Source organism: Amborella trichopoda, chromosome 13 (assembly GCF_054954075.1).
Source record: "Amborella trichopoda isolate Santa Cruz 75 chromosome 13, AtrichopodaSantaCruz75HAP2 v2.0, whole genome shotgun sequence".
NCBI classification, from domain to species: domain Eukaryota; kingdom Viridiplantae; phylum Streptophyta; class Magnoliopsida; order Amborellales; family Amborellaceae; genus Amborella; species Amborella trichopoda.
In genome coordinates this window covers 8,695,163-8,839,341 of record NC_142348.1, presented here as the reverse complement: position 1 = coordinate 8,839,341, position 144,179 = coordinate 8,695,163, and the positions used below count along the sequence as shown (strand labels likewise).

Genomic DNA, 144,179 nt, shown 5'->3' with positions numbered 1-144,179 from the left:
ATATTTTTTTTATATTTTTCATTATTTTAGCAGTTCGAAAAGTGTTTTGATCATGAATACTTATTTTTATATTTTTTTATTTTTTTTGGATTAATATCTAAAGATAAATGGCACTATGAGATCCTCCCTCATCCACGTGAGTAAAACTCCAAATGATCACCATTAAATTTGACGTGGGAGGGTCTCATAGGATCATATCTAAAATACTTTCAATTATAAGTTAGATTTTTTAAAATCTATTTTTCTATTACTTTTTAAACCTCATTTTGATGTATTTCGCTTAATCTTATTTTAAACATCCATTTTTTTTTTTGGGTTTTACCCTGTACCCTTATAACAACAAAAATAGGAAACCCCATACCTGTTGTTGGCTTTCCCTCTCCCTCTTTATCTTCCCTCCCAAACTTGTACCCCCTCTCTCTTTATTGGAACCCCAAAATTTCTCTATCTTCTCTCGTCTCCCATTCTTTCTCTGCAATCGAAAAGTCCTCTCTTTTCCCAGGTTGTCTTCCCCTTTACATTTGATCTGGAAAATAGAAAGCTATGGAACTCCATTTGTTTGGCGACTGATAATAAATTGTGCTTTTTATTTGTTCTTAATGGCACCAATTCCTCATGTCATTGTGGCTGGTTTGCTGTGAGTCATGCTTATAGCAATGGGTTTTTGGCAAAGGATGGAGGACAGACCTTAGTCAGAGAGAGAGAGAGGGCGATAAATTGGTTCAAGTGGGAAGGGAGGCTTCAGCGAAAGAGAGAGAGAGGGAGGCTTAGATAGACAGAAGTGGGAAGGGAACGAGGGACGTTAAAGAACATATAAAATATACTTTTAATGGCATTTCAGATCATTATCGCTTACTTACTGAGGAGATTAACCGGTGAAAGAGCGAATCGCACATCTCGAGGTATTCCAAATGGGCGGTTACAAACTAAAATCACTCAAAACTTCATAAAAAAATATATATTTTTAATATTAAAAATCATTTAATTAATCATCTCGACATCGAGATATATGAATACGAAAAAAAAAAAAAATATTTTGAGTTCTAGAAATATTGCATCTTACAACAAATTATCTAGACCGTCCATTTTCAAGATTTTCATATATTTATAGACTTACTTTATTTTAGCTATTTTTGGAGTTTAAAAATTTATAATTAGAATAAAAATAGATTTTAAGATAATCCTAAGAGTTTTTACACTAAAAGTACATCTTATGATAAAATTTGGAGGTGCGCCTTAATTGGATTGTTTAAAGTTGCAAAAACCACACCTATCTAAAATACACATGATCATTCCCTTTATATCATTTCTTTTAACTTTTCTTTTTCAAAAAAATTGTTTCATGCATGCTGGACCGCATTTCTACATATGCGTTCTAGAAAGTGTAAAGCATCCATCTTAAAGATGGATGCAGGTAGGTGTTCCATCTAAAAATAATGGAAACTAACGGTCCAAATGTTTTCTTACTAGTATTATTATGTTTAGTTTTAAAATTTATTTATTTTTTCATATTCATGATTTTCTCAAAAATTAAAAATTAAGTCTTAAAATCCATCTCAAAAATAGATTTATTAAGAAGCCCTCATTTCTACATATGCGGGCATGGCTGCAAGGAAATCGAGTCTTTTTTTTTTTTTTTTTTTTTTTTTTTACTGCTACAGCGGATCAGGTACGAGCCAAGGGCCAAGTACTTGCCCCGAGCAGTGGTTTCGTAACACTGCCTAAAGGTTGCAATTAACCAGCATTAATATGCACATTTGGATTGGGCCTTCTGGCTTATAAATTGGGGCGTGTGAGGACACTTCATCTCTACTATTTTTCAATGATACAAAACCATATAATTTAAAGGGTGCGGTTTCTATAAGGTTGCTTAAACAATCCAATTAAGGCGCACCTCCAAAATTTATCGCAATATATAATTTTAGTGTAAAACATTGTCTTGAAAATCTATTTTCATATCTAATTACAAAATTTTAAACTTTAAAAATGGTTAAAATCAAGTAGATCTATAAACATATGAAAATCTTGAAAATTGACGGTCTAGATAATGTGTTGCAAAACGTACTCAAAATCTTTTTATTTTTCCATATTCATACATCTCGACGTCGAGATGAGATGGTTTTTCAACATTAAATAATATTTTTCAATGGAATTTTTTAGGTACAACCTTTTATATATATATATATATATATATATATATATATATATATATATATATATAACTTTTTTCCTAATTTAAAGTATTTGCCACGTTCAAAACATGGTTATCACGTTATCAAGATTCCAAATCTAATCACATCTATACATATAAGTGATCGTGAGGGTCATCACTGTTCATTCTATAGATTAAAAGAGAGAGAGTAAGACCAGCCAAGCAATACCAATTTACAGAAAATATTAACGTGAGGACTTGAAAAAAGAAGCAAAGTTTAATGGATGCACCTAGGCTTTATGAAAACGAAGTAAAACCTCATCTGAAATTCTCATTCGGAAGGCACTTTGGCTATCGAAAATCTCCGTGATAGCTCTAAACTAAGTTTTCAACACTGAGTATGAAATTTAAAGCTAAAAAAGGGTTCATATCTTACGGATCCGAGAACATTTATTTTTAAGGCAAAATGGATGGTTTAGATAATTCCTACAATATAAACTATTTTTGGAGCTTGAAATCATTATTTTTTTCTCAATTATCGTGGTCAAGGCCGAGATAATTGATCGAATGGTTTTTATGATGCTAGAACCGCAATTCTTGGCAAGTTTTGAGGTAAGACTTAACTTATTTTGATAGAGTGGCAGCTCGATAAAAATATTTTCCAATTTTATTTATTATATTTGGTAGTTCCCCATAGGAATTGAACCTAAAATGCAGTATTGCTATCCAACCAAGCCCAAGCCTAGGAACCTATGAGGAAAGTTTAATCAAAATTACATTCATGAACACTTGAAATAATCAATGGTCAAATGTAATTGGATGAAGTTTCCATAAAGCCTTGGTTTTAATAAAACAAAATAAAGCCTCACCTCAAATCCTCGACAACAGAAATCTCCACTATGGCTCTAAAATCAATTCCCAACAACAACAATAAAATTTGGAAGTAAAAGAATGTACACATCTTGTGGATCTATGAACACTTATTTTTAGGGCGAAATGAACGGTTTAGATAATTTGTGACAATATATACTACTTTTAGTGTTTGATATCCTAATTTTTCTTCACAACCATAATGTTAAAGTCGAAATGATCTATGTAAAAAAATTTCAATTTACAATTTTTGGTGAATCATGCGGTGAGGCTGTATTTTGATAGGTTGCAGCCCTATCCAACCATTTTCCATTGCAATGTTGAAGTTTTACTGTTTTACACCGATAACAGGTGCGAGAGAGACCGGATACACAGAAAGACATATGCAGAGAGTCCAGAGTCTAGACTCTAACAAGAGAGAGGGAGTTGGAGAGTACACGGACCTAATCATCCAGGAAATCCATGTCTTTAAACCTTCAAAGCTTCTCTTTCTCTAATAAATCAAACCATATCTTCCTCTCTCCTCCTCAGTGATCGACTGTATAACTCAAACAACACTTTCTTCTCAACATCAGCAATAAACTTGAACCTCTGATCTCTTTGAACCTCTTTTCTGCAGAACCCACCTCCTCTTTCACTCAAATATGCACTCGAACTCGCTGCACCCACCATGGCATTCACATAAGCATCTCTCGCTCTAACCAATGCCCTCTTTGGAGAGTAACAGCTCTTCATATTCAGCTGAAGCCGAGGAATCGAACCCACCTTCCAACCTTGCCGATATTTCCCCCCTAAAGTCGTTGATTCTATGCGTTTTCCGCCATTGCTGCTCTCCTTAATTGCCGAGTTTAGAGGCTTATAGCCCCTCCTAAGCCAGTAACGCTTCAATGTCCTGTACCAGAAAGTTGAGATCCCGTACATCCTTTATCGCTGATTTGTTCTCTTTTTTTGTTTTGAGTTGCAATCTTTGATTTGTTCTCCCTCTGCAAAAATGGAAAATGTGAGAAATACAGGAAACTAAGAGCAGATGTGCAAGATGCAATGAGTAGAGGGGATTAAATGGAAGGGATTTAGTGACAAATAACTCAATAAGTCAAAGGCCCTCCCTTATTATATCTACAACTTTTCTTGTTTTATATGAAAGTGTATATTCTTCCCAGATCTTTTTTCTTACTACATTTGTTTCCTTGATCTCCTTAAGACTTATGTCTGTGATCTATCTTTTCATGGGGACTGTAAAAATTGTCAGTTTCTTGATAATTTAATCCAGATCGCCCTATTTCGGTCCAGTGGATATATGGAAAAGAGAAAAGTTTATATGGATCCGAGGCTCTAAATAATCAAATTAGAGTCTACATCAAAAATTTAATTAGAAGACGTTGTTTTGATGCCCAATTATCCTCAAATTGATCATCTCGACATCAAGATGCATGGACATGATAATAAATGGATTTCAAGTTTTGAAAATAGTATATTTTGTAACACATTTTTGGACCGTCAATTTTCAAGATTTTCAAGTTTTTATAGATTTGTCGATCTACACTATTTTTTAAGCATTAAACTTTATAAATAAAGATAAAAATATATTTTCGGGCTATCACAAAGATTTCCAGTATTGAGCTCACATTTCTCGACACTATTTGAAGGTAGGCTCTATTTTGATTATTTAGAGCCTAGGCTCTATACAAACCGCACCCTATAGAAAAACAACATAATCTGTAAGTGAACCGTCGGTTTTGCACAGGAAAACGGCAATTCGAACCACCGATTCACCGATCCGGATCGGTTTTTGGCCGGTTCATATTTTTTCGTGTGTTTTTTTTTGCCCGTTCACTATTTTTTCCGCACAGTAAAACAAGGATATGGACCATCAATTCACTTATCCAAACCTGTTTTTGGGGTGCTCGATCCGGGTCATCGATCCGCTTTTAAATGCACTATTTCTGAGACTTAAAATCTTTTTTATTCTTCATAGTCATACATCTCGATGTTGAGATGATCAATCAAAGGGTTTTTCAACATTAAAACTACCTTTTCGGATAGATTTTTGAGGTGCATCTGTAGTTCCACATTATAAGGTTCCATCCTTGCAACCTTATATAAACTTTTTCCATCTTTTAAGTGTCAAGCCCTTGGAAAAATCATATGTACGTGAAACAAAATTAGGGTTGTAGGGAAAGGTCAAAGCATGATCAGGGTAAAGGTAGGGTATTTTATGGCTAAAAGCAAGAACCCACCTCTAGTCAAAGATTAAAGCCGGTCTGGACCGAGACTTATTGAAATTTTAATTTAATTTATTTTTTACAATATGAATTTAATAAAATAACATTTAATCTTGAGTCAAAGTCTGGCCTTCTATATATACGTTTAGCCCCAAATGACCTTGTTTTAATATTGATTACCAATTGTGTACAATGATACGTCATTGTTACACCAATCTTTTAAAATAAATGGCCAAAATAACACAATATCCATGTCCCACTTTCAGATTACTACAATCATCTTCCATTGCTAATCAGTTAAAAGAGTGAAGTCATAAAAGTGATTATTTTCATCGGTACCAATTTGTTGGTAAATTGAAGACAACAAAGTCCATTAATTTATCATTGGTATAGGGAGGTCACAATTATTTACAACCTTTTGATATAAAATCTGATAGTTTGGGTGTATCACAAAGTTCAAAAAAAAATAATTAAACTTTGAGCTTGGTCAATGAAATAAATGTAGCCACCTAATTTCACATCTAATGGTCAAGATTAATTGTAACTACCTTGTTGTAAAGGTAAATTGTCTCAATATAAACTTCCCCTTTTTAATAAGTTTAGGGATTTTTTCGTGTATTCCCATATGTGATATCCATACTTTATATACTCTTAGAAGTGATTAGCGTGCTTCTGTATGAGTAGACTTTCGATTACTCCTGTGGCCAAATCACCTGGTGTAAACAAGTGGGTTGGGTTGGGTTGGGATCAAGTGAACTTGACCCAAATTGGAGCCTACAGGGTCTTAATTTGACTTGGACCCAATCTTGACCGAAGTCGGATTCAGCTAATTTTAAAATCTTTATATTCTAGAGTATCCCTCCAAAGTTTTAACTTTATGCCGATGTTGTTTCAGGTCTCATTGATCAAACTATGTTGTCTGCGAACAACATACACCACATTATTATAGATTCAAGATTCATGAAAGGTTTTGGTAAAGTTTTACGTTGACTGTCTATCTAACACGACCTATTTCATTTACCCGGGCTTAGGACGGGTTAAGGGAAAACTTAAAGTCTTCTCCTCCTTTACCCGGGCATAGTTATCTATATATTGAATATATAAATATCTATACTGGTCGAGTCAATTCGGGGACCAACCCAACCCGACCCAACAAGCTATCTAATAAACCCGGATTTGTGGGTACAATATGTATGTGTACAATATGCGTGTCCGAACCTGAAACCCAGTCGGATTAACTCCACCCAAACCTGGTCGACTAAACCCAGCTACCACCCCTATTTGTTTGATTTGTGATTTTGATAAAATGCCATTGGAGTATTTTGTTTCATTCCTTTTGGCATATTACTTTTAAATTTTGTGTCTTTAGGCCAACCGTATATGTCCTCATAATTTGAGATCTATCATATTTATAAAAATCAGAAGGGATTATATACAATGAGACCAATTACTTTTGCTACATACATGTCATAATTACTTATAATCATCTGATGTGAAATCTAATAGGTTGGGTGAGTCATGAAGTTCGAAAAAATTTCATTCGATCTTTGAGCTTGGTCAATGAAATAAATACAACGACTTAATTTTCCATCCAATGGCCAACATTAATTGTGATCACCTTGTACCAAAGGTAAGCACTGAATAATAATAAAATCCTTTGAAACTTATTTTAGCACACACAAATGCACCTGATAGGGTTGGTTGAGGGAAAATGCAGCCCACATGCAATTCAACAATAGCAGATTGTATAATGGATAAAGGACGAATTATTTATCCAATTTTTATAAAAGTCAAGTTCAATTGTCAAACTGATATGGATTGGTGAATCGGAGAGCTCAATTCTAGATCACTAAAGAAAAAATTCCATAAAAACTGAACAAAAATAACTAAAAAATAAAACAGATGGAAAACGGGAGAGTCTAGGAGTTTATTAACTCGGACAGGTACCCCACCAGTTCCGGTTCGAATTGAGCATGAGCGATAAGGTGATTCGATCTTCTCTTTAAAACGATGTTGTTATCTTTCTCAACTTGCAATAGGGTACATATAAGAGGAGGAACAATCTCATTTGTGAAATAGATAAACCAAGGTGCGAACTGGATCCGAATAAGCCTGTTTGAATCAGGAATTGTTGGGGCCAGTCTGGTTCTGTCTAAATATTACGAACCAATCAGTATTCTGACAAGACCAGCCAGTTTTATTAAAGAATTAGTCCTACTTTATTTTAAAAGTTTTAAAAAAAATTTCCCCCTAATTTTTTATTTGCCGATCTAGACTGGTTTTTCAGTGGGGCGGTTCTGGTCACCGAACCGTGGTTTTAAACCTTGGATCAAACAGAAGGTGAAGATGATCTTAAAAGTCATTTAATTATACACCTAAAGCCATTATACCCATAGGCCACTCTTTCAAGCCCTATACTTGTTTACAGTGGCCCCAAACATATCTATAATATTCATCTTCTATGTGGACCGGACCAGTCCAACAAATTGCTTATAGACTAACTATTCCAAGATATAAAGTTTGGTTTAACAGAGAATGTTGTATGCTACAGAAGTGTGTATTGTACGTTATACATACAAAATAGGCTACCCAACATTCGTTGAAAATGACATATTTCCCGTGTAAAATGTTCAAAATATGCTAAATGTTAGGTCTTGGTATAAAAATTTAGGGAATGTGCATAATACACCACTGGTCTGAACCATATTGGTTAATCACCATCAAGTATATAATGTCGATACACTAGTGTATAGATGCATGCACTTTTTCTTAAGGGCCTGGTTTCTATGTGGCCAAGCCCACATATGTAGAAATGATGGCCTATTAATAAATCTATTTCAAAGATGGATTTTTGGACTTAATTTTTAAGGACATGTAATCTCTAACATGAAGATCATAAATATGAACAAATAAGTAAATTTTAAAAGTTAGAAATGATAATATTATAGTAAGAAAACATTTGAACCGTTAGTTTCCATTGTTTTTAGATGGACTAACTACTTGCATCCATCTTTAAGATGGATGCTTTGCACTTTTTGGACCATATATGTAGTCATACTCTGCAGCCCACATGAAACAATTTTGTTTTTCTTAAATTCCGGATAGCTTTGACAGAGGCGGTAGTTGCATACTATTTAGTTTGTACCAATGTTTTAAAATATGGCGATTTTCATTTCAGATCGCAAATTCAGATGAAACATTTGAAATATATGAGAGGTCGAGATGATCAATTGAAAGGTTTTCCATCTTCAAAATACTTTTTTGTATTGAATATTCGAGGTGCACCTTCCTTCAATAATATAAGATTGCAATCTAATGTTTTAGTGTAAAATTTTTTACGATGGCTTGAAATTTTGTATTAGACCATAGTTACAAAATTGAAAGTTTTAAAAATTGGTATAGATCAGACACATCTATAAACACTTGAAAATCTTGAAAATAGGCGGTCTAGATAACTTGTTACAAGATACATGATTTTTTTAAGCTTGAAATTTTTTATTTATTTATATTCATACATCTCAATATTGAGACGCTCGACTAGAAAGTTTTTCAACTTTGAAATGCTTTTTTCTATTGAATTTTTGATGTGCACCAGCAACATAATAATGTCTTGTCATTTTCCTTTTAATAATGTCTTGTTCACACGTGTTAAGACTGAGACTATAGGGGCATCCTTTCGAGGGGCCGTGAATAGAAGGAAAATTCTATTCTATTTTTCCAGGCATAAGTCGAGCAATAATCTCAACGATTCGAAGCAGTATCTCAAAATCCAAATCAGTGAGTTGGATCATTCACCTTATAGACTTGCATTGGAACATTGGATTGGTGATTTGGATCAATCTGGATTAGGCCGAGTCAGTGATCTAGAAAATACTTAAAAATAAATAAATTAAAATAGAGATTTATGGAGTGGGATTTAGAGGAACCAAAAAAATACTAGATGAACTTTATAAAAAAGGAAAAAAAAAGTGTCTAATCGGGGTCTTAGGGAGGAACTAGGCCGGGAGTCATATCATCCTCAAACCAATTTGGTACCGACTGATTCCCGTCCAGTTTTGCGATCCAGATGCAAGGAATAGCCAAATTTTAAAAATACTGATTCTAACTTCTAACCTCTACGATATAAAACCCATCTTAAGTCCCAACCATTGATTAATTATATTGCAACTTCAAAAAGATACAGATGATGATTTATGAAAAACATAAAATGAGTAGTGATATACTAGCGTATTGTAGTCCGTCTTTTTGTGGCTTCACAAAGGTCCTGATATGATGATATGTGAAGAACTTCAGATGATATGTTAAGAAGTAAAATAAATAGTGTCCATACAAAAATATTTGCTAATAAAATAATTTGAGCTTGTCAAAAAAAAGTTATAAATTGGATATACACTGCTGTTACTACTATAGTGGTTAAGTAATATCCATGCCAAGCTTAGATTAGTGGGGCGGATCGTCTTACTACAGAGATCTGTATCACATCATCAGATCATTCATTCCGATATGTCCAAATCAACCATATCAGAAAAATAAATTTAAAATTTAAAATTAAAATAGAGATTTATGGACCTAAAAAAATATTCGAGAAATTTAAAAAGAAAAAAAAAATGAATATGAGAGGGAAAGTTTAGGGCCATCAAGATTACAAAGTGTTTTAAAATATTGGTATCAATCAGCAGTAATTTTTTAAAATGTAGTGATTTTCGATCTGGATTGCCAATTCGGTAGGGAATCAGTCAGGACCGAATTGGTTAAGATGGTATGGTCCCTGCGTGATTCCCTCTAAAACCCCCTTGTATATATATATTTTTATTCTTTTTAAACGTGTCTAATATTTTCTTAGATCCATTGAATGCTCACCCTATAAACTTTTATGTTTTATTTTATTTATTTATAATATTTTTTAGATAATTAATTCAGACCTTCAAACCTAATCCAAATTTTCGATCTAGCTATCTGACGTGGATAAGTAAAAGAGTGATCCGCCACATACATACTAGATAACTCGTTTCGAGATTTGAGTACCCTTGGACTAGGGATTTACCTTATTGGGAAAGTATTCAAAGAGACCATTTACTTTTAATATAAGAAAGTCGCAATTATTTTTGTCTTTACCAATTGTGACTATGAAAGTATACAATCCCATTACTATTTACATATGGGTGTGGTTTGTATAGAGCCTAGGCTCTAAACAATCAAATTAGAGGTTGAGAAATCTGGTTTCAGTAGTAAATATCTTTTTGATAGCTTTAAAATACATTTTCATCTTTATTTATAAAATTTAAAACTTCAAAAATAGTGTAAATCGAGAAATCTATGAAAACTTCAAAATCTTGAAAATTGATGGTCCAAAAAATACGTTACAAAACACGCTATTTTCAAAACTTGAAATCCATTTTTTTCTCATATCCATGCATTTTGATGTCGAGATGATCAATTTGAAAAAAATTTTGAAGTAAACTCGAATTTGATTGTTTAGAACCTGGGCTTCATATAAACTTTTCCCTTTACATTATTCGCTCCCCATTATATTACTCCCCCAAGTGAAATGTGAATCATAGTACACTACCATGGGGCTCGCAAAAATCGAGCAAAAATATCGACCGACATTGAAATCTCGGAAAATATGCGCTGACGTAAAGTCGGTTGTCGTTTTCCGAAAACACCACCGAAATATTCCGATCATTCATTAAATATTGCGCCTGAATCCCATTATTCACCTCCCAAAACTTCGGCATCTTTCGGACCTTGATCGCCGGCCACGTGGGGCTTCGTAAAACGTCCCCTCTGCCGAAATACACGAAATTTCGCTACAAAACGAGAAATTTCGGGGTTTTGGATTTCAAAAATCTCCCAAACCTGGTTGTTCTTATGACACGTGAGCTACTTCGTCACTCTAGTAGTCAGGGCTTAACGTTTCGCCACGTGGCGGACTGCAGTCTCCAACAGCTATTTTTATTGCACCACGTGTCAGGTGCGGCGTCTATTCGTCTTGTCCACGTCACTGCAGATGATGCGTAAGTTTTGACGTTTACGAGACGGAATACCTTACTCTCGTGTGAAGGCAAAGGAAGAAAAAGAAAAAGACAAAAGGAAAAATAAAGAGAAAAAGGGGTGGCAGATGAGCTGACTTAACGGCCGTTACTTAACGGCGAAGCCCCAAGAATTATTATCCTTAATTACGATGGTACCCCTGGAAATACACTTTTTTCCTTTGTTTGGGTGCAAGCAAAGTTGCCCTTTTTGTATTTTTTACGGCACTGTTGCGGTTTTGGGGTTGTTTGGAAGTGTGCTTTTATTGGGATTATGAATCTTAATGACAATTGCAGATGGGGGTATGTGTCCTTGCACATTTTTCACTCCTAAAATGTTGTTGAAGTGGCTTTGTCAAAACAAAAAAAAAATGTTGTTCGTGTGGCATAATACGTTTAGATTTATTATTTCAGTATGTTTTGATTGGTACATGGTTGTGCAATGGTAGGCTGACACAGTCCAAAGATTTAGTAGCAATTACTTCAACATTTTTTACAAGAAAATATTTTGATAGGGTTGGAGTCCACCTCAAAACTGAAAATTAAAGTTCTGGAGTCGAAAAACGTTGAAATCGATCATCTGGGCCTTAACTATTATGGTTGTGAATTTTTTTTTGGATCTTAAGTCCTAAAAATAGTATATATTGTAATACATTATCCAAATTATTTATTTTTGTGGATCCACAACGTCGGTACTATTTTTTTAGCTTCAAATTTTATAGTTGGTATTGGAAATCAATTTTAAAGCCAGCAATTTCGGATGCCCAAAGTATTTTTTAGATGAAGAGTCATTAGGCTTTATTTTGTTTTCATTAGGCCTAGACCTTATAGAAACTGCATCATTTTTACAAACCTAACTAGTTAAATTAAAACCTGCTTTTTAAGCATGGAAAAATGCCCTGTTGAATAAAAAAACGCTACGGATACTCTTTCTTTTTTTTCGAAAGTGGTTACTACGAATTTCATTCACTAGAAGAAGATTACAAGGAAGGGTCTAGAAAGGGTGTAACCACCAACAATGATTGGTGTACGCCACCCTTTGCCAAGACATCGCATTAAACTCCCTAAAATAATAACATAACTCAAAAGATCCATTAATTAAAATAGAAAAAACTGCCACCAATACTCTTCACTTCATGCCCCTCTTCTTTCCCATATGTGAAAGAGACTGGTTGCCCCAAGTCTCTCTCCCCCCCACCCTATAGTAGCCATCATCTCCATTATCTCTTTGTATAGGGGTCACATCTGTACAGGGTTCTGAAAGTTATTGGACAAAGAGGGGAAAACATGTTAGTCTCATGATCAATGCTTCAAAAGTCGGATTTGGCCTACAATCCCCTAGGAGTTAGATTCCAATTAACTGGGATCAGGGATTCTCAAATAGGATCCATACAAATTAAAAGGAAAAACCGAAAAAGAAGGGGGAATCAAGTGATTCTGTTGTTTTGCAAACCAGATTAACCTAGTCCGAGTCCCAAGCCAACCCAGATAATTCTAAGTCAGTTTGGCAATTTTTAACGACTGCGAACGAAGCATACAGCCCAAGTGCTATGAGACTAACCTGCAAAAGAGACACAAAATTGCCTGTCCTGATCAACATTCGATTAGCTGCATTGCACTGATAGAGGTAGCCAATTACATAAATATCAGGCCGGTCACCTAGTCCTTGGAATCGACCAGCATTCCCTACCTAATAAGATTAGAATCAACGATTCCCGATTCCCGATTCGAGTTCGCATTTTTTGGGACCCTAGTTCATTCATTCAACTAATGAGCATTTCCCATATAGAAAAGAAAGAGAAAAAGGTTTTGCTCTTAAAAGCCTAGACCTATTCACATTGCACAGAAGAATTCAACAATCAATATGCAGGAGGAAATTGATAAAGAACAACTTTTGAGCTCCAAAGTATTTTATAATTTAATTATTTTTAGTTAACTCGTAGCACGGAAAAATAATGATAACAAAAAATGTTTTGGATGAAAACCATCTCCGAACCATAATAATAGGTGAGGGATGAAGACCAGAGTACCAGACCACCAACTCTTTTCCCATTATCAGATGATTGTATTGTATGTGTAATCCTCTCATAATTTAATATAATAAAATAAATTCAGAAGATAGATCTAAAGCGCCCATCAACTGTTCTGAATCTTTAGATTTCCTCTTATTGGATGGTGGATATTAGCCTTCTCATAATCTTGACCTTTTATATGAGAACTGAAAGAATCATTAGCATCTTTGAAGATATTTCTGTTTGGAGTGTTTTAAATTGGAAAGCATGTCTTTCTCTTCTAAAGAAAAAAACAATAATTTATCCCAAAATAGGTTTGAAATGCAAAAATATCATATATATAATAGGAAAATAGTTTGATAAGGCTGCAGCTCTATTAAAACAAGTAGAGCCTCACCTCATAACTCATTGAAAATTGCAATTCAAGCATTAGAAAATCTATTCATTAATCATCTTGGCTTGAACATTATGGTTGTAGAAAAAAAAAGATTTCAACCTCCAAAAAATAGTGTATATTGTAACAAATTATCTAAGTCATCCATTTCACCCTAAAAATAATTGTTAATAGATCCACAACATCTGTACCATTTTTTAAGTTTCAAATTTCGTTGTCTATGTTGGAATTTGATTTTAGAGCCACTATGGAGATTTCCACAGCCAAAAGTGCTTTCTGGATGAGGATTTGAAGTAAGGGTTTATTTTGTTTTCAATTTTTCAATTTGAAGTAAGGGTTTATTTTGTTTTCAATTTTTCATAAAGCCTAACCGTTATAGAAACCTCATCCTATAAAATATCACCGCCTTTCTAGCTATGAAAAGTCTCAAATGAACAATATCATATATCTTGTTATAAAGGAAAATTGATATAGCCACCAAAAATAGGCCTAAAGTCGAGAAATATCTTAACTTTCTAGATAAGAGAAAAATATCCAGTCTTTTGTGGAGATATTTGAAAACTCCCTAAATTTAGACAGAGAGGCGAAGATGTTACCAAATGAATAGGGCATATTAGCATGGGAGACCCGTGTTCTTTATCAAGTATAAATTTATTTTCTTCTTTTTTTTCGAGTTTTTTATAAAGTTTTAGGCACTTATGCTAGTAAGTCATGAGAAAAGTTAAAAGCGACTGGGCTAAGTCATAAGCCACCGGGTCACAGGTGGTACTTCGAATTGAATATGGAATCTACCAAGAATATCATGTTTGTGAGTCTTCTTTTTTTATTATTATTATTATTTTACGTAAGGTTTGTCAATTTTTAATGAGAAGGTAAATGAGCAGGTTTAACATGCTGTTGTCAGGATTTTTTTAGAGTTAACAACCCCTCAAAATACAAAAATTCAAGAGTTAACAACCTCTCAAAATACAAAAATTCAAGTTAGAAGGGGTTGTGATGGGTGTATTTATTAAAACAATGATTACTTTTTTTGTTAAAAAATTATTTAAATAGGTAACTTTACTATTAAACAATGACAAATTTGAAACTTTCACAAAAATACAATGGTATTTTAGAAGTTAATGTTGTAGAACTATATTTATAGAGTGCCCTTGCCCTTTAATTAAAATTTCAATTTTACCTTTTATCCTAAAAATACCTTTTGTCTTGTAGTAATATTATTTACAAAATTGCCCCATAAAATATTTTTTTAAAAAAATAGATTACAAAATTAATAAATCCACCCTTTACAACTCTCTCTATCGTGAACGTTTGTAATTTAAAGGGTTGTGAAGTTTAGATTATATATATATATATATATATATATATATATATATATATATATATATATATATAAGAGATTACAAAACGCCTATGAGCAAAAATGGATAGTATTTTTGCCCATAGGCTCGACGCCATTCGATTTTTTCAGACGGCGTGGATTATAGGCAGTCACGGACATAGCAAGTTCGTGATGGGATTTTTTCATGCAAATTTAAGGCAAAAAATATGGGAAGACTGCCACAGGCCCCGTAAGTTCGTGACGGTTTTTAGGCAAAACCGTCACGGACATAGCATATACGTAACCGGGGCGAAATACTGTAGCACTTCATCTATAGGTGTTTTTAAGATTTTTCCCATATATATATGTACGTGTGTGTGGGATATTTTAAACTTCATAACCCTTCAAATTACAAAGGTTCAAGATAGAGAGAGTTGTGAATAATGGATTTATTAATTTTGTTGTATATTTTTTAAATAAAGTTACTTTTGTGGGGTAAATTTATAAATATTTTTACAAAATAAATGGTATTTTTGTCATCTCCATAAGGGGTAAAATTGAAATTTTAAGTAAAAGATAAAGGCACTCTACAAATAAAGTTTCAGGATACTAGTTTCCAAAGTGTCATTATATTTTTGTGAAAATTTCAAATTTACTCTTGCTTAACAGTAAAATTATCTATTTATATAATTTTTTAATAAAAAATAATGATTGTTTTAATAAATACACCCATTACAACCCCTTCTAACTTGAACCTTTGTATTTTAAATAATTTTTTAATTAAAAAGTAATGATTGTTTTTTATATATATATACCAAAGCTACTCAAGAGGACTTCTTTTTTTAATTTGAAATTTTGGGATTCGCCTTAAAATTACAAGATGATTACTTTCTGGAAATAAAATATTAGATTTTGTGTTCTTAATTAGGTGGGGAAATATCATTCAAGTGGTCAAAATCCTTTGTAGAATCATTAAATGAGTCAAAAACATCACAATTAAACTCCGATATTTTGTTTTCATTTTACTAAGGCATCTTTCCAAAAAATATCTTTATAAATGCCCAAATCATCCATGTTCAGGATAGGAATGAAACTTCCAATTAATCGCATCCATATTAATCGACACCATTGCTTGTTCAAGGTTCTCAACTTTGAACAAGGTCACTTTTGGGTATCTTTGATGATATTTCTTGAGGAGATACCCGCATAAAATGAAAGATAAAAAAAAACAAACTCGGTAACTTTAAATTGGGACCTTTGACCCCTTAAATGTTTCCGTAAGGGGGTTTTGAACTCTCAAATGATATCTAACTATTGGAGTATCTCTAATCAAATTTATTGCGTTATGTTTTTGGGACACATAGTGCAGTTGAATTTATTTATTTATTTATTTTTTTGAGGTTGCTTGAGGTTATATACCAAAATTTTGATCCAAAAAATACTCTTATGTTTGGGTTTTAATGAAGAGAGTGAATAGAGGAAATGTTGCTTGTAACTTTTGTATTGGATCATGGCACTACGTCGATTGAGAAAAGACCGAGGATTATATAGATTACAAGGGGTGATATTTCAAAGGGATATCCAGTTTTTTATTTTTATTTTATTTTATTTTTTATTTTTTTATTTATTTTTACAATTATTTTTTTTCTATTTTCCTTCAAAAGACCAGCAGCATAATTCTAATACATGGGCCTATTTCTACCCTCTCCAATGTTTTGGGTGAGATTAACCTAGAAACGGGTGTACATAGCAGCCCATTGTTTCGAAATGCTTCTAAGTTAGAACCCTAGCCCATTGTTTCGAAATGCTTCTAAGTTAGAACCCTAAACTAGTCTTCTTCTTCGAAATGCTTCTAAGTTAGAACCCTAGCCCATTGTTTCGAAATGCTTCTAAGTTAGAACCCTAAACTAGTCTTCTTCTAAACTAGTCTTCTTCTTCGAAATGCTTCTAAGTTAGAACCCTAGCCCATTGTTTCGAAATGCTTCTAAGTTAGAACCCTTAGAACCCTAAACTAGTCTTCTTCTAACTAGTCTTCTTCTTCGAAATGCTTCTTCTAAACTAGTCTTCTTCTTCGAAATGCTTCTAAGTTAGAACCCTAGCCCATGTTTCGAAATGCTTCTAAGTTAGAACCCTTAGAACCCTAGTCTTCTTCTAAACTAGTCTTCTTCTAACTAGTCTTCTTCTTCGAAATGCTTCTTCTAAACTAGTCTTCTTCTTCGAAATGCTTCTAAGTTAGAACCCTAGCCCATTGTTTCGAAATGCTTCTAAGTTAGAACCCTAGTCTTCTTCTAACTAGTCTTCTTCTTCAAAATGCTTCTAAGTTAGAACCCTAGCCCATTGTTTCGAAATGCTTCTAAGTTAGAACCCTAGTCTTCTTCTTCGAAATGCTTCTTCTAAACTAGTCTTCTTCTTCGAAATGCTTCTAAGTTAGAACCCTAGCCCATTGTTTCGAAATGCTTCTAAGTTAGAACCCTTAGAACCCTAAACTAGTCTTCTTCCCGGTTGGGGTCGGGGTTGTAGCACAAGCTGAGTCTCAACTAACAATCTAGGTTTCTATTCTCGCTGACGCATTCGAAAACCACTAATTATTTTTAATGCGTGGAGGGTTTTAAATCCCCACTAATCTACTTGTAAAAAAAAATAAAAAGATAAAAAATAAAATAAAATTGATTGTTTTCCTTGGCGTGTCGTTCTTCTCTTAACAAAACAGTCAACACCAACCATGGATCCCTCTTTCGTCCTCTTTACTTTACTGTGCAAAATTCAGGCCATGAAAACCTTCTCTCTCTCTATTATTGAAGGGGGGCAGAAAACCGAGGGTAAAACCGTAAAACCACTAGTTTTCAAGCAAACGCAACGCAACGCATCATGGTATAAAGTCCGAGTCTGGATAAGTCACAAGCCTTTTTCCCAAAACAATGAATCATCCTTCTAATTAGGATTACAATTGGATTAAAAACCGCCCACGTGTCAAACTCACATCGAGTATTAACGGCGTGAGCTCTCTCTCCTTAACGCCAATTCACATCCACCCCGTGCGCTCCCTTTACTTCAACTAGAGGCAAGCACGCCCAAACTTAAAAGAGAAAACGACTCACTCTCTCTCTCTCTCTACTTTCTCTCTCTTACAAGAGGGAAAAGTCCCAATATATATAATTTAACAGTGCTTCTCACTTACCAACTGATTTTGACGAGAACACCTCTCTTTCTCTCTCTATGGAGACGGATTTCAGATTTTCCGGCGAGATTACGAGTTCGGTGGCCACAGTGACGCAAACCATGGAGCTGATCTTATCGGACGATCAGGATTCGAAGATCCGGGCGGCCAAGGAGATCCGACGGTTGACGAGGACCTCTCCAAAGTATCGATGTCAGTTCTCTGATGCAGGGGCTATCGAGCCTCTTGTTTCTATGCTGAGCTCGCAGAGTGTCGACTGCAAAGAGGCCGCTCTTCTCGCCCTTCTCAATCTCGCTGTTAAGGACGAAAGGTAAATAAATTTCTTCAGAAATATGCTCTCTCTCTCTCTCTCTCTCTCTCTCTCTCTCTCTCTCTCTCTCTCTCTCGAGTACATCACCTGCAAAGAACTGAAATTTGTCATTATGAGCTTGATGTGCGTCTCTTTTTGTGTTTTTATGTTTCCCTTTTGAGCTTGGATTTGAATAATTTGATTTTTCATTGCAAGATTATACATGAGTTGCATAGGCTACAATGATTTTGTATTTGAATTTTGTTAGTTTTGGCCAAAACTTGCAATGGGTAGAGGTTAGAATGAACAACGGGCCATCATACTCTGTTATAAGCTCAAAACCCATTAAAACTCAATTATTAAATCATTTGTTTTGTTGATTCATCCACGTTTTCTCAAAATTCAAATAAAACTTTGAAAAATTACATGTCCCCAAAATTGAAAACAATAAAATAGAAAGGCGGCCATTATTTTGATGGTAGATTGGCCAAAATCAGCCCAAATATGGGTCTATTTTTTTTTCCTTCGAAATTTCAGTTTATCACACGATTTACCTGTATTTTGGAGCACTTTTATTTCATGGGTGGGCCAAATTTTGGTTTGGGCCCATCATCAAAGCTGAAATCTGGAAGTTCCAGACTGGAAATTTACTCCTCAAGTTTTCAGCATTTGGGTGGGACTCTTGTGAGAGAAGGGACCTTCCCCCACACCTGAAGGTTGTGTCTGTACTATATATTTGTGTTAATTATGGGTCTAATTATATTTTCATGAAAACACATCTGCATATTCGGCCTAAAGAGCAAAGAGTTTATGGTAGGTGGTATGGTAGATATAACTGATTGTTTTTTAGAGATCTGTAAATTAAAGTGATGGGAACCATTTTCCTTTCTTACTTGTCCTCAAAACAATTATAAAAAAAAAACAAAAGAGGGAGAAAAAAAAAGAAACTCAAATTGGACATGGGTTCCTTATTCAGTGTTTGATTATTTCTAAATTCACCAAAAACTGAGGCCGTTGGCCATGTCTATACCTATATGAGCTTACCATCTTATATTTACAAAAATGAGGAAGAGCTGAAACCCTTCCATGTTCGCCATGGAAGTCACTATATGTTCTGTTTTATCTTCCTTGGTGGGAAAGCTACGGGTGAATTAAAGTAACAAACTTAATTACAACACATAGCAGCCTATGAGCCCCCTCTTTGATACTTAATTATCAAAATCAACAATTACTCCATTTTATGTTCTATAAATATAAAAGGATTGTAAAATTATATAAATTTTCAAAATTAAAGAAAACTCCATTTTATGTTAACGTAAAGGATTGAAAATCGTGTATCCCAAATTTGTATACCGATAATACAGAAACTGTGTATTTAGTGACTGCAGGTGCTGAAGCTAGGGTTTTCTGATGTGCATGCTGCTAGTGATCATATATCTCTATGTCCATCTATTATAAATGTGCTTAGAAACATACACACGTATGTATCTGTGCATGTGTGTAAGTTTGTAGGCTGAAGCTAGAATCTTCCCTTTTGGCATGCTAATAATGTAAATTTCATATGTCTATTTTTATGTATTTAGCGACCATTTGTACTGAAGCTTGGGTTTTCTCATGGGCATGCTGTTAATGACCATATATCTCTATGTCTATCTATGCATAAATGTTCTTATAGAGACATCTACGCATGTATGTATCCACACATGTATGTATATTTGTTTGCTGAAGCTAGAATCTTCCCTTTGGCATGCTAATAATGTCAATGGCTTATGTCTATTTTTATGCATATATTTATTATGTATGTTTCTCCACTGATTATGGATGTCGAACCTAAGATTTTCTGAGGATTATGGTAGTAATGATGATCCCCAAGTCTATGTGAACGTTTTTTTACATGTGTAGCACAGCTCTTCATAACCCATTTAGTTCTTTCATTAATCTGACTAACAGATTACTTGCAGCTAATGTGAGCTCGCACGCACGTGTGTGTGTGTGTGAGAGAGAGAGAGAGAGAGAGAAAGAGAGAGAGAGAGAGAGGGAGGGAGAGAGAGAGTTTCCTGATATGCACGCCGCACGTTGGTGCTAACTTGATTTCAGTTCAGATAGATGCTCATTCCTTGTTTATTATCTCTATTCTTGTTCCTCTGCTGCCAATGTTCGCTAACCATATTTTACGTGTTTCTTGTGCACAGGAACAAAAGCAAGATCATAGATGCTGGAGCATTAGAGCTCCTGATTGATTTCCTGAAATCTCAGTCACCAAACCTGAGAGAATATGCAACAGCTGCTCTTCTAACCCTCTCAGCCTCCCCCGATAAGAAGACCATTGTGAGTGCCTCCGGTGCCATACCTCTCCTTGTTGAGATGCTTAGGAAAGGGTGTAGGCAAGCCAAGGTTGATGCACTTCTAGCTCTCTACAACCTCTCGACTTGCCCGGAAAACTTAACCACTATACTCTCTTCTCAAGCCATGGAACCCCTCATAAACCTTCTTAAAATCTGCAAAAAGACATCGAGAACTGCTGAAAAATGTAGCGCTCTTGTCGAATCCTTGATGGGTTTCGAAGAGGGAAGGAGAACAATAACAGAATTGGAAGGTGGGGTTCTCACTTTAGTTGAGGTTCTCGAAGATGGTTCGATTCAGGCTAGAGAGCATGCTTTGGGGGCTTTGTTAACAATGTGTGAGAGTGACAGGTGTAAATACAGGGAACTGATTCTAAAAGAAGGGGCAATTCCTGGGCTTCTCGAGCTCACTGTACAGGGTTCACCCAAGTCACAGGCCAAGGCCCATAGGCTTCTAAACTTGTTGAGGGATGCTCCAAGTGAAAGGGTAGAGAGAGAAGGGGCAAATGATTTGGAGAACATAGTCAGCAACATTGTGTCTCAGATGGATATGGAGGAGAGGTGTGACAAAGCGAGGAAGATCTTAGCTGAGATGGTTCAGTTGAGCATGGAACAGAGTTTGAGGCATATGCAACAGAGGGCGTTGGTTTGTACACCGAAGGAGTTGCCTCGATTCTCTGAAGTTCATTTGAAATGAATAGGTTGCGTTCTATTTTTCTTCATTGGTTTCAATTCTGGGAGACTGATAATATCATTCGAGATAAGTACTTGAAAGCTCCAGTTCTTGTGAACCTACCACAGGATCAGAAAGTTAGAAGAGAACACTCTCAGAGAAAGAGAGTTGCAGTTTCCTCAAGTTAGAGAATTCCAGTTCGAAGACTTTGGATATAGTTTTATCTTTTCGTCTTCTGGCTCTACCCTGAAACCATTGGTGATTTGGTGTAACCTCTTGTCCCTCTTCCTTTGTACTGTTTTCACCTTGCATGTGTATGTGTATTAGTAGTAAATTCCTTATTTGCCAGTCCAGGCCAAGTTGGTATCAGGTGACTGGTTAGGGTTTAGGTGTTTCTTCTTGGTTTATTTCTTCTTCTTTTGTCACTGTAATTGTTGTAAGAAATGTGTTGGTGTATTCAATGTCTCACTGATTCCACCTTGTTGGATGTATCACTCAGTAATCCTGTAAAGAGTGAACAATTTAATACAAAAGGCAGATCAAGAGAGATCCAGAATCTTGTGGTTTTCTATACCTGTATCAAGCAACCTTCAGTAGAAAACAGGCATGTTTATGTGCATATATCTATGTATTTAAAAGTATATGCTTCCATGGATGTATTATAATATGTGGATCTGAATGTATTATATATGGATGGACCTAGGAGCTTTGCAAAGATATGATGGTACTGAATATTATTCTGGTAGTTGTCCAACAAACCATATTGATTAGTTGGGCTTCCAAAAACATTGTTTTTACTGGAAGGCTCACATCATTATTCTGAGGCCTCTCTCTCTCTCTCTCTCTCTCTCTCTCTCTCTCTCATAATATAATTCTCCTGGGCCCTGTTTGGATGCACCCACTTATGATGAATATGTCGACGACCCAAATAACTTGGGTTGGAGCACAAGTGAAAATTTCATTTACCATCTAGAATACAAATTCAATGGATTAGCAGTCAGGGAGCAAGACTACAATTATTATGGTTTTGTATGTGATCTCATGCTTATCTTCTTTTCTTTCCTTTTCTTTTTTTTATTTATTTTTTAGTGTTAAGTAGATTTTCTTTGAGTATATGAAAAAAGAACAGTTCTAACAAAAACAAAAAGAAAGAAAGTAGAGAAAGTTTGTGAGAAGAAGAGGCCAAAGGGACACCAAAAAGACGTTAAACAATCTCTGTGTGGCCTCCTTTGCTAAAACATCAGTTATGCTATTCTTCTCTATTTTGACATGTGGGAATACAAACTTATGTACCTAAAGTAAAACAAACTTAGGTTCAACCCAAGAACTTGTGTTAGAACTTTGTTGTCAAGCAAAGAGGCCATTTAAGTAGCTCTATGGGGCCTAAAGTCAAAAGATTATCACTTGCAAATGGTACCCCTTAATACAACGCAGTTGTTCTTTAGTAAAAATTTCAGCTTTATCTTTTTAATGATAACAAAATTACCTATTGTCATTCAGTGATAATTATACGCACACCCTATATCAAACTATCACTAAAATTAACTTTTTAAAAAATCATAGAGTTGGTAAATCACCATTCATGATCCATTTTAACTTTTAACCTTTAAATTTAGGTTGAAGGGGTGTATAATTTTAAACTACCTGTCTTTCACATGTATTAGTTTCGAGAGCAATCCTATTCAACTCAAAACACCCTTATCTTGTATTGAAACAAATGTGTTTGAATTTTATACCCTTATCTTGTTTTCAAACGAACGTGTTAGAATTTTAGATGAAAATAGCTTTGAAATGTCATGGAATAATGAAGTGTTTAAAACCCACCTATACCGATAGGGAATCTTATCTAAATAATAGATAAGGTTGTATTAATGTGCAATTAATAGTTTTTAACTTCCTATGGACCCTCAATTCATTCGCTTGACAATATTTTTATCTTTCATATGCACCTAAAGATAAAATATATAATAACTCCAAATCCAACTAGAGTTTTTATCTTTGTATATCAGTTTATATTCAACTAATATCAAAAAATTATGTACTAGCTTTATTAGTTTTTGGTTTCCAGTAACTTTTATTCATTTCCTAAAAAATAAATAAATAAATAAATAAATAATGCCAAAAACTGTCAAAAAAATCTTTCTTTCTCTCTTCATGCATCGCCAAGGGCTGCATGCTCGCATACAAATACATATTATACAATATTAAGCTCACCTCGGACAGGAAAGTAAACCGTAGTATAGATGTTACATTGAATTTTGCCTTTTTTTTTGTTATCTTACTTGTTTTTTGTCATATCTATGCTTTTTAGACGTGCTTGTTTAAGCTAGCAAACCAAAGCTTACTTTTCCTTGATAAATCAAGGCAAGCTCTATGGTTCAAGCAGTCACCTTTGCTCAAACATGTCCAAACTCAACAAGGCTAAGCTCATTGACACCCTTACCATGGTCCACTTTGTAAGAGACCGGCGAGCTGGCTCAAAACCGTATCGGTTCGATCACAATCAGCCAGTGGGCATCTTGATCTAAAACCCTCTGTGACCAATTCTAAGACCCTCTGTGACCAATTCTAGCTCGAGTTCCACATAGCGGTTCAGCTTTTAAACATCAGTTCTAAGTAAGATTTAAGAAAATGGAACAGTGATGATCACCTATTTGGAAAACCTGTCCAAGTCGACGGATCAGCAGTCCAGCCCAGTGAACCGGCCAATAAAAAAATTCAGGACAAAAAATGAAAAAAATAAAAAGGTGAGAACAGTTCTGGCCGGTTCTTTAACAAAATCTACCGGTTTGGTCAAAGAACTAGCCAAAACCGGCCAGTTCATAGTGGGAACCGTACCAATCCTGCGAGTTCCTTGTCTGGATCAGCCGGTGCTGAACCGAATCGCCATATTTCTAAACATTAGGGCCAAGGAAGCTTCTTTCTTTCTTTTCTTTTTTTTGTGAAGTGTACCATACTACACTGATGGTGTATGGCATACGATTAGGTACATTATTGGGGCATCTATCATGCATCTGTGTGTGTGTGACATAGTGGGGGTATTATTTGTACTTGGGTCAGAATGTGGTTCTATAAGTTGGTTGCAATTGATGTACGGCATTGTTAAAGGAAATAGTATAGTGGATGCTGCAATGTACCATGTCTTCTTTTGTCCCCAGGGAGCACGCCATGGGGATTTAATGTCCAAAACGCACAGTACACTACACCCCATATGCTCCATGCTGCATAAAAGTAAAGCATCATTAATAGTAACCACGGGGATGAATGGAAGGACGAACCAGATGACCTGCGCTTGTACAACAATTTACCTCCATTATATCTCTTCATGGTAGAGAAGATATTTGTGTGTGCCCTCCATTCCTACCATTAACAAATTAAAAAAATAAATAAATAAATATATATATATATATATATATATATATATATATTTGTGTTTGTGTGGTATTAAGCTGTGTTGTCAGGATTGCTTTACTTCAGCCTGAAAGGTCGAAGCCTTCAGATTGTAGACCTAGACCGAAGCAAAACAGAGCCTAGGCTTCTGGCCGAAGCTTCGGATTTTAGACCTAGACCGAAGCAAAACAGAGCCTAGTGCTACCGTTTTGGTTAGCTTCGAGCCGCTTCGTTCCGCTTCGGGCCGATTTGGCCAAAGCTTCTGCCCCTTCAGCCAAAGCAAAGAAATATCTATATAAAATTTTTTTTGAAATTTTTTTTTTATATATAAATATAAAATTTATTTATATTAAGCTTAAAAAAAAATCTAAAGTTTTCCTCCGAATTGGCCGAAACATTGAATTGCTTCCTTTTTCCTACCAAACCAAAGAAAACACCAAAGCAAATCTAACAACATTGGTATTCAATGTTAAGAAATCCATTGAGCTGACTCAAGAGTTGATTGGCTAGTCAGAGGCGAAACCTCTAAGGACGCACCAATCTTACATGGCTTTGTTATTTTGCCATAATATCGGACAAGTTCTGTTCCAAGTTCCAACTGAGTTGATTCGAATTGGGTGAGGCAGATTTGCCAAGTGTGACCCCAAGCCTGGGTTCACAACAATGTTAAAAAACACCAGAATAATGAATCGGCCCTGTTCAAAAGTTTAAATAAGGTTTGGGATTCTCAAATCATTCTAAAAACATTTTCATCACATAAAATATTATTTAGTATGATTTTGGGGTGATTTGGTCCAAATCTTGATCAATTGAGGGACATGGACTAGTCACCCACAAGATCAAGTTTCTAAGGTTGCAACATATAAACTTCTTTTTATTTTCTAAGGAAAATGGTTTGATAGGGCTGTAATCCTAACAAAATAAGTAAATCCGCACCGCATAACTCATCAAAAATTGCAAGTCAAGTATTAGAAAACTTTTACATTGATCATCTCAAGTTGATCATTATGGATGTGAAAAAAAATAGGATTTCAAGCTGTGAAGATAATGTATATTATAACAAATTATATAGATTGTCCATTTTGTCTTAAAATAAATGTTTATTGATCCATAAGATCTGTACTATTTTTTTAAGTTTCATATTTTATTGTCGGTGTTGAAAATTGATTTCACCGAAAGTACTTTATAAGGATTTGAGATGAGCCTTTATTTTGTTTTCGTAAAACCTAAGCCTTATGGAAACCTCATCCTTTTCTAATCACTGATTTACAAACTCTGATACGACTAGAGAGCAGAAGTTGTGTGTACACCATGCTATACAAGTTTTAACAATCACGGTAGTGGCCCATGGTCGGTGGTTTAACATAACGCTGTCAATATTAACCTTCTCTGTGTTTTAAAAGATGGCACTTTCCGACCAAATGTGTAACGAGGACAGAAACATTTGGGCGGATGACTTCATTGGTCTGGCCCTCTTGGGCTTTTGGGATTCCCAGCAGTAGGGTGGCAACGAGTCCGATCCAGTCCGTCTGGACCCCGACCCAAAAGTTATCGAACCTGATTGGACCCAAAGTTGTCGGACTTAGACTTGGATCTGGACCGACCAAAAAATAGAAATATATATTTAAAGGGTGTGGTTCTTATAAGGTTGCAACCATAAACAATCCAATTACGGCATACCTCCAAATTTTATCATAACACGTAATTTTGATGGAAAAAATTTCGTAGGATTATCTCAAAATCTATTTTCATATCTAATTATAAATTTTAAACTCCAAAAATGGTTAAAATTAAGTAGATCTATTAACATATAGAAATCTTGAAAATGGATGGTCTAAATAATGTATCGCAAGATGCACTACTTTTAGGACTCAAAATCTTTTTTTTCCCCATATTCTTACATCTTGATGTCGAGATGATCAATTAGAAGTTTTTTCGACATTAAAACAACTTTTTCCAATGGATATTTGAAGTGCATATCTAATTCTACATTTTAAGGTTCCAAACTTATATAAACTTTTTCCATATTTAAATATACTTAAAGGAAAAAATTTATATAAGGTAGCAACCTTAAAATGTAGAACTACAGGTGCACCTCAAAAATCCATTGAAAAATATTATTTTAATGTTGAAAAGATGTATGATTATGAAAGAAAATCTTACAACACATTATCTATAGACCATCCATCTTTTTAAATTTTCATATGTTTATTGATCTACTTGATTTTAACCATTTTTGGAGTTGAAAATTTTATAATTAGATATGAAAATAGATTTTGAGATAATCCTAAGAATATTTTATCTCAAAATTATGTGTTATGATAAAATTTGAAGGCGCGCCTTAATTGGATTGTTTAAGGTTGCAACCTTATGGAAACCACACCCATACTTAAATGTTATGTTAAATATATATGTATTATTTAATTATTATAACTAAAATATATACATATATTTATTTTAATTATATATATATGTTAATTAAAAATATATAAATATATTTATTTTAATACTATTAAAATAGTAGGTATAAAACATTATTTAAATAATGAGACTATTCAGGTTGGGGGATAAGACCTTGGCTGAAAAAGGTCATGTACTGGGGAGCAGCATTCTCTAAGACTATGGAGATCTTGACTGGGCCTATAAGTGGACATTCTATGACCTGCATTGCCGCCTCGCGAAATCGATCGATGAAATCCTCGAAGGATTCTTCTGAGTTTTGTTTTATTGTATTGAGTTAGCCCAGGGAGAGAGGTCTTGGTGTCGACCTGCTGTAGTGAGAGACGAATCAGTTGAACATTTTGTTTGGAGTGATATGTGGTCGAGCAGACATTGTTCTCCGATGCCAATTCAAGGCCTCACCGATCAATGTTTGTGAAAATATGGCCTTCAGCTAGTTAGACCTGTCTCGCAAAGCTCGAACGGAGAGGAGTTACGCGTTGACGTCAGTATCTGGATCGCTCTTCCCATTGAACTTGTTTCTAAATTTTGGGACGACCAATCCCATGGGAAGGTCTTCCATGCCTCCAAGGGTCTCATGAACATAGGCATTAGGGGGTACAATTTCATACATATACATTCTTACATGTATATCCTGCATTGCTTTTAAGGTGCCTTGTTGTTGAGTATTTGGCATGGCAGTAGGCCCACTGGTTGGTGGGTTCCCACGCATATACTGATAAGTTGAAACTAGGGGTATATGTTGGCCTACATGGGACTGAGATTGATGAGCCACAATCATTGGGGCGGTTTGATAAATTGGTGCCTGAAGGACGTACTGACCCATAGGTGTTGCCATGATTGCAAAAATTACATGGTTTGTTGGACCAGATGAATCAGAGGGACTGATTGAAGAATCAGCTGACTCGGTTGTGCCAAGGGTTGACCTATACCACTAACTTGGTTTGAGATCGATTTGTAAGCTGGGGCATGAATAGTGTAACCTAGGTCAACTAAACTTTTAAGGGCAGCTTAGACGCCTATCTCGCCTAACGGTTTGAGTCGACACCTCTGCTTAGTACAATATTCAAGACATCATGAGCTGTATTATGGTGGCTCGAGGTTGGGTTAGATCCCCTAGACCTAGGTGCATCTTAGCTTTGAGATCATTGCACCTTAGAGTTATCTTGGTTTGAGTTACGAGAATTGGCTTTAGGTGTTGCATGAATTTCTTCCGTCACTCGACTTCTACTTTGGTTGCCTAAAATCCCCTGTAGAACGACACCTGGTTGGACTCCCTAACTATTCAAGGTTTTTCAGGCCGAGCCGGCTTTTCGGGCAACATAGATCTCAGGATTAGGAGTAGATGCTTGGGACTCTGCATCTAATTGAAGACTTGGGCATTAGATAATAGATTGTCTTGAGGTCTGTCGATAACTCAAAGGGATTGCAGTCTACTGGTCCCTAAGTTTGGACAAGTTAGGCTTAGAGTCGGCTGTGGAGCAGTCATCATGGTCGCCTTGAGTGACTGACATGGTGATTGCTTTTAGCTAGGTTCTAAAATCTAGACTTAGGTAAGATCTAAACTCGATGACTTAAGACAAACCTAGCCTGACACTAGGGGCAAAAACCTTAGCTAAGACTAGACTAGAACCTGAACTTACTAGACTCAATGGATTTGGCTAAGACCCTGAACTAGGGTAAGCCTAGTCTAGCTCTAGAGGCAACTCTTAAGCTTAGACCTATGCTAGAACCTAGACTAAGATCTAGACTAGATGGTGTATGAATCTCGGCTCGGACCAAGAGTGGGTCTAAGTTTGGAGGGGTACGTAGCCCTAATGTTTTTTTTTTTTTTTTTAATCTTTTTAATTTTGATGAAACACAGTTAACTAAGCATGGTGAAAGTAGGGAAAATATAATTTTAGTCTAAATTAACAAACTAAAATAAAATCAAAAGGGCAGAAACAGAACAGATATATCTGAAGCAAAATAATTTTTTTATATTTTTTAAAAAAATATTTTAGATCAAAAATTGGTGAACAAGGGGCCAAAAGTCACTGGAATGGCCCTATGGGGTCCCAGAATTTTTCTACGACACATGCAGTTGGACAACATGGGTGGTGTCGCCCAGGCGGTACAGGTGGTGTTGCCCAGGCGGTATAGGTGGTGTTGCCCAGGCGGCACTAGTGGTGTCACCCTTGCAAGGTGGGCGACACAGCTGGTGTCACCCAATTTTTTTTTTATTTTTAAATTTTTATATTGTTAATCTTGATGAAATAATACTACTTTAAACTTGGAAGAAGTAGGAAATAAAAATATCTATGATGAAATAAATTAAAATAAAGTAAAACAAAAAAAACCTAGATTGAACTAAAAAATATTTTTTTGTATTTTTAAATATTTTATTTTGATCTGAAGTTTTTTGTGAAGTCACAAAATAGTCCCTAAAACAAATCTACAAAGTTCCAGAGGTTTCAGAGACCGTTGAATTTCGGAACACCGAAAAAGCAGCGTTTCAGAGCACCGAAACCCTAGATTCTGATCACAGCCGACTTTTGGGACCTTTTGTGATTGAAAATAATGAAAAATAGTGAATAAAAATCATATTTTGAAGCTCGTATCAAGCTTAAAATCGTCTCACGGTGGGCGCCAAACTGTTTAGGATGAAAATCTGACAGATCTTCCAATGAAGATCTCTCGAATTTTAACACCTTAAACTAATTAAAAATATGTAAATAAAGTGGTAGAGAAAGTGGGACAGCTCGAATTTAGATCTAAGACCAGATTTACCTGGAAACGAGCAGATCTACTCTCAGATCTGTGGCAGAACCAACATGATCCAAAGCATTAAAATACGATTTTTAAAACAAGTTAACAGATCAAAAATAAATAAAAGAAGAAAAACAATAAAAATAATAAGAAAGTGAGAGAAATAAATAATACCAAACCAAGCCGGATAGTCCGGGATTCCTGAGCCTTCGAGGGCTCGCCCATTATCAAAACCGGTCCCCTTTGCCTCTCTGATTTCGGATGTTGATCAGCAGATCTCTGGTATAAAGGGTTAGATCTATGGTTGTTGTACCCAAATTCTAGTTTTGATCAAGGGTTTTTGTGCCATTGGCCTAGGTTTTCTCAGTCTTGGGATTAGGACTTCAAGAGGCTAGGGTTTCTATCTTCTCTAGGGGTTTCAATCTAGAGATTTTTCTAAATTTGTCGGTCTTTCTCGGGGTCTGGAGGACAATTTCATTAGTTTTATAAAGGTTTTGTGATCTCCAGATGTTGAATATGAATTTTGAGATTTTTCTAATTTTTTGGGATTTTTGAGGATTTTTCCTTAATTTTTAGGAATGTTCTAAGGGTTTTTCCTATTTTGGTATTTTTGGGTATTTTTCTTAATTTTGAAAATTTTTAAGATTTTTTTTTTTTTTTTTTGTCTCTTTTTCTCTCTCTTTTTTGGTTAAGGAGAGCGGGTATTTATAATATTCAATTGGTGATTTTTCCTAAGTTTTTTGAAGTTTTTTCAGAATTTTATTTATTTATCTTGAAGTTTTAACCTTATCTAATTAAAGTAAACGTCTTTACTGCGTTATCAGATGCGTTGACTACATCATCAACCCACGTCTGGGCCTGTCCAGCCTGTTATAGCCCGGCCCACGGCCCGACAGTTGCGTCTCACATAGATTAAATTGTTATTTGTTATATATTTTTATCCGTAAGTCCGATTCAGACGGTCTACTTCAATTTGAGATAGGATTTGGGTAGTTTTGAGGCAATTAAATTGGGTCTACTAGGATAATGTGATCCTAAGGATTTCAGAAAACTGTAAAATTTGCCAGATTTAGAATGAGGTGTCAACAAATAGGTGTCCTACAAAAGGTTTATGGTACAAGACACCCGAAGAAGCTTGGAGTTCCTACAAGCCAAATGTAGAGCATCTAAGAATCTTTGGGTGTATGGCTTTTGCCAAAATTCTCGAAGAGAAAAGGGCAAAGGTTGACGACAAAGGAGAAAAATGTGTATTCATTGGTTATGGAGAAAATACAAAGGGTTATAAGCTGTACAATCTCATTACTAAAAATGTATTCTTGAGTAGATATGTGATTTTTGATAAAAATGGAGTCTGGGATTGGAAAAATAATCAAGAAAAGAAAACTATTGAGGTTGATGAAGTGGAAGAAAAGGGACAAGTTGAGCATTAAGAAGGCTCTTTGAATCATATTTATGATGCTTCTTCTAGTGTGGCCAACCTACTTTAACTAGTAGTCCATCTCATAGGCCCATGAAACAAAAAGACTACAAGAAATTTATTCGGTCACTCATAGGCTTGATATTGAAAATGAAGATCTCACATTGCTTTATCTTTATACAGATTTTGATCCTATTTATTTTGATGACGCATGTAAAAGTAAAGTGTGGAAAAAAGCCATGGATGAAGAGATTGAAGCAATTGAGACGGAATGACACATGGGAACTTACAACACTTCCTAAGAGCTACAAATCAATTGGTGCGAAATGGATTTACAAGATAAAGAGAAATGTTGATGGGGATATCGAAAGGTATAAAGCAAGGTTAATTGCTTAAGGGTATAAGCAAAGACCCGGAATTGACTATGATGAGGTATTTGCCCCCGTTGCTCGTTTGGAAACTATAAAATTAATCATTTTTCTTGCAGCCCAAATGAAATAGAAATTTTTTCAAATGGATATGAAATCGGCATTTTTGAATGGTGTTCTTGAAGAAGATGTGTATATTGAACAACCAATTGGTTATGTACAAAAAGGGCAAGAAACTAAAATTTACAAATTGAAAAAAGCTTTGTATGGTTTAAAACAAACACCTAGGGCATGGAATAGTAGAATTCATAAATATTTTCTTGAAAATGGTTTTTCGAAGTGCCCATATGAACATACCCTATACATAAAGAAAAATGAAAATTGAGATATTTTGCTTGTTTGTTTATATGTCGATGATTTGATCTATACGGGGAAATAATATGGGCATGTTTAAAGAATTCAAAGAATCCATGATTAAGGAGTTTGAAATGACTAACATTGGGCTCATGTCTTATTTCCTTGGCATTGAAGTTAAACAAATAGATGATGGAATTTTTGTGTCACAAAAATCTTATGCAAAAGAAATTCTCAAGAAATTTAAATTGGAGAATTGTAATCCGGTAAATACCCCGGTAGAAAGTGGTCTCAGATTTAGAAAAGAAAGTGATGGAGAAAGGGTTGATCCTACATTTTTCCAAAGTTTAGTGGGAAGCTCGATACCTAATATGTACAAGACCGGATATTCTTTATGGAGTTTGTTTGGTAAGCCGGTACATGGAGACTCTCACTTGAAAGCGACAAAAAGGATTCTTCGGTATATCAAAGGCACATTTGACCGTGGTTTATTTTATTCATGTTCTAATGTTGTGATCTTGTAGGCTTTGTTGATAAGGATTGGGTCGGAGACTTGAATGATAGGAAAAACACTTCCGAGTACATATTCTACATAGGGAGTACAACATTCACATGGTTATCGAAGAAGCAACCGATCGTGACACTATCAACTTGTGAGGCCGAGTATGTAGCCGTCACATCAAGCACTTGTCATGCATTGTGGCTACGGAATTTTTAAAGAACTTTTAAAGCCTCAAAAGACTCCCACCAAAATCCATGCAGATAACAAGTCGACAATTGTATTGGCAAAGAACCCGATGTTTCATGAGAGAAGTAAGCACATTGATACACGGTTCCATTTCATTCGGAACCAAGCGAAAGTGAAGAATGTTGAACTTGTTTATACAAAGACGCAAGATCAAGTTGCCGACATTTTTACAAAACCTCTCAAACATGAATTGTTTCAAAAATTGAAAGTTATGTCAGGAGTAACCAAATTGGAAAATCAATCTAAAGGAGGATGTTAAAAATAAGCTTGATTATGTTCAAGGGTATATTGGGTATTAGATTTAAATGTAATGGATATTTTGGGAAAATTACGTTAAGGGTAATTTTAGAAGGATGTAAAAGAAAGCTTGATTATATTCAAAGGTACATTGGGTATTAGATTTAAATGTAAGGACATTTTGGAAAAGTTATGTTAAGGATAATTTTGAAATGATATAAAAGAATTGTGTAGAGTTCCAAAGTCACAATTCCAAAATTAAGAGAGAGAAATTTCAATATTGAGAAAAAAGAGTCCCAAAAGATAGATGAGGCCAAAGCATGCAATGCATGCAATTTTGAATTGGGTATGGGTGAAGTCTAGGATTTTCTTGAATAATCTTGTAATTTCGTCCAAACATATCGGTTGTAAGTTATGAGAGGGAAAACATCTCTAGAATGGTGTAGAAAGAGTCTAGAAAGCTTATAAGTGGTCTATATATACATGTACTATGTTTTTGTTTAAGTAGAATGAAAAAATTGTATTGAATAGAGCTTTTTTATGTGCATAGTACAAATTCTAAAAGTAAGCCTTCTTCCCCCCTATTTTCTAACAAAATTATGGGTACCAGAACTCTGAAAATCTGCAAAAACAACATAGATAAATAATTTGGTAACATTGGTTTTTCGGAGAGGTCGGTGCAGGGATCGATTGCGCTGGGTTATGGTTACCAACAACCTTAAAATTTACATAGGAGAGATTGTGGGTTTATTGGTAGCTCATTGGAGGGTTGCCTATGGATGGAGACAACAGGAAAATTTTGAGATTAGGAGAAAGAGTGGGTACACGGGGTTGGCAAATAGATGGGAGTTTGCAGGTTTTAGGTCAGCATATTGCAGATTTTGAGTTTTTAGAAACAACGGAAAGTTTGCGGATGTGGGGATGGCTGCAGCGTGAGGGATGACGGGATGGTGCGAAGCAAAAGCGATAGCCGAAAAAGAAAAAATTAAAAAAAAAATCGGAAAACCTGATGCACAAAAGGTGTACGGCCAATCCCAGAGAAAAAAACTCATAAGAGTCCAAATCAACTCAACAGAGAGACATATTCGAAACACAACTCAGCAGAGAGTCAAAACGTGAGTCGACAGAAAGTGCACCGCAATAGAAAAAGGGAAAGGTTTTTACGCTTCCCTATAGCACAGAAGTTCTATCTTCCCCTACCATCCAGCAGTCCAATTTTGATCAAGAGAGCCACTCACCGTTTGATCTAAGATTTGATGTCTCAAAGTATTTTATTTTTAGTTTTTTTATACAAATTATATAAATATAAAATTTGGTACGTGTCATCTTCTCATTGAGAGTGCCTATAAAAAATATTAAAAATAAATTTTTGATAAATATAATAACCAAAATACCTCTTGAAACTTTCATTTTATTTTATTGAATATATATATATATATATATATATATATATATATATATATATATATATATATATATATATATATATATATATATATATATATATATATATATATATATATATATATTCGCTAGTGCGAGTTTAATAGAGGAATGAACGCCAAAATTTGTAAAATAGTTTATAGAAAAAAATTAAAAATAAAATAGTGTAGAGACGTGACATTGTGATTGGGGCAATCTTAGCTCTCCATTCAGAATGGACGGTTGGATAAGGGGGAGGATAAAACTTGTATACAGTAGGGGAAGCATAGAAAGCTTAACTATAGAACAATGCTTTAGGGACAAGGAATGGAAGAGTCTCAAGTTTCTATGAAGAGACTCATGTTCAATAAACATATAAATATAAAAACTTGTCTTTTATAGATAATAGAAATAAATTCTAAATACTTAACCATACCCAAACTTACCATAAACTACAATACTTATGCTTTTTATGTTAACCCCATACACAATATACACTTTTTATATTAACTGGATATACAATATATACTTTTCTTTCATAAATTGGAGTGAAACCCGATACACTAGGTGGGATCAGGTCCCAATCTATATATATATATATATATATATATATATATATATATATATAAAATAGTTTTCACCTACGGAAGGTCTACATTACTTCTTTCCAAACGCCTTTATGGTCCGAATTGCAAGGGAAAAGCAATTTGGTTGATGGTTGGATTCCTGGATCCATCATTCCAAATGAGGGAGGTCTAACAATCCGTTAGGAACCAGGAGAGAGAGGATATTTAGAGAAAAAAACCAATAAGGATCCGTTAGGAACTAAGAGAGAGAGAGGATATTTTAGAAAGAGAAAAACAATAAGGATCGGTTAGGAACAAGATAGAGAGGTGTTGTGACGTATCATCCTCGTAATTTGAACGAACACGATGTTTTCTCGGAAAATGACCTCAAATCCCCTTAAAACTCTCTCTCTCTCTTTACCCAAAAAAACAACCACCCTCACTCTGCATTTCTCAATTTAGAGAAGAAGAGTAACGAGGACAGCCGTCTTTAACTTATCCCCCCTCCTTTGAGAGATAAAAAGTCAAAACTTGAGCCCACTTCTTTTGTAGGGGTAGGGGCTTGTCCATGGCGACTGAGCTTGTGAACGGCCCAAACATGTCCATGAAATCAGATTGCATTGAAGACGATTTATCGAAGATGGAGAATGGGGAGGCCTCAACCACAAACAGTAGTTGCTTTTCGGTTATGTTCATCCAAAAGGCAATTCTTTTTCTATTGTTTCAATGGTTTTCCCATGGGTTTGAAATGCTTTGTCGGTTTGAGGGCGACTGATCTTTTTTAGTTTTATTTTTGAAACTCGATTGGTTGTAATAGTAAACCCTAAATAAGTGAGATAAAGTTTGGATGATGATGAATGGTTCGATCACAAACAGTATAGGTCTGCTCTTACGAGTTCTAATTGGGGTAAAAATCTTTAAGAGAGGGAAATTTTTTATTTGTTTTCGGATTCAATAGTTTGACATTTTTCAATGCTGTAGTTTTGGTTTCAAGAGATGGGTGCCATTATTTTTTCCTTTTTTTCGTAGAGATGATCAATGTGTTTGTGTGGGTTACTAGGAGAGAAAAAACACTCTCTTCTTTGATGAGTGCATGGAACCTATTAAATGAGTCTTTAATGAAAATTCTATGCTTGTTCTAAAATCTCCATGAGTATGGGAAAGAGAGAGAAAATGCTCCTCTTTTGCATTGAGCACCCACTATGTAATTTTAAAACCAACAGTACTGACTTTTCTTCTCTTCTCTTTAATTTATTTGTTCATACAGGTCATAGCGGAGATATTCGGGACTTATTTCGTGATATTTGCGGGTTGTGGATCGGTTGCAGTGAACAAGATATATGGGTCCGTCTCATTTCCAGGCATATGCGTAACATGGGGTTTAATTGTTATGGTCATGATTTACTCTGTTGGTCACATCTCCGGAGCACATTTTAACCCCGCTGTTACCCTTGCCTTTGCCATCTTTAGAAGATTTCCATGGAAAGAGGTAATTAAAAAATATATATATATATATCTTTTATTTCTCACATTTTTTTAAACTTTTTACTTCATTGTTGTAATATTGTGCTAATTTTTATGGATTTTATTATGAGAAAGTATATAATAAGACCATTTACCTTTTGCACAAGGTGGTCACAGTTAATGTTCACCATTGGATGTGAAATTTGATGGTTGCATTTATTTTATTGATCAGACTCAAAGTTCAAAAATAATTTTCTCGAACTTTGTAAAACAACTGAGCTCTTAGGTTTCACATCAAATGGTGATAAACAATTGAGACCTCCCTATACAAAAAGTAAATTTTCTCATTGTATTGTGATTGCCATGATTTATATGGACCCCAGCAAAAGGGGAGAAGTTTTTTGTTTTGTTACATTGTTTTTCTCCCTTTTACTTGTTTTCCTTTTTTTTTGTTTGTATTATTTGTCTTGGATGGAATGGTCTCGAGGCTAGGTCGTGGTCGGGACGTCTTTAAAAAATAAAAGAAAAAAAAGAAAGAGGAAGTGTAGTGTCTTTGCTCATTTAACATTTCATCCCTCCGCAACTTTTCCAACTTAAAAATGCCTAAATATTTAACATTTCAAAATGCCTAAACATTTAACATTTTGCAACTTTTTCAACCTAAAACCATGTATTTATTTATGGGTATTTTGAAAGTAAATATAAAAAATATGAGTAAAGTTTAAATTATTCAAAGATAAAGTTTAAATTATTCAAAGAGTTGCATAAATTTCCCTTTTTTCAATGATTGCCCCTACCTATTTTATTGTGTTTATCTCCTTTGGGAATTTTGCTATGGTGAAACTTTGAATTTAAATTGGGAAATTTATCAAATTTCCCTTGTTTTTAACAAGAAAACTCCCTTTTATGTTTTGTTGGAGAAGTTGGTTTTTCATTGTTAAGAAGTTTTCTTTTGGTCAATGAATTTCCTGTGATATTTCTTAGTTTTTTTCCTTTATGGGATTTTCATTACCAATGTTTCCTTTCGTGCTAAATTCCTGTATGGGATTTTTCATTACCAAGAATTAAGTATACGAACCCCAATTTTGGGATGTAACCTCTTGAACCCCAATTTCTAATATGTCTCGAGATTGCCTCGAGATTGAATGAAGACTATCCGATATTTACATATGTCTCGAGATTGAATAAAGATCGTACAATTTTTAGATGGTAAGATCTAAGTATTAGAAAAATCAAATTTCAATTTGCTTTCATTTTAGAATAATCATCATCATTTAGTGATTCCTAGATGGTTCTCAAAATTTCAGATTAAAAAATCCTTCCAAGTAGGTTTTCTAACCAAGAAGTAAACTATACGTTCCCTTAAATCAAAAGTTGGCAAGTTATTAAACGGGTGAGTTTTTTATAAGGGATTATCATAAAGAGACCATTTATTTTTAAGCCTACCATGTTTGTGGCATCATTTGGAGTATGTCCAATGTTTGCAGGTGCCAGCCTATATTGGGGCCCAGGTCGTTGGCTCTCTACTTGCTAGTGGCACTCTTCGACTTCTATTCGATGTCAAAACGACAGCATTCTTTGGAACCGTTCCTACTGGATCAGCTCTTCAATCTTTCATTTTGGAGATTATCATTTCATTTCTCTTAATGTTCGTCATTTCAGGCGTTGCAACTGATAGCAGAGCTGTAAGTCTCAATTTGCTTTTTTAGGCTCCTAAAGCCCACCAATGTGGAGGCCTAAGCCCATTTAGCACTTTTAGTCAAGACAAAATCAGGAGCTTTTGCAGATTAGTTGCAATAGAGAGCATTTTACTAAGGTCTTCAAGCTTACAAATGTGGACCCCACAATACTAAACTTGGGCTGGATAAATGAGGCCCGAGCCTATACATGTGGGTTTGAAGGCCATGGGCTTGAGAAGGTCTCGTGAACCGGCTTTGAAAAAAGTTACTTTCCAATGACACAAAAGGGCATTGTGGAAGTATTTTTTTTACTTTTTCTTTTCGAAAATTTTGATATTGAATTTGGAGCATTGTGGAAGTATTTTTTGTACTTTTTCTTTTCGAAAATTTTGATAGTGAATTTGGATGTTTCTTTTAGTTTATCTGCTTACTGAATTTGTTTTTGCAGATCGGAGAGCTGGCTGGACTTGCTGTGGGATCAACTATATTGTTGAATGTGTTTGTTGCTGGGTAAGTTACTTTTGCCAATTTCAACAAAATATTTCATTGAAATTTTATGTATGGAAAATTGTTTCATGCGGTAATTTTATTTATGGAAAATTGTTTCATGCGGGTTGGACTGCATTTCTACATATGCGGTCCAGATGTAAGATGGATACAAATAGGTGGTCCATCTAAAAACAATTGAAACTACCCGTCCAAATATTTTCTAAATAGAATTATTAATTCTAATTGTTAAGAGGGAACTCATTTCTACCGAGACTCATAGAAACCGTATCCTTTTATTGTCGCCAAAAGTGAGGTACATATTGCATAGAAATTTTTTCTTGTTTGGCCAAAAGTCAGGTCATTTTATTGAATGGCCTGACTTCTTCTCTAAAATGGCCCCTGGTTTCTTGATTTGGGAATTAGTTATTGCTTCTCAAAATGGCTCTGGTTCCTTAATTTAGGAATTACTTATTGCTTCTCAAAAAGGCCAGTTTTCTTAATTGAGGAATCAATTATTGCTTCTCTAAACTGGCCATCTTTCTAAAGTTAGCCAGCACACATGGGATCCAGTTATTACTGCTCCAAAATGAAAATGCCCAAACCTCAATCTTTTTGGAAGCATTTCACTTTTATTTTGCATGCATTTCACTTTTTATTTTGCATCATCCATAATGCTATAGCTTTATGGTGCATGGCCACCATGTTATAAATCTAACAAAATAGATTTTGAGTAATAAAAATAAATTATTTTAAATTTTATTTTTTATATTTTGAGCTTCCAATCATGAATTTAATGTGAGAATACATCTAGAATAACCCATTTCAAATCCTAAATCCATCTCTAAATATTTTTAGAGAGGGACCGCATTTAAATAGGACTAGGGCTGAGAATGGGTCAAATTGGGTTTGGATCCACTGGGATCCGGATTTGGATCTGAAGAGTATACATGAGATCTAGATCCGGACCCAATCGGATCCAAAAAAATTATTTTTTATATTAATGTGTATCTATAAAATAATATTAAATAAGATATAACAAAAAAGGGAGTGGATTATGTCAGCCCATGGGCTGACTGCTTCAGTGTCAACCAATGACCCCAGATTCAATATGGGCTGATCTGACAGTTATAATCTTATTTCGTATTCATGCACCTAATAAAATAATAATAATTCGTAAAATATAAATTGACCAAATACCTTCGAAATGTTTTGGGGGTATTTTGATCAATTTATATTTTGAGAATTATTTTTTATATATTTTTATTAGATTCTTATATTTTGAAAAATATACGCACCAAATTTCAAATGATTTTTGGATTTGTAGAAAAAAAATGAAAATTTAAACACAAAATGAGGTCGTGACCGGTAAATAGGCCCAGATTGAATCTGGGCCATTGGCGGACATTGTAGCTATCAGCCAGTGGCCTAACAGGATCTTTTCCCAACAAAAAATACTATATAATATATATGTATATGTATATAGTAATATATAATATATTAATAACTAGGTCGGATCCAGATCGGATCCAAATTTTGGATCTAGATCTGACGTGTCGGATATAAATCTTGGATCCATATCTGAATCCTGATAGGATCTGAAATTTGAGTTTGACCGGGTAAATTCTCAACCCTAAATTGACTTTTTCCTTGCTGAATTTCAAAAGTGGCCGTGAAAATGTGGAGTTTAACAATATTACAATATTTATTGACACATGCCTATTTTTGGGGCATCCATGAATCCGGCTAACAATATTACAATATTTATCGACACAGGCCTATTTCTGGGGCATCCATGAATCCGGCTAGGTCCTTGGGTCCTGCAATCATCATGAACCAATATAAGGGTCTTTGGGCCTACATATTTGGACCACCAGTTGGGACCATATTGGGTGCTTTTGCTTATAACCTCATAAGGTTCACGGACAAGCCACTGCTCGAGCTCACAAAAAGCGGGTCGTTCCTCAAGAGCCTCTCAAGGAAATAGACTGACTACAAATAATGCCTCAAAATTACTCTAATTAGTGTTTTTCTCTTTTTTTTTCTTTTTTTTTTTCTATTTTTAACTTTTCCTTTTCAATTTTGCCTTAGGAAATTCAATTTATTTCAGGAATTCTATCTTGGGCATTGGATGTTTTATTCAAATATTATATGAAAAAATTAGAGCGGGTCGTTCCTCAAGAACCTCTCAAGGAAATAGACTGACAACAAATAATGCCTCAAAATTACTCCAATTAGTGCTATTCTCCCTTTTTTTTCTCTCTTTTAACTTTTTCCTTTTCAATTTTGCCTTTGAAAATTCTATCTATTCCTCAAGGGGATTTTTTTTTATTTGATGACACTAGATCACAACTAACGCAATTTTGGGGTTAATAAGGAAAATGTTATATATCAAAATTTAAAAGAAAAAAGAAAATAAAAGATAAATGAACTATAAACTCCTCCATTATTTCCTTTCCATTAGAAATCACAATTAGGTGTTGGCAATTTTGGGGCTTAACTCCATTATTTCCTTTTCACCAGAAATCAACCATTACATGGGTTTGAGGTTTGTTTAAAAAGTATCATTTCTTAAAACCTTTAAATTTCACCATTTTATATATTGCCGTGTTAAATAAGTAATTGTTTCTATTTGGAACGCCCATATATCAATTACCCAAAAAAAAACGCCCATATATCGACCATCTAATTTTTTTCTTAAAAATAATTATATGAGGATTAATAGTTGGATATGTTATGTTTATTTAAATATTATATCCACGTTAAATTTCAAATTTTTTACGCACGTGCTTTGTTTATTCACATTTACATTCATATAGGTTTGCACTAGTAATGACTGATGTAAGTAACCCTGAGTTAATTGCCACATCGGATGGTGGTTTTGGCCTTGTGAAACACGTATATTGGCATACTTACAGGTGGACCATCCAAATGGAAAAAGCTTATATAAGGTAGCAACCGTATACTTTTAAATGCAGGTGCAACCATTGTTCGCAAAACCGGTCGGTCCAAACCGGAACCAGCCAGTTAGATCGGTACCTGCAAGGTACCGATTTTGGTTAAGGCCGGTTTTGCAGTACTATTCAATAGACATTCATCTTCAAAAAAAAAAAGTATAAAAACCTGTCGGTTCGATATCGAACCGATGATATTTTCTAAAAACCGGCCAATTTTCAGCTTACCAGATTGGTTCGTCATTATAACAGCGTTTTAGGGTAAATAACAGTAACTTATAAATAACGGCGTTATTTTAAAATTCAAACCGTTATTTGTAGAAGGAAAATTGTGAATCCAAATTTCACCATTTTTTATTCGGTTTGCGGCCATATTTTGGTTTTTTGTCGTGTTTTAATGGTTTAAATCACTATATAATGAATCTAAACACAAACTTCCACCATTCTTTCAATAATCTCCTCAATACCTAATGATTCTTCAAGAAAGTTGAGGGGTTTGATTGTTATTCGAAGTATTCAAGCTTTAATTTGGTCATAAAACAAAAACATAAAGGGTTTATTTTAGCTTGAATGGTTGCTACTCCAAGAACTTGTGTTCTACCCAAAAACGCAGATTTTTTGTCTATTTATTGGTTGTTTTTTATCAAATTAAGTTGTGTATTTAAATAATTGAGGCTTTATAGCTCAAATTAAATTACTATGTTTATTTATTATTGAACAAATTTTTTTATATCAATTTTTTTGTTGCATCATATTACGAAAATTTCATAGATCTCGAATTTCTGCATTTTCTTCAATTAAATAAAAAATAGAGAATATTTTTTGATGATATTGGATGCGTTTGAAAGATGATTGAAGCCTTTACAATGGATGCATATTTATTTTTTCAATTATCCAAACATTGAGGGGTGTTTCTTGCTCGAAATGTTGCTTTATTTTTTGGGTTTTTGAAAAGTTGTTTTTTCTAAAAAAGATATTTTGCTGAAGAAAATTATGTTTTTTGATAAAGTTGAGAAGTGTTTTTCTATTTTTGCTTAATAACTTATTTTTAATAGAATTATGATTTATTAATAACATTACATTTTTTTTTATGAATATGGGAAGTGTTTTTCTATTTTGCTTAATAAAATTATTCCTTTGATAAAATTATTTTTTGATGAAATTGATTCTTCTTTTTGATAAGTGCATGGTAATGTCACACGATTTTTTAGCTATCTTTTTTTTTAAGTTGATATATTTATATTTGTAATTATGGAAATGGGATATTTTGTTTTTTAAAGTGCATTATGTTCAATGAAACACTACACCGTCTTGTATGTGCTTTGTTCTTCACCTTTTTCTTTATTTATTTATTTTGTTCATTCTCTATCAAGTTTTTGGAATGTTATAGAAATAGCCTTTAAAAGATCAGCCATTTTTAAAAAAATCAGCCGACTAAATCGGGATCAGTCACTGGCCGATCCTGATCTAGCCCGATTAGAGAGAGAGAGAGACAGAGAGAGTTATGCAAAGATCTTAATTTCAAATCATCCCTCATTTGAGATATTGATATTTCTAAAAAAGAAAATTTTCATTTTTCTTTGTAAAATTATATATATATATTATCAATATGGGAAGTTTTTTCTATATTATATGACAAAAATATCTTCAAAAAAAATATCCTAATCTATTTTCAGGCACAGGACCATAGTATTCGAATATTACTTTATCAAAAGTTGTTTCAATTTCTTTTTTGTAAAATAAATATACGTAATAAGATATTATACAATTAGTCTAAGTATTTTTAGTTTTTTTATTTTATTTTTTGGGAGTTTTTGACCCATTTTTTTTTAAAAAAATCTACTTGATCGGTTAGTCCAGTTAACCACTCAGGTTAGTCCGGTTCCAGTTCAAACTGCTCCCAACCCCATGTCTGGTTAACCGTTCCGGTTTGATTTTGCGAACACTAGGTGCAACTCAAAAATCCTTTAAAAGAGAGTGTTTCACACTTGGAGAACCTTCCAATTGAATTTTATGAAGAAAAAGAAATTTTTGAGTCTTAAAAATAGCATACCAAGTGTTTATAGATCTATTTAATTTGTATCATTTTTGAAATTTTAGATCTGCTTAATTTGTATCTCCTAGCCAATTTTAGAGGTGTGCATTACTTCTATAGTATAAGGAGGGTGCCTCATACAAACTTCACTCAATCCAAATCACTCCCACACATACTAATGGTTTAGATGACTCGTGTATGTTAGGTTTAGATAAATTGTATTTATTCATATCACAATCACTTTTAGCCATTAGATATAAAATCAAGCAGTTGGGAGTTAAAGACATATGCATGTTAGGTTTAGATGACATGTGCTTATTCAAAAAATGCCACAATCACTTTTACCCATCAAATGTAAAATCAGATGTTTAATGTGTACTCTTAGCTGCACTTAAAGTCTAAAAATATTTTCTTCACAATTGCTTTCAGTTTTCAAATGACTTGGGCTTATTAAAAAAGTATATGATAAAATGTCACAATCACTTATAGTCATCAGATGTAAACTTCGGTGGTTGGGTGTGCACTCCTAGCTGCACTTGAAGTCCAAAAATATTTTCTTCACAATCACTTTCAGTCATCAGATGTAAAATAAGATCGTTGGCATTGTACTCATAAATGTATTTTGAAATGAGGTGGTTGGGAGTGCACTCCTAACTACGTTTCAAGTCCATAAACTTTTGCATGTTCGGTGGTTGGGAGTGCACTCCTAGCTACATTTGAAGTCCATAAACTTCTGCATGTTAGGTGGTTGGGAGTGCACTCCAAACTACATTTGAAGCCTAAAAATATATTTTTTAGATTTACTTCTACTTATTAGATGTGAAATCAGGTGGTTGGGGATGAACTTCTAACTATGTTTGAAGTCCAAATGGTTTTTTATGTACGGATCACTTGGGCCAAATGAGTCCTCGACTGGTATTGTTGAGCCATAAGGCTGGCTGAATTTGGGAGTGATAGGCTTGAGCCGGTTAGACCAACTTTGCCTGACACAGGTAGGTTTGGGCCAAGAAGGTGGTGTGTCCCACAACTTGTAGCAGTTGGATACATGATTGTGTCATGGTTGCACCGCCTAGAGGGTGATTGGTGGGTTAGGAAAGCCTGTGGGCTAACTAACGTGATTAGGTTGGTTATGGGTCTAAAAAGGACGCTTAGGTTGGACCCTAGGTAGAATCTAAATTGTGATCCCCTTGTTTACCAAGGCTTAAGGGGCACAAGATGTTACTACAGTTGACTTTACGCTCAACCCCTGAAATGTTGTGTGGTCAATTTTAGGGACCCTTTTGGGTTGCCTAGCTTTGGACGAGGCGGTGGACTTGGTATCTGAGTCACCTCAAATACTGACATGGTTATTTTAACATAAGAATTCACACTCAAGCACATGAAAGATTTGAAAAAGATTAAATTAGATAGAAGAGTTGAAATTAGGATTACTTTTTATGAGCACCCACGTAAGTCCCAAGCCGCTAATGAAAGGCGGCGACAAGGGTCTTACTATATATGAGTTGCTTTTGAGGCTAGAAAACTATGAAGGAGCACTCATGTGAATGTTCCACAATCACCAACCATCTTGCTCACATAAGTTGGGTTCCCTCACAACTTGAATGACGGTATTAGGGGTTTTAGAAAACTTTTTTAAAGCAATATTTAAAGAGTTGTCATGTGTAATCTGTGTGAAATAAGAGCACAAGTGTTGGACACAAAGGTGTGATAAAAACAAAACAACAAGATGAAGATACAAGATGAAGAAATTTCTAATCCTAAGAAAGATAATGATTTATTTATTTATTTAACTACAACTAGAAAGCTAGCATGTCAAGAGACTCAAAACAAAGATTCGGGAAGGACAGGATTCCCCGAAAAGTTTTTTGAAAGGTTTTTGCAAAGCAACAACACGGTACAATAGTGCAGTCTACAATGTTGCACCAAATCTCTAGCACGCAGTACACATCACTAAGGGCTTCTATCCCCAGGATAGTTTCGGGGTCTTGTTATCAATGTTTCATAAAGTTTCTTCAGAATCGAGCCCTTGAATAGAGTTACAAAGTCATTTTATGTCCAATTTTTGTGTGATTGAAAGTTGATGTGCCCCACTGTAGTCACCGAACGGATTACAAGACAAATTTAGAAGATTATCATATGAAACTCTCTCTTATTTGTACTTTCAACTTAACAATTTGTATTCTATAGAGAATATGGATTCTGTCAAATTACATTGCAAAGACAAATCCTGATCCTAAAAGATCAGCTCTCTCTAAGAACTACCAACAACGCTCGCTTGAAATCGCGCTAAACTAAGAAAATAAACCAATAAAACAATAAAAGGAAATGAAAAAAAAATAAAATAACCAAAATTGAACAAAAGAAAAAGGAAAAGAAACTTTCCTGAACCTGGATCGGCTAGCTTGGGGTATCTAAAGCCCATAGTTGGAGCCTGAACAGGACTACAAGTTGATTTATACCTTTGTGCCTTCTCTTTTCTTTAAAGAATTGGCTAGAAAGGGTTTCTTTCTGAATTGAAAATTTGTAAAGAATTGTGGTGGGAATTTGTAGGGATTTGGTTTAGGATTTCTAGCCTATGGTTTTTGAGGCTTCCTAGTTCTAGGGAAATTTTAGGGGATATTTCTAAGATTTTAGGTTCTCTAATTTTCAAGGTATGTTTCTAGGATTCTTTATTATTCGTCTAAGATATTTCTAGGGGTTTTATGATGTGATTTATGAGAGTTATTCTTCTCCTATGATTTTTCTATGGGTTTTACGATATGATTTATGGGAGAAAGAGGAGTTTAGAAAGGTTTTGGTTTGGTGTACCAATCCCGTCAGGATTAGAATTCCTAGGACTATTTTTGAAACTCTAATTCAATTAGGATTAGGATTGTAGGTTGCAATCCGGGTCAAAGCGAAGCAAGATCTTGCCAAAGATGACAAAAATAAGCCCTATAAACACCTAGAATCTTTCAGCATTTTTTGGAAGATTACGGAGGCCAAAAGAGGGCAACCCTCAACTTAGCTAGGCCAACCAAACAACATGACCTGCATAGTTGGACCAGATCACGCTCTAGCTCATAAAGAATCTTGCTTAGTCCAACAGTGGAGGTCTGGCCCAATTCAAACTCAATTTGGGGTTCAATTCTAGCACCTTTTTTTTTATGTTTCTATGTTGTTCTAAATAAGTTTGGACAAATTTTAACCAAATTTGGTTATTGGACTGGTATCAAGATAATTTAGTAGTAAACCAAGGCTATGGTGTATTAGGTTATACTTTGCTAGTATAATCCAGTGGTTTAGGGTTACAAGTTTTGGGAATTCCTTTAGCCAAATTTTAAAGGGGTGTATTTAAAATGCTTACTTTCAATATCTGTTGGATTGATTGGTGTATTTATTAATATATATATTTCTTTAGAGGATGAGATTCTTGATTTTGACACTGATTGCATAAAAAATTAGGAACTTGTAGATTGAGATCCACCTCAAATTTTCGACACATGCTTAGATGAAGATCAAGATCTTATAGAAATTCCAATCTACGATGATGATCAAGATTTTGTGGCTGATTTTGTATTTCACAAGGAAAAGATGAACGACTCAAAGGAGAATTGATAGGTGAAATTGTTGGTTTAGTCAATGATCTCAAAAGTGCACCGTGGTGTGTTTTAGAGCTGAGTATGGGCAAATTCAACAGGTTTACATGGTAGAAGTGATACAGTTTCAACAAGTTTATGTGATTAAAAATATTATATTGACATACAGTAACATTTTTCTCGAGGGTTTCTCATCAATCATCATCTGGCTATTTTACTTTTGAGTGGGCTAGGAGCCCAAGAAAGGTTGCAACATCCTTTTGTTTGAGACCTCAACTAGTTGGTTGGGTCTGGGCTGACAAGTATACTAGGCCTTCTACAAAGAGCGCTCCCTCTGGAAGATCTAAGATTAAGAGGAAGGTCAAGGATCCACCTGCTCTAGGTGAGAGACCATCAGATGAGCCTCTAACAAAGAAGAAGAAAGAGACCAAGAGTGCATCTTCCCTGAAAGAGGGATTAGTAAATACACCATTGATGAAGAGCAAAGGGCTAAAGAAAACCCTGCTTGAACTGAGGTTGCCCTCAAGGAGCCTGAGGCGCCGACCTGGCAACGAGATGTGAACCTAAAGGGAGTGAGAAAAAGTAAAGAAGCAACCATCATTGATATCCTAGTGATTATAAAGAAAACCAAGGCTGCAACCTTGAAAGCTACGGACCTTGATATAGGTTCCAAGAGCAAGAGAGAATTGAATAGCCCTTACCTCTAGTGCCACCTTCCAAACGATCCTCAAAGAAACTGAAGGACTCACAAGCCAGCCCATCACCCCTTAATTCACCCAGGGCCACAAGGAATAACGTGACAAAATGGCTCACTCCCATGACGGGCTTGAGGCATAAAACCAAGGCCAAGAAAATGAAGAAAATCGGGGAGAATATTGAGCTAGATACCCCTTCACTTGTCAAAGAATGTTGTCGGGCTAACACGAATTTTATCTTAGCACACTACAAAACTAGACGATGAGGTTTCTCCAACGAGGGAAGAATGATGGAGGGAAAAATTATTCTCATTTTTTATTTTTATTCAATTTTGAAGAATGTAAGTGCTTATTTCTAGGGCTTTTAGTTTTTCAGGGATTCTAGATTTTTTATTTATTTTTATTCACTTGATTACTATTCACAATTACTGCTTACGAGTATTGTTTATGGAGTTCTATTCATAAGGGTAAATTTGTTATTATAAATTTTAAGTTAAGTTAAAATATATAGATCAATGTATTATTTGTTTGGACACTTTTTGTGCTTGAAAGATTAACTAAATTATATAAGATTAGGAGTGTGTGAGGCTTGCACATGCGAATGGCTTTTTGGATGAATTAGAGGAATAGAATGGCCTAGAAGTTGAAGATGGTTTGCTTTCCTAGAGTTGCTGTTGAGAGCAAGTTTGTAGAGGTTACCAGGTTTAGAACAAAGTTGGTGGTTGTAGGATCTTTTTCTCCTCTCTCTAATGATGTTTTTGGACTGGGGGACAGGGCTAGGAGGGGATGGGGTCTATTCTATTTACCAGAAGTGCATTATCTGGGAGTTAATAAGGTCATTTTCTTTCTTAGATCTGCTGATGGGGTTAATTTTGTGCTTTCCCTTTATAGATTTGTTAGAGTTCGTGGTAAACTTTTATATCTGGATTCCTAGTGTCCTTCAGTTCATGGGTCTCTAGCTGAGAGGAAATGTGTTTGGGTTAGATTTTGGAGCATCCCATTACATGCATGGAAATTGGTCATCTTTCAAAAATTGGCAAATGCTTGCAGCTCGTACTGTGATATTGATTGGGAGATGCTTAAAGTGGGCCCCATGGATTTTGTTCGTGTTAAACTTTGGCGTTTAGTTATGGATCCTTTCCCCTTCAATATTCACCTACAAGTGGGTCTCAGGAGTTTTTTAATTGATTCGGTTATAAAGGATTGCAATCATAAAGTTGATAAGTCAATTTCAGTTTCTGATTTTGATTAGCCCATAGTAGATGATGGTTGGACGGTGGTTAGCCACAAGAAGAAAAAGTATATGAACCATGGTATGGTTATTAAGGTTCAAAGGCACAATTTAAATTTTCAATCCCTCCTTCCGCGGTTGAAGAGCATACGTGGAGGTCCTATAGGTTCAAATGTTTTGAAATTCAAAAAAGATTTACGTTCTCTTTCCTAGCAATTCCTTTTACTATCTCTTATTGTCTAAGTCTTCAAAAAGTTGGGGTAAGCGACCTTTAGTTGCTGATGGTGATCTTGCGGGTACTCCAGAGCCTGCTTACAAAGAAAAAGGGGGTAAGGTGACGAATCCCATCGTTTTAAAAAAGGCAGCCAATTCACCACCAAGTGTCGATCCTTTGGCTTTGGGAAATGATACTCTACAATTTTTTAGGTATGATGTTGACAAGGGGCAAATCAATTGGATTCGCTAGATTTGGTGGTGGGGACTCTCTCTCTCTCTCTCTCTCTCTCTCTCTCTCTCTCTCTCTCATTGCTCTCGTCTAGTTCCGTCCAAGGCTGATAAGGTTTGTTACAGCCATCTTGCATTGCCGGTGAAGCTTTTCTTTTTAGTGGTTTTGCTTTGGTAGTGTGCTTCTTCAAAAATGAGGTTCCTCCCTTTTCGTATGGCTGCTAAAAGGAATGCACATTCGCATTTAGTGGTGAGGGAATGCATTGATCGCTTGGCCTTGGTTCTTATTGTTGATTTGCAGGAAGAGCAGAATGATGAGTTTGTTATTGAGGATGAGATTCCAGTCGATGTTGATGATGATCCCTTTACTCTTGAGGGGAATGAATTGGTTGTGGTGGAGGCTGGTTAGGATCAGCCAATTAATGTGGTCCCTCAAGGCGAACCATTATTTCTCCATTTTGTCAATGAAGTTGTTGTTGTAGGTGTTGGACAGTCCAAGAGATGCTTAATGATGGCACGAGAGAAATGGGTTTGGCTGATGACACAAGTAGAGAAGGTTTTTAAGAACTATTGCAGGTGGAGGTAGTTGGTGGTAATCAGCGCTTTGGTTGTGTAGGCTCTAATGTTTCCCTGGAGGTCCCGGATTCTCAACCAGCTGATATGTCCGAAAAATCTGAGTGCAACCATTATGTTTTAAAAGACTATGTTGTTGGTGAAGAGGTTTTCAAGAACTATTGCGGGCAGAGGTAGTAGGTGGTAATCAGGGACTTGGTTGTGTAGGCTCTAATGTTTCCTTGGAGGTCTCGGATTCTCAGCCAGCTGACCAATATGTTTTAACAGAGGGTGTTGTTGGTGAAGAGGGAAAGATTGCTTCGATGGTGGATGATATTGGCTTCTCTTTTGAGGCTCCTCTTGCTGTTGTTGTACAAACCATCAAGGAAAAGATGAAGGCGACTAAAAATGCTAAAATAGTTGCAGTGAAAGAGTCATTCGTTGTGACTCTCAAGAAGAAAGGCGTGTGCAGATATCATCCCAAAAGGAGAACCATTCTGTTAGATTTTCATCTCGTCTGGCAGCTAAGGGTCCTAATTCTAAGGCCTTGGGGGGTATCAGGCTCATTGAAGATGCGGTTGTGGATATCAATAGTGACTCATCTAGCTCGAGTGATGTTCAGGATGTTGAAGCGATTTTTGAAGATGGGGACGATATTGGTTCCTTCATGGAGGGCTCATATTCTTCTTCTTACCCTTAATGTTTATTTTATCGTGGAATGTTAGAGGTCGGGATGATACCAGACGTACGAATGTTAGAGGTATGGGTGATACCTGATGTCACTATTTTATAAGAAACTAAGTCTACTACTCCTAATTTTGCTCTAGTTAAGGAGATTTAGCGGGAATTTAAGTTTGAGGGAGTTGATGCTATAGGGGCCTCTAAGGGTTTATGGATTCTTTGGGATCCTCTTACCCTTCATAGTTTGAAAGTTTTGAGAAGGGATATATTTGTTGCTATCCTTTTTCAGGGGCTTGATTTTGGGAGTTCTTGGGGACTTGTTAATATCTATCGTCCTCTTATACCTGCTCTCAATGAAGACTTCCTAAATGCTTTAGGTGATAGTTTGCTCTCTCATAAGGTGCCTATCTATTTTGGTAGTGATTTTAATTTTATTCATTGGCCGGATGAAACCTCTTCGAATGTATCTATCAATTCTACGATGCGTATGTTTAATTCCTTTACTGAGCGCTTTCAGTTGCTTGATCTGTCTCTTATGGGTGTCAAATTTACTTGGTCCAATAATAGTGAGGCTAATTTGGTTATGTCAAAGTTGAATTGATTTCTGATGACTCAGGATTGGATGGAAGCCTTCCCTTTGGCAACTGTAAAAGCATTGCCAAGACTTTAATCTAATCACATTATATTACTGCTTAATACTAAGTTAATTAGTGATGGAAGGAAGCCGTTTACTTTAGAGTTGGGTTGGTTAGATGAACTTGGGGTGGTTGATTTAATAAAATCCACTTGAGAAAATTCAATTAGCTTTGGTTCGGTTGATTTTTAGCTTCATACAAAACTCCTCAATGTTAAGCATAAATTGTTAGTATGAAAAGCTTATAACTGGTTATCTCTTAAAACCAAAATCGACTAAGTCCTTCTTGATATTCAGAGCTGGGATCAAGATGTTTAACAAACGAGTCTCATTTCTAAGGTTGACATGGCTAATATAAATAATTTGATGTCCTCTTTGGATGAATTATTTAGGTTGGAAGAGATCTATTGGAAACAAAGATCTAAGGTGAAATGGCTTAGAGAAAGGGATCATAATACTAAGTTTTTTCATGGAACTGCTATTGTTCGAAGGAGACAAAATGATATTTAGAGCCTAGTGATTCCTGATGTTGCTGAAAATAATAATATTGCATAGGAGACTAATATTATTTCTCACTTTCAAAAAGCATTTTCTACATAAATTCCCTTTAAGCCTAAAATGGATGGCTTGTAGATAGCCTTGAAATTGGGACATCGATGGAAGAATTAAAGAGAGATGTGTTTAAACTTCCTAAGGGTAAGTCCCCTATACTTGATAGATTCTTGTCATTCTTTTTTCAACGATTTTGGCCGTTGGTTATGTTGGAGTTATTGGAGATGGTTAGGGAGTTTATGGAGACGAAGGAATTATTTAAGTGTATCAATGCTACTTTTATAGCATTAATCCCTAAAAGATCTGTCATTTCTTCTTAATCCTTAAGAGATATGTCACTTCTTCTCTTTCTGATACTAAGCCCATCAGTCTCTTTACTAGCCTTTATATAATTGTCACCAAAGAGAGGTTGAAGATTGTCATTCATTTGCTTGTCTTTGATACCCAATTGGCCTTTATTCAAAATAGATTGATTTCTGATAGTGTGCTCATTACTCAAGAGTATATTCACTTTATGTTGTTAAGTAGGGAACCAGGTGTGGTGATTAAGTTGAATATGGAAAAAGCTTATGATAGAGTTGAGAGGTATATCCTGTTGGAGATATTAAAAAATATGGGCCTTGGCTCTAGATGGAGAAGCTGGATTTTTGGTTGTCTATCAACAACACATTTTTCTATCCTTATTAATGGTAACCCGAAAGGCTTTTTTAGGGCTTCTAGGGGTCTTAGACAAGGAGATCCTTTATCACACTTTCTTTTCACCCTGTGTGCGGAATGCTTCAGTAAAATGATCTGCAATATAGTGGATAGGGGAAATTTTACAACCTTTAAGGTTGCTCATAATGGTATGTGAATCTCTCATCTTCAATATATTGATGATACTTTGTTGTTTTGTTATGCAAATATTGCCCAAGTCAATAATATTGAGAGATTTCTAACTTGTTGTAAGGTGTTAATGGGCTTGAAGATTAATTTTAGAAAAACAACAATGATCGGGGTGAATTGTGACGATGAGGTGGTTCAAGATCTAACATTGAGACTTGGGTATAGGGTGGATGTGTTTCCATTCAAATATTTGGGATTACCTAACTCAGATGGGAACCTGCCCATTGTTGTATGAGACAATGTTAAACAAAAAGTTCAATTTAAGCTAGATCTTTGGAAGCCTAAGTACCTCTCTTTGGGGGGCCGAGTTACCTTGTTAATTTCGTGCTTAGCAAATATTCTAATATATCAAATGTCATTACTGCTTATGCCAAGGGCAATGGTCATGCGTATTGAATTCATGATGCGCAATTTCTTATGAAACTCTTTTGGAGAAGAAAGGAAGTATCACCTTATTAGGTGAGATAAGATGTGTACGTACACCAAAGGCTGAAGGGGATCTGGGATTGAGAAGATTGTCGCTTATGAATGCTGCACTTTTGTGCAAATGGTGGTGGAAAAACATTCAATGTAAATAGCAGCTTTGGTGTAAAATGTTGGTGTCTAAATATGGTGTTGATAGTTTTAATCAATGGTTTAAAAAACGGATCGGTGACCCGGATCGGGCTTCCAAAAAACCGATCCGGATCGGCGAATGGGCGATCCGGATCGGGAATCAGGTGAATCGGCCAGAATAAAGCTTAAAAAAAATTCGAAAAAATTATTAAAATTCATTATAAATATTGTTTTTTAGGAATTCAATAAAAAATGAGGGTATTCCATTAAGAATTTTCATGTTTTTGAATGAATATGCGAATATTGATATGTTCTTTCCCTGCATGAACCGCCATTCAGCATTTAATTTACAGTATTTCGTGCTCATCCCTACACTGTTGCTGTTGGGACTCGATATGTGAATAATATGGCTGGGATAGGGTGGCCTCAGAATCATCATCTCTCTCATTTTCTCTTTGAATAATATGGATTAAAAAAAAAATAACAAATTTTCAAAAAAATCGATCATGGATTAAAAAAAAAATCACAAATTTTCAAAAAATTCTATCATGGATTACAAAAAAAAATTCGATCATGGATTAAAAAAAAAAAATCACAAATTTTCAAAAAATTCAATCATGGATTACATAAAATTCGATCATGGATTACATAAAATTCGATCATGGATTACATAAAATTCGATCATGGATTACATAAAATTCGATCATGGATTACAAAAAAAAACAAACAAAAAAAAACAAAAAATTCAATCGTGGATTACAAAAAAAGAAAAAAACAGTTCGATCATGGATTACAAAAAATTCAATCATGGATTACAAAAAACTCTATCATGGGTTACAAAAAAAGCAAAAAACAAAAAATTCAATCATGGATTACAAAAAAAAAAACAAACATTTCGATCATGGATTACAAAAAAAAACAAACATTTCGATCATGTATTACAAAACATTCGATCATGGATTGCAAAAAATTCTATCATGGGTTACAAAAAAAAAAAAAAAACAAAAAAATCGATCATGGATTACAAGAAAAGAAAACAAACATTTCGATCATGGATTACAAAAAATTCTATTATGGGTTACAAATAACCAAAAAATTCGATCATGGATTACAAAAAAACAAAAACAATTCGATCATGGATTACAAAAAAATCGATCAAGTATTACAAAAAAATCTATCATGATTACAAAAAAAAAAAAAAATCCGTGCGGACTCGTCTATCCCGTACAGTGAATCGGCGATTCACTGTACAGAATCGTCCGGTTCTCTCTAGAACCGGACGATTTCCGATTTTTTAGGCGATCCGGTCCCCTTTTCACGATTTCCGAGTCGAACCGGGCGAGTCCGGTTCGACTCGGCTTTTTTTAAACACTGGTTTTAATAAGTGGATTAATAGAGGAGATGGGAGGGATAATACTTCCTTCATTTGGAGAGATATTTATGCTTTCAAACATGTGGTGGATCGCAATGTTAGGTGTTTGACTGGTTCGAGGGCTTCGGTATCTTTCTGGTATCATAAGTGGTTGAGATATCTACCCTTAAAATATATTTATTCTCTTTTATTTGAAAAAGTCAGTTCTCCCCAAACTACGGTTGCATATTTATTCGAAGTTAGAGGTGATAAGGTTAGTTAGAACATCACCTTCCCATATGATACAATTCAAAGTTATCTTTATCTGCAGCTTACCAACATTTTGCAGGACCTTGAGCAGACGGTTATCAGGCAACATAACAAGAACGAATTAGTGTGGGGAAATAGAAAATGATGAGCAGTTTTCTGTCAAATCTGTTTACAAACTTCTCATCTTTGATAGTGTGCGATGGAATCTTCCTTAGATTTAACAAATTTGGAGATGGCATCTTCCTCATAAAGTACAAGTGTTCATTTGGTTAGCGGCTCAAGATAAAGTCCTTACTGTTGATAATCTGATTAAGAGAGGGATGATAATCACGAATGTGTACTTAATGTGTAAGGAAGATGGCTAGACTAGGGCACACTTGTTTATTCATTGCTCATTCATATCCAAAATTTGGTTGTTCTGTTTTCAAATGATAGGGATAAATCTAACTTTACAAAAAATGTGTTTTGGATTTGATAACTCAAATAAAAGTGCTTTTACCAAAAATTGGAGGATCTATTTGGAAGATTTTACGGGGAGTTATGTTATGCGAAGTTTGGTTGGAGAGGAACCGGAAAACATTTGAAGGAGTGGTTTGTAGCTTTGAAAGGGTGTTAAACAATATCAAACTATCTTTATGGTCTTGGTTGCCAGTTACTAAGGAAAGAAGGGGAATATCTAAGATCGATGTTATGATTAATCTTTCTAATCTATTTCAACTGGATGTACCTATAAATAGATCAAGCGCTAGATAAAAACCATTGGACCAAAGTATTTTAAAATGAAATTTTGATGGTAGCTCTTTAGGCAACCCAAGCCCAGCTGGATTCAGTGGAGTGGTCTGTGAGTGACAGAGAAATGTAATAGTTGCATATGCGGGTTGGTGTGGAGTTACTACGGAAAACCATGCTCAATTACTTGCTATCTTCCATGGCTTGAAATTATTTATGGCCATAAATTAAATTTTGGAGATGGATTTATTATTGAAGGGGACTCGCTGAATGTTATTAACAAGTGTAAGAAACAACAACGTTTTCCTTGGCAACTTAAATTGATCAGCTTGCAAATCTTTGATTTGATGTCATCTTTGACTCTTTCCCTGGCACATGTGTACAGGGAGGTAAATGATGTGGTTGATTTATTGGCTAAGATGGGAGTGGATTTGGATCCTCTTATGATCGTTGATAATGTAGTTTCCCTGATGTAAGTTTCATCTATTATTAATAAATTTTGAATTATGTCAAAAAAATATTAAAGTATAATATATAAGAGGTATGTAGGGCCCTGAGAGAGTCATTCCACAATTGTTTAGAAATTGAAAAAGATAAAAGCTTTTGGAATCCTAACTTGGATATGGAGAGGGAACCCTAGCTTGGATATGGAGACGAAATCCTAAGTTCTTTGAATTATGTTTGTGTTTAGTTTTGTTTCCAGCAGATTTTTTTTTTTTATCAATGTTCAAAATTTTATTGATAAACTAGAAGGAAATTACATCAGCAGGAATTTTTGCTTAACGATAATGATCTTGAGGAGAAAAAAAATTGTCAAACAACATTTTCTATCATGGAACTTGAGTATGCAAAACGTACTTTGGGATCCAAAAAGACCCATTAAAGGCGCGGGTGAAACAGGAGTGGAAAATTAAATGACAAGGCTTATAAAATAAAATTGAAGGATAGGCGTCCTTGTTCTCAAGCATGCAAAGGCATCGTCTCGAGATTTATGTTTACCCCATACTTATTGCAACCGGTACGAAAGGATTTACCAAGCAAGTAGTCCTTCGAGATACCTGAAATCAGAATAATGTCTTCAAGTAATATTGCCCACTCAATGCACAATAGCAAAATGGTAACATTCCTTAGCAGTATATGACCTAGACACCTCATTTTTACACACATGACAAAAGAAGATTAATTCGTGGTTTAAAAAATGTGCATTCAACGGTAACATAATGGGAACTAATAAAGCAAAATAACATTTTTTTGCTCGTTCATCATGTAATTTTTTTTCCGTGTACGTTCCTCTTCATTATCTTAATGAAATCTTATCGTTTCAAAAAAAAATTAAAAATTAAAAGGGAAAAAATAATGAAAAACATAACAAGGGAAAATAAGGGCAAAGGGAGATTGTATGGTTCGTTTTCCTTATGCCCCACTTGTTATCTTTATATAAAGTCACAATTATGGGGTATTTCGTTTACTACCACTGTTATGGCCACAGATAACGTCACAGGAGGAAGAAGAAAAAAGGCAAAGAAAAATGAGTATGACTTCACATAAGTTTCTTTAGAACAATTCATGCATGAACACGTTATAGGATAAAAAATAGATAGTACAAGAAATAGCTTGTTTTCCCTTTCATGCATGAATAATGCTTGCTTCATAGTTCACGCGAGGCATGCCTATTGATGATATCTCAAGATGCTAATGAAATAGGATCCCAAGACTTGTAAAAGGATTCGTTGCTCTGGCGGGAACATAATATGTATTTGCTCCCCTAAATAAAAATCATATTATGAATATTTATTGGACCTCAAATCTTTATGATAGGTGAATATTAGAGAATATTTTATTAAAGATTTAGAGAGATATAAGGAAGAGAAATTGTGGTTTTTGGAAAGATTCCAGACAAAAATTTGTTACCCTTAAGAAGTTTACATCTATTTCCCCTTAAAATTATGCCTCCCTTATTACCCAAAGCCATTTATTTAGAAAGACATAAATTATTAGAAACTGAAGTATAAAAACTCCAAAATAATTATATAATAATAATGAATAGGGAAAGGTTTCTATACTTCCCTTACAGCATAGAGGATATATGCTTCCCCTACCATCCAGCCCTCCAATTTTGATCAAGAGAGCCATTAACCATTTGATCTTAAATCCAACGTCTCAAAGTATTTTATTTTTAGTTTTTTTTATACAAATTTTATGAATATAAAATTTGGTACATGCCATATTCTCATTGGGAGGCACCTATAAAAAATATTAAAAATAAATTTCGATAAAATATAATGACCAAAATACCCCCTTAAAAATTTCAAGGGTATTTTTGTTATTTTATATTTTTGGGAAAAAAAATTTATATTTTTTGCTAGTGTGAGTTTAATAGAGGTTGGACACACAATATTTGGGGTTAAAATAGTTTATAGAAAAAATATTAAAAATAATATAGTGTAGAGACATGACATTGTGATTGGGACAATCTTAGCCCTCCATTCAGAATGGATGGTTGGATAAGGAGAAGTATGTAAATTTTATGTTGTAGGGAAAGCATAAAAAGCTTGCCCATAAGAATATAAGAGGCATATTTAAATATGAAAATAATGAAATGTAATTAATTATAAAACAAGTGGAAAAAGTAAAATTCAATGAGTTGAAATTAATTAGATAAAGACATACTAATATTTATTTAATCTATTTTTTTAAATGTATTTTTTATTTGTTTACTCATCCAGGGCATTGATCTCAATTAGGAGGCTCAATTAACAATTTTTTTGATAAATGGAAAACACTTATAATTATGAGCGAATTTCTATAGTATTTTGCTCATGGCTAATCATCGTCCAAAGTCTATCATACAATTACAGTTGTTTGAGAGCAGTTTCTAAAAATACTATTCATATAAAATTTAGATTGCGTGTACACCTAATCAACTTGCACTTAAATAAAATATTAAAAATAATTCTCAAAAAATAAAATGATGAAAATAACATTGAAATATTCATAGGGGTAATTTGGTAATTTTTAGTATTTGGATTATTTCTTTATATCTAATTTAGGTCCACCTCACTAACGTACGTACACACAGGCTAATCTGATTTGCAGAAAAATTATTAAAATTTAAACACTACCAGATAATCATGATTGTCTTAGTTGGAGATGAACCATAAACGAAATACAATAAAAATTCACTAATAAGTGTTTTTAAGTATTTTCCTTTGCAAATTATCCCTTTTTCTTATCAGAAATTAAGGAATGCTAAATTTGGAAGGAAGCCAAAGGGACTCTTCAAGTGTTAAATCTTCGAAGATAAAGGAAACCAAATTTAGTGGGTAGGCTTTGACTTTTACCCCTGCACGCGTGAGCACACTACGCAGGTGAAAGTTGTAACTTATTTTTAGCATATTATTCCCTTTTCATCATTCTTCTAAAGGTGTGTAATGGGGTTATTTGCCCTTTGAATCCATTATGATTCATAAGATCAAAGTACCATCAAAACTGAAAATAAGCTTGAAATTAAGATTCGGAAAAGACAGCAAATGACTAAGTGAATGGTATACATTAAATCAATAATATAATTGTCCATTATCGGTGATGGCCAACGAAGATCACCTATACCGTATCATGTTGCATTGTGACGAGCAAGGATTTAAAAAACGGATCGAAGATTTAGATCCGGCACCCAAAAAACTGGTCTACATCGATGAATCGATGATTTGGATCGTAGTTTTACTGTTTGGAAAAAATAGTGAACTGGAAAAAAAACACGTGAAAAAATAATGAACAGGACAAAAACCGGTATGGATCGATGAATTAGTGGTCCGGATCGCCGTTTTACTTTAGACAATCACCATTTGACTAGGTAGAATTATTGGTTCCCTTTTAGACTCAATCATTTTCCCATATATATGTGGAATCGGAATGGGGTGAGCAATTCCGAGGTCGGACTAGGCGATTCAGTGTTGACTCATCATTTTTTAAATCACTGGTCCATGAGTATGTTTTTTTTAAAATCATTGGTACAAAGTAAGTTATTTTGTTGTTGTTGGAGGGATTGTGTTATTCTTGGCCCGTGCTTTTGGCCTTGCACAAAAGCATCGTTCCCAAGGATTTACTTTTTGGTGTGGTTGTATAAGGGTGAGGCTCTAAATAATTAAAATAAGGTGCACCTTCAAATAGGGTCAATTGTAAAATTTATCGATACCGAAAATATTTATGATGACTTGTAAATTTATTTTCATTTAAAACCTAAAAAATAGTGTAGATCAAGTAGATATATATGTTGGTTATGTGGCATTTCAATGCCTTAAAGCCAATAGTCTTACACTTAGTGGGAGTTAAAGAGAGACTGAATCTGGATGCTTGGCGCACTAAGGCATAAATTCATATTCCCTGAGTATTTGAGGCATTGAGAGAAACATTTTGAGAGTGTGAACTTTCGGGGAGGTGTAAAGGTCACCTCCCAGTCATGAATATATTGATTAGAATGCCTCATAGTTGCTGTGATAAGCCAGGGCTTAGAAAATCCAATCGAGAATAATAGAACCCGAATATTTAAAAGAGTATTCGCCGAATGGTCGGCCCATGGGACATGAGCTCGTATCCTGACACGAGACTGTTTCATGGCATGTATACCCACAATTATTTCGGGAGGCCACTCTTCTATAGTATTATCTGACTTAGAAGAGCTAGTGCATATGTGCTTTAAGAGGACCCCTGTATTTGAGTAGGAAATCTCCCACAGAGGTGCACCAGTAATCCATTGAACCCCCGGTGACGGGAAGCTCTGGCTCAGCGACTTTGATGTGACTAATTACGTGTCTCTGTCATAGACTGTGGAGCATATATCCATTAGGTAGGCTTGAGACACCGGTGGAACGTCATTTAGGTTAGCCCAATGAAAAACTCCGACTAGTGTTATAAGTCTATAGATCTCATTTCCCTTTGGCTCAAGTTAATCTAAAATTGATGAGAAAAAATTTTCTATTGATGAAAAATTGTGTAATAATATTGAAAAATTATATAGAGAATTTTTTAGATTTTTGAAGAATTTTTTAGATGTTTTAAACACTAAAAAATGTGATTTCCAAATTTGTTTGATGTAAATACCAAACAAGGATATCCTTTGGGGTTGCCACATGAATCCCAAGTGGCTATAGGGATGCCATGTGGCACCCCCCACCTCCCCACTCGTGGATGACATCATGATGACGTCATATCCATGTGGGGACCTATTTGTCATTAATTCTTTTGTTGGTATTATGCTATAACATGACTTAAGTTTGATTTAAGTCATATGTTTTTTTTTTGCTCATATGTATCATTTTTGCAATGTATGAAGTCATGAGATTTTGAGAATTAATTTAATTTATATTATTATCCACATATGATTTTGTAGCGTGTGAGTATATCTTATGTGGCACCACCTTATGGGCTTGACCCAGTGAAACTTTAGTGTTGTTAAAATCATATTGGTGGTATCATAAGATATATTATTCACATATGTAGATGTCCCATATTACCTTTATGTCCATGTCCTTGTATTTTATTGACTCTCACAAATTATACAAAAACAATGGGTATAAGTGTAAACATGAATTTGGAGTTAATGGGAAATAAAACATAGAGTTAAGGGCTTCAAGGTAAAATGACTATAAACCTAGGTTTTGAGAAGTGAAGGGAGTCAAAAGCTTATCCATTGATCTTAGTGATAAGATATCGAGGAGTAGCTTAGATAAAAGCCTCTCATGTGCCATTGATCTAAGGCATCAAGGATCAAGATCAAATCTATCTTTATGATCTAAGTATAAAAATAACTTATGGGATCAATTATTACCTTAAATTGAGTATTCACTTCAAAGAGAGAGAGAGAGAGAGAGAGAGAGAGAGAGAGAGAGAGAGAGAGAGGCCTTGACAAAAATGTGGTAACTCATGAGACTATCTTCTTCCTTGATCTTTTATTTGAAACCCTTCAATGGAGTAGTCCATCATTTATGTGATCAAGCCCATACCATTGTTTCATTAATGTATTGATTTTGCTTCTCATATTTTTAATTCCTACTTCATTTCCATTATCAAAGCTTGTTGTGATTCTTAATTTACAGTAGCTTTCTTCATTTTTGGTCATGAAAACTTGATATTTGAATAGTCCCAAAGCAATAGTATAGTTCATACACATAGTATGTGTAGACCAGCTTGCTTGCTTCATGATCTTGAGCAGTTTCAACTTGATTTCTTGATCTTATTTTTCTATAATTTTTTACTGGGAATATACAACTGATGAGATGTTTATTTCATCATATTTGAGCATAAGAAATAGTCTATTGAGTTTCTTTTTTAATGTTGAAAAGTTCGTGTGGTCCCTTATGGACCACATGGTGTAGTTTCACCATATTTCTTTATTTTGTGTAGTATCTCTATCAAACTTTGAAAGGCTATTTTGATACATGTCTCTATCACGATTTGATCCCCATTAAGTGAAATAAATGTGATCATTTGCTTCCCATTAGATTGATCTTCTTGAGTTATTATTATCACCCGTGCCTTAGACAATGGGACAAAATTAAGTTCTCAAAAGGCCATTTCGTGGCCTGGGCACAAGGGGTTCGAACCATGGTTTTTCCATTGATGTTTGTATGTTAATTTAATGTATTTATTGTTATTAAATGGATTCATGATTCATTAAGTTGAGTATGTTGTATGAATATTGAGATTGTTTTTATTTTTATTTTTTATCTTGCGATATGAGCTATAATGCTATGCATTATTGTTTACGCAAATTGAAATCTTATTGAATTATTATGATCAAGTGTATGATGTGTATGAGATATTATGAGGATAAAGAATGAAGATGAAATTATCATATAATTTTGATATAATAAGAAATTGCGAGTGCAAGTCATGCAATATGTTGTAGAGATGTATAATATGAATATTTGAATATTATATTCAGTTTAATTGTACTTTTTAGTAATGGATTTGTAACGGACCTATTAGGGTTGAATTTTGTTATTCAAATGTGTATAAACCATGTTTGTAGGCTGGAATATATGTATTATGGTTTTGTATTGAGATATTCATGCATTTAAAATCTTGAGTTTTTATACAATGGAATTTTTTTAAAAAAGATTACATTTCTAGCCTATTGATCTTATACCACCAACAATATAAACACTTGAAAACCTTGAAAATTGACGATCTAGACAATGCGTTACAAGATGCACTAGTTCCTATATTTGAAGTCCATTTTCTCTTTGTGTCTATGTATCTCAAGGTCTAGATGATTGGATTGAAAGGTTTTTGGACATCAGAACAACTTCTTCTTGTGAAATTTTGAGGTCCACCTTCTTTTGATTGTTAACATCCTCAACCTTAAATCAATTATTTTCCTTTAGTTTTCAACATTATCATCAATGTTTTGGATGAGAATGGCAGAAATATATGCAAGACAAGGAGCCCCTCTGGGTGCAAGGTGTCATTTGCCAACATGAATATTATTCAAGTTATCTAATTGAGACCAATGAAGGTGTTTATTCGGAAGAAAATTGGATAATAGAGCAATAGCAAGCACCTCCATCGAAAGCCAAAACCGAAATTTAGGCAGAAATTCCAAATGGATCGAGCTCAAACTTCACAAACTTCACAAACTTCATTGACCAAGTTCAAACTTCAAAAGAAATTTTCTCAAACTTTGTGATACATCTAAGCTATCAAACTTCACATCGGATGGTTGTAAGTAATTGTGGTCACTTTGTATCAAAAGTAAATGGTCTCATTGTATACAATCCTATTTTCAAAAAGAATACCTGTGTCTAAATAAATTTTGGATGAAAGAAGGCCAAGGAAATAAAATCTCAAAACAATATACAGTAAAACCATTTATCTTTGGTATAAGGTGGTCACAATTAATCTTGGCCATTGGATGTAAAATTGAGCAATTGTATTTCTTCTTGTACCAAAAATAAATGCTCTCATTGTATACAAAGCCAAAAAAATCTTTGCGGAGTACTCAACAAGAATTTCTTTTCTCTTTATATCTAAAGAGCAGATTTAGCAGGCCTACGAATAAAAAACAACTTATTGCTGAGAGAAAAGACTTCGCCATAATTTCAGCCACTCCCAATATGGCTTTTAAGAATATTTAAAAAGTTAGGCTTCGGACCGACTACTCCACCCATGCTCCAGCCGAGTACTCGTCCGAGTCCTTGAAAATTATTTTAAAATTTAAAAAAATTTTAAAATTTAAAATAAGGAAAATATATTTAAAGTAAAATTTAATAAAGCACAACTATGGTAAAAAAAATAAAAAAATTGTATACAATGAGACAAATTTACTTTTTATATAAAGAAAATAGTTTCATCTGGGTTGGACTGCATTTATACATATGAGGTCCATGAAGTGTAAAGCATCCATTTTAAAGATGGATGCAAGTAGGTGTTTCATCTAAAAACAATGGAAACTAACAGTTCAAATGTTTTTTACTAGAATTATTATTTACATTTTTTTAAATTTATTTAATTTTTCATATTCATGATCTTCATGTTAGAGATTACATGTTCTTAAAAATTAAGTTTTAAAATCCACCTCAAAAATATATTTATTAAGAAGCCCACGTTTTTACATATGTGGGCTTGGCCGAATAGAAACCGGGTCCAAACTAAATCCTCGGAGCAATGCTTTTGTGCAGGAACAAAAACATGGGCCAAGAAGAACATAAACCTACAAAAAAAAAAAAAACAAAAAAAAACATACTTTCCATATACAAAGGGTGAGGTTTGTATAAGGTGTCGACCTTAAACAATCACGGCAAGGTGCATCTCATTAAAAGATGTATTTTCCGTGCCAAAATTCTAATGATGGCCTAAAAGTCAAAATTTCACCCCTATAATGAAATTGAAAACTTTGAGAATGCTGCAAATCTAGTAAATTTATGAGCACTCGAAAATATTAAAAATGGATGGTCTAAATAATATGTTATAAGATGGACTAATTATAGGACTTGAAATTTATTTATTCTTTCATATCTATATACATCGATGTTAAGATGATCAATTGCATAATTTTCTAGTGACAAACCAATCTTTTTCAATAGGTTTTTGAGGTACACCGTACTTCTATTGCATGATTATAAGGTTGACACCTTATATAAAATTTTTGATTTAAAAAATGAATAGTTAGCCAGGAGTCTCTCGCCCGTTTCGGTTTTTTTAAAATCTTCTAATTTTATTTAAATTTTTTGACTTTATTAAAATTTTATAATTTTACTTAATTTTTTTTAAAATCCCCAAGCTGCACCTCCACTGAGGAGCCGACTTTTCGAACGCTACCTCTAACTACCGCTGCAAACAACCGATATTTCGGCATATCAAGCCTTGACGTTGATGGTTAGGCCAAAAATATTTCAATGCCCATTCTTGTCATTTACCAAAAACAATTGGGAGCATTATAGTCATTGTACAAGGAGTAAAAGAAGTGTGAAGACTGCACAATTTTTCTCTGTAGAGACGACCTCGTAAGTACGGCAGCGGTCTTAAAACATAAAAGCCATCTCTTTTGGCCGGGAAAGGGTTTACCGGCCATAATTGTGCCGGGAAATTGTTTCCCGGCGTTCTGTCATTGTGGAACGAAATCTGAGGCTTCAATTTCAGGTTCAGGTTTTTCTTGTGCCAGGAGCTTTTAGCATGTAAAGGGAGTGGAGAAGAGGTTCTTCATCAGAAAAAAGCATAGAAGAGGTTACACTTTCACCTTTAGGTTCTTTCTGTCTTTTGTCACTTGGTGCTTTCCTTTTCTTGGATCTGGACTTTTTTCAGAGCTTTTCGGTCTCTTTTTTCCTCAATTATTGAGCTTCTTTTGTACTGAAACTTGTAAGTGCGCTGGAAAAGAGGGAAAAAAGCTCTTCTTTTGAGAAATTATTGGAGATTTCAAGGAATGCTTCAATCTTGAGCAAAATTTCGTTGATCATGTCTTCATTTGTCTGAAATAACAGCTATTTCTTTGTGTTTCTCTGAGTGTGGAAGCTTTTCTGGTACAGTGTAACTGAGTTTGCTTTACTAGTCCATTTATCTATCCCGGTTTTTACGTACATATACCTGTAACTATTTACTTCTTCCGGTTAAAGTTGGTAAGAGTAGCTGGGAATTAGTGGCGACACATCCTCTTTGAGAAAATTGACGTATCTTATGAAGAAGGCTTTAGATTTTAGGCTTTCTCCAATAAGTTTATTTGTGTCCTTTTATTTTTATTCATGCTCTTATTGTGGGAAAGATTTAGTTTGTCACCCTGTATGTGTTTAGTGTTAGTGATGTATATCTATTGCCAAATAGTTTACTGAAATCATCTGCAAGAAAGAAAGAAAGAAAGAAAGAAAGAAAGAAAGGAAAACCTCACATCATGCTTTTTGTTGGAAGTTTGACCTTTACTTGGACGAGCAGTGTCTTTAAGGGTTTTCTTCGTGAATTATGATGTTATTGCAATTTTTGTTGCATTTGATTTTGGTCATCTAATGGTTTATCGATGTCGACTGTAGTTCTTGAAGATGTAAGATGGAGTGAAAGTATTCTTGGGAAAGTTTGATTCTTTATGCTAGGCTTGCTTAATTTTCAATAGCAATGGTACTTTGCCTCATGTCCAGTAGGAATCTTGACATCTTTGTGATAGAAGCTTTTGATCTTATAAATTTTGACTTCATTCTTTCAGACTTGTCTTTAGAAAGTAATAGAATTACCGAATTATAATTGGAATTGATTGAACTCCAGAATGACTCAAAATTTTATTTGCAGGAAACTCATTTAAATTATCTTTATGGGCATTCCCTGTTATTTCTGGAGTGGTTTGTGGTGACTATGAGGTCATTGGATTCATGCAAGGAAGTTCATATGTAATATCATCCATCAAGAATTCTTGAGGGCTATGTAAAGACGGAAATCTGAGAGCTTTAAAAATTTCAAATATAGTGTTAAATATCTTTTGACAAAACCTACTCTTGACACTGCTAGGAAAGCCATACAAGTACTATGCATTGACAAACACTAAAAGGGTTGTTTAAGTATTTTCTTACTTCAGGAATTTGGGAGAGTGTTTGTTAGAAATGGGAGATCCTTTAGAGAGATTGGGGTCTGAAGCAGCGGCAGGACTAGAGTCATGCATGAAGGAGGAATTAAGCATGGACATTGATCCTCCATTTAGGCAGAATGTTGCGACGGCCGAGGATTGGAGGAAAGCTTTGCACAAGGTCGTTCCAGCAGTTGTTGTGCTCAGGACTACTGCACCTCGTGCATTTGACACTGAGGCTGCCGGTGCAAGCTATGCGACTGGATTTGTTGTTGACAAGTCTCGTGGGATAATTCTCACTAACCGCCATGTTGTTAAGCCTGGTATGTTCTATTATTGCGGACTATATTGGTTTCTTGCTTTGGCTACATTGTTGTCACATGGTTCTTTTGGAGGTTTTGTATTGATATTTTGCACTTAAACTTTTCTTGTTTAGGTGAAATTTGTGGTTTTCTTGATTGGGTAGGTGGTTATCACATGCTTCTTTTAGGATGTGGTATTGATAAATTTGTAGTCGCACGTTTCTTGTTTAAGGTGAAATGATCCTACATGTCTTTGTTGTGTTTTGATGGGGCCATAATTTTCTTTTCTTTGGCGCTTAGCTTCATTTGAATATGCGAGCGGTTTGATTGTCAGATGTCTTTTCATGTTTTAAATGTGGTTTTGAATAAGATGCATGAATGCTAAGGGTTTAAAGTGGGTATAGTGGGTATAGTGGGCTGCCGTGCTGCCAACCCTTATTCTGGATTATCAAACATGTTGTGTAGCCTTTCTGTGGCTTCTGTGCTGAGGATCTCTCTGTGATGATCGTTTACTGATGATCTTTACTTTTGAAAGCTCCTAGTTAGTGGCCATGTCATGGCATACTTACTTGCTAGGTGCTTCTTAATCATTTGCTTATGTTTGCGAGTTGACATCTTGTGTAAACTTTCATTGGATTCTTTTATTATCTTATTGTATGAGGGCTTCTTTCATTTTTCTGATGAGCTGTTGGGTAGTCTTTTTGGGAAGTATGGTATGATCCAAGAGACTATGGGGTTCTATTGGAGAAGGTTTAACCCTCAGAACTTGTTTTTGTTTGTGTTTTCTTACTGTTTAGGCGTTAGTTTTGTACTCAAGGTGTTTGTCCCTTATTTTGTTTGCATTTCACAATCTCTTCATGTTCTAAATGATTTCAATGTTTCGTGCTGGTTGTAGGGCCTGTAGTTGCAGAAGCTATGTTTGTCAACAGGGAAGAGATTCCTGTACACCCAATTTATCGTGATCCTGTAAGTCATTATTACTTTTTTGAAAGTGTGTCATTATTCCTTGAATTATACTCTACATCATTCTTTATATGTGTATATTTCTTAAAAATTATACCAATGAACTTCCATGTTGTTTCCTGTTGTATTCTTGTATTGTGGTTCGTTTAATCAACTAAGGTAAAATGCACTGTTTGTAGCTTTTTATGGTCAGATTGGAACCAAACTAGTGAAATACTTGAGGTACTCGATGCACCTATGTGGTACTTGCTGCATTATCAGTTTAACTGAGTCATTTTAGGATGAAAGGAAACTATCTATACAAATTATCCTTGTCTATATGGTTCATGCTGTTTTTCCTTGATAAGTAGATTTTTGCATTTCATATTTTAATATCTTCATTTACAGTTTACATGCTAAAAAGTGCTACTAAATTGTGAGAACATGCTGTTGAGAAATTGCATTTCCCTTCCAAAATGCATTTGATGGGACCACAAGGATGAGCTTGAGCCAGTGGGCTCTTTTAATTGATGGTGTGCATGACCAACAAGCGTACCCAGTGGAATTTCCACCATGAATCATGCAATAAATTTCTACAAATATGGTAACTTTATTGCAGCAATACACAAAACTGACCTCAAACATGTACATCCACAAATGGAAACCATCAACTTGCTGGCGACATCTCTGTCTGAGATAGTAAATTGTTGCTTGAAGTCAAAACTTGGCATTGAAATATGGGGAGTTTTGTGCGTCTCATGGAGTGAATGAACAAGGTTCTACAATCTACACTATGGGCTCCAACCTCTTCTTCAATTCGTGCCTGTTGACCAGGTTGTGGCCCGAGATTCTCTTGTCGAATAATGGAATTTCTAATTGCAGTGTTTTGTTGACTCACTTGTTGAGAAGGTGATTCCCCTTAATGTGCCCTGTCACATTGTTGGGAAATTTGGATGTAGGCAACTTCCTTGAGTAGGAGGACTTCCAACTTCAACCCATGAGGTGGGAACAGGAGAGGGGCCATTTCATTTCTTGCCTAGAAAATTGAGATGCTTTTTTTTTTTTTTGAAATTGTTAAATTGTTAGAAAATTGAGATGCTTTGACTTTGTAGAAAAAAAAAATGGAAATATTTTATGTATACCTATGAATGTAATATGTGTATTTCACACCAGTAATATTAGGATTTGTGTGCATTTTTTTTTTGTGACAGAACAAAACATTCACTATGTCATATATGAAAATTGATTAAAATAAAGTATATTCATGAAATATAAACATAGGCAGTAGATAATGCTACATGGACATCGAACATCAAACCTATTTTGTATGATATCTGTTGTAGAAATGAATGGAGTTGTGATTTATCGATGACAATATAACGAATGCATAAATAACTTTCTTTGATAGAAAACATACCAATTTCAAAATCATTATCTGCAGTCTTAATATTTAACCCTAATCCAATACCAGTGGAAGTTATCTAGAATACCATTTACCATTATAATACATAAGGAAAACCACAAAAGATACTTATATTGTTGCTTACAGTTGTGCAATGTATGTAATATTTGATGTAGAGAGCATGCAGGACTTTTTTTCAGTGGGACTTTTATTCATCTAATCACGTTTCAAATCTCTTCTTCATTCCTTGAACACAGTGTCACTTTGTCATCAACAGAATCTTCTCTATCCTCCATATACTGCATCTCCTCCTTATTCTCCTAGGTACCAGGATCCTGTCATCTTGTTTCTAGATTTTTCAGATTGGTGTTGTGATCTTGTATGCAATTCTGAAACTTTGGATAACCCTACAGCCTGCTCCATATTTATCCTTCTCAATGTTTCTCCTTTCAATACCCTTGCTTGTCAAGCCACTCTATACAGTTTTTTTTTTGAGAGAGAGTTAACTGTTTATTGAAGAAAAAAGAGTTTGTACAAGTGTTGGGTCTAGCGTTCCTTACAAAAATTGGGAGCTACCAAGACCCTAACGGGCAAGGTAATCCCTTTACAAAAAAGCCATAAAAGAGTTAAATGCTTGTGACAACAATGAGTTGACTTAGCAAAAATGGTGGAAGGGTTTATATCGCACCCTATTTACAACGGGAAGTGAGTAGAGCACTAAAAAGGAGAAAATGGCCCAGCTTGCTTAAGAAGGTTGAAGATTATCTGTAAGATCGGCTCCATCATTGGCCATGAGATCTGTGAGTGCGTTGGACGTCCTGAATGTATGCCTGCATGAGACGCTAATACCCCCCTGCAAATGAATTCAATCTCATCAACGATCGGCAGTAGATACCATGGTGGGAAAGACTTTCCGGATGCCCAAGAAATGATGTTGTATGAGTCCCCTTCAACTATTAAGTGGGATCCCCAAGATGGGTTGAAATGCTTGAGCCCTATCAACAGTGCTTTTGCTTCAGCATGTTGTGAGTCAGTATAGCCAAGGGATTCAGCGTACGTGAGTAGAATATTCGGTTCATGGTCTCGGAATACACCCCCAACCCCAGCTGGCCCTGGGTTACCCCTCGAGGAACCATCAAAATTGAGTTTGATAGTGCCTCTCGGGGGTGGTTGCCAGTTGTTGGATTTTTGAGATTTCTTAGGCTGATGAAAGAGGATATTACCCCATTTGCTAAGAAAAAAGTTTGTTGGTGTACCCGCAAAGACGTTGTGGTTGGTCGCCCAAAATGTTACCAAGGTCTTAATCTTGTGAAGGAGTGCAGGCAGTTGTTGATAACATCTCTGGAATATCCTATTGTTCCTTTTTATCCAAATGACCCATATGAGTGCGACAGTGGCAGCTTTCCATATTATTTTTTCAGCTTTAGGCCAGGGCTTGGCGAAATCTATGGATAGGAGGGAAGGAACCGTGGGTGGAGTAGCCCATTCAAGGCCAAAGAGGTGCAAAAGTCTACTCCTATCACACCTGTTCACAATGAATGAAGAGATGAGCGTTAGATTCCTCATCTTTTTGACACATAATACATTTGTTTGGGGTATGAATTCCCCTCTTTTTTAGTTGGTCCACAGTTAAGGCTCTCTGTGATCCAGCTATCCAATTGAAGGTCTGGACCCTTGGGGGTGCTATGGAAGACCATTTTGGCTAGCAACGAGGGAGGGTTGAAAGGCAGAGTGGGAGATTGAATGAGCCTTTTATAAAACGAGGCTACTGTGAAGCACCCAGAGGGAGAACCACTCTATATAGTTATCTATATAAACAACGTGATCCTGCAATATTAAAGGTTTAGAGAGCATTTTAGTTCACTGGTTATACTCCACAAATTTAGAGTAGGACACACTCGCCAAAAACTTATTCAAGTCTCTGTCAAAACTAAGATAATCAACACCAGGCTCTTTGTGAAGGTAAACATGGACATGGTTAAATTTAAATAGCTTGGGTTTTATATATATGAATATGTATGTATGTATGTATGTATGTAGGTATATGTGTGTGTGTGTGTGTGTAGATAGATAGATAGATAGATTGGCTTTTTAAACCTACCAAGGACAAACATGCTTGTATTCTTCTAGAAACACGAAATGCTCCATCTGTGAAATAGAAATTGTAATATTCAAATCTCCTTGTTCGGAATACAACCCTCCAAATTCTGGCTGAGAGCTGACATGACTTACACGAACTAGATCCACCTTGTAACAGGCCCACGCAGAGGCCGACTCGTGTGAATTAGTGTTTCAAAAAGTGCTAGGCGGCGCCCAGGCGGCCGTAGGGGTCCAAGCTGCCCAGTGCCTAGGCGGGCGCCCAGAACCTGGGCAGCCCAGTTGAACAAAATCATGCAAGCTAAAACAATAAAACCATACAAGCATACACTGATTGTCTGATACACACAAAAGTTAGATAGTGGAAACTAGAAAGTAGAAACTAAAAATAAGAAAAAGAAAATATATCGAAATTCTGAAAATATACAGTTTAGGACGCAATAGTCAACACTTAACACTCAACACCAAGAGTCAAGCACTCAAGCGTCTTCAACTCTTTATTCTTTAGTCATCATCATCATCAGAAGGAATAGGGTAAGCATCATCACATACATCAGATTTGAGTCCATCATCATTAGAGGCATCTCCCTCTTCAATATAATGCTCGTCCTCCTCTGTTTCTTCTGAATTTGCATCTTCTTCCTCTTCTTCTACCACCCTCTTACTATGTGCAGATAAAGCCCTAGGACTCCTGGCTGCTCTACCTTTTTTTATCTTTTTGTACTTCCTTGAACTCAAATATTGTATAATCTCCTCCTTGGTAGTCTCAGGAACATTTTTACACAGGGCAACATCCCCCTTAATACCGGCAAGGTATTTTTTGAACCGATAAATACCCCCATTAGTATCCTTTCCACAATAATTACATTTAATACGATTTTTGTCATTCGAATTCGGGTTATAACCTTACTTTCAATATGGATCACCACTTCTAAAAGAACTTGGAGAAGATATTTCCATAGAACGAGGCTCATTTTCATCATTTTCTAGTTTTTCTAAATTAAAAAATTGTCTAATCTCAATCCAAATAGCTTCAAGAATCTTTTTACAAGAAGCAACATTGCTTTTAATACTGGCAAGATGTTTCTTGAATCGGTTAATGCCCCCATTGGTATCTTTTTCACAAAAATTATACCTTATACAATTTTTATTGTTTGGTTTCGGGTTATGACTATACTTTCAACCCGGATCACCTCTTCTAGAAGAACCAAAAATAGATCTATTCAAATGACAAGGATTTGTTCCTGTTTTTGTTTTACAGAACTCAAATATTACTTAATCTCCTCTCTGATAGCTTCAGGAATATTTTTACAACGGGCAACATCGATGTTTCTTAAACCGGTTTATACCCCTTTTTGTAATTTTTTCACAATAATTGCATCTAATGTAATTTTTGTCATTTGGATTCGGGTTATATCCATATTTCCAACCCGGATCTCCACTTCGACTAGATCCTGAAGAAGACAATCTCAAAATAAAACAAGCAATCTAAAAATAAAGTTTTGCACTTACTTTGATTGCTCGAACTCCAAACTCTCACATCTACGATGTTTTCTGGTGCTAAAATATTTAAAAATACCCTTTAATACGATTAAAAAAACTCCAAAACTAAATCTAATCTACCTCGGTGATGTTTAGATCCATGTTCTGTAACTTTGAGAAACACTTCGATCCAATGAAAATCACAAAATCTAGTTTTTTTGAGGTTTCTTTCTCTAAAGTGGTTTCTTATGGGTTTAGGTTTCAAATGAACCTAAAACCCATCGTTAAAAGCTTTTATTTTAAAAAAAATTCAATAGAATAAAAAAAAAAAACCTCATTTCCGCCCCGAAGAGGGGCGTAGGCCCTAGGTGGCCGCCCAAGGCTGAGCGTGGGTGCCTGCCTAGGTGGGTGCCGGCGGCCTCCCAGGGACTGTTGCCTAGTTTGGCCGCCTAGGCCTGGGCGATGCTCCTAGGCTTTTTGGACCGCCTAGGCGCAGGGCGGTCCACTTTTTTGAACAAAGTGTGAAATAGAGACATTGACTCCTAATTCCTACTGCATCTTTTGGGTCAATGTTATGACCTGAAAAACTTATAACACTTCTAATTTTTTAGTAAGCAAACGTAGCTTCTAATATTCATCTTGATGATTGGAAAAAGCATAACTAACTTCTAATTTTTTTGTAAGCAAACTTAACTTCTGATGTTCATCTTGATGATTGGAAGAAAAGCAAACTTTTGTCACTAAATACTCTTACATGGTACATATGCAACCAGTAGTTAGATATATGACTCACACAATGCATAGTTCTAAAGTTCTGGCTTTGGATTTGGCTTATAGTGATTTTCAAAAGAACTTGGAAACATCCTGCACGTTTATGGAGATCAGCGTCTTCAGGTTTCAATGGTTTTGATAACGTGTAAACTTGAAGGAGAATTTTGATGAACTTATTCATTTAGTAAAAAAGAAACTAATCTCCTGTATAAAGATAATAAATATGCATTAGAACAATTGGGTAAATGACCCCTATATGTGTTACCGTAACATGATCAATAATCTCTATGTTTATTTGGGATAACATAAGATGGCAAAATAATGTAATGCATGCCAATGACTGATTATGTACAAGTAGGGATAATGCTTGTACTATTCATTTTGATGTGTATGTGGATGCAAGTATCGATGTTAACAACCAAGAAATGGACGACCCTACACATTTTAGCTCTTGGCCTTTTCTAGGTGCATGACTTTGGCTTCTTCCGTTATGACCCTGGAGCGATACAATTCCTGAACTACGAGGAGATCCCTCTTGATCCTGAAGCTGCAGCTGTTGGACTGGAGATTCGGGTTGTGGGTAATGACAGTGGTGAAAAGGTATGTGTATTGTGCTTTGTACATTTTGAGTCATTGCTCATGGAACGCTAGACAGTTCTACAGTAAAATATTTCATGCGTATCCGTAGATTAAGAAAAGAAGTTTGTTACTTTGTTTAAATTTTTTCAATCATGATTGATGAAGATTTCATTATTAGACATTGCAACACATGTATTACATGTAGCATACAAAAGTTATATGACTCAATAAAGAACATTGTGCAGAAATAGAAAAGTAAGAGCATTGGTTGATGCATCATATGTTTTATGTCTAAATCAGTAAAATGTCTGGAAATCCATTACTTTGAGTGCTATGCTGATGCCAATAAGAATCCTTTTAACTCAGATGAAAGATTCCATTTCTCCCGCTTGGAGTATATCTTTATAGGATAATTCTTGGTGATGTTTGCACCAAAAATTTGTATACAGTTTTAGGACATTGGAAGTAAACAATTACATGTTTGCTTGGTCTAAAAGAATTGCATTGCGTTCATTTCTGTGCAATGAGTTAGTAGCTCATTTGTCATAAGAGATAAGATTTTTGATGGTGATGGATTCTTTGCTTATGTTGTCATTATGAATTTCCAGGTTTCGATTTTGGCTGGGACCCTTGCTCGTTTGGACAGAGATGCTCCTCATTATAAAAAGTATGTTATTTTGTATATTTGAATTCCTTTGGTCTTATCCTATGACTGGGAATGGATAAGTACTTCCGATTATTTTTTAGTCATATGCTAAAACTTGAAACTTTTGGATCTTCGACTAAGTTCGCTAGGGAAACATGAGACAATATGCATCCATGTAGTTCTTTTCCTCTCTCATCAAGGATTGGTAAATCATCACTTGTATGCATCAATGGGTTAACCTACTGTTGTAGTAATCACATAGGTTTAGTGTCTCCACGAAAATGAATTTTGAAAATGATTTTCATGGTTTTGTATCAAATGCAGAATGTTTCCCAGCTCTTCTTTTTTGAATGTTCCAGCTCCATGGTCAGAGTAACCTATACATCCCTGCCAACCTCCCATAAGAAGCTTCAACAAGGAAAACCATTACCATTGTCTATGAAATCCCCATGTGACTAAGATTATGCATGTGATATATGCTATGAATGAATTTTGTGTCATTCTCCAGAAAATTGCTAAAATTCACTAGCATTTTTTATGTTGATTGTAACATATTGTTTTGAATTCATCCATTGATATGTCAGTTCTGGCTAGTCCACTTGAAGTGTCCTATGTTCAACATTTTCTTCCCAGTAATTTGTTACTACATAACTGGGTCTTTCCTTTCTGGAAGTTGGTGAAATATTGCCCGCTGCGTAATGTATCTGTGGACTTATTGGAGCATACCCCAATCAACATGAAACATAGTGAGGAAGGAATCAAGGATTCACATATAGAGGGTGTGAACTGGCTAGGGATAGGTACTTGTGGAGGTGATTGACTTTCTTTGTTGCATCTCGGCACATGTCACACCTATTGGGGAACTGTAATCTCCTGTCCTGAAGGTTATCATCTGATAGAAATCTTGTCCCTGACTATCAACCAGCCAAAACATGATTTATGAGTGCACATGCAAAGCCAACCGTGAACTTGGAAGTGGCATATCTCTGTTTTAAGGTCATAACAGTGTTACTAAGACTGGACCTCGGGTCGAACCAATGGAGGCACTGGTTCGATTGGACAGTTTGAGCTGGATCAGTTCACTGTCAATCTGGTAAAAAAAAAAACAGGAAAATACAAATAAATTAGAAACGAAGAATAAGGAAAAATCTAGAAATGTAAGACAAATTAGAAAATTATCAGGAACGTTAAGAAAATTATACATTCATAAATACACAAGATTAGAAGCCAAAGTTACAAAAAATATGTAAATACAACTCACTATATCATATGATGCCCTCTATTAGGGCACTAATTCTTCAAGCAATGACCATTTAGACTGTGAATTTGAATGGAAATGAGCAACTAAAGTGAATCACATCCATTGAACAAAAATTTGGCCTCCTTGCTGCCTAGGCAGTGGGTTCTGGGAGGGCATGCCTAAGGCGGGTGCCTTGGTGGTCTGGGTGCCCACCTAGTGCCATCCCTGAAAAAAAGAAAAAAAGAAAAACAAATTCAAATCCACCCAAACAAAAATAAGGCCTGGTATTGCCCTTCTCTCTCTCTCTCTCTCTCTCTCTCTCTCTCTCGGGTCCATGTGCTCTCTCTACATATGAGAAGAAGAAGAAGAAGAAGAAGAAGGACTGCAAGTGTTTGATGCGTGGCCTCTCTCTCTCTCCCCCGCACACACACACACAAAGATACACATGGACCCATATGCTCTCTCTTTACATGTAGAAGAATACAAAGAAGAAGATGACCTTCAAGTGTTCAATGCGAGGTCCCTCTCTCTCTCTCTCTTTCTCTCTCTCTCTCTCTCTCTCGATCTCGACATATCCTCAAGTGTTCAAAACCTCTCTCTCTCACAAATACGTATCCAAAAGGGAAAAAAAAGAAAAGAAAGCGAGGATGGTCTTTAAGAATTTCATGCGAGACCTCCAGCACACACATACGTGCGCATGCACATACACACACACATTCACAAAACACACACACACACACACAAAGCAACATATGGCCCATACCCCTGGGTGGCCCGCCTAGGCAGCCGCATCTGCCTTCTTGAACATTGATCACATCATATCGCTATGAACATATCCAGCTATCCATAATTAAAAATTACTAAGCCCCATGGCTCATGCTGTCATGCTCCCACTGGCTTACATAAATTCATAAGGAGTCAAGGACAAAAATTCATGAGCCATGAATTCATGAAGGCACAAAAAAAATCAGCCCACAATCCCCTTCCTGTGATCCCACAGTTAGATTGCTATAAATGCTCTTATATATGGTAATGCTAAACACGAATAAATCCAAATTATGTGCGATCATCATCTTCATCTTCATCTCCTTCTTCTTCGTCATCATCATTGAATTCCTCACCAGTAAAACCCTCTAAATCAGCATCTCTACAAACTATGAGAAAGATTATATATTACTTAGTTATAAACTTATTATTTACTAATAAATCATATGCATAAGAGCGTAAAAATCTTACTAAGTTATTAATATTTACTATAAAATCAAGCTTTTATAGTTTAGCATAGAACTTAAAATTTACCTCCTTGTGGTGGTTCCATCTTCATCTAGTCATCTGATTCTTTTGCAATGCCTTCAAGAACTGTGTGCTATTGCTCAACAACCCATTCTTCAACTATAGTGATCTTCACCATGTCAATTGGTCCGAGCATGTGGGTCTTTGAATGGTCCTACATTTCTTAACATTTCATATTAGTTAAAATTTTAAACATAAGAACTTTACAATTGTTGAATGCATAATAGCAAATATTAGAAGAAGCTATTGTCTATACCTCAGCCTCAAGTTGTATTGCATGAAAACCAAGTTGTTCAACCTCTTATGCCTCAACAGATTTTGCATGTCCTTATGTATGCATTGGCGCATGCTCCTATTCCTCGCGCATCCCCTTGCATTGCATGTTTGGCTAAGGATACAAGCGGCCAACTTTTGAAGTCTGAGAGCATCCCTACCAATTTGCTCTTAGCCTTTTAGAAAATAAAAAAATGTGAGATATTATAATTTCTATTAAACCTTAAGAGGATAAAAATTCGATTAATAAAATGCATTATGTGAAAGGAAACTGTCATGTTCATATAAGAATATCAATAAAGAACTGCATCCAAGAGACCTTGGTGAGGGATGCGTTGAATCGTTGATGACATGAAGCTTTGTGAGACCTTGGTGAGGGATGCATTGATGCTGGCTATGGCCAGGGCTTCTACCTGTCTGGGACTCCCCCCGCTATACCATACTCCCACCTTATCCACCCTAGAATCTCTCCCCATTCTCCCCTTATCAACCAAAAGCAAGCCTCTGCTTCAATCCCCTCCCATCCTACTCCGCTGCTTTCTCAACCTTCTACCACTCCCTCTCCCTGCATCTGTTCCCATTAGATGCTTCCCTCCCTCCCTCAATCCTAAGCCTGGCTGTCCCTCAATTTCCTCCGTATCAGTCCCTTCAATCCTGTTTGATTGGGCATTTTTTCCCCTGCAGAGATGATTTCAGAAGTATAGAGAGGTGGGCTCAGAAAATTTGGGATGAGCAAACTTTGGTTGCCGCCCTCTCTCAAGCGGCGATTTGCTTTTCTCTTTCCCCTCTAAGGCCATCTTAGATAGAGCTCTACAATGGAAAAATCCCCCATTCAAATGAGCTTCTCTTTTGCTTTCGCGGTGGACCACTGAGTTTGGAGCTACTCGTCCCCACATGATCTGTCTTCGGGCTTTCCCGGTTGACCACTGAGTTTGGATCTACTCGCCCCCACATGATCCGTCTTCGGATTGCCCACATCCCTTTACAAGCATGGCATCAATTGACTTTCAAGAATATTGGAGATGCTTGTGGAAACTTCATATCTACAACAATGGAAATCCCTAGAAGTCTTGCCCTTGGGGTCCATCTAGATCCTCATCAACACTGTGCATCCCAATTTTATCCCGTCTTTCCTCTTGCTCGTTATTGAAGGCCTTTTCTTTTGCGCCTCCCTAACCTGGTACCCGGCCTCACCCTCTGTAAGTCGCCATATCCAGGATCACCACGCAGACCACACATGAGCCCCAAACCTGACCATAGTCAGCCGGCTGATCCAAAAGGGTGGACTACCGTATCTAGAAGGCGTAGGAAAATAGCCCATTGCAACCGCAAAAGGGATCATCATAAAGCCCACATTGTGCGACCTAAGCCACCCATGGAAGTGCCTCATCACCCCTCTTGTGCTCATGCTGCCACATATGTGGAAGCCTCGGTCAACACCCCCCATCTGCCACCCGCCCACAATACTATGATTCCAGCATACCCGTTTGTCCCTTCCTTGAGCCCCTACACCCATGTGCCACCACCCTCTTCCCTCGTCCAGGCGGCCCAATCAATTTCGCCCTCTCACGTGCCCACCCTTCACACCCTTGGCCCTATCCAGATGTCACCCTCTCCTCTCATCCCTCCCCATCCCATAACTTCGTCCTACGGTGCTCCTCTCTTCCCCCCCTTCCCTCAAATCTTGGTCCCTCCATGTACCCACTAACTCCATCACATGCGGTCCCCCACAAGCCTTTTGCTTTGGTCGTCGACCTTCGCCCTCTTATCTCAACCGTCGATCTTGGATCCAGGGACCTTGGTCCTTATGCCACCGCACCCTCTTCTCGCTCAACCCCTATCCTTGCTCTCTCTCTCTCTCCCTCCAACAGTAGCCCTCAGCCAGAGACTATGATCCCCCTCCAACATAACCCCTCTTTATCCCTCTCTGTCCCCTCAGTTGCCACCTCCACCCCCACATCCTTCCTCCCTCTATTAATTCACGATTCCACCAGCAAGCACACGACCTCGGCCTTGGCCTTGCCCTCACCTTCGCCCTTTCCCCCCTCTTGTCCTCTACCAACACCTCTAGAAGTCGCCTCCCTCCAACCACCGCTCGTATCGGTCTCTCTTGATGCGGTGGGCTCATGGCTGGATATACTTTCTTTGCACGTTGAGGCCTTCCAAGCTATGCCGTCTTTGCTTGACGATTCGCCGAAGGTGATACCTCTTCCTCTAGAGCCTTTGTCTCCCGACTCACCTCTCATTGATCTCAACTTCTCTTCGCCCACCCTTTTGCCCTCTATTACTGCCGCTCCCCCCCCCCAATTCCCCCATATCCAAGCCTAGACTTGGAGTCCCCTTCCTTATATTCTCCGGCACTCCCACCATCGAGAGGAGTCTTTACCCACCCCCATTCTCTTCCACTGACTCCTTTTATGCCACACTAACCATATTTTCAGCCACCTTTCTCTGGCCCTGCTTACTTCAGTGGCCTCTCCCTCCCCTCATTTCCCCTATGTCATCCCTTGATTCCGTTCAACCCCTCTCAGCCCCTCCAAAGCAAGCTTTACTACCAACTTCAGCCCCACCCTACCCCATCAACAATGAGTAGGCCCCCCTGTAACACTTGCACTGTACCCCTCGTTCCATCCCACCCCATCCCACCACCTGAAGCCCCACCAACAGCCCACCCCTCTCCCACTTTTCATCCCAATACCACGACACCGGAGCCTTCACCCCAATCCCAAGGCCACTGGCCCCCTGCAGACAATCGCACATCTCAATTCTGTGGGATCAAGTTTCATTGAGGCACTGGACAACGCCCAAGGGGACATTAACACAATCTTGAAGGTTATGAGCCTTTGCTACAATGGCCCCCAGGAGGCCCTCATAGCTTTCATCTTTCCAGAGGCCGACTGTCAACCCAAGACTTCTTCTAAAGGCAGAAGAGAGCTAGCTAACCTAGCTTTTGGAATTAGCTATGGTCTTGCATCAGACGTTGATCAGGGGACTTCCTTCGCTCCCCACAACTTGGCGGTCCTCCAGACATGTCCCCTCCCCCCCTCCCCCCCCACCCACCCACCCTCAATTATGAAGATTTTGACATGGAATATCAGGAGTTTGGGTGAACCCCAAAAACACAGAAACACCCTCAACTTTGTTTCCTTACACTCCTCTACCATCTTGGCTCTAACAGAAACTAAACTCCCTGCCCCATCCCTTCCTCTTTTTCGTTAGGTCTGGGTGGTCACGACTTTATCAATGGGTGTCTTTGGACACTCAAGGGGCCTTTGGGGGTATTTGGGACCCAACCTCCACAACATCACTTCCTCAGCCGTAGGTGTCTTCTCGGTCTCCATGTCCCTTGCGAGAGTGGCCGACACCTTCCCTTGGAAATTTACAGTTGTATATGGTCCCAAGGCCCCCTCTCTCAGACCCTGTTTCTAGGAGGAATTGAATAGGGAGCTCTGGTCTTCCACCACAATTGGTGCATTGGTGGGGACTTCAACATCACCCGGTGGTCGAGGGGAACTCCAATTCCCCCATCTCCCATTTTCGACCTCATGACGTGGATAGAATTACTTGATCTCCTCTTCAAGGGGCCTCCTTTACTTGGTTGGACCATTTCGCCAATTCCACTCTCTCCAAGTTGGATAGGTACCTCATTTCTTTGGGTTGGGATGTTGCCTTCCCAAGGACTCATTCCCTCGCCGCCCTAAACCCACATCTGACCACTGCCCAATTCTCCTGGACACCGCCCCTCCCCTTTGCATCTCCAAGCGTTTTAGATTTGAGTTGGCTTGACTAGAGGAACATAATCCTCTCCACTTCATTGGACTCTGGTGAACCTCTTTCTCGAACCAAGTCCACGGTTGGGCAGGGTACCGCCTCCAAAGTAAGGCCTGGAGTGCCCAACTTCTGGGCAATTTTCGTACCAAAAAGGAATCCCTCCTACATGACATTCAACAATGGGATTCCATTGAGGAGCATCGCTCCCTCTTGGATGATGAGAGAACGGCTCAATCCCAAGCAAAGTTTGAGTTACAACTCCTACTATGGAAAGAGGAGATATATTAGTCACACTGATTCAAAGTTAAATGGCTGTAACACGGTGATCTCAACATTACTCCTCAAAATAGCCAACTGCAGAAGGAGGGGCAACACAATCACCCAGATAAAAGTTGGGAAGAAGTGCTCGACCAGGCTCTGTAGCTCGAGAGTGTCATTATAAACTCCTTTCAGAAACTCTTCGAGGCTTCCAGGGGCCTAAGACCTACCTTGGCAAACCTAACCTTTCAAACCATTCCCCCCAACTTGGCAGCCTGGCTCGAACGCCCCTTCGAGACGGTTGAGATCCTCAAGGCCATCTCCAACCATGGTCAAGATCGAGCCCCGTTACCTGATGGATTCCTGGTCTCCCTCTTCAAAACCTTTTAGAAGGAGGGGCAACACAATCACCCAGATAAAAGTTGGGAAGAAGTGCTCGACCAGGCTCCGTAGCTCGAGAGTGCCATTATAAACTCCTTTCGGAAACTCTTCGAGGCTTCCAGGGGCCTAAGACCTACATTGGCAAACCTAACCTTTCAAACCATTCCCCCCAACTTGGCAGCCTGGCTCGAACGCCCCTTCGAGACGGTTGAGATCCTCAAGGCCATCTCCAACCTTGGTCAAGATCGAGCCCCGTTACCTGATGGATTCCTGGTCTCCCTCTTCAAAACCTTTTGGGACTCTTTTAGCGAGGATCTCCTCGCTTTCTTTCAAGAATTCCATGCCAGAGGGATTATCCATTGAGGAATGAATTCCACATTCATCGCTCTTGTTCGAAGGGGCTGAAGAACTCAAAAGACTTCAGGCCAATTAGTCTCATGAATCATCAATAGCTCATAAAAAAATACTCTCCAAAGTCCTCGCTTCAAGTCTGCGAGAGCTGCTTGGTTGGGTGATCTCTCCCACCCAAGGAGTTTTTCTTTAAAGATAGGCAAATCGTCGATGGGGCCTTCATAGCCCATGTGGCCATCCATTCTAGGCACCTCGCCAAATCCCCTGGTTTGATCATCAAGCTCGACTGGGAGAAAGCCTATGACCACGTAGACTGGTCCATCCTAGACGAAACCTTTCTTTGTATGGGTTTCGGGGCCCAGTGGAGAACCTGGATCAGAGGCTGTATTTCAAGGCCTTTTTTCTTCATCCTGATCAGTGATTCCCCCAAAGGCTTCTTCTCCCCTGTAGGGGGCTCCACCAGGGCGACCCCCTCTCCCCATTTTTGTTTGTGATTGTTGCCTGAATTTTCAGTAGATCGATCTCGAGAATGTACCTGGCCGTTTGCTCAAATGTTTGACTGATTTCCCACCACCAATATGCTGATGACACCTTGCTGTTTTGAGAGGCCTCCTCCGAACAGCTAGAGACCCTTCACCTCTTCCTCAAATTGTTTGAGATGGCCATGGGCCTTAGGGTAAATATGGCCAAATCAAAGATGCTCGGTGTGGCAATGAATCCTTCCCTAGGGGCTGCTCTTTCGATGGGTTGCCTTCCTCTTTTTTGGGCCTACCATTATGATTAGGCAAACCTAGACTCTGCCTCTAGAGCACATTATTGATAAATTTGACCAAAGGTTGGCAGGGAGGAAAGGCAGATTCTTATAATCAGCGGGTTGTCTTACCCTTATCAAAGCCATCCTTTCTAGCATCCCTAGCTTTCATATGTCTCTATTCCATATGCCGTCCTCGCTCGTCCTCCGCCTTGAGAAACTCATGAGAGCTTCCTGTGGTTCAGGCCTTGGCATGGCGATAAAACTCTCTTCTGGCTCGACCCGTGGCTGGACGATATCCCTCTGAAGGAACAATATCTCATCCTGTTCCTGCTAGCATAAGACCCCAATGCTATGGTGGAATCGCAATTTGAGACGGTGGGTAATAGGAGGGTGTGGAGTTCAATCTTTAGAAGACGTTGACTGATTATGAAGTGCAGCCTTTCTTAGGCCTCTCTGCCACCCTAAGCTCAAGCTTCCTCCCTTTCCAGGGCCTAGATAAACTACCCCCAACCACTCTGGAAGCTTCTCGGTGGCTTCCTTCTACTTGTTCCTTTCTCACCCCTAAATCCTTCACTCCCGGGCTGTTCCCATTGTGAACAAAGCTTGGACCGCCCTGGTTCCACCCAAAATCTAGTTGTTCAACTGGATCGCTGCTTCTTAGAGAGCCCTCACAGTGGATCTACTGCAAAGGAGGGGGCTCCAAATCCCCAACAGGTTCATCATGTGTATTGACGAAGAGGAAAGCAACGCCCACCTCTTTATCTATTGCAAGCTGGCCTTCTACCCTCTGGGCCGATCTCCTCTAACTTTTCCATTGACAATGGGTAACCCCACCCAGTGTTCCCCAACTGTTTTGCTCAGCGCCTCAGCCTTCTCACCCCCTTGGCCGAAGGCTGGTAGACTGCTGTGGCGGGCCTCGGTGGCTGCCACTTTTTGGGTCATCTGGAATGAAAGAAATGCCAGAATTTTTCGCAGTCAGAAATCCACCATAGAAGTTTTAAAGGAAAGAATTAAATCCTCAGTCATTTTCTGGGCCACCCACTACAATCTTTTCAAAACCTCTCCCACCCTGACCTTCTCCACAGCTGGGCTACCATTCTGACCTCCCTAAAGATTACCTCGTTCTTCCCTCTGGAGACCACCCGATGAGGCCCAAATTGAATTCAATTTCGATGGGTTTTCTCTCGGCAACCGTGGCCCAGCAGGTATAGGCTGGCTATTTCGCAACAAAGACAGCAATACTTTGTTTTCTTTCTCCATCCCAGTTGGGCATTCAGATTCTCACTGTGGAAGCTTTAGCCCTTCGGGAAGGACTCAGGAATTTTGATCCTTCTTGGGGCCAATCCCTCAGCTTCAAAGGCGACTCTTTCTGTGTTGTCTCCTGGGCCTCAGGCTGAGCCTCCTGGGCCTCAGGCTGAGCCTCCTGGCCTTGGAGACTCGACAATGTTTTTGATGAAATTACTGATCTCAGTAGGATTTCCCATATCTCTTGGAGACACATTTGGAGAGAAGCTAATGGTGAGGCCGACACCCTCGCAGCTGCCTCACTCTCTCAAGCCAATTTGCTTACCACGCAGGGAACTGTTTAATACTTTTTTGAGCACGTGTTCCCCCCTTCAGCTTTGGTTCTTACAAATTTGGTTGTCAAAATATCACTGTAAAGCATTTTTTCGGTTAACTATTTATTTTGTATAGGGCATCTGCCTGTGGGTAACATATTTTTTGGCTGGAACCTGTCTGTGGGTGGCCAGCTTCTATGTCTCCCCCTTTGTACTTATTTTTGTGGTTTAATAGAGTTAACATATTCCAAAAAAAAAACTGTGACATTCGTTTACCACATCTTTCTCCCAAAATCCTCTCTGCCCCTTCTAATATAAGCTCATCTCCTCTCCATTGCTCACTTGCATGTGCCTATTAGGATACAATGTCTCTGTCCTCATATGCAAGCCTTTCTATATCTTAGGATTAGTCAAAAATGGGGATTTGTTCTATAAAAAATTGGGTTTGGGCAATAGACAGCTGCATGTACATGACGATGCAACTGCCCATCCCATTTATTATCTATACTCTTCCAATAGTCTTTTTCATTAGAATCCTTATGTTCAAAAGTTGCAGCAATAGCCTCTGTGGCCCAATACCTCATGGGAGGCCTAAAATTACTATTCGAAATCCTCAAGGGCCAAGTTACTCGAATTACATGGGCAAGTAAGGTTTAAAACTGGCTCCCATTACCCTTCCTAGAACATACGAAATCCAAGTGAGCACTTGAGCTAACCATGACTCTCAGGCCATCCTTTTTCTGCTAAATACAAACAGTGCTCTTGCAGCAACTGCTCCAAAGGGAGCCCACGGTTTTAACCCCCCACCCCCCCACCACAAAAAAAAAAAACCTCCAATGGAGTGTTTGCCCATATTATCAGCAATAACCCTGGGCCACATGTCATGGTCACCACTTCTTCAACAATGTTCTTAAACATTCCAAATAATGTCTTCCCTATCTTTAATAATATAGAGGCATTCGCAGACCTCAAGAAAACTGTCCCCCTAATATATCTCAACTAAATGTTTATGGCCCTCTTTCACATCACTGCACCCATCAACCATGATGGAACATTTATGGTTGGCCCCATCTCCCTATATGTTGAAATGTATCCCTTAACCCCTTCCACATTCTTCTTTTGTTTTTTTTTTGAGAAGAGCAGTTGCTGCAAGAGCATTATCTGGCCGTTACAGTCAATCTAAAGTCTAGTACTTAATCACCAATCACCACCCAAATCTCCTATCGTTCCATGCTTAAACAGCCACCAATTAGGCAATTACCTACCGAAAGTCCCTAACCACGAATCTCCAATTCAAAATTTCCAAACCACAAATCCTCCAATAAACTGACAGTAAATCACCACTCACCAAAATGTGCACTTCACAAGAATCACAACTCTACAATACAAAAAGTCACACAAAGGCAAACCTGTTGGCCATTGTAAAATTTAAATTCGTATTAAAATTAGAAAACCCTAATTTTTTACGAAAACCTGGACAAGTACACAAGAACAAAACAATAAAAGAAGAACCTCACTTTTCTAAAAAAATATTGAATGAAGTACTTTAGTAATTGAAAAAAATAGTATTCATATCAATAGTAATAGTCAAAATAGAGAAATCTTAAGATACTAAAAAACACCAATCCTAAGTATGGAACAGCTTCCAATTTTACGGACCTTGGGTGCTCCAATTGCATGTCCAACCGGTTGACCTGGTCTGTGCCATCCTATTTTAAAATTCACTGGCTTATGAAAACTGTACAAACAATGCTTATCATGATGAATCGGCATTTGAAGAGAGTTATTTGACTTGTTTCAACTTTCAGCTGGAACAAGTCAAGCGAGTTCATGGGTGACTCATGAATCGTGTCCGGGGTTTGGCCAAAATGTTGGCAGCATGTTCATACAAGACCTTATTTGGCAGGTAATCGTCTCAGGCGGACTTGGGTGTGTCTAAAGTTCGACTTCACCTGATGGTTCTTTTCGATACGAAGCGTGCAAGGGAAAACTTGATGTTGCGTCAAGGAGGTTCAATTTTCATATTGTGACTGGTGATTAAGAGGTTCACAGAATATCTTATGGGAGGAATGCAAACAACTGGAGGAAAAGGATAAATATTGCATAATTCAAGTGGACCGAGAAAACAATTTAGGGAGGAAAAACAGGGGAAGGGGGGGTTGGTGAGTGAGAGCTGTCTAAGTAGGTTCCTTCAAACTATCTTGTCTGCTCCATTTGTTTTTATTTCCCAACTTTTTTGAATCCTGTTTCTTTCCATATTTATTTTAGGGTTTGTTGTTTTACTAAATTTATAGAATGTAATCACCCGTTGCTCTCTATGAAGTTAAAATGCAATCCTGTATGCTTGGCATTTGATATGTCACAGACTTGTACTTGGTTGCGGTTTTTTAATATAGTTTTACATGCCACCACATTGTTCATTTTACATATTATTGGTCATAAGATGGCTTCATTTAATTCTTTCTAGCTGTTCTCTGATAATATCCATTTTTTCTTCTTTTTCTGGGATATCGTCTGCATCAACTTAAATGGTTTGTCTTGAACTTTCTGTGCAGGGATGGGTATAATGACTTCAATACATTCTACATGCAGGTAATAGGAATTCTGTCTTAGCATCTGAAAATATATTATATCCGTCCAATCATTTATGCAAGCTCTGTTAGTCTATCCCAACGACCATCTTTCAAAGCATTTTGTTACTCTTGGTGAATATCCTGTACTCAAATGATGTTACTCTCTTAAATACATTGGCTTATAGGGTAGAAATTCCAATTTTCGTCCCTTTTTTTTTCTTTTTTATGTTTCATCAGAGTGAGAATAAAAACCTTTTTTTTGGGAAAATCAGAGTGAGAATAGAAGACTTGGATTGATAGACCATGGACCTTCTTCAAAATGCAGTGGACAAATATTGAAATACTCGCATAATATATATTTCAAATGGCACTAGAAACCATTTTAAGGATAACTGATGAACATTCATGCAGTAACAAGAGACTTTGGAAAAGATGCCTCCTCATTGGAGAGGAATTGCCCGAAGAACTGCAGTTTGCTGGTTGTCCAAAGATTAAAAATTGAGTATGGGTGTTGAGAATGGGATTACAGTTCTTATCGATAGTGTGGGAGTAAACCTAGTCATGGATACACTATGACTTAAGACATGATAATATTGTTCTAAAACACGAGCAGGTTGATACATATTCTGTTTTGAAAGCATATTAACTGAAATGGACCATCGTTCATGCTCCCCTGAAACTTCAATTCCTCTAGCAATCTGCAAAGAATTACCTATGTTTTACCTAGTATTCCTGCATTTTACTTTATAGGATGATGTTAAACCCATATATAACGTTACCCAAAAAAGGGAGAGAAAAAAGAAAAAAAGATTTTGGATGGTGTTGATATGGTGTGCTGCTTGTGGTATCTATTCATGACTGTTTATTGAAGCATCTCTATTTATTAAAACTGACCTCTTTTACCTTTTTCTCTTTAAATCTTATTGTTGGAAAATGTGGTACATTAGTCAGTTTGTAATTGTCATCCTGAAGATTATTTTTCCTTTAAGGTAACTTCCCAATAAAACTTGACTTACATTTTTGTTGCTAGGAAGATGTTTGTCTTTGGTGTGGTTCAAATGATATTCCAATTCCTCTTCTATGTTAAGACGTTCTTTTAGTTTTTCTTTAACCTTTAAGATATTTAATTTGCACCTAGAATCAATATCCTTTTGCAATGTCGTGTTTTCCTTTTTTCCCCAGTGATCGACATTTCATGGGTATCCTTTCCTGTTTTTTATCTTTACCATTCTTGTCATCCTGAACTGGTTTGCTTTTGGAATGCTTTCTGATTCATAGAAGTTCCTTTCTTTTTTTTAAAACTGTTAACCTTGATTCATAGAAGTTACTTTCTGGAACTGAGATATTTGGTTTGATTTATATTTTTCTCCAGTTGCTTTATTATCTCTATAAATCTAACTGACTACGTACTGTTTTTACTCTCTTGTGGTATTGTGACATTCATGGATGTGGGAAATGTAGGTGCCCAATGAAATTCGTTTTTTTAATTATTTTTGCCACCATTATTACTTTGGAAAAACACCCTGGAGGAATTATAGCACTGTATGACCTCTGGAAACAGATTACATGTTTCGTTGTTCATACTCTCCGTGAATTGTTTTGCAGTTATTCTTTTGGAGTATATCCAATTATGAATTTCTAGCTTCTATTGTATTAGATTAACATGTTTCTTTTGTTTCACTCCTCTCTATCTCCATGTGTGTGTGTGTGTGTGTGTGTGTCTTTTATTTTTTATTTTGTTTTCCTAATTTACAGTTCTTTATTCAGGCAGCGTCTGGAACTAAAGGGGGTTCAAGTGGATCACCGGTTATTAATTGGCAGGGAAGAGCAGTTGCCTTGAATGCTGGAAGCAAGTCTTCAAGTGCTTCTGCATTTTTTCTTCCATTAGAAAGAGTGAGTTGCTGTGTTTCGCATTGCTGCTGCTTTTATTTTCTTCTTACTCACAGCTTTGGTGGTTTTCAAATGTTATATATATATATATATATATATATATATATATATATATATATATATATATATACACACATAATATTTGAAACACTGGTGGTCTTTGAAGATGATTTGCAATTGAGATTTAGACTGGGTTTAGGAGAGCCACCCATTGGAATTGCTAATTTGGTGACTGCTGCTATAGGTACTGAGAACCACCTACCAAGGACTCGGTTCCACTCCGGAATCCCTATACTGCCGTCCGGGGAGAGGGATTTTGCTCCTTCACGATTCATAAATTTTAGAATCCTGATCCTTCCAATTAGGGATCAAGGTCCTGAGTTACAAGGGTCTAAATTTCCTAGCATTATAGTCTAATATAGTGGTATAGTGTAATGTAGAAATGTGGTATGATGTAGTAGTATAGTATATCTACCGGTGGAGTATAGTATAGTGGAATATACTGCATAGTATAGTATATATTGTATTGTTGTACTGGTATATAGTAGATATAAGGAAGAGACTACGTAATGCCTATGGGCGAAAATGAACAGGATTTTCGCCCATAGGCTCGGTGCTGTCCGATTTTTTCGGACGGTCTAGATTAAAAGACCGCCACGAACATAGCATGTCCGTTGCATTTTTTAAAGCTAAACCGCAACGGCTCTACGAGAGCCGTTGGGGGGCGAAACACTATTCAAATTTGCCTATATGCAATTTTAAAAGTTTTCCTAGAAATAAGTATAATAGCATATAGTGTAGTGGAATATAGTACTATAAAGTATAAAATTTAGTATATGGTGTAGATATGGGGACTTATGGCCTCACTGAGGATATGGCATTTAATAAAGCAGAATGGAGAACTAGGATTCATGTAGCCGACCCCAATCAATTGGGAAAAGGCTAAAATGATGGTGATGATGATGATTTAGTATATGGTGTAACGATATAATGTTGTATAACATTGTGGTTTATTGTAGTAGTATATACTATACTACCATATTGTAGTTGTCATACTGGTATATAGTACATATAAGTATAATAAGATATAGTATAGTAGCATATATGCTATACCACCATACTAAGTGTGCTCTTGGGCCCTCGACTTTTAACCTGAAGGAGCTTGGTCTTGTATGATTTACCATTTCACTTGAACAAGTTTGGATCGAGCTCCTCCACATATTGGGATCAAGGTCCCTAGCTTTTAGGGTGTACGGATTGTAATCGGTACCACAGGGAGCTTTGCTTGTCACGATCCCAAAGTCCAGATCCTGATCCGGGATTTGATTTGATCCTGATCCCCGGTAAATATGGGTGCGGCGTTGTGCTCTATACAAAGGAGACAAAGGAGGGGTGGGGACTTCTTTCCAAATCAATCATAAAAGGGGGTTAAAGAGCAGTCTTTGAGTGTCTTCTCTTTAGCAAAAGGGCATGCAAACCAAACTCTGTTGACTGACATAGGTTCCTTGATACTGTTGCACTTTAAGCTATAAAGTTCCTTCGTGAACACAGTCTTAGACCACATTGGAATGGACCGAATAACATGGATTTTTATTCCTCCACCTATTTAGGAGTGAAAAATGGCCCAACTTCATCTGCTCCACTGTTCAAGGGTGACACTTTTGTGTAACCCTTTTCTTAAAAAAATGCAGACAAAATGCCCTTAACATGAAAAAAGAGAAAAACTGTTTTCCCCATTAGTGAATCACTACCTTGCTTTATGGAGTTGTTCAGCCTCCAAATGGGGCCTTAAGATTATACATTTGTTATTGAAGACCTAAGTTAGTTAGGAATCGGGCTTGGGTCAAGATGGTAGCAGCTGGGTTTTCATAGCACTACATCTCAAATTCCATTCCCATGTAACCTTCTCAAAAAAAGAAAAAAAAAAAGAAGACCTAATGCTACCGAGGAGTAATTCATCATCATCATCGTCCAAGCTTTATCCCAATTATTTGGGTCATGAATCCTATTCCTCCATTCTTTTCTAGCAAGGACAAGAAGTAATTACATTTTGTATATACTTCAAACTGAGTTGTGTTTACGAGAGTTTTATCTTACTCACTAATTGGAAGCTAGGATTGTGTTCTATAAATAATAAATTTGTTTAAAAGGTATTGAGTGGACACCCCCCCCCCCCCCCCCCCCCCCCTTCCTCTCCAAAAAAAAAAAAAAGGAAAAAAGAACAAAAAGAAGAAAACCCACCTGCCACGTTCGTATGTCACTCGCTACATTTTCAGTTTTATTATGAGCTGGCCTAAAGTTTTGTACTTGATGATTTGTGATTCTATTTAGACTCGAGGATGCATGAGTTCATCAGAAGAATCTATTTTCTTTTATGCTGATACAGCTCTCAATCTTCTCAAACAAGTGAACCCTGTGTATTTTAAAATAAAATTGCAAAGGATAACAGTATAACTGCTCAACCAATGAAAGTTGAAAGTTTTTATTAAAATCAAAATTTCCATATGGGTCTCGTTTATCATTTGATGTAAGGTGATATGATTCCAACTGCTAGATATTGACTGTTGTATTGTTGCTGTTTACAGGTTGTGAGGGCCCTAACGTATTTGCAGAAGAACAAGGATGCTAATGGAAATGTTTGGGAAGCCACAACTATTCCTCGTGGTACCCTTCAGGTTTGTCCATTCTCCGAAGTTTTTGTACTCTTGACATACCTCTCTATTACTAATCAAATGCTGGAAAGTAAATATAAAGTTCAATGGAAAAATATTTGGATTCTACTTATGACACTAAACATATCGTTGTCAAGGAAATATAATTATAATAAGCATTGCTGTATCAAAATAATAACATACCTCCTAGATCACTATTGAGTTATTCCCCTACTGAAAAAGATAAAAATGGATGTAGAAAGTTCTTATTAATATGCACCTTTCTATTATTAAGCATAAATTGTCATTGTTGTCCGTCCAAAAATCATTGGAATCATCAACTGACCCAACAAAGTTGTTTTATAGTTGGAAGCAGTTTCATGGAAGCACAAGAAGCTTCTCTTAATAAGCTGTTGGGATCTTGCCGTTGAATTTTACATCACTTGTTTTCTTCCATGTGGCATATATTATTGTCCAGCTTATTTGTTCCTTTTTTGCAATTCTTTAGATGACTCTACTGCACAAAGGATTTGATGAGACTCGACGATTGGGACTTAAAAGCCAAACTGAGCAGGTAAACATGCTGGTTGTTATTGAAATTATATTTTTTAATTGAATATAAATGCTTGTTTCTTGTTTGTCTTGAAAAAAGATTTCCGTCTTCATAAGACTGACAAATTTTTGAAATTTTATATATATATATAAAAAGCGTAAACATGTACTGAACTTTTTTTTCAAGATTTTCTGCTTTAGCTCTTTAATATGTTGTGACAGTTTCTTTTGTATATGATGATTAGATTGTCAGACAGGCATCACCGATTGGTGAGACTGGAATGCTTGTTGTTGATTCTGTGGTGAGTTGTTTATTCATCAGTTGGTTGTCTAGTTGGTGCTACAGTATTTAGTGCAATATGTAGCTAAGTTGGTGGATGATATTTTAAGTAGCTTCACCATCACCTATGAGCATTTGGCAGGTTCCTGGTGGGCCTGCACATAAGCACTTGGAGCCAGGGGATGTGCTTGTTCGAGTGAATGGGGAGGTAATCTAATTCTACTTCAATCTCTTTTCCGAAGTCCAGTTATGCATCTTCTAGCATGTAGCTTTGGCTTGAAAATGGGCCATACCACCATCCACGTAGAGTTTTCTTTATTGATACGAACTAGTTTCAAGGCATAAAACTGTAGACTGCAATTTGCTTTACTATTTGTAAAGAAAAATTCTATTAATTTGTGTGCCTTTAATGACAAGATGTATTGAAAATCATTTTTATGTTTTTCTTTTTATCTTGATTTGTTAATTTCACTTGAAATTTCAAACCTAGACTTAATACTCCGCTATATCCCATGCTAGTTAACTAGTTGGAACTTGAGGCATATACTATCATACCAATTTCAAAATGATTTGACAAAAAAAAAAAAAAAAAACTGTGCATACTCTCTCTCTCTCTTTTGGTGTTTCTTTTTTTCTTTTTGGTGCGGGGTTTTTTGGGGGCGTGTGTGTGAAGGTGAAAGCATAAACCTTCAAATTCTCCGAACCCTAAGAAGGGTTTAAAACATGACTAAAAGTTTTTCACAAAGGAAACCCTGGATCTATTTCGAGAAGGATGATAGAGATGTTTCCTTTCTATAAAAATAAAGTGTTGTGCATGTGAAGTTTACTATTGGATTAGCATTCTAAAATAAACCTTGTGCTTGTATATGTGGTTGGCATGTATGTTACTCTAGGCATGTGTGTACATATCCTCACGTGCTTCTTTGTTCATTCTTTCTGACTTAAAATGACATTGCACCTTAGGTCATCACACAGTTTCTGGTACTCGAGAAATTGCTGGATGATAATGTTGAGCAAACAATTGAGTTACAGATTGAAAGAGGTGGATCTCCAATGACAGTGAAATTGACAGTAAGTCAAAATTCTTGTACTTATATTTGGTGGTGCATTTCCTTGAAGTTGCATTTTCAACTATGATTTATTGTGTGGTGTGCATGTTCTCTTAGGAAATGCATGCTCTTTCATTATGTTGTTACTTCTATGTACCTAATATGACCTAACAATGATGCAGGTTCAGGATTTGCATTCTATTACGCCTGATTATTTCTTGGAAATCAGTGGTGCAGTGATTCAACCTCTCTCCTATCAGCAGGTTAGTTACGTAAGGGGTTCTGCTTCCATGTTTGGAAAAGATACTGGTTCCTACTTCTGGAGACCATCTATATTACCATTGTTCTACTTGAAAATTTCTGTTTGCTAGAACGACTTGTAGGCTGACAATGTGCAACTGCTTGGAGAGAATTGAATTTAGAGGGGACTGGAGTGCTTGTGAATATTTGCTTGTGGATCATGATCATACACACTTCTATGCAGAAATGCAATACCATGCACTTGTGTGTACATGTTAGATAGGGTCTTCCAAGACATTGCATGGACCTTTCAACTATAATCCGCTGATTAAGCATATGTCATAAGTGTGTATGTTCTCAAAGACCATGTGACACATGTTATGGGGTTAAGAATATATATGTGTGGTTAGGTGCCTTAATCTCGCCCTCCGGGTCGGGTTGACCTGGTGGTGTGGTTTCGGGTTCGAGATGGACCCGGGACCTGAGATCACTCTCTCGGGAACCTTGTGAAGAAGACACGGGCAGGAATACCAACCAATGATAGAGGAATTAGGGTCGCAAGGTGGGACTCACCTCGCGTGGGTCCGTGATGCGCTTGGGCTAACTCTCCTGGGCGCCCTCTTAGATCACGAAGAATGCCCCCCTGGCCTGTGGCCGGTTTGGAATCGCCTCCCTTGACCTATTTTCTTCTTACCTGCAAAACACACACACACATTAGAGTACAGACAAGTGGGTTTGAGGACCCCACCTTGTCATAGGATGAACACACGTGCGTGTGTACTCAAGGAGAAATGAAAGAAATGGCATAAGAGGGACCATGTCAATTTGACAGCCTTACGACGTCTCCTTGACAAGGGACTTTTAGTAAGATCCTATAGTAAGGAAGAAAGGGGTGGGATAGAGGAAATGATAGAGGAAGGGGAGAGATGTTTGAAGGCTAGTATGTCTTTCAACTAGTCCTTCTGATAAAGGTGGACGGAGGTTGGTTTGGATTTCACCCAACTCCTCAGAGGCAAAGAACAAAGATTTTTGTAAAGAGAAGAAGAAGAAAATGAATGAAAGAAATGATGAAGGTCAGCTTGGTTCTCGCTGAACCCTCGAAGAATGGAGCCGTTTGACCCGACAGCTAGGCGAACGTAGTGACAAGACTAGTGCGATGATTGGTTTGGCGCGACAGCTAGACGAGCACAGTAACTGGATCGGCACAACGGCTAAGCTACTCGATGACCAGACGGACGCCGCGATTAATCTGGCACAGTGACTAGTCTAGCACGGCAGCTAGACGGGCAGGGTAACAAGTCCGGCACAATGGCTAAACTACTCGACAACAAGAATGGCATGACGACTGTCCTGACACGGTGACTAGTCTGGCGCGCAGCTATATGGGCACGGTAACTAGTCCGGCACAACGGCTAAACTACTCGGCGTCAGGACTAGCACAACAGTGCAAGTGCAAGGCTCAACCAGCCCTCCAGTCAAACAAGAAAAAGGAGATGAGAGATCAAGGAAATTGTGCCCAGCAGTGTGTAAAAGTGAGAAGGAAGAAAGATCATGCTCGGCGGTGTTCACTGTCGTGCGCAACAGTCAGAGAGAAAGGAAGGAAAATCACGTTCGGCAATATGCGCTGCTGCGAGCAACAGACAATGAGAGAAGTGAACATCACTCTCGGCAGTATGCACTGCCGTGTGCGACAAGCTGATAGGCTGAGAAAGAAAATGGACATTACGCTCGGCAGTATGCACTGCTGCGCACAACAGACAAGAGAGAGAAGAGAAATCATACTTGGCATTTGCACTGCCGTGCGCAACAAACAAGAGAGAAGAAAAATTACGCACGGCATTTGCACTGCCGTGCGCAACAGACAAGAGAGAGAAGAACCATTACGCGCGGCATTTGCACTGCCGTGCGCAACGGACAAAGGGGGGAGATGAAAGTCATGCTCGGCATTTGCATTGACGTGCGCAACGAACAGAGAGAGAAGAGAACGTCACGCTCGGCAGTAAGCACTGCCGCGCGCAATAGGCAGAGAAAGAAAATAAAATCATGCTCGGCATTTGTACTGCCGTGCGCAATGAACAAGGAGGGAAGAGATCGTCACGCTCGGCAGTATGCATTGCCCTGCGCAACAGACTGAGGGGAACATGAGACGAGAAAGAAGCAGAGAGAAAAAGAAAGAGAAGAGAAGAAAAAGAAAGAAGAGAAAGAGAAAAGGAAAGAGAGAAGAAAGAAAAGGAAAGAAGAAAGAGAGAAAAGGAAAGAAGAAAGAAAGAGAAGGAAAGAAGAAAGAGAGAAAAGAAAGAAGAAAGAAGAAAGAAGAAAGAAGAAAGAAGAGAGAGAAAGTTTACCTTAAACCCGGAGGTACCACCAAAAGTCTTCTCTCTCCTCTCTCTTTCTCTAAGACGTGACCAAATCTCAAGCAAAAAGTAGAATTTTATTGATTTTCTTGGTTCCATTACATGAGGTGCGTGCTTGTTTATATAAAAGTGGGACCCGAAGGTGGGTGTACACTCAAAAGTTGACCTAATTGTTAGAAATTAACAATTAAGTGAATTATAAATATTCTAAGAAAATGGGGCAAAATGACGAGTTTGCCCTTGCACCAACAATCCATGAAATTCCAATTGAATCCCTGCTGTGCCCAAGAACTCTTGCAATCTTCCCGAGTTGGTTCGAGGTCTTTCCGGTCTCCATTCGGCCGAAAGATGATTCTTTTCTTGATTGGCTCGGCCGTTTTGATACCATTTTCGAGCCACAGATCGGGTCTTTGGGCCACGACCGCAAAGTGCAAAAATCACGAGGAACGTGCGATCTTATTTTAAAGACTACGCGCGTTTCTTGATGTTCTTCGATGATTTCTTCGCTGAATATCGACGAGCAAGTCGTCATGAGCGTTTGGCGACGAATGTGGCTTGACTTAGTGTCCGAATGACCATTTTCTATTTTTTATCCTTTGGCCGGATTTTGGTTTCTGGTGACCGGAAAGTGCAGCAATTTCATACTCGTCGCATGTCAAATCTGATCGTCCATCACGTGCGAGGTTCGGCTCTGATGACGCCTCGAACCTTGTGCTTGTAATGGGTCTGATTTCGGGTCGATCTGACGTGCGAATGTCATGATGTGGCCGCTCAATCGAGGTGTTCTCCTGCTGGAAAACCTGCAACCTTGCCTTGAATCGTGATCTTCTCTCATGTTTTTCTCTTGGCTCGGGCCACTACATGGGTAGTGCCACATATCAAAATGCTTGGGTCGACGAAACGAACACGCCCGTAAAATTTGAGCTTGATCCGGCTTTGGATGAGCGAGATATGGCTTTTAAAAGTTGAGCCCGAAACCCATGAACACAGTTTCCATAAATGGAATTTGGTCCACTGAGGGTGCACGGTAATAGCGTGTGACTTATCCATTTCGGGTAATTTGGCCATAACTTGGTTTAGGAATGTCTGATCAAACTGAAACTTGGTCCCTGGGGGTTTTCGGATGTTCCGGATCCAATGACGGTGGTCCCATGGTCGTTTGAAGCTCCGATGATAGGGTTGTAGTTATAAAGTCCATTTCAAGGCGATAGAGGCTGATTTTCCCAAAACTATTTTTGTGTTTGTACTGCCTTAGACTTGTCAGATTGCGATGAAACTTGGCAGGTGTTCTTAGGAGACCTTTATCAACATTCTTGATCGCTCTTGGGTCATTCTGAGACTGTTGGAATTTTGCTTCTGGATCAGGGCTTATTATCCTACAGCTTCCATAGTCTACTGGCACTTGGTATTTGTGGACCTAGGTCGCAAATTGCTTTTCTCTTTATTCGCAACGGGGATACAAGTGTTAAAAAATACCCTTAAACAATGTGATGGTTGATTTTACTAATATACAATTGAGAAAGAAATGCAGGGTATTTGTTTCCTATTAATTTTCAATACGTAACTACACAAATTTAATGCTTATGACATTGAAGATATCATGAATAAGGATCGTCTATTTTTTTGTTTTTCACACATTTGGCAATTTTATAAATAATGGGCTTGAAAGGTTGTCATTAAGACAAAAAATGCATGAATGTGTGAGTCCAATATGTGTGAATCTGCAAGTTCAAACTTTCGACGGATGGTGTTTCTTTAACAGTCTAACCCAAAATTTTGGATGCCTTTAGCTTTTAGTTTATAGAATTTTTTTTTGTGTGCATCTGAGCTTTTTTAACAAGTTTTTAATATTATTCTTTTGAAGAAGCACTGCATTATTGCATGGCAGTATCCTTGGTTGGGCCTTAACGTTAACCCACCATTTTCTTGATCTTGTTCAATGCTATATTAACAGTCTTCCTTAACAGTGGAAGGGGTTAGAATTATAAGAAATGTCCAATTCTTTCCTTTTTTGGAATATAGTTTTGTTCCAAATAAGAAATATGTTTCACCTGGCATGTGTTATTACTTAGTGTCCTAGACTTCTTTTAAATAAGCTCATTAGCTAATGAGAAGTGGAGTGTTAAAATTTTCATGAACTACTCTTATATTTGGAAGAAAATTGATTAGATTTTTTCAGCTGGACATTTCACTATCTAATGCATTCATATTGTTATCTGGTAACAGGCCAGAAACTTCCGTTTCAACTGTGGCTTGGTATATGTTGCGGAGCCTGGGTATGTCTTTACGTTTTATACTTCATGGGTTTCTGTCATTTTCCTTTCTTGGTCTTCCTCTATTTTCAGATTGGTCCTGTATATTTTTTTTTGTTATCCCAGGCATCTTCTTACATATGATTTGTAATTCTTATTAATATATTGTTAAGGACCATTAAATGAGATGCCTTCAAACGGGCATGAATTTTTGCTCCAGGCTTGGAATATCAGGAACTTATGTTCCAACAATGCTGTTGGCTGAATAGTTCATGGATCGGATAGAGGCTACATTCCTCTGGAAATGATTCACCTTTCTTTGTGATTTGTGCTTTTTTCACGGGGGAATGTACATCTTTTCAAATGTTGGAGAAAGATGCTTGCAACCTCAGGTGATTACTATACATGGCACATGCTCAAGCTTCGATGGAGCTGACTGGAGAGCTTCTCACACACAAGCCAAGGGGAGAGTTTCTAGGGTTTTCTTTTAGGAGAAAGAATCTATGAGAGAGAGGGCGCTTGCTGGTCTCTTGGAGAGAGGATGAAGAGGAGGTGCATAAAGAGCTAGAGGAGAGAGGTGTATGAATGGTCGGTTTCCTTAATAGTAGAAATCGCTCCCTCTCTTGTCCTCCCCTCTATTTATATTAAAAATTCTCTGGTTTCCTATCAATATGGAAACACTCTCCTCCTTAATTTGTATAGGACTTCATTCAGATTGCCTCTATGTTAATTCCTTTGCTAATTAGAATGGGATTTGAACTAGATTTCCTCATCCATGTCTACTAATTTGGATAGGATTTAATCTATATTTTGTCATCCAAAACTAGTATTTTGATTAGGATGTTCAAAATCCTTATCCCACTCAATTTATCTCACATATCAATCCTAAATTTGTTAATGTGCCTTACTCTTATAGCCAACATGGTTAGCAAATCACATCCCTGTGAGGAATCATTCCACCCAAGAGTCGGACAACCCTCATAAACCAACATTTCCCACTTCAGTCGGTGCAAATATGAGTAAATCTCTCTTCCTTACTTTGCGAATGTGTCATGATGAAAGAACTATCCCATATGCCATAAATGAAATTCGTCGTGAGATATTTAAAAACTAGCACATCCCAATTGGGAGAACCACATTAAATTTCTATCAAACTAATGTGGACCGCCTCTACTCTTTATTCAAAATTGCTCCAACTTGACCTAGACTTTGTGATTCAGTATTCTCAATTAATACCTCCCACGCTTTATACTCAGAGAATAATCAACCTCATTGTACACTCATGTTCAACTTATTACATGAAAGACATTTCTCATTAAAATCTAGAATTTCAATTGCAATTAAGTAATATATTTGATTTAGTATTTTTTAAAAACACTGTTTACAAAAGATTACACTTGGTAGAAACTCGATATAGCTGACCTGCTAAGTGTCATGATGTGCATGGATGTCTCTGGTACCAATTATAATCTGATGCCAGTGGTCTTACCCCAATCTCAATGTTATTCGATTTGACCACTTTTCTACCTTTGCTTCGAACCTAGTCGAATCAAATCACCATGGGAAGACACACTAAACTAGCTAGATCACATCTCCACTTTCTAAGATAGTCTTATGGTTTATGAGAGCACTTGGGTTCTTAACAACTGGCATTTATCACATGGTATAATAGGAGACAGGGATCATCTTGTTCACCTCTATGTATATAATAGCAACAACAACGACAATAATAGTAATAGCAGCCGTAGTAGTAATAATCTTGCTAAGCACGTGTGATATGATCCATGTTGTAATTATACCATACAGATTTTAGTTCTGTCGTTGCAATTATGCACATTAAGGGTTGCCCCAATGTGCCTCACATGAACATCCCTACTGCTCACACCTGGCTTTTATATAGGCTACGTGATTCAATGGGATGTTATATAGATCATGTCAATTTCTGATATGGAATCTCATCTCATCTCAATTCACACACCTCGCACATTGCATCCTCCAATGTCCCTGACATTGAGGGTGGTTAACCTTGCATGACTAGAAAATCTAGCCTGCTGAAAATTCAACTAACAAGGATCATGTGGCCTAGTGTGCAATATTTGTGTCCAATGAACAAAAATTCGGTCGCCTTGCAACCTAGGCGTCTGTCTAAGCGGTATTTTTTCCGAACCGCCTAGTCGTGGCCTAGGCGGCATGTTCTAGGCGGGTCCGTCTAGGCGCCCGCCTAGGCGCTCGCCTAGGCGTTAAAGGTGCCTGCCTAAGCGATGTAAAAGACGGCCGCCTTGATCTGCACCTTTTTATGCCACTTGTCGGAAATGCTTTTTGCATGTAACAATATTTAGTAATTTATTGGTGAACCAAAAAATGGTATTAATTTAGTTTTAATTATTATCGAGACGGATTAGACTTTTTATGCTACTTGTTGAAAATGCTTTTTACATGTAACAATTACTAATTTATTAGTAAATCAAAAAATAGTATTACTTCGTAATTTTTAATTTATCGAAAATGCTTTTTGCATGTAATAGTAATTATTAATTTATTGCTACACCAAAACAATAATATTAATTCATAATTATTAATTTATTGAAAATTCTTTTTGCATGTAACAGTTATTAATATTTTATTGGTAAACAACAAAATAGCATTAATATGTAATTATTAATTTATTGATAAACAAAAAAATAGTATTAATACAGTTTTAATTAATATATGGAGGGATTAGACTTTTTATGCCACTTGTCGAAAATACTTTTTGCATGTAACAGTCGTCATCATCATAGCTTTTACCCAATTAATTGGGGTTGGCTACATGAATCCTGATCCTCCATTTTACTCTGTTAAAGGCCATACCATCAGTGAGGCCATGAGTCCCCATATCTTTCCGAACTACTTCCAACTACGTCATTTTGGGCCTACCCTTTGCCCTTTTCAGTCCTTTCACTTGAACTTACTCGTACCTCCTAACAGGTGTTGTACATGGTTGATGCTACACATGGCCAGCCCTCCTAAGTCTACTCTCTCTCATCTTATTGCCTATTAGTGCCACACCTAAATTCTCTCGAATGGATTCATTTTGAATTCTATCCCTTCTTATCTTGCCACTCATCCGTATCAACATCCTCATCTCCGCTACACTTTTCTATGGGTATATTGTTTTTTGTCCGCCCAATATTTCACCCCATAGAGCAAAGCTGGTCTCACAACTGTTCTATAGAACTTGCCCATCAGCTTCATTGGTATGTGGCGATTGCATAAAATTCTAGTTGCATATCTCCATTTCGTCCCATAGAGTAAAGATGGTCTCATAATTATGTGTGCGACATCTTCCTTTGTCTCTCCATTTTTCTGAATGACCGACCCAAGATATCGAAAGTGCGGTCTTTTTTGTACTTCCTGACCGTCATTCTTAACTACTTCCTCGTCTCCACTTCTATTACTCTGTCTTAGTTCGGCTAATTTTCAAACCTTTTGATTCTAGAGCATCCTTCAAAAGTTCTAACTTTGTGTTGACTTCGTTTTAGGTTTCATCGATCAAAACTATGTCATCTGCGAACAACATATACCACGGGACCATATCCTGTAGGTGCCTAGTTAAGTCGTTCATAACGAAGATAAAGAGGTACGAGCTCAATGCTGACCCTTGATCTAGACCTATTGTCACTGAAAATTCACTCATCTCTCCACTACTTGTTCGTACACTAGTTAGCGCTCCATCATAAATATCCCTCACCAAGTAGATGAAGTGTCTGGAGACTCCTTTCTCTTCCAACACTCACCAAATCAAATCTTGAGGTACTCTATCATAAGCGTTCTCTAGATCAATAAAGACCATGTGGAGGTCTTTTCCCTTTAACTCTAAACTTCTCAATCAGTTGTGTAAGTAGGAAAATAGCCTCAATTGTTGACCTTCCTAGCATAAAACCAAATTGGTTTTCAGATACACTCGTTTCATGGCATAGTCATTGCTCATTCACACTTTCCAGAGCTTCATAGTATGGCTCATAAGCTTGATCCCTCAATAGTTCGCACAATTCTGTACGTCTCATTTGTTCTTCTAAATAGGTACCACAATATTTTTTCTCCATTTGTCAGGCATTTTCCTTATTTTCAACACCTTGTCGAACAACTTCATCAGCCAGTCAATGCCAATCTCCCCCATGCACTTCCAAACCTCTATCGGGATACCATCTGGTCCTAAAGCCTTTCCTATCTTCATCCTTTTCAAAGCTTTTTTCACCTTCGATATCCTAATCCTACGAAGGTATTTATGACCTCCACCTTCATTTGTACCAACAGTTCCTTCTAACGCTATGTTCCCATAAATTAATAACAGTAATTATTAATTTATTGGTAAATTAAAAAATAGTATTAATTCATAATTATTAAGTTATCAAAAATACTTTTTTACATGTGACAATAATTATTAATTTATTGGTAAACCAAAAAATAGTATTAATTCATTTTTAATTAGACTTTTTATGCCACTTGTCATTTTGCGTGGCACAATAATTATTAATTTATTGGTAAATGAAAAATAGTATTAATTCGTAATTATTAATTTATCGAAAATGCTTTTTGCATGTGATAGTAATTATTAATTTATTGGTAAACCAAAAATAGTATTAATTCGTAATTATTAATATATAGTATATGTAATAAAATGGGGGGAGGTGTGGGCGATCCAACTTAAAAAAAAAGACAACACAGGTTGTCTTTGGGTCTGGGCACCTGCCTACCCCGAGCCCAAACTGCCATGTTTTTTAACATTGTTTGTGTCCAAACCATACACGTGCATTGAGGAAATGGTAATACCATAAAGCAATAATATCGAAATTTCTAAGAGAGAATAAGTAGAAGTGTGAGTTGTGAATTATCGGTTATCTCTATGACTCCATTTCTTGCAACTTTTCCTAAAATCTGTGTGCACACGTGCGTGTGTCTAATCTTAAAACAAGAATTCTTGTTTTGCACATGGAGATAACTAGAGGTGCTAGAGGTGAACAAGTGGTCATGGTTCACAAATGGTTTTGTACTAGTAGCATATGTTTTCCGCTCGGAGTCCCCATCTATGGATTCTATCATTTGTGAATAACCTCTTTGATGCCAAGTAAATCAAGGGGCCTAGTATGGATTAGACTTTTCCATATAGCTTTTAGGACCTCTTTTATGTTCTCATAATTTCTGATCACCTCGTGGACACTCTTGAGAGAGAAGTACCCATCTTGAGAGGGAACCTAGTTGATTTCTAGTGCCCATCATTGCGTGCAACTCCATGGGAGTGCTCTTTGGTGACTGAGAGAGTGTGTCATGTATGTTTTTCCTAGCACATGAATCTCTCCTTATGGTCTTGGAATCCCATAAGTTGTGTCTCCAAAGGTAGTTCTTCCTAATTAATGTTGACAACATGGACGCTGCTCCACTTGCCGACTCCCATCCTACCTTCACTTTTGGGTTTACAATCCGAGTTCCAATTGTCAGGACTTGGGTGTTTTTGGTTAAGTTGGTTACCCCATAGGAAGGCCTATTGAAGTTTCTCAAGGGTTATTGATTGTGGTGTAGGGGAGTATATTCACTGAACACCAATGTAGTATGATTGGGGTGCGATAAGAGTTTATGAGAGTTAGTATTCCTGGGTATGAAAGTGATGCAATTTTCCAACCTTCAAGCCTAGGCAGGAATTTATCTAATGGAGCTTGGCAGTGGTGATATGTAAGTTTTCCTTCGAAAGTGGAACCAAGGTAAGTTACATGTAGGTCTGGGGGTTGCAATTCAAAAAAAGCAATGACTTTGATTTTAATAGAGTTGGGGGAGTGGAAGAAGAATATAGTTGCTTTGATGTGGTCTTTTAGGGTCCTGAGATGGTTTGAAGCGATCAAGGGAGGTTTTGAGGGATTGGTGAGCTTGTGGATGAATTGCTCCAAAGACCAAAAGGTCATCTATATAGAGTAAGTGGGAAGGGGGTGGAGGTGACTTTCCAGTCTCATGCATGTCAATGATCTTGTTGAAGCATTCCATGGCTAGAATGAAGAGGAGAGAGTGGGTTTCCCTGTCTTAGTACTTTTTGTCCTTACAAAGTCACCAAAAGGGGTCCCATTTAGGATTATGAAGTACCTAGGGGTGGCAATGCCCATTTTGATTCACTTGATGAGGACTCCCCAGAATCATATCTTTTTAGTTTGTTTAAGAGAGTCTCAGTTAACGTTGTCAAAAGCTTTGTGAAGGTCAACCTTAAGGCAAAAGTAGCTTATTTGTTGTTATTAGCCATACTGTACGTAAGTTTGTGGGCTATGAAGGCTTTCTTAAAGATGCTCCACCCTTGAAAGTGTTGTGTTTTTGTGGCCTTTAAAGGCCTAGAGAGCTTGTAAAAATGAATTTTTATTATGGAATATGCACTTCAGCAAGTGTGTGTGTTGACTAACACAGAGTTGGGCGGTTTATGGCCCTGATTATGTCAAAAACCTTTACCCCTAGGCATATGATAGTAGGTCATCCCTTGTTGAGGTCGGCGAGATGCCCATTGATGATGTTTGTAGTCCAGGAGAACTGTGTGGTCTCCTGTATGCAGTTTTAGGTCTATGAGGGCAAAACCCAAAGCCTCAACAACCTTTCTCACAGAATATACACATGACAATTGCATTACTGGGAAGTAGCCCTATAGAGGGACACGTGTACATGTGCATAGAGAGCCCCTTTTGCACTGTGGTGACAAGTGTTAGACTTGCGCTTAAAAGGGGGGACTGAAATCTGCATTCCAAGATCATGGTCCTATTGCTTATTGTTGAAGTTGGACAAGCCAATCATGAGCTCTTGCCGTGAGACTGTGGGTCATGGGTCGTTGTTGGGTTGGATAAGAAAACAGTAGTGGATCATGGTTCTTGGGTCAAGTGGAGTGCCCTTATTGTTGCTAATTTTGACCCATTAATAGCAGACCATTTCTAATATATTTTATTTTGGTATTAGAAATGTTTTACAATTTTTTTCAAAACTTTAAAAATTTATTTATACTGTAAAATTCATTAAAATGGCAATTTCAAAAATTTTCAAAACTTGGAAGGCCACATGTGGGGACCAAGGATCTTGCCCCCATGTGTGTGTGCCGCCCATGTGTGGGGTGTGTGGCCTTGAGGGGCCCACGTGATGCCCATAGGGGGGTGGCACACCCCCCCTATATGTTTTATTATTCGACTTTTAGTGAAAAGTTTAGTTAGTTAGGGAATCTTTTAAAATTAAAATAGATTTGATTCCTATTCAAATGGGAGTTTTACTTTTAAAAGATGGGTGTGGTTTCTATAAGGTTGCAACCTTAAACAATCCAATTAAGGCGCACCTCCAAATTTTATCATAGCATATAATTTTGGTGTAAAAACTTCTTAGGATTATCTCAAAGTCTATTTTCATATCTAATTATAAAATTTTAAACTCCAAAAATGGTAAAAATCAAGTAGATCTATAAACATATGAAGCTCCAAAAAAGGTAAAAATCAAGTAGATCTATAAATATATGAAAATCTTGAAAATGGACAGTCTAGATCATATATTTCAAAATGCACTATGTCTGGGACTCAAAATCTTCTTCTTTTTTTTTCATATTCATACTACATCTCAATGTCGATGATCAATTAGAGGGTTTTCCAACATTAAAACAACCTTTTTCCGGTGGATTTTTGAGGTGCATCTTTAATTCTACATTTTAAGGTTGCAACCTTGTATAAAATTTTTCCTTAAAAGATTATCTTTGACTTCCTATAGATTTTGGAAGATATCGATAATACTAAAAGTGGTTATTTTTTTAATTCAAATTTAAATAGAAGTTGGACATGGGTCAAAATATAAGAGGATAAGGTTCCTATTTTCCAATCATGATGACTAATTTGTGGGATGGATGGCTCAGATTGAATCTCTCTCACCCCACAGATTTTTTAAATATCCTAATGGTCTAGCCAGAAAATACAAATAAGGCATACTTGGAAGAAATCCTATTCAAAGGGGGACATAGATTTGTTTCTAATTAAACCTATTTTGAACCTCTGTCAATATCTTTTATGACAAGATCTCTCTCCCATGCCAAGATCTCTCTCTCACACTCCAAGTTACGTCGCTCTCTCACATGCCCCAAAGATCTCTCTCTTGCCATATTTCCCCTTCCTCTCATGCCAACCTCTCTCTCTTCCATATTCTCTCATGCCACCAAAAAGAAAATAAAATAAGGGGGTGGCATGTGAAACTCAATAATTAGAGGTGGCTGTATTTTTGAAGAAAGAAGGGAGATGCCCAGCTTAGGGAGAGATCAACTCACAAACTCAGCTCTAATTTGTTCCTATAGGGTTTCTACCTAGTTGAGTTTTTGAGCTCTCTAAAACCCTAGATTGAAAGGTATTGCCCGTAAAGCGTTCCTATCTCAGAAATTCCAGCAAGACTTAATCAGGTGTGGGTTGTGTTGAGCCCTTTGAGGGGTAATCTTCTCATAATTCATCTTAGTATTTCAGCCATATTTCACATTTTTCTATGAATTTTCAGAAACATATATTGTACTCAAAACTATAGTGGAAGATTGTTTAATGCTCCTGAATGTTTTTTTATTTGCCTTGCTAAAGATCTTAGGTTGCATCTAGGGTATTAGTTTTGATTTACAGCAGTACATAATGGCCCATGTAAGTGGACTTCAGGTATAGTGAATTAAAGAAAAGAACACCTTGAGTTCCACATAGCCACTCCTTTCAGAAGGAAAGCTTCTTGGTTTGGGCTATTGATATGGTTGAGGACTAACTTTAGCCTATTAGCCATAATGCTGTCACCTTATGGATGGCGTTGTAAAAGGCTAAACAGACTTAAAATTAATCATGGAGAGAGGGCCTTCTTCTTAGGGATTGGAGTTGTGCAAGTTGAGTTGGGGCTTTTCATAATATTTTTTTCTTTTGAAGTTGTCTTTAAGTCAGTCGGACTTGGTGGACATCCAAGACTGACAAGCTGAGGCGTAATTTGTTGGACTATGGCAGCCTAACTTGATAGGTGATGTGGTGGACCACGTGCAAGAGGCGCTTGACCACAGTCCTGGCTGGGCAGGTGTGTTGACTCTATTGTTGTGGGAAAATTTTGAATTTTGAATGTGTAAATGTTCCAAGCATGGTTTATGTCATGGCCATAGGCCATGTGAGATTGGGTGAGTGCACATGCAATGAACTGAGTGGGTTGTAATGACCTTGCCTGTGTGAATTGGCATCATCGGCAATAATGACCCATTCAGTGGGTAGGCTAGATCTGTAAACCTTCTCCCCCTTGATTAGCCATATGGGCACTCATTGATGTTGGGGCATGCATGGGCTGATGTAACTGTCAAACCATGCGGTGGGCAGTAATGTGATGCAGGCAATGAGGCTATATAAGCCCCTTGCCTTGACCCTTGAGGGGCATCCATGGCTTATACAACCAAGTGCATAGAGTAAGGGCCACGACCCTTCGTGTAGTGCTTGTGCATGTGTCGTATGATTGTCTGCTCCATTCCTTTTGTGTGGCTTTGTGGAAGGTTGGCCTTGCTATAGTCTTGTTTTGACTTTGGCTTGGTGTAGCATGGTTTGGCTAAGTGAAAAGTTAGCCCTTGTGACAATTGCCATATGTATGGTCCTATGTTTGCATTATTTGTTTCTAAAGAATATTAATATTGGATATAAGGAGATTTGGACTTATGAAGTGCAGAATAAGAGAAGGGATCACATCCTTCCCAATCTGAACTGTTGATTTCAGAATATTTGCTATATCATTTTGATTTCATTTCCAAAACAAGACCATTCATGATTGTAGAATATTTCCTTTACCATTATGGACACTTTGTCAATTTTTTTTTCCTGAAAGGCATAGTAGTGCCTTTTATGGAGATCATCAAATATTTTCTATTCACGAAAAAATTGGTCTGGGTTGTTCACTTTGTTGGTTATGGGTTCTATTCAAGCTTCAAGTTTTGCAATTCAAAGGTTGCAGTGTGAAATCCAACATCACCTTAATTGGTAACTGGGTTCACAATTTGCAGCATTTGCTGTGAATGACCAGGTATAGTTTGTTGTTTCTTCTTTTCCTTCATAATATCTCATCTCTTTTTTTGACTAGGAAACATCCTGTCCCTATCCAAGATTATTTTGTTCTGCCTGGTGGTTTAGTGAGGTCATTGACCGTCTCACATAAGACTGATTTCCTGGCAACAGGCTGGCCCTTTTCTGTTTTGGACCTAAGGCTGATTGGGCCTGGCAGCAGGTGCATGTGCATGCGTGCGTGCATGTGTGAGTAACAAAAATGAACAGTTTTCAATTGTTAGTCCAAGAAGATGTCATTTGTGATGTTATCATTTGGATATGTGATTGGGAGATGTGAGGAGAATAGTGACAAAATGGTTTTCAATTGTTAGTGCCAAGAAGATGGCATTTGTGATGTTATCACTTGGATATATGTATAGGAGACAAGGCCCCCTAAGTGGAAGCGAACTTACTCTTCAACTTGTTGGCTCTAGCTCTGTAGTATAGTGCAGTATAGTATAGTATAGTCCTGGCCTTTGATTCGTGAGCGGGGCCATGAGTACAAGCATCATAAGCAAGGGCATGTGAACCAGTAGCAGAGCCGATTGTTTACCCATAGCTTCCTGATGCGTAATCTACCCATCACACCCTAATGATGTCAAGATAAAATTGAACTTCCCTTTATGAGTATGCAATAGCTAAACCCACGATCAAACTACACAAGTGTAACAAATTTACACTACACTATTAACTTGATGAAAAGTGGCAATGGGAGCCTACATGGCTCAGAGTGGATCATGACAAAATAGACCACTTGGGATAAGTGTGGCAACTAGATAAAAAGGAACTATGTAGGTATATAATTATCTGGAGATTTCTTTGTTCCCTAATGAGAATGATTCTATGGGTCACAGGTCCAGGTATTTTAGAAACATTATTTCTTATATTTATAGTTCACACTGCTCTAAATGGTGTCTTCAAAACTTTTTTTTTTTTTTTAGGGAACTACAATAGTTCCTTGACTAATTGGAAACAATTGGTGTGCAAATTTTTTCTAATTTACATTTTGACCAAGTTTTTTTATTCAGCACGAATATCGATGATGGTATTTTGTAAAATGCAGGTACATGCTCTCCAGAGCTGGAGTTCCTCGCCATGCTATAATAAAGAAGTTTGTAGGAGAAGATATAGCTAAAGTCGATGAACTTCTAGCTGTGTTATCCAAATTATCCAGAGGTGCTAGGGTTCCTTTAGAGTACGTGAGCCATGTGGATCGTCATAGAAACAAGGTATTTGATCCTATGATCTGGTAATTTGGTTCCATGTATTGTCTTCTTTTCTTGACATTTTCAGTCTTTTTGAACTTGACATCTTACATCCAATTTGGTATTTGATCCTATGATCTAGTAATTTGGTTCCATGTGTTGTCTTCTTTTCTTGACATTTTCAGTCTTTTTGAACTTCAAATCTTACATATCAAAAATTGGATGTTTTCCCTGTTCCCTGGAATTGCAAATCGAATTTTTTTTTTTAAAATCACAAAACACGAACACACTTAGGATGCTCACTTCTAAAAGTGCTGTCCCTGTTGCGGACGTATCAATGTAACACTTCTTGCCAAAGTTAATTTGCATCAAGTCTGTATAGATTTGATGGTAGAAGTGCGCTGCTGTTTTTGATGCATGGGCCATGTAGGATATGGCAGGGTCTTACCATCAGAGATTGGTGGCATTTCAGGGATGTTATAGAGATTCCACTTCCTTTAAATATGAAGTAACGATATTTTCATGGAAAACTGACTGGGAACTTGATACTTAGTCTGGTCTGAGGCTTCAAGCATTTATGGGCGTTTGAAATATTTTGTAAATCTGTTTTCCTTTTGTTGATATGTGCTGCATACGTGTCATATACATGCTGTACTCATTTTATTCGGTGAGAAGAGACTTATCAATGCAGAGAGAGAACTCTTAAGTGGTATTTGGTAGAATCTCTTCATATTTATTTTTGTGACAGTGTTGTACTTTCTGAGAATAGAACATGCCTCTATGTTGCTAAAAAATGCCATTCTGCTTTATTAGCTGCTGATGAATATGTTACAAATTTCGTTCTTTTGTTTGTGTTTGCAGTCAGTTCTGGTAACTGTTGACCGTCATGAATGGTATGCTCCAGCGCAGATATACACTCGAAATGATAGTACTGGTTTGTGGATGCCGAGGCCTGCAATACCCTCACAGCCACTATGTAACCCTGCTACTGTCAGTTATGATGAAAAAGAAGTAATGTGTAGGACAATAGCATCAACTGGTGGAGAATCTGGTATTCTTGAAACCAGAACCTCATGTACAGAGATGGAGGGAATGAATGGAAATGGTAGAATACAAACTAGTGGTGAAAGTAGTCCCAGTACACCCTTATTTCAAGAAGAATCAAATGACCCCAAAAGGGGGGATACAAAGAGGAGAAGAATGCAGGAGCAATTAGCAGACCAAGGGATGTTATCAGACTCTATACACGAGCCAAGAGAAGAAATCTTAGAAGATGCCCAGAACTTGGATAATACTGAGCCTATGGATGATTGGGGTGGAACTGCAGCTAATGCTTCAAAGGCCGAACAAGTAATAGAAGCCACTCTAGTAATGTTTGAGGTAAAGTATGCATCTAAATTTAACATTATTCTGGATTTTGTGGCATAAGAAATGGGATAATGTTTAATATATTGATGCAGGGAAATTTGAGGGAAATAGTAAAAACAACAAGGAGCAAAGCTAAACAAAAGCACAAGTCAAAGAAACCTAGGGTTTCTTCTCTATGCCTCAAGCTAGGGTTCCAGGGCGCCACACACCTTATATGTTATATGTGATTGAGCCTCTCAAGGCTCCACATACCTTATATATTATAATTCTCATACAATAATTAAAATGACTTATATTTCTTAATTTAAACTTAAATTTTGTAATGACAAATTTACCCATGTGAATAGAACTCGTGAATTGCTCTCATGAATAGTACTTGTGAATAATACTCATTAAATAAATAAACTATAAAAACCCAAGAATTCCTAGAAACTAAAAAACTTAAATTCAAATAAGTATAATTTTTCCATCCATCATTCTCTCCTGGTTGGAGAAAACTCATCCTCAAGTTTTTAAGTGTGCTAAGATGAATTCAGCATAAAAAATACCTTATTCAACTTTCTTTTTTTTTGTTGGCTCAAATATCATTCCTGGTAAAAAAAATTCCTCAATAAACGGATCTTGATATGTATATTGAGGAATCAGGGCCACAATTTGCAGATTGGGAATCGACCAGGCTTACACTCCATTATTCTGATTCCAATGCCCTAAATCTCTTGAATGCTCCACCTCTACAATATTAATGAGGTCTTAAAAGGCCATGATTTGGATTAGTCCTCCTTGTTGCCTTCTCTCCATATTCTTCACCCTCTTCCAAAATCTCTTTATCATTATCTTGATCCTTATCATAGATATCTTGTTGTTCATCTAAGTATAATATCGAAGATTGGTGGTGAATTGCAATCAACAACTTGCTGATTTTTTATGCAATTTATATCAAAATCAATAATCTCATCCTTCAAATCGAAAACCCTAGAGTGATGTTTTCAGCATCTAGGCTTTTATCGCTATCCTCATCACCCGACTCCACACTCGGAGCGCGAAAGTGAAAAGTCTTGTACTCGAGATCCTCTTGTTCATTAATGAGGCTCGCGAACTGCTGTGCCAGTTGTTGTACTTGCCTTTCAAGTTCCTCAATTTTGTCATCTATGAGATCAAGGAGTGGATCTACAAAAATCCCCTTATAGGGCCTCTTCTCGCTACCATAGGTTTGCCGAAATCACAAACCCTAGATAAATAATCAACAAAAATTGCTGAAATCAACAAGATCTAGGTTGTTTTGGCAAAACTTTAGCCAAAATCAGCAAACCCTAGACCCCACTGTAACTTCCCCTCATTTTTGTTAGCCTAAGGAGCCAAAAAAAGTGGCGCTACAGTAACTCCGTACATGCTACAGTACTGAAATCAAAATATACATCCTTTGAAATTGAATAGAAATAAAAATAAGTATAATTTTTCCCTCCACCATATTTCCATCCTATAAATGCTAGGAAAGTCTGATCTTTCTTATTAAACTCAGTATATCCATCCTATATGCTAGGAAAGTTTGGTCTTTCTTATTAAACTCAGTATAACCATCCTATAAATGCTAGGAAAGTTTGACCTTTCTTATTAAACTCAGAAAGCACCTCCATTATTTCGTAACCCAAATTTCTTTGAGCCCATTTAGTGGTTCTTCTTTGTCACTGATGCCTCTTGGGCATGATATCAGCAAAAATGTTGAGATGCCCTTTCAATTGTTTCCTGGGAGTCTGTGATGCCTATCACAGTAAATTACAATCAACAAACTTAAATTGGTACCTGTAGAAAAGGTACAAAATTATATGGTTATTGAGATCCTGAAAGTGCAGAACTCAGCATGTCCTTTTCTTTCTGATTTTTTATCACTTAAGCAGATGATACCTATAAAATGATGATTAGATTTGATTGATATATGAACTACATAAATGGAAAACTATTGAGAAAATTGAAAGCAAATGTTCCAGCAAAGAATGGAATTTTAACATATTCTTTGCTGACATGATAACGCATATGATTATTATTTCTATTTGAAAGGAAAGGGCCCACATGCATAAATTAGTGTTAGAAATTCATAATTGTGTTCTTTTTACTCTCTTGCTATTTAACTATCGGGGAATTTCAAATCTCTCCTGATGATCATATCATTAACTGTTTTCTTTTTATTAAAAAGCCATATTAATGTCTCTGATGTTATCAGAGGAGGTAATAAGTTAATGAGTTAGAATATGTTGTTATTTACTCTTTTCAGGCTCTATTGACTGTTGAAATCACTAACCAATTGCAGGTGCATGTACCACCGTCATGCATGCTTGATGGTGTGCACTCACAACATTTTTTCGGAACAGGAGTTATCGTCTATCATTCACAAAGCATGGGTTTGGCTGCTGTTGACAAAAATACTGTAGCTGTATCTGTTTCTGATGTAATGCTTTCATTTGCTGCATTTCCAATGGAAATTCCTGGGGAGGTAGTTACTGATTTTGAGCTTGTCTAACTCCAGTGAGAATTAGACTTGAAATAGACCCACTAAAGATTCCTTGCCTTTGCACATCAGGTTGTTTTTCTCCACCCAGTGCATAATTATGCTCTGGTTGCCTATGATCCTTCTGCTTTAGGAACAGCAGGTGCTGCCGTTGTTTGCGCAGCTGAACTTCTTCCTGGTATGTTTTTCACTCGAAATATAGTCTTTTTTATCTTTCCTTACCTAATGATTCAGGGTCTTGAGTGTGTGGCATGTGTGGAGAGAGAGCCTGTGTGTATGTGAGGGGAGGTGGGTGAGAAGAAGCTTTCAGCTACAACTTAATCTGCCAAACTCTGGCAATCCAAATCTCAACTGCAGATACTATGTAGTGGGGAATTACAAATCAACAATTTCTCAATATCTTTTGGTTATATTTTGTTTCTTGTGTGATGTTATCGGCATATTGGAGAACTTCAAGTAGCTTGTTGGCTGGTTGCATTAATTTAATTGAGGTTATGTTTATGTGATGTCCTGAACCTATTGAAATTTGGTTATTGTGCGGTCCTGTTCTTTTCTAGATTGCTGATTCTGTATGGGGCAGACCTATGCTTCATTTATATTTACGATCACGTTTGGGACTATTTTCTTGGCCAAGCATGTGTATTCCTACTTGTGAATTTAAATTCAAGGACATTGCTTGGAAAAAGTTTACATTAGGTCAACACATTAAAATATAAAATTTGATCATCACAACATCGAGATTTAAATAGGGAGAAAAAAAGAGATTTCAAGTCCTAAAAATAGTACCTCTTGCAATGCATTATTTGAACCATCCATTTTTAAGATTCTCATGCGTCTATATATCTGCTTGATTTGAGCCAGTTTTGGATTTTAAATTTTTATAATTAGAGATAAAAATAGATTCTCGCACCATTCTTAGAATTTTCGATGCCAAACTTACATCTCATGACGAAATATGAAGGTGCATCTTAATTTGATTGTTGAAGGTTGCAACCTTATGCAAACCACACCCTTTATGTTTTGATCTTGAGAGAGTTGCTGGTAATTGGCAGAAAATGAATTATTGGCCCTTTAGAGTTATGTACCTTTGCATATATAAATATATGGGCTTATCGATTGATCAGGGGAGCTCACATGTAAATTCTTACTTGCAGCACCCTCATATTCAGTTTGCAGATGCATTGTATAAGTGTATCTGCATTTATGTCTCAGTAACCTTTTGTTGATGAGAATCAGCAATGTCGAACATTTTCCTGGATATAGTCTTTTGTCTTTCAAGGTTTTTCTTGGCCAACAGTCCTCGGTTGCATGTTGCATTTTGGATGTCTAGATTTTCGTTGACCTTTTTGACAATATTTCCTGCTACATAGGCTAAAGATGCAAGCCTAAAATTGGATGATTGGAAGCTGAAAGTGTTACATTTGTGAAAACAAATCACACAAGTGGGAGTTTTATTTAACTTTTCTCTCTTTTATTTTGGACCATTGGATTGCATCTAATCCAATAGTTGTGGTGTTGTAGGAACTTTCCTCTTTTAAAAGAATTAAAACCCTTTTGTTTAGAGAGAGAAAGAGCGAGAAATAGAGAGATTGGGCTGCAATTTGGGTTTTCTCTTGAGAGCTTGGTATGCTTTGTTTTAGAGAGAGAGAGGAAAAGGCTTGAACTCCATTGTGGGTTGGCTGTGTGCCTTGTTTTAGTGAGAGAAAGTGTTAAAGAGAACCCATTTTTATGGGTGTTATTGGTGCTTTGTTTTTGGGCTCTGTTTAGAGTGAGAAATGACTGCTGGAAATTGATATTTTGAGCTCGACTTCACCTTGTAATCTTTCCAAATCAGTAAGTAAAGTGTCGCGCCATTCTTCCGTGGATGTAGATCACGATTTGTGATCGAACCACGTTAAATCTTTGTACTATGTGGATTGAATGTTGCTGGATTTTTCATTCCATAGTTTTGCTTTGATATTGTGTAGTTTTCATTGCTTGTTTATATTGATATGAATGCACAATAGCTGTGAATGTTGTAAACCCTTGCTGATTTTTCACCAATCGACCCAAACAATTGGTATCAAAGCTTAGGGTTTGTTCTTCATTGTGTCTGTGAAGAAAGGGGTTTTTTTGCTATTGTGGTTATTTGTTATATTTTTTCTTGAAAATGGAAAGGGCAATGCGATTTGAAAAATTAAATCAATGTAATTGGCCAATATGGAAAATGATGATAGAAGATGATCTTGTTGGAAATGAATTGGATTGGCTACTTCAAGGTAAGCGGGCCATGCCTGTTGGAATGGAAGATTGGGAATGGGATGTTCTTGATCGAAAATGTTTGGCAGCTATTAAACCATGTATTTCACCATCATTTTTATTTGATGTTTGTCAATGTAAAACATCTGCAAAGCTTTGGCAATCTTTAGAGCAATCTTTTGAGCAAACCTTTGGTGCAAATAAAATGCATGCGATGAAAAAATTATTTCTTTTGAAAATGAAAGAAGGTGCTACAATTAGGTCGCATGTGAGTGAATTTAATTCAATTTCTACATGATTGAAGTCTTTGAAAGTGAATTTGGATGAAGAAGTGTTATGTTTGCTTTTGCTGAGTTCTTTGCCTGCTAATTGGGATACCTTGGTTACCACTGTGACTGATACAATGGGTAACAAGTTTAATTTAAAAGATATTGTAGCTTCATTGTTAAATGAATAGACTAGAAAGGCATCCACACAAATACTTACTAAATCAAATCAAGTATTGGCAGTAGGAGATGATGAAGAACACAATATAGAGACCAACCCTATGGATTTAATAAGGGCAATTCTCATAGCAGAGGCAAGTCCAAGTCACAGGGTAAGAAAGTTACTTGCTGGTATTGCAAGAAATCTGGGCACACAAGGAAAGATTGTTATGCTTTGACGAATAAGCAAAAGGCTAAGGTCAAGGATAGCCATGCCGAAGCAATTACAGATTCAGATGGTGAAGATGGGGTCACTTTTAGTATTGCATGCACAACATTGTCTATTGCATATACTTGGATTTTAAACTCTGGTGCTTCATTTCATGTTTGCCCATAAATGTCATATTTTTCATCCTACACAGATGTGGATGGTGGGCATTGGAAATGTTGTTATCAAACAATCAGATGGAAAGAAGCACACATTGAGAAATGTGAGGTATGTTCTTGAGTTGAAGAAAAATCTCATTTCAGTCGGACAGTTAGATGACACTAGTTTCATAGTGACTTTTGGAAATGGGTCATGGAAGATTTCAAGAGGTTGTATGACATTGTTGAAAGGGAAAAAAGATGGGAGTCTCTACACTCTTCATGGCACAACTCAAAGGAATGATGCTGCAGAGAAGATCGTAGCTACAGCTAGTAAGCATGAGGATATGCAAATTTGCCATAGCCGTTTGGGTCATCTCAGTGAGCATGGTATGAAGGAATTGCAAACTCAAAATCTTATTCCTATTTCTAAGCATTATGTTCGTGATTTTTTTGATCATTATGCCATGGGTAAGCAGCGTAGAGTGAGTTTTAAAAGAAATGAATCTCATAGAAAAAGTAAAGCATTAGAATTGATTTATTCTGATGTTTGTGGCCCTGTTAATGTTAAATCTATTGGTGGAGCTTCTTATTTTGTCACTTTTTTATATGATTATTCTAGAAAGTGTTGGTTGTATCCATTGGCATCTAAGGATCAAGTTTTTGAAGTTTTCAAAGTTTTCAAAGCCAAGGTTGAAGAAGAAACAGAGAGATTTATAAAATGCTTGCAAACAGATATTGGTGGTGAATATTGTTCGAATGCTTTTGATACTTTTTGTAAAGAGAATGACATTCCCAGAGTAAGGACTGTTCCTGGGACACCACAATAAAATGATGTCATTGAGAGGATGAATATGACCATCATTGAAAAAGTAAGAAGCATACTATCACAATTTGGTCTTGGTAAGCAATTTTGGGCAGAAGTTGTTAATGCAGCTGTATATTTGATCAATAGTTCTCCTAGTGCACCTTTGAATGGTGAAATACCTGAAATTCTATGGAGAGATAAAAGTGTGTCATATGAACACTTGATAACATTTGGGTGTGAAGCTTATGTTCAAGTGCCCAGTGAAAGTAGAGCCAAGCTGAATGCTAAGTCAAGATGTGCTTTTCTTGGGTATGGTGGTGATGATAGAGGTTATAGGATTTGGAATCCTGTTGCAAAGAAGACTATTAGAAGTTGAGATATTCTCTTTAATGAGAATGTAATGTTTGCTGAAAAAGAAGTAGGAAGAGCCGAAACAAAAAAGGCTTATTGTGGATATACAAGAAGCAAATCCCATTGTTTCACCTCGGCAAGTGCAAGAGAGTCAAGCTCAAGCTCAAGACAATTTTGATGGAGGTGATGCTAGTTATGAGAATGACACTGAGTTAATTCAAGATGACGAAGGGTTATCAGTTACATCTGAGCTAGAATTGAGAAGATTCACACGCCCTCACAAGCCCACACAAAGGTATTCGCCTTCTTTATATTATGCTTTGTGTACTGATAGTGGTGAGCCTGAGTCTTTTCAGGAGGCTATTTATTGCCCTAATGCTGCAAAGTGGCATAAGACAATGGAGGAGGAGATTGATGCTTTGCATAAGAGTGATACGTGGGAGTTGGTGGAACTTCCACATGGAAAGAAAACATTAAAGAATAGATGGGTATATGCTATTAAGTGGGAGGCAAATGGTCTTATCGATATAAGGCCAGACTCGTAGTGAAAGGTTATGGGCAAAAACCAGGTGTTGATTTTAATGAATTTTTTGCTCCTATGATTAAGCGTAACTCTATGAGAGTTGTTTTATCTTTGGTTGCTAACTTGAATTTGGAGCTAGAACAACTTGATATCAAAACTGCCTTCTTGCATGGTAATCTCAATGAAGAAATTTTTATGTGTCAACCTGAAGGTTTTAAGAACAAAACCAATCCTAACTTGGTTTGCAACTTGAAAAAGGGATTGTATGGTTTGAAACAAGCATCTAGGCAATGGTATAAGAAATTTGACAGTTTTATGCTAGGTGAAGGTTATTCTAGATGCGATTTTGATCATTGTGTGTACTTCAAAGGTTCAACATATCATTCTTTTACTGTTTTGTTGCTTTATGATGATGATATGCTTGTTGCTAGCAATGATCTGAGTGAAATCAAGCGTTTAAAGCTTGATATGTCCAAGCATTTTGCCACCAAGGATCTTGGACCAACCAAGAAGATTTTGGGCTTCCACATCCATAGAGACAGAAAACAATGTAAGCTTTGGTTAAGTCAATCTGAATATATTTCTAAAGTTCTTGAGCGCCTCAATATGATTGATTGTAAACCTGTTTTTACACTATTAGCTGCACATTTCAAGTTGGCTAAAAGAGACTCTCCAATGAATGAGATAGATAAAGTAAGATGAAGAATGTTCCATATACTTTTGTAGTGGGTAGTTTAATGTATGCAATGGTTTGTACTAGACCTGACATTGCTCATGCAGTGAGAGTTGTTTCCAGATTTATGTCTAATCCAGGTTGGGAACATTGGTAGGCAGTTAAGTGGATTCTTCAGTATTTGAAGGGGAAACGAAATGTATGCTTGTGTTTTGGAAATTCATCATTGGGAGTTGTTGGTTATGTAGATGCATATTATGCAGGATGCCGTGATACTAGAAGGTCTACCACTGGATACATTTTCAATGTTGGTGGTGGTGCAGTAAGTTGGATGTCAAGGTTGCAGGATATTGTTGCCTTGTCATCAACTGAAGCTGAGTATGTGGCATCGACTGAGGCAGCGAAGGAAACGATTTGGTTGAGAAGGTTACTTGGCCAGTTTGAGGTGAAACAAGATAAATATATTGTGCATTGTGATTACCAGAGTGTGATTCATCTGGCTAAGAATGCAGCTTACCACTCTAAGACAAAGCATATTGAAGTTAGATATCATTTTATCTGATTGGCCCTCGAGCATAGAGTTTTGTAGGTGGACAAGATTCACATTGAGAAGAACCTTGCTGATATGTTGATAAAGGTTGTCTCAACTGAAAAGAATGCGATGTGTAGAAGAATTTCGGGGTTGGAGGAGACGTAACCTCGGGTGGATGGAGAGTGGTGCATTGGTGGTTATTTCAGAGACTTTGTGTTTTGTCTTCAAGTGGGAGATTGTTACATGTGTGAAAGCAAATCACACATGTGGGAGTTTTATTTAAATTTTCTCTCTTTTATTTTGGACCATTGGATTGCATCTAATCCAATGGTTGTGGTGTTGTAGGAACTTTATTCTTTTAAAGGGAGTAAAACGCTTTTGTTTAGAGAGAGAAATTAATAGAGAGATTGGGCTGCAATTTGGTTTTCTCTTGAGAGCTTGGTACGCTCTGTTTTAGAGAGAGAAAGTGAGCAAAAGACTTGAACTCTATTATGGGTTGGCTGTGTGCCTTGTTTTAGTGAGAGAAAGTGTTAAAGAAAACCCATTTTTTTGGGTGTTCTTGGTGCTTTGTTTTTGGGCTCTGTTTAGAGTGAGAAAGGACTGCTGGAAATTGATATTTTGAGCTCGATTTCACCTTGTAATCTTCCCAAATCAGTAAGTAAAGTCTCGGGTCATTCTCCTGTGGATATAAGTCACGATTTGTGACCGAACCAAGTTAAATCTTTGTGCTTTGTGGATTGAATGTTGTTGGATTTTTCATTCCATATTTTTACTTTGATATTGTGTAGTTCCATTGCTTGTTTATATTGATATGAATGCACAATAGCTGTAAATGTTATAAACCCTTGCTGATTTTTCACCAATCAGTCCCAACAGAAAGATGGTCAGTTGTCATTGTTCCCTATTACATGGAAGTTGAGCAAGGGGCCAAACTTTGAATAACAGGAGTCCAACTTCAAAGGACTGAGAAGCCTTCTATCCCCATAGCAGATGTTAATCTAGAACCTTACGCTCTTGCCCTCCCCATCCATGAACCTATTTCCCTACTAAAACTCTTCCCTTCCCTACCAGTCTCTCTCAAGTACTAGAGACCCTAGAAGACATACCCAATTCGTCAAGCCCTAACGTCAATTGTCGGTTAATATTTTTCTGTTTATGGTTGCCATGGATCAATAGCGTGTCCTCTGCTTGAAGGCTTGAAACGGGAGATTCAAATGTATCAGGTGATGACAAGTATCTCTTGGTTGCCAGATCATAGTTATGGGGATCTCCTACTTTTGTAGGCGATCCCTTCTAGAATCTCGATTTTGTCGCTCCCGGAACAGAGCTCTAAGGGATCTCGAATTTTAAATTTTGGGATCTCGTACCCCAAAGATAGGGATCTTGATTGTTGCTGTTAGGGATATCGATCCCAATCTTAAAGACTAAGACAACGACCAAACTGATGATTTTCTTTGTTTATAGCCAACTAGCAACACAAGTATTGCTTGCTTGTTATAAATAATGAGATCCTTGCTTCAAAGAGTGTACATAATCCTTGATTATCATATGCTTTAAGGTTGGTAACAAGATCCCCAAAAAGTTGGGATCAAGATCCCAGAAGGTCGGGATCAAGATCCCCAAAAGGTTGGAATTTCGATCCCTAACATGTGCATTGTACGGACGGCCTTCCCAACCATAGGGATCTTTTAGCATTTCATGATCCCTTGCACCTGATCTCGATCCCGATCCTGATCCTGATCCTGATCTCGATCCCGATCCCGATCCCGATCCCGATCCCGATCCCGGTGCCATTCCCGCTCCTGATCCCAACAACCATGTGCCAGATGGTGAAGGTGGTCATACAAGTGAATATGAAAGACTTATCTGAGAAAAGAAAAGGAAAGGGAGGTAGGGCTTTCAGATGCATGAGAAGTTTTTGGAGGGATCGATCTAGAGCTAGGCAGTGCATGACCTGACTGTTCTCTCCCATAAGTTGCGTTTTTTTGTGCCTGATTTAACTTTGGTATTTCATGTTACACATGCCGCCACGGAAATATTCAAATGTCAATGAACTTCTATGATATATTAGAATATGACTTGTTGAAGCATGCCTATTAAAACCCACTGAAGCAATCATTGATTTTGGGGACCATATCATACTTTGATGTTATTCTAAAATTTTTGTGCATTAAAACTGTTTTCAATGAATGGGTATCCTTTATTCCTTTTTCTTTTTCCCTTTTTCTTTTTTGGGCAGGCGCCCCAGGGGGTAATGGTATCCTTGATTTCTTGCTCCCTAGCTTTGCATAACCATGAATTGTCCTTGATTTCATACTTAATAATCAATATGCTGGTTTTTCTGGCTGCTGCAGTGTTTGCTTATCCATGTGCTTCTAAGTTTCAGATGTACATCTTAAATTAGGTTATTTTATGCATCTTTGGAATAGGAATTCTAACTTGCATTTTTCTCCTTGTCGATCATATAACTGCCCCTGTAAGATAAGCCTCTGAGACATTAAATGTATATAATTCCTTCCTTCTTGAGTAAAGAACTATGTCATTCCAATTACTTCTTGAACTTTGCATTTGTCTCTTTCTTCAAGGTTGTGTGATGAGCGGTGAGATCATTGTCACTCTCTTTAGGGACATATAAGATGTACCTGATTTACACCTTGTTTTTCCGATCATTCTGGTTGACATACAGTTCACTATTAAATCCTGAGAAAGTTTGTCATTAACTCTCAACAAGCTAGTTCTTACATTCCATTGTGGGTCGAGATGCTTGATGAAGCCCTTCCTCTTTATTATTGAATTTTATATATTTGCATGCGGCACGTGCTGGTTCCAGCCAGCAATTCTGTTCGAGGAGATGATGCATTTTTTATGATTTTCACTTGACCGGCAAAATGTAATGAAATTTTTTATTTTTGTTAGAGCCTACCTTGCGACGAGGAGATTCTGTCTACCTTATTGGGTTAAGTAGAAATCTCCAAGCAACATCGAGGAAATCTACTGTGACTAACCCTTGTGCTGCCTTAAATATCGGCTCAGCTGATTGCCCACGATATAGAGCAACCAACATGGAAGTTATAGAGCTTGACACTGGTCTGTCAGTCCAATCCGCTTTTGCTGTGATAGGGTTGTGATTCAAGCTTATAATTTTGACTTAATTGGAATTCTCCATTTCTTATAAGGATTTTCCTTTTGCATTTCTCCAGATTTTGGAAGTACATTTTCCGGTGTGCTGACAGATGAGAATGGTAGGGTCCAGGCACTGTGGGCCAGTTTTTCTACACAGGTATTTTTACTCAATACTCTCTTCATTATTGTTTTAGATCTAGATGTGTTTTAATTTAAATTGGCATTTACAGTTGAAATATGGCTGCAATTCCTCTGAAGATCATCAATTTGTTCGGGGGATCCCAATCTATGCTATCAGTGAGGTCCTTGATAAGATCATCTGTGGGGTCAAGGGACCACCGCTGCTCATAAATGGCAGAAAAATGCCAATGCCACTCGCCAGAATTCTGGAGGTTGAACTGTATCCGACTTTGCTTTCTAAGGCAAGGAGTTTTGGCTTGAGTGATGAATGGGTCCGGGTATGTATAGGCCCTTATAGATGGTGAATCTTAGTAATTGGTGTCTCTTGAATCTTGAATCCTTTCACATATCAGAAACGCTTGTGAACCATGACAACCTATTTTCAAAGTGTTGTAGTTAAATAATTTTCTTTTCAACAACTATTTCAACTTTGAAATAGAACTTACTATAAATATCTTAATATGAGAAACAAGTTATACTTTGAAGTCGTTACAAGTCATTACCTCGTCGTAGGGGTTCATATAGGCAGAATGGCAACCACCCCCCTACGTTAATTTATATTGATTCATTTTTTCAAGCTGTTTATGCTCACTTCATATTTTGCACTACTCTACTACTGTGCATGATCACGTCATGGTCCAATTGCTCCCTTATCCTATATTGACAAAGGCTAAAAGTATGATTGCCTGGTTTACTGGATGCCTTTAGATTTCTATCATACTGTGACTGCTTTATCACATGGTTGTGTGAAGGAGTTGGTGTGGAACAAATGTGTAGCAATATATGCAAGTCCAATTAATATTGCTGAGTAACACAAAATTGTTAATCATCGTCTTATTTCGCCAGTGTCAGTTGTACTCACAATTTTCCTGTTTTTCACCCTCTCTACGTACAGTCCCCACAGTTCATTTAGTCCAATAGGATGGAAAGCTCTTATTTTGCTGGTGTTAGATGCACATCGTCTTATTTTCAATCATCTGAATGTACAGAATCATTTTGGCTGCATGGATTTGCACCATTTTTATTGTGGGTTTTCAGGATTGTGCAGATAGGAAGTATATTAAACTTCAATGAGTTTAATTCTCATTGTGTGTTTTCTATTCCATACGTGAATACAACATGCATGCCCACACATGCATACATGCACACTATTTTTAAACTTACTATTATTGTCATCTTAACCCCTAATAATAAAGTTGCTTTTCTGTTAGAGCTTGATTCATATTTGCTTGTATTTCTGTGTCTGCTGAATGTCTTTCACCTTCCACCTCTTCCTTTTCTTTTCTTGCAGGCTCTTGCCAAAAAAGATACCATAAGAAGGCAAGTCTTACGAGTGAAAGGTTGTTTGGCAGGATCTAAAGCCGAGAACCTTTTAGAACAAGGTGACATGCTGCTGGCAATTAAGAAGGAACCAATCACCTGTTTTCGTGATATTGAATATGCATGTCAGGAGTTGGATAAATTTGAGGACAGTGAAGGCAAACTAAACCTAACAATATTTAGGCAGGTGAGGCATCACAATTCTCCTGATCTGCACCTTCTCTATGTACAGTCTCTACAATCTGTTTAGCCCCATTAAAATGGAATGGAAAGCTCTCTTTATATAAGCTCCCTTTATATATCTCCACTTCATATTAGCCAATCTCCTCCAATATCTCTATCTCTATATAATGGTACAACCCTTGAAAGTTGACAAAAGAAACCCTTTTCCATTTTTTCACCAATTTTTTTGTTAGTTTAGAAATGCGAGGGAAAACATGCTTATGCTAGTTCTCCAGCTTTCTACTCTATAACTAAACCTTTTGTAGCAATAGGATATGATGCCTTCTCTTAAATTTCTACCCTGCATAATGTTTTATTAAAATAGGAGAGGAAAATCTACCTCCTATTTAGCTGCATCTGGACCGAGCAATGCAAAAATGAAAATCTAAACATCTCTCATTCAATATAAGGGGAAGATAGACCGACTGATTTCCTTCTATGGTGGAAACTCATGTTCACAGGGCTTGGAAATTGAGCTTTCTGTGGGCACAGATATTAGAGATGGCAATGGCACAAACCGCATGGTGAATTGGTGTGGATGTATCGTTCAAGATCCTCATTCGGCTGTCCGTGCATTAGGGTTTCTTCCTGAAGAAGGGCATGGTGTTTATGTGGCAAGGTAAAACTTATTTCAGTCGTGTTTGTTTCATTTCAGTCACATAAAAGTTCAAAATACACTTGCTTTACTGAGTTTGTAGTTTTACTCCGCCCTTTTTCCTTTGCTATGAAAGAGAGTTATCCCTACCTTGGCTTAATGATTAGCAGATGTGGGCTCCAGAACTGTTCTCGAATGCGGATAATGACTTACCCATAATGGTCTTCTTGGTCCGTCCAAGAAAAAGCATTAAGGGTTTGATTCCATTTTCTCACTTAGAAAAACTCCATGTGGTCATTTTCCAGTTATCTTTTGTATGTAGCTTTTTGAAGTTCATATGTATTATATCAGTTATTTCACAGAATATTGTCTTTATCAATTTCGAAATACTCCATATTTAAACCAACTTTTGTCGATTTCCAAGGTATTTCTTACTCTGAACTAGAGACCAAAACTTTCATGTGCAGGTGGTGTCATGGAAGCCCAGTGCATAGATATGGACTTTACGCGCTGCAATGGATTGTTGAGGTGAATGGGAATCCAACTCCTGACCTCCAAACCTTCGTGGATGTGACCAAGGTGTGCCCCCATTCTTTACAACCTGCCATATTTTGTAATATCAACATGACTAGGTTTTGATTTGCAAGTGCACATATATGTGTCCGTGTGTGTGTGAGAGAGTGAGAGATTCCTCTCGTGTAGAGGTGTCATTGATTTAACCCAGAGAGAGAGAGAGATTCCTCTCTGAGAGAGAGATTCCTCTCTGTAGGGGCACGTTGATTCAACCCAGATAACATCAGCACTTGTAGAAAGAGGGACCTATGTCAAACCAACCTGCTGCTTTCAAATTCCTCCATAAATTGCATGCTAAGATGGCAAAACACTCCTTTCAAATCTTGCATAACTTAGAAGATTGGACTAGGCTTTCTTACTTGATGTGCTTTCCGAAATGATCGCTACCTTTGACCTCTCTGTGTTGGTTAATGTTGCTCTTGAGCGAAGCCTTTGCACGTTATACTACCCCTGGCCTGGTTTTCACAATACAGAAATTCTCTCTCTCTCCCGCCTCTCTCTCTCTCTCTCTATACACACACGTCTATGTACACAAACTTATGGATTGTACGTATATCTATTAATTGTTCATAAATAATTGTTGACAGGGATTGGAGCATGGAGACTTTGTTAGGGTACGGACTGTCCACTTGAATGGGAAGCCACGTGTGTTGACTCTGAAGCAAGACTTGCATTACTGGCCCACTTGGGAGATACGATTTGATCCAGAGACAGCCACCTGGCGCCGCCAAACAATCAAAGGCTTAGATTGCAACGTCGCCTGATTTGGACCACGCATTCAATACATCCATACCAAAGCTTCCCTCACCTCAGGAATCCAAGGATGTAACAGTTATTGGTCGACCAACTTTGATACCCTTAGTGCTAACCAAGAGCCTCTAGTTCAACCTTGGTCCTTCGGAATCAAGGTGTACAAGTAATTTGGCATATGGGACGAAGCCCGATAGGATTGTTAAGTGTTGACAACCAGCACCTTGAAAAAGGCCCGAGTCCCCCCCTATGTTTTTTTTTTTTTTTCAACGACGATTATGATGATATAATTGAGTCAAAAGAATACCCTAATTAATTAAACCCCATCATTAAAATAAAGGAACTTGGAGGACCAAAATTTGAGCGAGAAAGCTTATTGCATTGCCATCAACTTCCATGGATATAGTTGATTTTTTTTATTGCTTCCTTTTGTAAAGAGTGTTGCATGTTAATCGTGAAGAGAGCTGATAATTTTAGCACAATTTAAATAACAAAATGCAGCTACGCGTACATTTCATGCGTACATCGGGACAAAGATTTCATTACCGAGTCATCGCTTGTTTTAGAGAGAGGAAACTCTTTTTTGGAGTATGGAGCATGAAAATTTACGTGAAGTATTACGTAAAACAAGCTGAATTTTCGACGATGACTCGGTGCATTGGGGACAAAAACTTTGAAAACAGAGCGGAAACTGATGGTACTTTTTCTGTTAAATCTTGTTATAGGTTCGTTTTTCATGATAGATGAAGTTGTTCTCTATTCCTTGTGGCTAAAAATTTTGTTATAGGCTCTTTTTTTATGATAGATGGAGATGGTTTCTACGCCGTGTGGTTAAAATCTGGAAGTGGTATATTCCTAATCAAAAGGGGTAAAGTGTTTTCCAACATTTGTCTGAAGTGTAAACTTGAAGAGAATGGGAATCATTTCTTTCTTCATTGCAATGTTGCATTTAGAATCTGGTACTGGTTGTTTGGTTTATGAGGGTTCCGCATTTCTCTTCCATGGTTGGCAATGGATATTGTTTCACAGTTTTCTTTTTACCAATTGCTTTTTGGAGGTTCTTTGGTCTGGTGCATTGCTCGCGGTGCGATGCTTTGGGAAATTTGAAAGGAAAGGAATAGACGTACTTTTGACGATATTAGCCTTTCGTTTGACCGGTTGTTAGACAACATTAAGATCTCCATTTGGCATTGGTACTTGGTAACTAAAGATGGTTGGGGCCTTTCTCACGTGGATGTCATGGTTAATTTGCAAAATATGTTTCTTATGGGAAACGTAAAGATGTGACCTTGTTGCTTCTGGACTCCACCAAACTTAATTTTGATAGAACTTGTCTTGGCAGCCTTGGTTTGGCTGGCATAGGAGTTGCCTTATGTAATGGTTTGGGTGAGATTGCCTTTTCCTACGTGGGCATTCTTGGTTCAACTACGGCGAATCATGCTGAGCTAGCTTCTTTATTGCAAGGACGTAAACTCATTATCACAAAAAATTTGGCTCATTGTTGTATTTGTAAAGGATATTATTTAAATGTTATTAGTTGATGTAAAAAGGAGTCGCGCACCTCGTGGTTACTTCAGTCTCTATGGCTAGAAATTATGGGTTCTGCTGTTCTTTTTTCTGTTTCTTTCTCTCATGTTTATCGTGAAGCCAATGATGTCGCTGACTTCTTTGCTAAAAGTGGGGTTTTTTTGCCGTCTTTGTTAGTGCCCACTAATTTCCTTTTAGTAATTCTTATTAATAAAGCTTGGAACCTTTATCAAAAAAAGAACTGAGTAAGGGTTTAGGAATTGGGCTTCGGTATAGACGGTAGATGCTAGGTTTTCATAGCACAACATCTCAAGTTCCATCCATATGTAACTTTATCAAAAAAAAACAAAATTGGGTAAGGGTTTGGAAAGAAGGTTAAAAAAAATTGGGTAAGGGTTTGGAAAGAAGGTGGTGTTGGAGTTTGAAGGGCTGATAGTTGATTCTCACCCAATTTCACCTATCCTTTATCTTGACCATCGTGGCATTGAGAAACAAGTATTATTATTTGTTCTAGTTTTTCGAATACCACCGTGGAATGGAGAAACAACTATTATTTGTTTTAGTTTCTCGAGTATAAAAAATCATTGAAACTCCAATATTTAATTCTAAATCTTATTAAAGATCATCATCATCAAACTTTTTTCTCAATTATTTGAGTTCGGGTAGGTGCTAGAAATCCTAAAAGTAAAATTCACCCACGTCAAATTCCCCAATTCCAGGTTTCAATTCGCCATGTTGTCGATCTTCTCAGCAATTAGCACAAACCCCATCACCATTTCTCACCTTGTCCCCCACTATCAAACGCAGTAAACGTTATCCAGTTCACCGTTTAGAATGTCCAAACCCTAGAATCACTACAAGTTTTCCTAGTTTCTACAATGTCTAGAACGCCAGTCACTAATACCACTGCTAAGCCCTGGAACAGCGCTCAACTCACCATTCCTACTGTCTGAGCCCTAGAAACAATACGAACCTCTTTTTTTTGTACGGTAGAAACAATACCAAACTCATCATCCCACCTATGAAACCCTAGAAGAGACAGAGACCCAAATTCAGCTTTAAGGGACCCGGTTTTTATGAGTCCCGGACTCATACCAGTTTGGGCTCCCTTGAACATCTATTATTTGTATCGATCTTGGATTCAAATTTGCAGTGATCTATGATCCACACTTGATAATCATAAATATAAAAAATAAATATAATAAAATAAAATTTTGAAACATTTTTATTAGAATATTTTCCTATCCATCGGATAGGAATATTTAGTTGTAGATGTTCATATTAAAATTGGACATTTGTGATTTTGCGGGCCAATGAGTCCACTGACTCACAAAACATATATTTTTTTTTAATAGGAATAGAGGCAAATTGGTCATTTTTCCCTCTGAAAAATACACGTTTGGGGCGGCCTAGAATCTTAATTTCAGATTTTTCAACATCTAAAAATTAGAAAAAACCTTAATTTCGGATCTTCAGATTTTGAATATATGATACTTAAAAAGGAAAAAATTTATAGAAGGATGCAACCTTATAATGTAGAACTATCGATGTACCTCAAAAATCTATCGGAAAAGGTAGCTTTAATGTTGAAAAACCCTTTGATTGATCATCATCGATATGTATGACCATGAAAAATAAAAAGATTTTAAGTCTCAAAAATAGACTACACCGTCCATTTTCAAGATTTTCATATGCTTATAGATCTACTTGATTTTAACCATTTTTGAAATTTAAAATTTTACAATTAGATATAAAAATAGACTTTGAGATAATCCTAAGAACATTTTACATCAAAATTACATACTATGATAAAATTTGAAGGTGCACCTTACCTCTACAGCTACGGATGCATCTGTATGCCAACTGCACCCTTTAAAGAATAACTTAATTATGAATGTGTTCAATATCATATCGTGAAGATCCAATATTTGTGTGATTTGGTCATTTTTAAATTTGTGAAAAAAACGTGTATGAATATAATGAGAAAGGTTTCTATACTTCCCCTACAGCATAGAAGATCTATGTTTCCCCTACCATCCAGCTGTCCAATTTTGATCAAGATAGCTATTCACCGTTTGATCTTAGATCCGACATCTCAAAGTATTTTATTTTTAGTTTTTTTGTACAAATTTTATGAATATGAAATTTGGTATGTGTCATCTTCTCATTGGGGCGCACCTATAAAAAAATATTAAAAAATAATTTTTTGATAAAATATAATGACCAAAATGACCCTTGAAACTTTCAGGGGTAGTTTTGTCATTTTATTTTATTGAAAATATTGTTTTTATATTTTTAGCTCTTGCGAGTTTAATAGAGGATTGGACATCCAAAATTTATTGTCAAAATAGTTTATAGAAAAAAATTAAAAATAAAATAGTTTAGAAACGTGACATTGTGATTGGGACAACCTTAGGCTTCCATTCAAAATGGACGGTTGGATAAGGGGAAGTATATAAGTCTTATGGGGTAGGAGAAACATAGAAAACTTCCCCGAACATAATAATGAAAAAACTTTTAGGTAAATTGTAAATAACATAGGGGATAGAATGCAAGTTTTTCAAAATTCTATATAACGTGTCAACCTTCTATTAATCTTATATTATAGAACTGAGTTGCACATCAAAACCCTTCAATTGATCAGCTCAACCTCGAGGTGTGGGGACACGAAGAAGAAAGAGATTTCAAATTTTTTTAAAAAAATACATCTTATAACACATCATCTGGATCATCTATTTTCAAGATTTTCAAGTGTTTATAGATCTGCTCGATCTATAATATTTTTTAAGTTTTAAGTGTGGGGACGGAAACTTATAGCCAAGAGAACTGTCGATAGCGAAATTGCATCGTTGGATAGGATTTGGAGGTACACCTTACTTTGATTTGTTCAAGGTCCACTAGGAAAAGCTTTACATTGATATCACTCATATATAAAGCATACCTGACCCCAATTCTCAGCCATCCAACATAGAACCGCAATGTAGAACTCCATTATGCAAGTAATAAAGCAAGTAAGAGACTTCATGAGAGAAACTAATTTAGATACCATTATTTTGCAGTAATTGGTGGAAAGTTTTAGATGCAATTATTTGACATTAATTAAAAATTGGAGACTAAGTAATCCACACAAAATCCTATGTAATCAGAAAATACAATTTATAGAAAAGACAACTAAATTTCACTTTGCTTGAATATATTGATTGAGGTATTGAGTTCTAATTACAAAGAGAGATTTTCAATCTGGAAACGCAAAACTAAGATTATGTGTCAAGAGAGATGGTAATGTGCCTAGGCTAGTAGAGGACTCTATGGGCCAGTTTGGATGCTATTTCAATAAAATTAATCTTGATATGGATTATCAAATTTGTATAGTATAAAAAAATGGATTCTCTATTTTTTGGCAGTGTCCTCTATAATGTTATCTAATATAAATTTATAGGCAGTTTTGGATATAAGTGTATCTAGAGATGTTGTTTTCGCTTTATTCAAAGGTAGTTTTTTGAAAATCACATGTTTTATTCATCGAAACAATATTACACAGGGTATATTAATTTTAGATAAGATAGTAAACTCTAGATAAAATGAATCGTCATCCAAATAGAGATAGTAGCCTCTTTTATCCTACATAACCCTGTATCAGATAAATCACCCTTTAATTTGGGTCCTAACATCAAACACCAAAAAGATTGATTGTCATTTTATATTGATTAAGAATTGAAAACTAAATAATTTAAATAGAAATCGAAAAAACACATTTTTTTGCTTTCTTAAATACATAGAGCATGAGATGCATAAAGTTCTCAATGAGGGTAAGTTTCGCGATAATAAGATCAACATACACATTCCGTGTGAGAGAGACCTATTCTAAGGGTGGCAACTCTTCTTCTTACAAAACCTCTTGTTAGATATAAACATTAATTCTAATTCTTAGATTTCAAAATATTATCAAGGAAACTAGTGATTTTTATTTTATATTGATTGAAAAGTGCTTTTTATTTTATATTTTTTCCCAAAATTTGTTTAAAACTTCTGAAATTACTCTCGTTTAAGATTGAGAAACTTGAACAAATAAGGGCATTTTTTATAATTTGCCCACTGAGCTAAATTACAAAAACACCTTATTTGTTCAAGTTTGGGAAAAATAGAACTACCAAATCACCCAAATATCCTTAATTATCGAGGGTTATCAATTTGGCATTAGAGGTATTTAGTAGTTTACTGTTGAGGTATTCTTATAGTTTAGCTTGAGCTGATTAAATGTATTAAATTATCAAAATGTCTCTAGATTTTCAATCTCAAAATGGGTAATTTGGGAGTTTTAAATATATTATGTAATGAGATACTTCAAAGAAATCAAATTTAAAAAGGAACTCATGATAAATTTAAAAAGGAACTCATGATAAGGAGGAGAAGATATGTGCTTTCCCTACCATCCAGCCATCTAATTTTGATGAAGAGAGCTACTCACTGTTCGATTTTAGATCCGACGTCTTAAAGTATTTTATTTTTAGTTTTTTTTATACAAATTGTATGAATATGAAATTTGGTACATGCATCTTTTCAGGGATATTTTAATCATTTTATTTTATAAAAAATTTTGTTTTTATATTTTTTGCTAGTGCTTTAATAGAGGATTGGACGTGCAAAATTTGGTGTCAAAATAGTTTATAGGAAATAAATTAAAAATAAAATAGTATAGAGGCGTGATATTGTGATTGGGGCAATCTTAGCCCTCCATTCAGAATGAACGGTTGAATAAAGAAAAATATATAAATTTAATGTTGTAAGAGAAGCATAAAAAGCTTGGCCATAATATATTATATGTATGACTTAGAACATTGTCAGTCGTATAGAAGGGATCGTCCATAATGGAAAATAATGGAAATATTATGACAGCTCCTTTCAAATTAAAACCTTGTACGCTTGTACCTTTCATATTTACGTAATTAAATAAGGAAAATAGATTGACAGCCCTATCAAAATAAGTAAATATTCATCTAATAATTTATCAAAAATTACAAGTCAAGCATTGGAAAATCTGTACATCGATTATATCGACTTACATATTATAGTTGTGAAAAAAAAAATTAAGATTTTTTATCCCGAGAAGGTGAATTTGTAATTACCCATAAGATCTCTAAGAGTATTGCCATGACCTGTTAGGCCTAAGTTTCCAATCGTGCTTTTATCAAAGTTGAGTTTTAAGCAATTTTCATGAGAAGCATCCAAATAGCATTTCGAACCTGTCTGTAATTATGAAGCTTACCAACTTCAGATGGGTTCTCAAATATCTATGACTTTAGGATAAACTTACAATATTTATTTGTTGAAAACCATTCAATTGATGTTGCTAAGGCGTTGGATTTTAAAACTTCAATCTCATATTGTGCCCCTTCAAAGGTTCTTTTATTTCTCTCCCCAAATATTCCAAATAGGTGCACACCCATAAAACTATCCATAGCATAGTGCCAATTTTCGGAAACCCGGGTTCATCCATTGAGAGATTATCAACTATGCACTTTGTGGGACCAAAATATTTAGATTCAACAACTTCCTACACAATCCCACAAGCTTAGAGTGAAAGGACAATGTAAAATAATATGGTCCACACTTTCATTATCCTTCAAACAAAGACTGCAAATATAAACAATTATGAAACCTCTCTTACGAAGGTTATCCCCGGTAGGCAGCTCTTTTTTAAAAGCTACCCATAAAAATAATTGAACCTTCAGCAGCACATAGGCAGTTTTTTTTTAAAAGCTACGCACAACGACACATAGGCAGCTTTTTTTTTAAAAGCTACCCACAAAAATGGCTGAACTTTCAGCGGCACCTATAAATAAACTAAAATCAGTCGCTCCGTAAGTATCCTTGTACTATAGTTGATGGACAAACTTAACTGAAAAATCCCACGAAGCTGTGAGTTCCTACGGCGAAATGAGATTTTATGGTTTCTGTCAAATCAAGATTAAGTAAATTTAAAAGGAGTTGAAGAAAAATAAGATTTTATAGTGGAATAGCTAATCGTGAGTCGTGCAAGAGCCCATTGACTCACCAACGTCCATCTCTAAAATGCGCCCGTTGTACAAAATCCATGGAGCTAAAATGAGAAATCAATTCCAATTATTTGAAATTATCTTTCCAAGATGTACATTTACCTAAATATTGTTGCTTAGAAACAAATTATGCTCAACTGAAAACTATTTCCGATTAGTAACAAACTTCGATCTTAAAACTATATTGCACAAAAGAAAAACTACCGCATTTAGAATGAAATCATTTGTTTTGAGATTGTAGTCTTTTTAGATATAAATCTCATTTTCTTTTAAAATAAGCACTTTGTGCTTCAGATTTGGAACCACCGGCTCGAATATTGGAAAAGTGCAAGCTTTCATATGTTGAAAGAGGTTATTGCATTGTTGTTATGTTTCCAAAAGCATTTCAATCTTACTGGAATTCTTTTGGTATTTCCACTAGCGTCATTGGTCTTTCGGAGACCGAAAATACATAATTTTGGGAATTCAATATCCCTAACGTCGAGAAATTCATAAATTCAACATCCAAAACTAGTTGTAGGCTACTAGAATTGTTTTCGTCTTTGTTCGGTTCATGTGGCATTTAAAGACTTTATGAGAGCTTATGTGAGTATTTTATATAGTAAAACATAAACTCAGTGGGAGTGTGGTCTTCTTATGGACCATACTAGGTAAATACGATTTACCGAGCATAGGGATCTACCGAGAAGAGTTTAGTAAGTTAGCCCTTGATGAGGTCGGAATATGCCCAGATGAGAGCCGAGGGACTGTGCCTCCCTTACGTGTGATGAATAGCCTTTAGAAACATCATTGTTATATCGTCACAAGGCATGTACATAGATAGCCGTTTTGAGATTCGCCAATGAGGGTGAAGCGTGTACATGTGCGATAGATTACCCCTATACACCATAAAGTCATGGTTGCATTATGGTCTGAATGACTATTTATTTTTTTGTCTCTAGGGAAACTGGGATTGCGTCCCCTAGTCTATTGGCTAACTTTGGCGGTCCAATCATGAGCCTTTGCAGTGCATTGTGAGTCATGGGAACTGCTGGGTCAGTTTGAAAAAGCTAGGTGGATCGTGGTCCACAGTTGAAAGTGGAGTGCTCCCATATATTGATAAATTCTTAGATCTAACGCATTCGATTCTCATCAAAATTAATTAGCTTTAATTTATTTTATGATATATGTTTTTTAGAATGTTTATTTGAATTTTTGTGAATCTTTTTATATTTTATTTTTGTCATTTAGATTTATAAATTAAAATAAATTAATTTTCCAATGTTTTAAATAAAGGAAAAAGTTTGTATAAGGTTGCAACCTTATACTGTTGAGGAAAGGTGCATCTCAAAAATCCTATAGTGGAGAATGTTCCCACATAAGAGAAACCTCCAATTGATTATCTCGACTTTGAGATAAATGGACATGAAGGAAAAAAAAAATTCAAGTTAAAAAATTAGTACATCTTGTAAAAAGTTATCTAGACCGTCTGTTTTCAAAAAATTTAAGTGTTCATTGATTTGCTCAATCTGTACCATTTTTAAAATTTTAAATTTTTTAATTGAAGATAAAAGAGATTTTGAAGCCATCATAAGTTTTTTTATGCCGAAACGACATCTCTAAGTAAATTTTATAGGTGCACCTAACTTCGACAGTATAAGGAGGCAACCTTATACAAATCTCCCCCATAAAAAATATATAATATTTAAAAATTCTAAATACAAAATAAAATATTTTTTAAAATTATATGAGACCATCCATAAATACGAGGCCAATTTAGAACATGTGGGATTGGGTGGGGCCTACGTGTGGCCACCAAAGGGTGGAACGCCCCACCTATAGGGACTAATTTGTTATCAAAGATTGGGTGATAGTTATCCCCTTGTTTGTTGGCCTATCTTTTAAGTATAATCAACTTACATGATAACGTTAAATATTTAAAATATTTAATAAATCTTTGAATTAAGATTGCTTGATCCAAGAAATAAAGATTGGATATACTAAGATAGAAAATAAGATATATACTTTTTTTATTTAAATATTTGTTAGGAATAGATCAAGAAATAGAAGATAAGGCTCTAACTCATCTCTTTGAATCTTGATAGTAGATCAAAGAGATATATGATTCGAATATCTCACCCCACAAGTCTCCTTAGATGGACCGTCAAGATTTGACCCTGCATATTGAGGCAAACCCCAAGGCATAAAAATTCTATAAAAAAAGGTTCTTCCACCTCATAAAATCTCTACACCTATTTTCTCTTCTCTCTCTCAAAGATTTCTTTACAAGTGGCACGCCCCACCAAGGGCTTCAAGATCTCACCCCAGTTTTTCTAAGGGGTTACAGCCTATCCAAAATCTCTCTCAAGCCAAAAGGGTACGCCCAAGTTATCTCTCTCTAGTTTGTAAGTGGTATGCCCAAGCTAAGTCATCTCTTTCTCGTTTCTAGGTGGCACGCCCAAGCTAAGGTTACCTTGTGGTGGTTTGATTTTTGTGTAGTAAAGGAGATGATCCCCTTGCTGCTAAGGTTAGTTTATGGTGGTTTAATTTTTGTGTAGTAAAAGGGAGGATCCCCTTGCGCTAGTAGATCTCTCCCTCTCTAGCCAAATGGGATTGAGCAAGACTAAGGCATTGAGGTCTTAGGTTATTGGTTTTATATTGAGATCTATTTGTCATTGAGAGTGTTTTGCCATCAGAAGGAGTAGACTCGATGTGGGGTGTACTAAGCCTGGTTGAGGTAATCTCCGGCACTTTTTTTTTGTTTCTTGCTATATTTAATTATAATATCTTTATATTTTAAAGTATAAGAATTGTGGATATTTTCTTTGTTTAAAGAAAATTGATTTAATGGCATCAAGATTTTTGAGATCTCGGATTTGTTAGATTTATTTTCTTTGAAGCAAGAGTTATTCTAATAAGACTACTTGTCAGTGATCTTTACCAAAAGAAAAGAAAAGTGGTGAAAAAGAAGAAAAAAAAAAGAAATATATATATCTCCCAGCAATATCACATTAGTCTTTCTATCAGTCTTTACAATAGCATTTTCGGTCTTTCAAAGACAATAAATGTAGATACTTTAGATATTCAAAAATCAAACTATTCATAATTTCATATTTCTAACTTCAGAAACAAGAAAGAGGCTGTTCGAGTTTCCATAGCATTTTCGGTCTTTCGAAGACCGAAAATATAGATATTTTGAAATTTCAATATATGAAATTTTGGAAATTTCAAATGTTAAACATTCAAAATATGAAAGAGGCTACTAGAATTTTATTTATTTTTGGGTTTCGAGTAGCATTTGATTGTCTCAAAATTTAACTATTTTGGTTATTGAATATCCGAACTTTTGATTAATGGATGTTTAAACCCTGAAATTTGAAAGAGGCTACTAGAAATCTAACAAACGCTACGACAATTTTTTTTTTATTTCCAATAGATTTTTTTGTGTATCCAGTAACATTTTTTTTTTTTTTTTTTTTTTTTGTGTTTCTAGTAGCATTTTGTAGGTATTTTTAGATGAAATTAGTTGCACAATCTTATGTTCATTTTTTTCCTTATATTGAAAAGACGTTCATATGGTGCTCAAATGGAAAACCAATAGCAAAAACATGCAATGTAGCCCCTTTATTATATAACTCCAACATAAAAAATAATAACCCTACAAATATTTTAACCAACGGGAGTAGTATGTGAAAGCATCAATCATATGTTTTCCTTATGTAGATATGAGGGTTCATCCCTAGTGTGAGAGAACACCTAAGTAGACTACACCCCTTTCATGTTTGACTTACGTTACTATATGAATGGAGGTGGGAAGAGGTTGCACCTCTTCATAAGGGGGTTACCTTTCCATGAATGACATGCACCATGCACCATAGAGGTGCTCATTTATGAGGAGGTTACTCCCACATAAATGAGAGGGCCCATTTCTCTTATTATAAAAGAAGGAGGGCTGGAGGTCTCTGCACACACCACAACACACAAGAGAAAGTGTGAAAACTAAACCATTGAGAGGTAAAGAAAGAGTAGGAGAGAGAGAGAATGACCATAATCCCTCTCCCATTTGAGATCTAAGGAGAGACCCGACCCTGAGAGATACAGAGTTGTCAAGAGAGTCGAGCTTGGACTGCTCCTACTACATTTGTGAGAGTGTTCGTGAGCTTCCACCTCACTCGGGATTTGCGGTGTGGAATTGATTTCGACAGCTCTAGTAGTTGTTGAACGTGCCTACGTGAATTGATCATTCCTCTCCACATTCGTTCACCAAAATTGTTGTGCAAACACTCTGGTATGATGTCTGGTTCCCAGTTATTTTATTTTGCTTCCGCTTCGTCGTTTGACTGTATTTTTTCCATCATTGGTATCAGACCCATCGTGGAAACGGTTCCCGATTGTACCCACATTATCGGTCCCACCTTACTTGTGAAGGCTTGGCTATGATTGGCCTATGATGTTGCAAAGTGCATATGATGGTTATATTAAGACCATAGGCATGTGCACTATATAATCTTATGTACTGATCACATAGTCGTGTTGGCCTTATGCATAGGCTATGCAAGTTGAGGCATCCTAGACCATGAGAATCATGGTTAATTAATCTTGATAGGCCTCGTAGGCTCAGCCGTGCATGGTGGGCCCTACTCAATTTTTGGGCATTTTAAGGCCGCATAAAAGGGCTTTCTTTTTTTTTTGTGGGAGTGCATCTAGGAAAGTGCACCACTTATAAATTGTGAGGTATTTGAGATGCTAGATCCAAGAAAGAAACTTGGTATTGATTACAAGCAAGCGCTCAATGTGGCCATACAAAATTTCCATATCAAGACTTTTAAGGGTCAAGTTTTTTCAAGTAGCTAGATAGTTAACAAGCGTAAAAATGATAATCTAAGTACAATCATGGATCAAACAAATCATGAAACATCCATATTAATTGGTACAATTTTGTTGTTTTGACTTAGAATGGCTTCTAAAAATGCGATCGCAGATCTCACTAAAGGTGAAAAGTTAAGTGGGAGCAATTTTCCGATATGGCATAGGAAAATCCAATACCTTCTAAATGAGCAAGGTACACTTAAACACCTAACTACCATTAAGCAAAAATCTGAACAAGGTGCCATGAAGAACTTCTTCGTGAGTATGAGGCATGAGACAATGCTGACCGTAGCACTCACTTTACTTTGCTAAGTGCTATGGTTGATGACCTCATTCGTGAATTCGAGGGATACACCACGACGAAGGCCATGTGGGATGCGCTTCAGTAGAAGTATGCTAGCACTTTCGCTGCTCGGTTATTTACCTTATCTATGGCTTTTGAGACATACAAAATGGCTCCAAATGTGTCGATGTCCGAAAAATAATCTCAAATGATACGTGACCTAAAATCAGCTGGAAACAAACTCAATCACAAGCAATATATACTCGAATTGCTTAGGTCTCTTTTAGAATATTGGGAAAACATAAAGTCATTGACGTTACATGATGAAGCTGTAACAACATTTTCCCAACTTTCTCATCACCTTAAAATAAAGGTTGCGTTTCGCTCATCTTCTGACACTGGAACCGCGCTAATTGCCCAATCAAGCAGGTCTCGAGGCCGTAATCCTCGAGGTAAGTTTAAGAATGGGGTACCTCAAAGGAAGGAGCAACTTAAGGAAGATGCTAAGAAAAATAAAAATATCAAGCATAGACGCAGGAGGTGCACAAGGGACATATATGAAATAACTTACTACAATTGCAAGAAGAATGGTCACTATGCATGCGAATGTCCTGAACCTAAAAATGTATGAATTGATTTCCCTAGCTATGCAAATGTTTGCACTCAGGTGTTTGTTGCTCATTCACAATTTACTGGGTGGATTGTAGATTTAGGAGTGACAAGGCATATAGCAAGGGATCGAGAAGGGTTCGTTGAACTTCAAACTTTGTCGGTTAGAAGTTAGAAGATCTTCTTGGGGAATTATGCATCAGAGGATGTACTAGGGGTTGGAATTTACCAACTCTGATTATGAAGTGGACGGATCCTTCTTCTCCATGACGTCCTCTATGCGCTCAGAATGAGAAAAAATTTGCTTTTAGTTTTATGTCTAGTTAGAGACGATTGCTTTATAGGTTTCATGCTTAATTACGCTACCTTTACATTTCCATATGGTTTTTACTGTAATGGTCAGATTGTGAATGACTTGTTTATTTTGGATAATGATGATGTTAATTTTTCACTTCCTTCTACCTATATGACATCGTCATCTTTTTTCACCTCTTCTAGTACACACAACTCCATAACGTGGCATGCTAGGCATGCTCTTATAGGAAAAGATATGATGATCTGATTAGCCAAAGAAGGATTGTTGTCTTTATCCAAAATAGACCTGCTTATGTATGAACCATGTATAGCTGAAAAATCAACTAGAAAGACATTTTCTAAAGCAAAAAGAGTAACTAGTCTTTTAGATATAATACAGTTTGACATTGGTGGTCCATTTAATGAGATGACCCATGACGGTTCCCATTATTTTATCACATTTATCGATGATTACTCTTGCTACGGGTGTGTATACCTAATCTCCCATAAATCGTAAGCAATATATTGCTTTTGTCGTTTGATGCTAGAGGTTGAAAATCAGTTAGACAGGAGAATTAAAGTTCTTCGCACTAATCGAGGGAAAAAATACGTATCTAATCAATTTAGGAAGCTTTGTGCGAATAGGAGAATCTGAAAACAAGAGACGATGTCCTCCACCCCGCAACATAATGGTGTTGCAGAATGAAGGAATCTTACTCTATTGGACATGGTGAGGTCTATGATGGCTCACGCCAACCTCCCAATATCATTTTGGGGAGATGCACTCCTTACTGCGATATATGTCCTAAATAGAGTGCCATCAAAATCCATTCTCAAGACCCCTTATGAGTTATGGAAAAATAGAAAGCCACATCTTTCACATTTACGTCCTTGGGGGTCAACTGCACATGTTCACAACACTTCTCAATTGATAGGAAAACTAGACAGGCGGTCTCTCGAGTACATTTTTGTCAGATATTCTGAGCACTCCAAGGGGTATGTGTTCTATCAAGAATATGATGGTGGCAGGATGAAGAAAATAGAATCTCACTATATAGATTTTAAAGAGACAAAATTCCAAAGAAATAGAATCTCACGATATAGATTTTAAAGAGGTAAAATTCCCTACTAGGAAGCGTCTTGTATGTCTGACGAGCTCTATGAAGAGCCTGAATCTCAGACATACATTGAGATAGTTCCTTCACTTGAGGGTAATAGTGGGAGTTTTCTCATGATTGTCAATGATAGTAGGAGTGAGCCATTGGTTGAGAATGAACATATGACCCATATTGAGTCACCGACCATGTTAGAGACACCTATTGAGAATGAATCGCAAGTCAAACTTCGAAAGGCCAACGTGGGAAAGGTCCTAGTATACACTTCGAAGTAGTGGGTCTCATGTGCATTCACTTGATGCTAATGAGCCTAGCTCATTCCACGAGGCCTTGAATTCTCTGACTGTGGACCAGTGGATGTCTGCTATGAAAGACGAGCTTAATCCTATGGGCAGAATCAAGTCTGGAAACTTGTGGATCTGCCGTCTAATAGAAGATCAATTGGAAACAAGTGGGTCTTGAAATCAAGATGAAGGCAGATGATACTATAGATAAGTATAAAACCCGCTCTAGTTGAGAGAGGGCATATTATAAGTCTTGACTAGTATCCGCAGATAGAAGCTGAAAAGAACAAAATGTCTAGTGTTCCATATGCAAGTGCAGTTGGTAGTTTGATGTACGCGATGCTCTGCAAGCATTCAGATATTGCCTATACAGTGGATCTTGTTAGCCGATACCAGAGTAATCTAGGACAAGGTCATTGACCAGCAGCGAAGAGGATTTTTCGATACTTTTGGGAAACCTCAAGTCAAATACTATGTTTCCAAGTAATTGATTTGCGATTACGGGATATAGTGATACTGATTGGGCAGTAGAGCTAAATGAGTGTAAAGCGACTTTAGGTTATGTCTTATTGTTAGGAGGCGGTGCAGTCTCATGGTATAGCAAGAAGCAGTCATGTGTCGATCTCTCAACACACCACAACACACACGAGAAATTGTGAGAGCTAAACTCTTGAGAGATAGAGAAAGAGTGAGAGAGAGAGAGAGAGAGACAACAATCCCTTTCTCATTTGAGATCTAAGGAGAGACCCGACCTTGAGAGATACAGAGTTGTCGAAAGAGTCGAGCTTGGATTGCTCCTATTGTATTTGTGAGTGTTCGTGAGCTTCCACCTTGTTCGGGATTTACAGTGTGGAATTGATTTTGACAGCTCAAGTAGTTGTCGAATGTGCCTACGTGAGTTGATCATTCCTCTCCACATTCGTTCACCAAAATTGTTGTGTAAGCACTTTGGTATGATTGTTGTGTAAGCACTTTGGTATGATGCTCGGTTCCCGGTTGTTTTATTTTGCTCCCGCTTCGGTCATTTGACCGTATTTTTTCCATCACCTTCAAAATTGGTAACACAATGACTTCTATTATGACGAAGACTCATTCCCCTAATCATCAATTGGTTCCCTACATGTCCTTTCCTGATTGCGCCGCATTGGTTGCACTGATACGCCTTGATGGAGTCCCCAACTTCTAACCGCTTCCTTTGCTTCTTCGGCCGTCCTGGAAGGCATGTAGTTTTTTGTGGCAATACTATCCGATTAAACATTACCAATCAATTACATATTGTCCAGGATAGGAGCAAAGCATGTTTGGCAGGCTCTTTTGAAGAAATCCACTGTGAAATACTAGCTGCAACAAGTTGTGACCTCTAGGTGCATGTGGCCTATAGCTGTTATGGCATTATTGCACATAACCCATTGATTTATTATTTCTTACAAGTGCATGGCCACGGAGCTAAATCCACATCAAATTTATTTCCTACATAATGGATCTCAAAGCGCATAGCCATTACGGATATGACGTGGTGTTGGAATCTTGCCTTATTGTTTTGCGCATTTATAGTCTCCTATACATGTGGTACTAGCACACCAATCCAACCAATAGCTTTGTGCATTTTCTCTTCAAACCTGCTTATCAATTGTACTCTAAAGTATTAACACAGTGTTACAAGTGGCTTGTCTTGAGTAGATAAAAATCTACATGTTAAATGATTCAGCCATATTCAAGGACAAGTGATTGTACCTTGCCCCTAGGAAATGGGCATTGGTGCAGTATTTTGAATTAAAATGCCTTATCCACTCATCTAGATTAGTAGTGTGTATCTCTGAAGCATTACTTTATCAAACATTGATATAATCGATTTACGGACAACCTTCCAAAATAGCATTGTTAATACAGTTGTGTTTGTCGACTTCTTCATAAACTTCATGAAATTTTCTATTAAATGCTTCATGCATGGTAATGAACATGAAATAAATCTTGGATTGCTTCCTCCCGTCCTTTCAATCATTCCAATACAATAGTCAAGGTAGGTAGATTGGCATGCTCTACAAACATTTCATTCAATATATGTAGGAATCGGTGCCAACTACGAAAGTTCTCCTTCTAAAAAATTGCAAAAGCCATTGGAAAGATGCCATCATCGGCATCTACGGCAATCGTACCTAACAAGATCCCTAGATATTGCCCTGTATTTTGCATCTAATGATGTAATTACTTTTCATAATTATCAATAAATCTGATAATATTTGTCAAAAACAAAAAAAAGATTTTTAGATATTAGCTTTTCAAGAATGTCTCTTCAAAACCCATTAATGTCTTGCATCTATTGAAAAGGCTCATGACACAAGGATGGAAGGCAACAAAGAGGCATTTGAACTTACTTGCTCGGCTTGTAGG

General features: G+C 36.8%; 3 protein-coding genes and 2 long non-coding RNA genes across 15 annotated transcripts; 4 read left to right on the top strand and 1 right to left on the bottom strand.

Annotated features, from left to right (window-relative positions):
* The first annotated feature begins 18,182 nt into the window (after positions 1-18,182).
* Positions 18,183-22,054, top strand: LOC18432509 (ARM repeat superfamily protein). The gene is made up of 2 exons (XM_088857169.1): positions 18,183-18,491; positions 20,663-22,054. Exons 1-2 carry the CDS (start codon positions 18,220-18,222, stop codon positions 21,507-21,509), a joined length of 1,119 nt encoding a protein of 372 aa, XP_088713295.1. The 5' UTR covers positions 18,183-18,219; the 3' UTR covers positions 21,510-22,054.
* Positions 22,055-35,521: 13,467 nt separating this feature from the next.
* Positions 35,522-41,005, top strand: LOC18432510 (putative aquaporin NIP-type). The gene is made up of 5 exons (XM_011624462.3): positions 35,522-35,898; positions 36,463-36,684; positions 38,147-38,344; positions 38,787-38,848; positions 40,601-41,005. Exons 1-5 carry the CDS (start codon positions 35,764-35,766, stop codon positions 40,809-40,811), a joined length of 828 nt encoding a protein of 275 aa, XP_011622764.1. The 5' UTR covers positions 35,522-35,763; the 3' UTR covers positions 40,812-41,005.
* A 14,253-nt stretch (positions 41,006-55,258) lies between these two features.
* LOC148779006 (uncharacterized) lies at positions 55,259-56,488 on the top strand. Its single transcript, XR_016046771.1, has 2 exons — positions 55,259-56,255; positions 56,356-56,488. It is a non-coding gene; the product is annotated as an uncharacterized LOC148779006 (long non-coding RNA).
* An 8,947-nt stretch (positions 56,489-65,435) lies between these two features.
* DEG7 (DegP protease 7) lies at positions 65,436-127,143 on the top strand. 11 transcript variants are annotated; one of them, XM_088857161.1, is made up of 27 exons: positions 65,436-65,473; positions 65,616-65,693; positions 66,741-66,872; positions 67,024-67,334; positions 68,209-68,279; positions 74,473-74,607; positions 75,195-75,253; positions 87,668-87,704; positions 89,453-89,578; positions 92,161-92,250; positions 92,735-92,800; positions 93,024-93,080; positions 93,201-93,266; positions 94,022-94,129; positions 94,290-94,370; positions 98,928-98,977; positions 110,081-110,246; positions 111,084-111,602; positions 113,896-114,078; positions 114,166-114,271; positions 122,926-123,096; positions 123,210-123,289; positions 123,363-123,590; positions 124,604-124,819; positions 125,316-125,473; positions 125,917-126,028; positions 126,610-127,143. In XM_088857161.1, coding segments are annotated over exons 3-27 (3,375 nt in total). In that variant the 5' UTR covers positions 65,436-65,473; positions 65,616-65,693; positions 66,741-66,870; the 3' UTR covers positions 126,787-127,143. The 11 variants fall into 11 exon arrangements, with proteins under 11 accessions (XP_088713287.1, XP_088713285.1, XP_088713288.1 ...); XM_088857159.1 differs by having other exon boundaries at positions 65,610-65,693; XM_088857162.1 differs by having other exon boundaries at positions 65,436-65,477.
* LOC148779005 (uncharacterized) lies at positions 125,225-126,557 on the bottom strand. The gene is made up of 2 exons (XR_016048686.1): positions 126,284-126,557; positions 125,225-126,050 (listed from the first exon to the last, which is right to left on the bottom strand). It is a non-coding gene; the product is annotated as an uncharacterized LOC148779005 (long non-coding RNA).
* Positions 127,144-144,179: the final 17,036 nt, after the last annotated feature.

Excerpts from the sequence above, each read along its gene's own strand:
- LOC18432509 (XM_088857169.1), top strand. The coding sequence starts at position 18,220 with ATGGAGACGGATTTCAGATTTTCCGGCGAGATTACGAGTTCGGTGGCC. Across the intron at positions 18,492-20,662 it reads CTCGCTGTTAAGGACGAAAG|GAACAAAAGCAAGATCATAG; the intron begins GTAAATAAATTT and ends TCTTGTGCACAG.
- LOC18432510 (XM_011624462.3), top strand. The coding sequence starts at position 35,764 with ATGGCGACTGAGCTTGTGAACGGCCCAAACATGTCCATGAAATCAGAT. Across the intron at positions 36,685-38,146 it reads GAAGATTTCCATGGAAAGAG|GTGCCAGCCTATATTGGGGC; the intron begins GTAATTAAAAAA and ends CAATGTTTGCAG. Across the intron at positions 38,345-38,786 it reads TTGCAACTGATAGCAGAGCT|ATCGGAGAGCTGGCTGGACT; the intron begins GTAAGTCTCAAT and ends TTGTTTTTGCAG.
- DEG7 (XM_088857161.1), top strand. Across the intron at positions 111,603-113,895 it reads CCACTCTAGTAATGTTTGAG|GTGCATGTACCACCGTCATG; the intron begins GTAAAGTATGCA and ends AACCAATTGCAG. Across the intron at positions 123,591-124,603 it reads TGAGTGATGAATGGGTCCGG|GCTCTTGCCAAAAAAGATAC; the intron begins GTATGTATAGGC and ends CTTTTCTTGCAG.